At 43.8% G+C, this 144,179-nt stretch overlaps 2 protein-coding genes across 8 annotated transcripts in view; both read right to left on the bottom strand.

The window, feature by feature from the left end:
• The window catches only part of CACNA1B (calcium voltage-gated channel subunit alpha1 B), a 196,777-nt gene extending 163,372 nt beyond the window's left edge, over nucleotides 1-33,405 (bottom strand). The window contains exons 1-3 of the mRNA XM_075579527.1: nucleotides 32,517-33,405; nucleotides 30,113-30,218; nucleotides 20,461-20,600 (exon numbers count right to left, since the gene is read on the bottom strand). Coding sequence (XP_075435642.1) covers nucleotides 20,461-20,600; nucleotides 30,113-30,218; nucleotides 32,517-32,776 — 506 coding nt within the window. The 5' untranslated portion in view covers nucleotides 32,777-33,405. The remainder of the gene's footprint in view (nucleotides 1-20,460; nucleotides 20,601-30,112; nucleotides 30,219-32,516) is intronic.
• Nucleotides 33,406-57,067: 23,662 nt separating this feature from the next.
• On the bottom strand, nucleotides 57,068-120,110 carry LOC142472168 (histone-lysine N-methyltransferase EHMT1-like). Of its 7 annotated transcripts, none has more exons than XM_075579027.1 (28): nucleotides 119,992-120,098; nucleotides 99,461-99,527; nucleotides 94,681-94,768; nucleotides 91,272-91,807; nucleotides 90,462-90,633; nucleotides 86,579-86,715; nucleotides 86,079-86,261; nucleotides 85,282-85,365; nucleotides 84,321-84,441; nucleotides 83,445-83,540; nucleotides 79,964-80,109; nucleotides 79,010-79,153; nucleotides 77,598-77,836; nucleotides 75,436-75,609; nucleotides 74,794-74,876; nucleotides 72,926-73,032; nucleotides 72,068-72,190; nucleotides 71,551-71,652; nucleotides 69,587-69,691; nucleotides 68,742-68,896; nucleotides 68,122-68,277; nucleotides 67,716-67,860; nucleotides 67,510-67,587; nucleotides 66,589-66,704; nucleotides 65,702-65,788; nucleotides 63,731-63,809; nucleotides 61,753-61,928; nucleotides 57,068-60,353 (listed from the first exon to the last, which is right to left on the bottom strand). In XM_075579027.1, exons 4-28 carry the CDS (start codon nucleotides 91,794-91,796, stop codon nucleotides 60,170-60,172), a joined length of 3,717 nt encoding a protein of 1,238 aa, XP_075435142.1. In that variant the 5' UTR covers nucleotides 91,797-91,807; nucleotides 94,681-94,768; nucleotides 99,461-99,527; nucleotides 119,992-120,098; the 3' UTR covers nucleotides 57,068-60,169. The 7 variants fall into 7 exon arrangements, with proteins under 7 accessions (XP_075435142.1, XP_075435139.1, XP_075435140.1 ...); XM_075579024.1 differs by lacking the exon at nucleotides 119,992-120,098 and adding an exon at nucleotides 107,463-107,591; XM_075579025.1 differs by lacking the exon at nucleotides 119,992-120,098 and adding an exon at nucleotides 100,144-100,241.
• Between the last annotated feature and the right edge of the window lie 24,069 nt (nucleotides 120,111-144,179).

Genomic DNA, 144,179 nt, shown 5'->3' on the forward strand with positions numbered 1-144,179 from the left:
TCCCCTTCCTCTTCTGAAACAGGTTCTGGCACACCCCTTTTTGAGCCCTGCCCTCTCTCTAGCAGCGCACCAATTGTATCTAGTGACTGCCTGGTAACATGATCTTCCCCACAGAACTTTGCATCTTTGGTCCTCCTCTCCTGCACTGACAGCCATTTAGTGAACGTCCGAGCCGAATCTTCGCCGATCGATCGGCAACATAGCTAATTACTTATCATTGTGTGGATTGTATTGATTAACATATTAAAGGGGAAAAATAACATTTAACAAAAAACAGAAGCTTTGAGGCGTCTAAATATTATGGACTCTACGGATCAAGAGTAAGGGTGCCAGGTTTCTTCTCAAAAAATACTGGACACAATGGTGAAAGGTGTGACGCGCTCGAGACGCACACACACACACCCCTCTCCCTCCACTACACAGCAGCAGCCAATCAGGATGGACGAAGCTGCTCAGCCCCCTAGCAACAGCCCTGCTCTGGGAAATCGCCCCCCCCCCCAAGTCACTATGTCCAGACACTGTGTCCATACATGTCCAGTATTACCTCTAATTCTTTACTGGACTGTGTCCGAATACAGGACAGTCCTGTTCAATACTGGACACCTGGCCACCCTGAGAGGCATTTCTTCTCTGTCCGAAACACGGCGTGTCTTTCTCCTGTTGTAGCGTTTGGCGCACGCTGCGTTAGTATTCTGCCCTGAAAAAGACTCGCGTCAGCTGCAAGGTGATGGAGAAAACGGGCGCAGTAAACCAACGAGAAAAAGTAACGCAGGGCGCACATTGCTTAATATACAGACACGGGCCATTGTGTGAATGTAACCCGGGCCTCACTCCGCCCACTCGCTCCATCAATCGCTCATCTCCTCGCAGAGGTCGACGGAAAAGAAAAATCGCACAAGCACGATTAATACATACACGCGGTCGCAGGATATTTTAACGTGGGTTGCCACGAAATAGTGACTTTGCGCCGGGATTTGCCCTTTGATACATAAAGCCCAAGAAGTGCTGCTATACTTGGAATTGGGTATATGCCTTAGGGCAGGGCGGCCAAGTCCAGTCCTCAAGGGCCACCAACAGGTCGGGTTTAAAGGATATCCCTGCTTCACCACAGGTGGCTCAATCAGTCTTAGCTTCAGCACAAGTGGCTCAATCAGTCCCTGCTTCAGCACAGGTGGCTCAATCAGTCCCTGCTTCAGCACAGGTGGCTCAATCAGTCCCAGCTTCAGCTCAGGTGGCTCAATCAGTCCCAGCTTCAGCACAGGTGGCTCAATCAGTCCCTGCTTCAGCACAGGTGGCTCAATCAGTCCTGCTGAAGCAGGGATATCCTGGAAACCTGACCTGTTGGTGGCCCTTGAGGACTGGAGTTGGCCGCCCCTGCCTTAGTTTCATATGTTCTCTAAGGCAGGGTATCAATGTGATATTCCAGATAATAACACAGTATGCTATGCTCATCATGAAAGGGGGTGAGGATGTTACCACTATCCTTGCAATGCAGTTACAAAATCAGTCCTAAAATAAGCTGTTACCCTTTGTTTGTGCGGTTCACTGGTGTATGGAGGCATGCTATTAGCACAAAGAAAAACAAGGCACCCTGCTCGGCAGTGATTAACTGCAATTAACAGGTTGCGCCGACGTCACTCACAAAGTCCAAAGCATCTCCCATGGATGTGTGCAGCTCTCTGCTGTTCCAAGGTTGCTGTATGCTAGTGTAGCCATGTCTGGTTTGGGCTACTAAGCTACCCTGCCTAACATGTAAGCCCTGGTGTCACTGCAAGCAGTGTTAGGTCCAATCCGGGTTTTCCCCAGCAGTGAGCAGCTCCCTTGAGTGACAGGGTGAGGGGGGTGGCAGGACAAGGCCTGTGTTCTGCCCAATCCTGGGCTCAGACCTTGGACCGTCCCGCAGAATACTTAAGGGGCTGCACTTCCTAAATTTAGTCAGGGTTGTCTCTCCCCTAAGAGAGACAGGTCCCACGGAAGAGTGTGCGCAAGACCAACCTTTGGGGCCCATGCCTGGGGGTTGAGTCCAGGGACCATCACAAAAAAGTGTATCCTGTGCTGTTGCCAATAAAGCTGTTCCTGTGTTATAAAATATACTCCTGCCTGAGTCTGCAATCTATCAGGGGGAGTATCAGAGGGTTCTCCTGCAGGGATTGCCTCCAGCACTCCTGGAGCCTGCGAGAGATGGAGGCGCTGAACCAAGAGTGGGAAATAACCAGCTATCATCCCAAAAGCCTGTCCTGTCTTCCCCACTAACAACGGCGGAACCTCAGAGCTTCCGTGAGCCTACAGGTACTCGGCACTACACACCTGGTAACGGGAATCTCCCTGAGGGTGGGGGAAGCACCGTTACACTGTAAATCTAACACTACAAAAGCAGACGTCGGCATGAGATTACTGCTAGCAAGCAATCATATTTAGCCAGAGCAGGTGTGACTTGATGCAAATATTAATACGTATATGCTGTATTAAAGGAGCAATCCATTGTTTTTTGTTGTTTTATTAGCATAGGTATGAAGCAGGGGGTCTCCGGAGATGATCCCCATTCATTTTGGCTCCAGGGACCCCCTGCTTCCAGAGATACTTATCTCCGATCAGTGGGGTTCGGCATCTCTCTGCTTTTCAAAGCTCCCGCATCATGCGGGCCAATAGGAAGCCACACCGGATGACATCACGGCTTCCTATTGGCCCGCAGGGCGCTGGAACTTTGAAAAGCGGCCAACACGTGATCCCGGCTAGCGAGCCGTGGCGGCTACCGGCACCTACGACGGAGGACTGTATCTCCGGGAGCAGGGGATCCCCAGAGATGAAATTGACGGGGTTCAGCTCCAGAGACCCCCTTCTTCAATCCTATGGTAAAAAAAAAAAAATCACGATCTTGGATTGGTGCTTTAATGAAACTTGACATTTTTCCCTTCAGATCATGATGTGAAAACGTTGGCGTCAACCGCCAAGAACGGAAATGGCGGAGATCTGGGCATTCCGGGCCGGGCTAAAAGAATGGAACAGTACTGACTTTAATCCGCGGGATTCCATTTAAATATACAAGATGCTAAAAAAATGATTGAGAGACAGAATATCAGAGAGAGCCGACGGGTCCAAAACACGAATGCCAAATGTAGCACACGGCGATTTCTTTTTCAGTATGTGCGAGTGAACAGATGAATGAGAGATAAATGGCAATCAAGTTATTGATTGAATTACTGATTTACCGAGGTGCTTGGCGTGGTCCCTCTAAGTGAAATGATGACCTAAAGATAGGCTCATCTGGGGGGAAAGTGCTGTACATGGCAGAAGGGCGGAGGCAGATCTTGGGAATGAAGAAGTGGGTGCGGGAGCAGGTAAGTGGGCAGAGTTATAGGTACGTGAAGGGGAGATACTTATGACCTAACCCAGGGGTTCTCTGCTCCAGTCCTCAGGACCCCACAACAGGTCACGTTTTCAGGATATCACTGCTTCAGCACAGATGGCTCAATCGAAAACTGAGCCACTGATTAGGCTACCTGTGCTGAAGCTGGGATATCCTGAAAACCGGACCTGTTGGGGGGGGGGGGGAGAGTCTTGACTGGAGATGAGAAGCCCCTGCCCTAACCCCCAATCAAAGCCTAAAAAGCCTTACACCTGCCTGGATTATACACAGCATGAGCCCTTTCACAAAAGATTGAACTTCACTGATATGTCTTTCTTCAACCTATTACTGCGTTCTAATAAAAATTGAGCTGGCATGAGAACCTTGTTAGCCTCAAATATATACATATTTATAATTTACATAGTTACCTAGTGGATTCGTGTACAAAAAAACATGTACACCGACTTTGTTAAGTATAACCATCCTCGTGATCCTCATTGGATGGGACCCAAAAGGTCGAAAAAGCTGTCTGTGAGTAGGGCTGCTGGCTCTGCACTTCTTTAACCCAGGCTGAAAAGCTGTGTAATGCGGCAGGCATAAGCTTACAGGGGTCCATGTTAAAATGGATTAGAAGCAAAAGGTGACACTGTGTGCTCATTTGCATGTCATTACCCAGAATCCCTGGCTGCAGTGGAAGCCACTGTATGCCAAAAGATAATGGGGAAAGGCAGGGTTACAGGTCTGTCTGAGACGTGTGAATGTGCTCACAAGTGATCTTTTTATTTGCAATATTCCAATTGTAATACTGATATATATATATATATATATATATATATATATATATATATATATATATATATATATATATATATATATATATATATTACATTTGTTATATATAGTACATCTGTTATATATGCTGAAGGACCAATAAGTAAATGTCTCACAAGCTAAATGGCATTAATACAATTTTACTGCTCAATATATAGACAAAGTTGTCATGCTTACTCTATTGATAATATGTACTACAACTCCCAGATATACAGTATGAGGATATGTGTTAAAAAAAAAAATAAGCTCACTATTTGAATAGGACAAGTTGGTTCGTACCTATTGCCAATGGAATCAGGGAGTTGGGTTGCAGTAATGCAGCAATAAAGGTACTACGATGAAGAGAAAGTAATGTACATCGTATATTTAGAAATCAATACTTTCTCATATGAGCATGACACAAATCAGAAGGGACTGTTGCAAAGAGGAGGCTAGGGATCTGTATCCCGGGGAATGTGTCTTCTAACTGGCCGATTATACCCTTAATCCTACCAAAGTCTTGAGCTCTCTTCTGGACACATTGCTCTGCCACACAGTATTACCTTCTCCCTGTGCCTGGGGTTGGACTCTGCTTCTAACAATGCAGTCAGGAGAGGTGAAGGCGGATTGCGTGCGTCTGGTTGGAGGTGCATTGGCAGAGCTTTGTGCATTAGGGATACCACTAAGGTTGAAGGGAACACATGAGGTGGGCTGGCAGAGCTGTGACAAATTAGGACTGGGAAAAACAGACAGTGAATCCCTGCGCTTCTCCCTTTGGGATAGCAATAAATGGGGAATATATATATATATATATATATATACAGTGGTTGACAAATCACCAAAAAATCTACTCGCCACACAAAAAAATCTACTCGCCACCTAGTACCAAACGTGTGCTGCTTGGGCCAATATTTACTCGCCCGGGGGTTAAATCCACTTGCCCGGGGCGACCAAATGTATAGGTTTGTCGAACACTGTATATATATATATAATATATATATATATATATAGTTTAAAAATTTATATGATAAATGGAGACTTTTGGTTCAAATAATAGTGATCAAATAATGCCAAGCCTGCTTACCACGTCAAGGTAAGTCTCTACAGCAGGTCCCTATGCTAAATGCATACTAATGTTATGTGAAATAAACCCAGAAGAGGTTAATATATCCAAGCATATGCTTATAGAACCTAGTGCAGTTAGAAACTGGTATATACCAGTGAAGATACTCACACGTCTGCAAGTAAAGTGAATAGTGAAATACGGGGACCTTGCTGGGAGATTATATACCTAGAAGAGGAGGGGCTGGCCTCCCAAAAGCTACCCAATAAGCAGTTGCAGGTGACTGGGACAGCAGAGGGTTCTGAGAAGATAAAATGCCCATATTTATATTTCACTTAGTATAAGAAATTAGTGATAGGGGAAACTTTCGTGTACAGTACGTTTGCGAATATTGGACTTTCATCAATTTCATCAACTTTTGCAAATCTTCTCCTGGGGATGTCTGGCTCAAAAATGACGTTTCCGTTTTCCATTAATGTAGCCATTAGAGAGGGAGAGAGTTAACTGGTGTCCGTGGTAGATTCGGAGAGAGGGACATTAATATTATATGGGGCCTCTCTGTGTGTCTCCCTCCCCCTCCCAATGGGCAATATCAATCCTTGCCATTCTCTACACAGTTTGCAATGCATTGCAGGGCCGATGAGCTCTTGAATTGTTGAGTGATATTATAAAAAGGAACATTTCCAAATCAGGGACGCAATGAATAAAAGATTAACACGGGCACCTACTGCGATGTGTCAGGGACCTTTCAGCCATTCAACTATTGTTCTGCAATGGTTTCATGCAGCGCATTGCAAAGAGGTGGCAAAACATTGTCCTGTAGGGTAGCAATAGTCATACAATTGATACATTGATTGCTCTTGTGCACAGTTAACCTGCCTCGAGCAGGTTTGCCAAGAATAAATTGCATCAACATAGCACCTTCCATTTTCCAGTTAGGCACTAATGCAACCTCCTCTAGTGTGGAATACATTTCTGCCACTGCGGTCTGCAAAATGAAGTTATCTCGGGGGTTCCCCTGATATAGAAAAGAGATTCCTCAGCATATTGAATTATAATGTTGGGTATCCAAATAAGATTGTAAGAGCTGTGCCTGTAAAGTCTTCCATGTACAAAACGACTTACAATGTACAGTAGGAACATCCTTATCAGAAAACGTGACCTGCAGAGTGTGGGGGGGTTCAAGGCTGGATTAGGACATACAGTCTTGTGTATTAAAGCTGCAGACTAAGCAATATCCTACGACTTATTTATTTATTTTTAATAAATCAGTTCTGTACTATGACAAGATACCTGTAGCATTTAAAAAAAAAATTCTGAATGAAATGTTTTATGTATTATAAAGTAACAAGCATTTTTAGATTATATAGCAACCATTTACAAAGTCACATCCCCTTCCTCTTCTGAAACAGGCTCTGGCACACCCCTTTTTGAGCCCTGCCCTCTCTCTAGGAGTGCACCAATTGTAGCTAGTGACTGCCTGGTCACATGTTCTACCCCACATAACTGCATCTTTGGTCCTTTTCTGCTGCACTCACAGCCATTTAGTGAACCCCCGAACCGAATCTTTGCCGATCGATTGCGAACGGATTGATTGGCAACTTCGCTAATTACATATCATTGTGTGGATTGTATTGATGCACATATTGTGTGTAGGACGACGACGACACAGCTTGGACTGCTGCTTTAAGTCTAAAACTTTAACCCATGGGTGGCCAACTCCAATCCTCAAGGGCCACCAACAGGTCAAGCTTTCAGAATATCCCTGCTTCAGCAAAGGTGGCTGAATCAGTGGCTCAGTCGTTGACTGATATCCTGAAAACCTGAGCTGTTGGTAGCTCTTGAGGACTGGATTTGGCTACACCTGCTTAAACCCCTATCCCATGCCTGGTCCCTCCCTACCCCAAGCCTGGTCCCTCCCTAAACCATGCCTGGTCCCTTCCTACCCCAAGCCTGGTCCCTCCCTACCCCAAGCCTGGTCCCTCCCTACCCCAAGCCTGGTCCCTCCCTACTCCAAGCCTGGTCCCTCCCTACCCACCTTTATTCATAAATTGGTATATATTTTTGTTTGTTGAAGTCACATCCTGTCACTTTCCATAAGGAGTGACAACTTATGCAGGTGTTTCACCACGAAATGAGACCTGTCGGGTTTGCAAGGGAACTCCCTGTGTGCTTTGGCGAAACGGTGTTTAGGTACAGTATGTGGAGTACACAGTCCCAAAAACAGACGCACACGCAGCAGATGTGAAGGGGTGTGTGTGTGGGCACCGGGATGTATGCAAGTTATCTCTTGGGACGTGAGTTGCAAAGTGGGTTATTATTTTTTTGTCTCTTACTTATAATCCTTAACCAATAGAGGGGTGAAGGGACATGCCTTAAATTATTCTAAGTACAGCGAGGCATTTTTCTTTTCTTTGCCGACATAACATCAGTCGCTGACTGAGCCCCTGATTGAGCCACCTGTGCTGAAGCAGGGTTATCCTGAAAACCTGACTTGTTGGTGGCCCTTGAGGACTGGAGTTGGTCACCTCCGCTCTATAGTCTGGGGGCCACCATACAGCTCGTACACGTGGCTGCTGCACAGCTTAGCCACCTGTAGTGTTAACATCTGTAAAAGGAATATGAAGTGGAAGGTCACAGTTCGAATTCCAGTATCAACTGTGGCTACAGTCTCTCTGTAACTCCAGCATATTCACAGCCCCTCTGTCCGTCTCAGTGGACACCTGCCTGAGGCTGCACCTGTACACTGGTTATCTAGTAACCCTCTTTATTTTCTCCACTTAAAAACGGTGGTTGCTGTCTTGCAGAAGGAGCAATCAAACACAATGGAGATTATGTATCAAAATGTTCCTGCCTGTACTGGTGCAAACAGCACCGCATTTATCAAAGAGACAGCGAGTCTCATCATGACATCACTATAGAAAACGTTTGACGGATTATTATGGTAACTGTAACAGGGACTTATGCCTGTTTGGATAAAGCTACCTCAGAGCTCTGAATTCAACAGGGAGCTGGTTAATTGCAGCCACTCAATTAGCCAGTCTCCACCTGCACTAATGAGAGCTCTGTAAAAAGCCTCATGTGAGACACAGGAGGGAGATTTTCCTCAGCACACAACAGTGCTGACATGAGGAGAGGGTCTTGAATACACAGAAGGACTGTGTATTAACAGCAAGACACAGGGGGACCAGACCTATTTTCCTGAACACAGAGGACTCAGGAACCTGCCAGAGGCTGGGCCCTCAAGCACACCAAGACATGTGGACACAATTGACCTGAAGGGTCACCTGCTTTAAGGTACCGCTGAGATTTTGGGGTGGTAGGCTGGAAAGGGGCTTATCCTCCCAGTCTTGTAAGAGAGGGACTGGGGGAAGTTAGCCCTTACAAAGGGATAGGCGTTTGTGGTTTTTGTATATTTTTGTTTGCTGTGCTGTTTAAAGGGACAGGCTCAATAAAGCCATATGTTCATTTCACCCTAAATGGATATCTCTTACATATGGTGTCAGAAGTGGGATGAGAGGTGGCCCTTGAATTTCAAAGGGGCCCCGGAGATGGCCTGTGAATTTTTTTGTACTTTTGCCTGCATACAGTTTCTGGAACAACCTGAGCAACAAAATAAAGAATCATGTGCACCAGTGACCAGATATAAAGGGCTACACATCCAGGCAGGAAAGCTACAACTGCACTGGAGAAAGCCACAGCGCCACAGTTTGACTGGGAGGACTGCGACAGATGGTGACCCACACAATGGACTGATGCTGTGACCAGAGTCTACCTCACCACTTGTGAAAGAAAAGAAGAAAAAACCCATGGGATTTTAAAATGGCCACCCAGCTGAAGTGAAATACAGACTGCAAGAATGGGGAAGAAAATTTGTTCCTGGTGTAAGGAGCCCAGCGACATGGAGCAGTGTCCCTTCAGGCCTTATTCCGATGATGAGGATGATGCCTATGTGGCCCCAAAAAAAGGGCAGCAGCCAGAGGAATATTCTTTTCAACGAGCCAAGGAACTGCAGCAGCACGTAATGCGCTGTGGTCACAAGGAAGGTACAGAAGTTTTTGTTAGCAAGTGCACATCCAGTATCACTGATGAGAAAGAATGTGTGCACAGTACTGCTGATGTTTCAGAACCTACCAAAGTAAAGAAGAAAAAGAAAAAGTCTACAGAGACGCCTGTGAGAGCTACGAACTCTGCAAACAAAGTCTGCCCACCTGTAGGACTGCCAGCTGTGGTTCTAGCGAATACAGTGAAAACAGCTGCAATAGAGCCTTCCAAGGTCAGGAAGAAAAATACTCCTGATAGCACCAAAATGGAGGACAAGATGTGGCGTTCCTGTAATGAACCTGACCCCGCGAAGAGTGGCCTCTCCGGTCCTATGAGGATAAGGATGAAGATATCTCTTTTGGGGAACCCAAACCGAGTTACACCCACAAAACACCCCATGAATGGTGGAGGTGCCTGAACTCAGTACGACCCGAAAAGTCCGGTCTCCCTGATGACGAGTGTGATCGGCAGGAGCAAGACTGGGGCCAGCAGATCACCGAATATCTACGCCAGCTAACGCAACGGCAAGAAAAGCCTGCCGGATACAGCGACACTGCTAAAGTTTCAAATAAAGGAGACTCCAGTAGCCCTGATGGGACAGAGTCGTCTAAAACAAAAAGGTGTAAAAAGAAAAGCGGTTCTTCACTTACCGTGGAAGGAACAGACACGTCCGCAGATCCCACGGAGGAAAAGGGGGACCGAGATGCCCTGTAGCCTAGAGAAAATGGAGGATTCATCACGCGGATCACAGAATATCCAGAAGGCCCAAGGCAGAAGTCGTGTAACCCAAAGAAGTGCCTGTCCGGTGCTAACAGTGAGGATAGGCTGGAAAAGGGCTTATCCTCCCAGTCTTGTAAGAGAGGGACTGGGGGAAGTCAGGTAGCCCGTACAAAGGGATAGGTGTTTGTTGTTTTTTGTATATTTTTGTTTGCTGTGCTGTTTAAAGGGACAGGCTCAATAAAGTCATATGGTAAATTTCACCCTGGTCTCCCTTTGCATACCTCTGCAAACATCTCGTACAGTAACAATGCATGAACTTGAACAAATACTGTCAATATACAGGGCAGGTAATCCATAGGCACAAACAAGCAACCAGACTCTTTGTCAAGGGCTTTCGCTGGGATCTGAAACGTCATTAACAAGGTGCCAGACTCTACTTTTGGTAATAGTTTTTTTTTTTGGTTTATGTTTTCAAAACATTTTAGTTTTTTCCTGTATGTATGTATATCTTTATTATTAATGTACCCAGCATTATTATTCACAGCAGTAATACACACGATAATCATATAAATAACAAATAATACAAATAACACATAATCACAAGAAGTGCTTCAGATATAAAAAAGTGACATTTAGGAAAAGGAGTCCCTGCCCCGAAGAGCTTACAATCTAATTGGTAAGTAGGAACAACGTACAGAGACAGCAGGAAGGTGTTCTGGCAAGTGTGTCTGCAAGGGGCAAGTGTGTCTGCAAGAGGTGTAAAGTATCAGCCACGGAGCTACTCATATGCTTCGTTAAGGAGGTCGGTTTTAAGATGGGTGTTAAAGGTGGATAGAAAGGGGGCAGTGATTTTGTGATTATGGAACTCCGATACAGTTTTTTTATTGAGGATTAATAGTTGTCTCTGGAAGTCACTTTCTTCTGACTTTATCCCTTTTATTTTTTATTCGATACATGTTGCCAGGGACAAGATTCGTTAGTGAAGGATTTGCATGCGTCATTCTAGTGCTCATCGCGGTATCCAGAAAGAAATCATTTTTGGGATAGGAGCTATAAAAAAAATGAGACCAGCTAAGCCTGTCCCAGGCAAATTAGCTGAGATCATCACCTTAGGAAAGAGGAAGGTTAACAACAGCAGAAAGTAAAAAAAACACATAAATGAAACAGACTTGGGCCGCGCTTATAGTGCCAGCGACGTCGCCCGAAAACAAATGCATTGCCACCACCGCGTGTGCGCTTATAGTAAGCGCGACGGCAACAATGCGAGTCGCGAAAACTAGTAGCCGGCAAAATTAGATTTTTCAAGGGCTGTCGCCTCATGTGACGGCCTTTAAACCAATCAAATGCCCGGAAACCCGCGATGCCGCCGCCCAGCGAAATATAACTTTTGCCTGTGGCGACGGGTGATGTCACCCGTCGTGTCGCCGTCGCCATCGACGGCACTATACGCGCAGCCTTAAGTGAAACTGAAAGAATTCACAGGACCTTAAAGGGGGAAAAAACGAATTTCATATATTTCTTCTGTTCAGTGTACCGGACAAATTGCTGTCCTAGGCGAGATGGACTCTGAATCCGAGTGTGTGATTATCACTGTCATATAATATCTGGTCTGTCTATGCTACCTGCAGCTCACAAGTATTCACCTGAAGAGTTGCAGGGATACCAAACGCTTGCGCCTGTCATTAAACACGTGGACGCGTACAGCAACTCAAGGTCAATAGGTTTTCCCTCTGTGTGTTCTCTGTGTGGGATCAGAGATAGACAGAGAGTAAGGGTTCGTGTATTTCTACCATACTGTGTGTCTCCTTAAAGCTGGAAACCTTATGCCAATCCAGGAGAAGGAGTTTATTGTTCCATCTTCTATTACACATAGCACACACGGTGTACGCGGCGCTTAACAGGAAAAGCATACAGACTCTGAAAAGTACGACAGATACCTACAGTAATTAGGAAAGAAAGATAAAAATGGAGAAATGAATCCAAACTCCCCAACCCTGCTAAATACTATGGAGACAGGAGAACATTTCCGCGCGAGGTCGCGAACCATGCAAAAATCGGCCCTTTTTAGTCGTGAAAAAACTTGTGGCGCAGTCAGGGTTCACAGAAGACTTGCCAAGCGTTAAATCGATGTGCTAATTTGCTACATCCGCCTAATGACGAGACTATATATAGGGCGCGCACGCGGTTTCCCGCACTGCCTGGCGATTTGTCACACAAACCTTGCTAATTCACCGACATTATTACCCATTGAGTAGGGGCGGGACGAGTCACCGGTGGGACCCGGTGCAAGGTAAAAAAGAAGAAAAAAAAAGCCCCCCCATGCCTCCCAGGGGCCCGACCTGTGGTGCAGATCGTGACACGTCGGCGACAGACTGAACCCCACCCAAGCGGCGATTGCAACAGATTCGGGCCGACTTCTGTTAGTGCTTAACTTCCATGCTAGGACCGCCTGGGTGGACTCCCGCCACCGCCGGGTAATGCCTGCACCACAGGTAGGGGGTGGGGAGGTGGAAGAGAGGGGGACCTGTACAGATGCCAGAACACTGTTTCGGCTGCTAAAGTAAGACCCGGAACGGCATTCCGGTGTCCGGAGGATGGTGGGTCGCAGCTGCACAAATGCTAGTTTTATCGCTGCCTTTAAAGCTGGGTGAAACTATTTGCATGGAAATGAATTTGGGGATGGGATGGGGGGGGGGGGCGACACCAAAATGTAACGAAAGCATTTTGGACACTTTCCCATATTTCTATTGGAGACTTGCAAAATATAAAGGGGCAAAAATAATTGGGATAGTAATTGGGAGGGCAAATAACTGTGCCTGCTAAGAGGGAGTTCTAATCATAAAGGTTCCCATGTTTTTTTTTGGGGGGGGGGGCTGTTACATCCTTCTTTATGGGATGGAGTACCAGCTAAGAGGGTGCTATAATCATAAATGTTCCCATGTTTTTTTTATGGGGGGGGGGGCTGTTACATCCTTCTTTATGGGATGGAGTACCAGCTAAGAGGGTGCTCTAATCATAAATGTTCCCATGTTTTTTGGGGGGGTTGTTACATCCTTCTTTATGGGATGGAGTACCAGTTTTCCCGGGAAACAAGCACCCTTGTTGTCACTCTTGTACTTTTTGGATCATACACGCCGACACGTAAAAGCTGCTATTAGTGAGATGTGGGAGGAAAATGATGGAGATGTCTCCATTTTTCTATAACATGCATTGGGGATGGTGGCACTTTTAGGTGGCGGTGAAAGAAAAAAGGTACATTTTGTAGCTGAGCAATAGGTAATTTTCTAAACAGATAGAAAGAGTCGACCAGCATTGTTTGGATCTATTTGATGCATATATTTGCATTTCTATCTAAACCCAATGTCATTTGCCGTTACTGTTAAATAGAGATGTGCAAATTAGGCTGCTGAATGTGAATCAGTGGAGAAATTGTGAATTCTGCAAACATGCCTAAAAATAATGTACATTAATGGGAACTAATGATCAGTGTTTTGCAGCAAAAAAACACAAAACACAAAACCAACAATTTTATTCCACTGTAATTGTCAGCAAATCGCAGGACAACAAATCAGTGCAAATGTATTTCATTGTATTCATTATTTTGGAAATGAAGTTCTAAAAGCAAACTGCCCCCCTGTCCTCACCTCTCTATTAATAACATTACCATTATGGTTAAAACTCTTGAACACTTAACCCATCCCCAAAACCCCCAATTCTTAGGCCCATATTTACTAAGCAAGGCTTTTCCATAAGACACCGCCTGGCCTATTAAAGCAAGTTAGTAGATTTAATATTATAACTACGTTATCATTTTTTTTTAGATGGCCCTGGCCATACACAGGGATTTGCAGTACAACGATATAATGTACATAATAACACAGATGCCCAGTGAACAGTGAAAAGAGCCTGCGATAAGGAAGATTTGAATTAAAGACCCAATAGATGCTAAGAATTAGCACAAGTTTTACGAAGAGATAACAGTTTATCTTAAAGCAGGGATCATAGTACATTTGACCCATTGAAGTCAGACAAGCTTTCTGCCTTTAGAATCTTGATTTATTTTGTTGATCCATCGGTTAAAAAAAAAAAAACGCAATATAGCAGCCAATAACACCGAACTAAAAATATCTTCTTGGCCCCGAATGCGGGACATCGGCGTAGAAGCCTGGACCGAAATAAAACTGGTAATTGCTCGATGTGTTCCGATTTATTTAACCCTAGGAGTAACGGTGACGCTCGCCTCGTTATTCCTATGACTACCAGGGGGGGGGATTGCGTGGCAAAATAAATAAACCAACGCGGAAACGAAAGCAAAAAAACGTGGAGCTAAAAAAGACACGCCAATACAGCTGTCAAGTTCTTTTCTTGAGATTGCCTGGGATGGGTGAGGGAACACTCCATGCTCATCAATTCCGCTTGTTCTGCTCACTGTCTCAATAATGCCATGATTTCTGCATTCAGGCCGTGTCTTCTCACAGCTGCCAGAATTCCCCCTTCCAGCCTTCATTAGGCGCTCTCTTTTCAAACATGCAGTTCGGTTCCCAGTTCCAGATGGACTTGAAATAGCTTCTCAAAGCAAAAGCCCTGTGTTGGAAGTCTTTTTTTTTTTTTTGCAGGGCAAGGAGAACATACGTATGGGTGGGGTGCCAGAAAGAGACCTAGAAGGTGCGGATGTGCCTCCATAACTAGGACGGCGGCTCACAGTTCCAGTGAGAAAAAGGGAACAGTGCGCAACTAAAACTGGGTCCCACGTGAAAAGGAGGCACTAATTATATCTCTAAATGCCCCATATAAGTGCGGGTGAATATATGTGCAGATATATAATAAATATGACCTTAAATGAAGGTGCACTAGAAAGCGTCTGCAGCCGTCGTAGGGTGTGGCTCAACACCCCTAGAATTAAGAAAACACAGTTCCGTCTGACCCAATTCCAGTTGGCAAACAAGGAGGTTTTGGTGGGTGGGGGGTGGGGGGTGGGGAATAAAGCCTCCAACAAACCTATAAGGATTGGTGCAGTGCTTCTGATTAAATCAGGATATCATATGTAAACAATTAGTAATACTCTCCTAAAAACCCAGTTTGCATACATACAGTATGTCATACAGCCTTTTTCCAGCAAGTATAAAACATTGCAGGCCTAAATTATTGTTTGGTATGTGCAGGAAAATTATCAGATGCAAGTGGTCTCTTTCAGCTTCTAGATCCCTTTATAGAGAGTTACCCAAAGCTTCGGCCTTTGGTATTTTACGGCCTTTGGGAAGGAAGTGCTAAAACATGGGTAGTTGGTTTATCTTTATGGCCTGTTATAAATGTCGAATGGCAAATAATCATCATCATTCCCATTAAACAGTCGCAGGCAGCCCTACCATCATACTATACAGATGCATTCTAATTCTCATTGCACTGACACCCACTGGTATTGCACTAAAGAGATGGTGATGTGAAGGGTTTCAGAAGCCAGCTCGTTTCATCCTCTTATACAGAATCTGGGGTGCTTCAGTATTTTCCGTGACGGCAAAAGCCTTTAATTTTCATAAGATTTTATCTGATTCCATAAAGACTTCAGCTCCCGTCGGATAATATTATCGCGAGAGGAGATGCTAAGATCATCTCCTGATTACCTGTTGTTCTTGTACCAATAATGCTGTATGGCTATGTATGTATATCTTTATTTATATAGCCCCCACAGTGTACGCTGTGCTTTACAAAGACAATACAGTAGACTTATAATACACTAAGCGCAACAAAGTCAGACAATAGGAAAGGAAATCCCTTCCCCCGGACAGCTTACAATCTAAGTGGTATATTGGGAAATTTACCGAGGCAGCAGGTGATGGAATAAGTGTGGTAGATGGCAGTGCTTGGCCACAATGGTTGGTAGGAGTGACGGCGCGTGTGAGACAGAAGCCATGATTCTAGGCTATTGGGATGCTTCATTTAAGAGGTGGGGTTTGAGGTTTATCTTAAAGGTGGGAGAGAAGGGGCTTGACGTATACTGAATGTGAGGGAGTGCCACAGGTAAGGGGCAGTGAGGGAGAAGGGTTTAAGCTGAGGGAGAGCTGTAGAGGTGAAAGGGATGGAAAGGAGACAGTTAAGGGTAGAGCGCAGGAGACGAGTAAAGCGAGAGATCAAAGCTGATATGTTGGAAGGATCTTAAAAGTAGAGGGCCTTGAAGGTAAGGAGGAGAACTTTGTAGGTGATCTGACAATAATTTGTCATCATTAACGCATCCATGTGAAAACCCCATTGGTGGAATATTTAGCATGTGGTTTGTGACGGCAAATCTGAAAGATTACTGAAAAAGTAACAAAAGACTTGAGGACTGTCAAGAGACACAACCGATTCTGGACAGCAAGTACTGCCTGAGTTAGACTTCAAGCTTGGAGGGTGGTGACGCTCCCACCAGTCCTGAGCAAATGGCCCAGCACCCTGAGATACATTATTCAATTCACAGCAACACTAATGTTCACTAGCTGCAGCAATGAAAAGACGGCCTATCTCCCCCATGAACCTAAAAGGGAGCCTGCAATTGTCTCAGATGGCTGTTTTAGTGTCTGTGATGTAATTTGAGCAACAGACTCAATAGCCCATAGGTCTCTGTCTTTCTGTTACTATGTCAACCAGCAGAACAAGAGATGTCCTCAATTGGATTTAGTCCCCTTTATGCCTCTGTGTCACCATGTGCTGGGGGGGACAGGATTGATTGGCATTAACACCCAAAGATCTTTCTTATCTCTGTGACACTATGTAACCCCACCTATGAGTGGTTCCGTGCTCTTTTCTGTTACTACTTCACAGTTTGTTGACATCCGTGCCCCAGGTTAATACATACATAATATGCATAAACAATCGTTTATACTGTATGGGATTTCATCATATTCGGAGGCAAGGATCATGGTTAATGCACAATATTGGTTCACTGCCAAGAGTCTGTAGAACATCACCGAGAAATGTTTAGCTTGGTCTCTCTGACAGAAGAATGGTTAAAAATACACACTCCTGCAGATTAGCATAAGACCATATTAAGCAACTCATTGTTTCGGCACTGACAAGTGAGAACCTGTAATACCCAATGTAAACCGTGTAGGCAAATTCATGTAAATAGGCACATATAATTATAGCAGTGGGAGGAATGGTAAACCGTATAAGGTTGGTTATTACTTATACAGTAGCTTTGTAGCAAAAAGAAGAAAAGAAACTACAGTATCGCAAACTCCTCTGAGTCTGGGTAATGTTTGCTGTATGTCGTTGTCTCATGCCGAACAACGTCTTGCATAAACAATTCTTACACAAGACCCATATCAACTCAAAACTCAAACCCACCTCAACATATATAACTATGTCAAAAAGGAGAGCTACTGGGTTTGTGACAATGTATACAACAAAAGACTGAAAATCCCAATGCTACAGCCAACATGACCAATCATATTAGTGGTTTCCTACCATTTTTTGGTTAAGGAACCCTATGTGAAATTCTGAGAAACCTCCAACCCTCTCTAATGGCGCGTCTGAGATCAGATGCATTGTAAGGAACCCCAACACTCTCTAATAGCATGTCTGAGATCAGATGCATTGTAAGGGACCCCAACACTCTCTAATAGCGCGTTTGTGATCATATGCATTGTGAGGAACCCCAACCCTCTCTAATAGCATCTAAGATCAGATGCAATGTAAGGAACCCCAACCCTCTCTAATAGTGTGTTTGTGATCATATGCATTATAAGGAACCCCAACCCTCTCTAATAGCGCGTCTGAGCTCAGGTGCATTGTAAGGAACCCCAACCCTCTCTAATAGCGCGTTTGAGATCAGATGCATTGTAAGGAACCCCAACCCTCTCTAATAGCGCATCTGAGCTCAGATGCATTGTAAGGAACCCCAACACTCTCTAATAGCGCGTTTGTGATCATATGCATTGTAAGGAACCCCAATCCTCTCTAATAGCGTCTAAGATCAGATGCATTGTAAGGAACCCCAACCCTCTCTAATAGCGCGTCTGAGCTCAGATGCATTTTAAGGAACCCCAACCCTCTCTAATAGCGCGTCTGAGCTCAGATGCATTGTAAGGAACCCCAACCCTCTCTATTAGTGCGTCTGAGCTCAGATGCATTGTAAATTCTTCTGTATTTAGTACAATTTTAAAATGACCTGAACATTACAGTGAGCCCTTTAGGGATGCCCGGGGAACCCTAGGGCTCCTAGGAACCCCGGTTGAAAAACACGGAATCATAAAGTTAAATACTTATCTGTATCTCTTCTCATAAGCGAAGGTCACTTAGTTCAATTATTTGGTCAAAGTATTGTAAGCTTGCACACCACGTCACAACAAGTCCTAACACTTACAATAAAGAGGGCATACCTTGACGTGGGTTGCCAGCTTAATATGCTTTGGCCAAGAAATGTAACTAAATGACCTTCACTTATGAGACGAGATACTGATAAGTATTTCATGACATGATTTGTCATGTTGGACGTAGCAGTGGGATTTTCTTTTTTTTGTTATACAGGAGGGCCCCGGGTATACGGCGGGTTTTGTTCCAGAGGCCCGCCGTATAGTGAAAATCGCCGGAAAGCGGATCCGGCGATTTTCAGTGATTTTGCATGCGCAAATCGGCATTTTTTGCCGTTTTGCGCATGCGCGACCTATGGTCTGCGCGCGCAAACTACAGTATGCGCGCGCAAACTGCGGTCTGCGCATGCGCGCCGGGCGCACCCGTCCATTCTGCGCATTCGCGACTGAGGATCCAAGATGGCGGCCCCCTTCTCGGTGCCGCCATATCAGCGGATCGCCGAAAAGCGGGGCCCCGCTGTAATACATTTGTTAGGCCGAGCGTGACACGGACGTTGAACATTGAACAACAAGCGGTGACTAAATGTAAAAGAAAAGTCCCCCGCTGCTAAATGGTGGGGAGGGGGAGCGATACGCGTCGTATAATATATAAAAAGAATACTGGTGACCTGGATACAAGTCGGCGAGCATCGAACAATGAAAAGGAAAACCCATCAGTAAGGAAAGAAAAGAGAATCGCTGGAGCACTGCAGGCTATGTCAAGGAACTCTTCATCTTCATTCTTGTCAAAATACTTGCATAGCAGAAGAATAACGTTCGAGAAAACAGACATATACAAATGCCTTACTTTCTTTCCGTCCAGTGCACCAACGGCAGGATCCCTAATATATTGTTAGTTGACCTGGGGTGGGGAAAGCGGCGTAAGCAAGAGGCTGCGAGAGAGCCGGGGGGCCATGTGGTGCCCTAGCCCATTTCTCAAGGCGGGAGTGAGGTTGTTGAGGATCATCTAGGGTAGTGGTGGCCAACTTCAGTCCTCAAGGGCCACCGACAGGTCAGGTTTTTAAGATATCCCTGCTTCAGCTCAGGTGGCCCAATCAGTGGCTCAGTCAAAGACTGAGCCACCTGGGCTGAAGCAGGGATATCCTTAACACCTGACCTGTTGGCGGCCCTGGAGGACTGAAGTTGGCCACTCCTGATCTTGGCTGCAAATCACCTTCATAACCGACATCACTTCCTCTGGTGGGTCACAATGGTGTCGTGGGAAAGCACCTACTGTAGGCCGCAAAACGAATGTCGGCTCTCCTGCGGTGTCTTCGATTCGCGGCTCCCCCGCCACGAGAAGTCATGATGAGCTAACACTATATTGGAAATCCTGCCATGTGCTGGACTGGATGGAGAGAAAGTAAAGCATTTGCATAGGTCTGTTTTCTTGCAAGTGCATTTTCTGCTAAACAAGTATTTTTGCATCAATCAAGGTGGAGACGTCCTGATACAGCACCGATGTGCTCCAGCGATTCTTTTTTCTAACCTAGCTAAATGTGAAGCGGCAGCAGCACAGCAGAAACCAAAACAGATTGCAGACTAGCAGTTCCAATCCTCCTTGTTTTGGCTGCACACTCATTCAAGTGAAAAACGGTTAGGTGGCGTTAAGCTTAGCACCGCTTATTAAACATGTGCCAAAGTGATATTGTTGCATCCACTGTGGACATGACATCTGTATAGCACATGTAAAAGCAGCAATTCATTAACATGTTGCAATATAAAGCAATATAAAGCACTACTGACTAAAAACACAGGTCTGAGGCCTAAAACTTCCACTGCTTAGGAAATTAGTAACCATAAATATATTGTTGCCTTCCTTTCAGCCGCTGGACCCCACTGCCTGTACCGACCACTATCCGGCCACGGGATAAGAATCTCTTGGGAGAGGTCATCGCATTAAACCAGCATGATATATTTCACATTGATCTGGGTGCTCTAAATCATATTTTCCTAAATAGAAAAGCTTTGCGGATGGAAGGATGTGCAGACACTCGGTTTACAGAGCTGCATTTTCACTAGAGATTAAGGATGAGAAATAATGTTTTCTTCACCAACATGAAATTCAGCTGGAACTCCTCTGGCAATCAAAGCGTGCGTAGGGTCTGTTCACATTCGACTCGTGAGACCAGAAGAAGGCTTTAACTTACCCTGTCAGCACCACCACAAAGTCCATTACATTCCAGCCGTTGCGGAGGTAGGATCCTTTATGGAAGGCGAACCCCAGGGCAATGATCTTGATGCCAGCCTCGAAGCAGAATATCCCAATGAAATATGGCTCTGTGTCATCCTACAACCAAAACAGGGGAAAAAAATGTCAGTGCTGGATTTACAGACTCCTTCAACCTGGGATATTCATTAGTAAAACAATTCTGATAGTCGTCTACAAAGACATATATAAGTCTACATAGTAACAACGTCTAGAAAGACAGACACGGGTCTATGTAGCAACACATAGACAAACTTCCATCTCATTTTCATTTTAATACTGTTACTGCATCAAATGTAAGAAGCATGCTAATAAATGTAAAAAGCAACTGTTTTTAATTTGATGTAGATTAATAGTGAGAGGAGTTCATATCAATCAGACCTGACTAAGTTCTTCATGCTGTGAAACAGGTGCAAACAATGACGGTACGAGACCGCCGTTTGATATAATTCTATATAACACGTGTCATATAACTGCCTAGATTGCACGTTGACACACACAGGGCACCAAAGGTGCCAAGTGTTTCATACATTGATGATAATAGATAGATTCTCAAAATGCCTCTCTTTGGTATCCATTTCTTACAGTGTCCAGATTGGAAACTGGTGCAACCATCAGTACCAGATGAATCCATCAAAAAATCCTGCAAAAAGCATTTAGGTTTTTTTTGTTTCTTTTTAAACATCACTATTGAAATTATACTTAATTTAATGGAGAATTTTTAACATCAATCTTACCATGTGTGGACTGTCAGTGGTAATCTGTTTCTATGGGAATGCATGCCAGTCCATATGGAGTCATGGATACTATTTCTAATGAACACCATGCTGTAATAGTTGGAGAGGATGACATGATGATGGGTTTCTAAAGGATCCACATTTGACCTTAGACCTAGTGAAATTAACATGTGCTTAAAAATATATTTATTTTATTGAGAGCGAAGGAAAAACACGCCATTGCCTGACTGGTTTCAGCTATCAACAAGTTAATCATTATTGGACCAGATTTCCATCTTACAGACTGATAAATATCCCCCTAATTAATGGCAACATGGCCTAGCTACATGGACTATAATATCTTGTGGGCATTTACTGCTGCTGGGCATAGGATGCTTTGGCATCCTTTCTTTTGGTTTACCTATAAGGATTGATGATCAATGGCTAAGAGTCTTGCAATGGTCAATGGTTAGACAAATCCCTTACATGGCGTATGGTTAACAATAAATTTGTTAGCATCACTTGTCATTTTTATAAGCTTCCTAAAACCGAACTGAAGTGCAAGAATAAAATATCATGATGTCATCAACTCTGTGTCACATGAAATATCACTGCTTACTATAGCCAAGTATGGAAAGGCGTTGGGTTACCATGAAAACCCATGTAACATTGTGATCAATCCTTGTACTCATACCATTAGTTGGCAAGGATACTAGTTGAGAGAATTTACTTCTGTGAAAATGTAGCTCAAAGATTCCTCTAATAGACAAGCTCAATACACGGATTGGACACTCTCAGCATGAGCCATCGGGGAAATATTGTTTTAGCAATGTGGTTCAGTATGGCTGTTTGGTATTTAAGACACTGACATTTTCATATCAATTGATCCTAATGGGCTATGTATGTAGTTGCTCTGTACTGTTCTGTATTTTCTTGCATATTATTTCATATTAATAAATTATACTTTATCTTTCTATGTACAAGTCCCTTTACAATGCAGTTAAAGTCAAAGATAATCAATGTCATAAAGAGCTTTCAATATAATTTAAGCCTGATACACAGGGAGATCAAGTTGTTTTTGGACCTGAATCTCAATTGGGATCTTACAGTAAGGCCAAATGATGCACGTTTACCACCAAGCCCCCTAGAGTATTCTAATGTATGGCATGAACATACATCTCAACAAAGCAAAGGACACAATGCTTTTCTAAAAGCATGGACAAGTAAGATGGGAACATAGAAACATAGAAGCTGGCAGCAGTTAAGGGCCACTTGGCCATTGTGCACTTACCCCATGGAATATTGAATTTAGTTGCTGCATTTTCTCCAACCTACTCTACTGAATGGTAATTCCATGCATTCGACACCACTTTTATTAAGGGTTACTTTCTTAGGTGGTCCTTTGGTTTAATGACCATCAAACTATTCTTGCAAAATTCAGGAGATATCTGCACTATTGGTGATTGAGGCTCAATTGGAAAGCTAATAGTAATTATTATTTTTTTCTCTACACTTCATTCTGATTAGATAGCTAGAAGCTATACGATACTTATATTATTACCTTGAGTATCAAGGCTTAGTGATTCCCTGTTAGTTGGGTAAGCCTGTGGTATTGGTTCCATTCTGACTGTCTGTAATAAAGGCCAAGATAATGTCTCTGCCCAAATCAGATTGTGAGCTTTTTTGGACAAGTGCCTAATTGTGTTATACCTTATTCAACTGGACTTTTGCATTAATTGGCATGATACCTTGCCATCTACAATTGGTAATGCCCTAATCTCTATGGCGGTTATTCATGAAACTGTGATAGTGCTGATCGGGGCACTACGGCCTTGATCAGCACTATTGTCATTGAATAAATAACCCCCTATGTTTGCACTCTGACACTACCCACATGTTTACTTACGAACATGACTGCATGGGACATGTGATGCTAGCCTGTGGATGCTTATGTTGGAGAAAAGGAAAACGTAACAGAGGCTGCCATATTAAATGTGACCAACGGAAAATGTATATGTTGTGGGGGTCGGGGGGTGGGGGAGGTCTTGGTTTAAATGCTTTTATTCAAACGTGCAGTGATGCGATGAGTACAAGAAAGAGAAATTAATAATGAAAGCTGTAGAGGGAGGGAGTGCTTCCCTAACTCTATCGCTGTCACAGGTGACTGCTGCCCACTGCTCATCGCTCCGGCCGGAAGGGGTTAATAAATTCATTGGCTCATTATGAAATGTTTATTGCCTTGCCACGCCATTCTTGTTCCTCTTGCAACAAAAGGGGTTAATGCAATTTGCGGCTCCGTTGAAAGGAAAGCCTCTGTAAGAGGTTCAGGCCTGATGGGAAAAGGCCGCTTTGTTCTAGAGGAACTTTATATCAGAAGGTAATTTGCGACTGATTTAAGTGGCTGTGGCTGGGATGAAACCCACAAGCTATTAGCCAAAGAAGGAGAAGAAATAAAAGATAGCTTTTATGTTCAGAACAGGACCTCAGGTGTTCACAAGCATAACTACAAGTGATTAGAGGCTCTAGCAGTCTTATACAATTGATAAGAATAGGTAGTGCGATCATTCGGGGTTAAAATATGGAGCGGCTTGGGCCTCTTGGTTCTGACATGCTGGTATATGTCTGTATTTAGATTCAAATATTCCAAACGTTGTGATATATACTATGTTAAAACGGATGTTTAATATATTGTATATGTGCAAATGCTGTACCCTTCCCTCCACCCCTACCTCCCCCCTCTGTGATTTCACCCAATTATATGCATCAATGTACCCCACTCCTTTTTCTTTTGTGTACCCCCCCCCTTCAAAAACCCTGCAAAAAGATTAATAAAAATGTAAGTAATATATATATATATATATATATATATATATCACACCAATGATAAAGGCATACTTTAAAATGCTCTTTTATAGCATTATGTATATATTGGGGTTTATTCATATAGCCGCTGAAAGGGTATTGGATAACCAATTGAATGGTCCCAGTGGGTCCTACTGGAGAAAGTCAATGCAGATATTGGTTTCAACCAGATAATGGTTTCCTTAGGGCTCAGAAGTCTATTTGGCTTGGGCTGGGCTTTTATTCATTTACTGCCACCTACTGAGACTTAGCATTGTGCTGCATGTCCCTCTGGTAGTGGAGGGGATAATAGGTTTATGCGACAGGTGTGAATACAATTGCATGTTTGAGCATTATTAAAAATATTAATTCTGCGTTGTGGAAGCCTATGGCTCACTGAGCTGCTAGTAAAGACGCTGACTCTGAAAACACCACCTCGGAATGTGAATCAGGGGGAACCTGGTTACAATCCCGGTGTCAGCTCCTTGTGACCCTGGGCAAGTCACTTTATCTCCCTGTGCCTCAGGCACCAAACACATAGATTGTACGCTCTACGGGGCAGCGACTCGTGCCTGCCATATCGATGTACAGTGCTGCTTACACTGTCAGCGCTATACAAAGGAAAAAAGAAAATTATTGTAGGGGTTTAAGATAGGTCTGAATTATTCCATTATAGTCGGTTATGCTAACCTGATATATATATATATATAGAGAGAGACAGGCCATCAAAACTAAAGGTAAAACTGCTGTGTTGGGTCAGTTTAACCCTTTCCTTGCTAGAAGGGCTGGCAACATCCTGCCTCGGCGGTTCAGCTGGCAGGGAAGATTACATTCCTAAACATGAGTCAGGAGCTGGCAGATGACAGCCTATCAGAGCTCCCACTTCTACCCGCCCAGCGCCATTCAGAGTGTCCCCCAGCAGGGGCTCGAGGGCTAAGCCAATTAATGGTGAAACACTCTCCCGGTAACAAGCTAGAGATTTGGGGGTGTCCCCGGCTCCTTTATGCAAAGCTCGCGGATTGTTCTCGGCAAGAGCGGAGCTGACAATTGCTAATTAAAAGGGAAAAAAAAGATTTGAGTTGCCACACTCGGAGATATTTAACATGCAATGCCTACGTGGCTGATCAACCCCCTCAGTGCCAGAGTAGAACAATTGGAGCTTTCCCCATTTAGAAACTATTAATAGCAAATACAAACCACTGGGCCCACCTAATCTGCTCCTTTCTCCCAGCTGCCGTAAAGACAGCAGGCCACCTTTACTAAGCGGTGGTAAGCCCTAAAGCACATTCCACCCAATTAACTGAGCCGAAAGATGCCTTACGACACCCCGGTTTAGTGAAAATAGCCCTTAGTACCCATTTAATCACCAAATTAAGGTCTATCCTAATCAGCATTCAATTTCACGCCCCTACACCCTCTGCTGTAAGACCATTCCATGTAGCCACTATTCCTTTAAGCCAGATAAGTACTTCCTCACTTTATTTGCTGCCCTTAACCTTCTAGAATCAGAGCATGCTCCCTTGTTGTAACATTCCCGGTACTCCCTTATGTTAATCACGGGGATGGTGCTACAAGGTTTCGAAAAAGCGGATCGTCGCACATCGGGTGTGCAACATTCATTTGGAAAAGCGCAGAGAACTTTCTCTGCATCGTGGTAGTTAAACACAGGCCCTTTTTAGCTAACGCTGTGACATCTCACACAGAAAAACGAAAGCATGGATTTTCGACCGCTCTATCCATTGTCTTGTCTGTATCTCTGTCACATACACCCACATTTTAGGTTAACTGATTCTTGTGAAAGCAGAGAGAAAAAAAGATGCAGGGCAGCACCTAAAGTCCTTGGTTTGAGCTTTGTGAGTTGTGTTAGATATGTAGCAATTAAAGAAGATAATGTAACATTCCATTTAAACAGTGTTTCAAATTCGGTTTTGACCGCAATCCATCTCGGAGGTAGCCAACTTCAGTCCTCAAGAGCCACCAACAGCTCAGGTTTTCAGGATATCCCTGCTTCAGCACAGGTGGCTCAATCTGTGGCTCAGTCGAAGCCATCTGTGCTGAAGCTGGAGCTGATTGAGCGACCTGTGCTCATGCAGGGACTGATTGAGCCACCTGTGCTGAAGCAAGGACTGATTGAGCCACCTGTGCTGAAGCAAGGACTGATTGAGACACCTGTGCTGAAGCAGGGACTGATTGAGCCACCTTTGCTGAAGCAGGGACGGATTATGATATCATCTTCAGTATAAAAGTGATAGGGAACATGGGAAAAGGCAGTGACAGAGTACATGACGGGGGTGGCCAACTCCAGTCCTTGCTTCAGCACAGGTGGTTCAATCAGTCCCAGCTTTAGCACAAGTGGCTCAATCAGTCCCTGCTTCAGTACAGGTTGCGCAATCAGAGGCTTTGCCTGAGACACCTGTGCTGAAGCTGGGATATCCTGAAAACCTGATCTTTTAGGGGGGGGGAGGCTTGAGGACTGGAGTTGAGGACCCCTGCATTAAGGGGTTAACTGCCCCTTGTCTTATTTATTAAGGAACTACATTCTGTCACCCTTTGTATTCTTCACTGCTTATCCAGTGGGTTAAATAAAGTCTACATCTGCAACTGTTGGAGCTCCTACAATTTCTCAGCCCATATACAAAAATGAGGAAAATGTAGTTAAACTAAGACATGGAATCCTGGCTTTATTTCCTCTTCCACTATTTTCTTTTCCCTTTCTGTCATTGTGGAGCCGGTAGTTTTCTAGTTTGCAGACATTTGATGTAAAATAATGTCTCCGTGGTGAATGTAATTTTTTTTTTTAATTTTTAATTATTTATTTATTTTTATTCTATGGACTCATTTGGACTCATATGGACTCATTTAAGACGTCAACGCTAAAATCCCTACTGCCTTGTTTCCTGATTCGTAGCAGCACAAACATACGCATTCCTTTTAGAATGAACAGTAAAGATAATGATGCCCCTCTATAAAGCATTAGTAAGACCACACCTTGAATATGGAGTACAATTTTGGCCACCAGTCCATAGAAAAGACATTCTGGAACTAGAGAAAGTGCAGAGAAGAGCCACCAAATTAAAGGGGATGGATAATCTGACTTATTAGGAGAGGCTAGCAAAATTCGATTTGCTTACATTAGACAAGAGGCGATATGATAACTATATACAAATATAGTCGGGGACAGTATAAGTAGCTTTCAAAAGATCTATTCATCCCAAGGGCAGTACAAAGCACTCGGGATCGTCCCATAAGGTTGGAGGAAAGGAGATTTCACCAGCAACAAAGAAAATGATTCTTTACAATAAGGGCAGTTAAAATGTGGAATTCATTACCCATGGAGACTGTGATGGCAGATACAATAGATAAGTTAAAAAAAAAAAGACTGGACATCTTTTTTAGAAAGGAAAGGTATACAGGGACATCCCTAATAAGTAAACATGGGAAGGATGATGATCCAGTGAGTAATCTGATTGCCAATGTTTGGAAGGAATTTATTTTTCCCCTTATGAGATATCATTAAATGATGTGTCACTGGGGTTTTTTGTTTGCCTTCCTATGGCTGAATATACAGTAAATACAAATATAGGATACAGTATCTGTCGTCTAAATATTGCATAGGTTGAACTTGATGGACGTATATCTTTTTTCAACCTCATCTACTATGTAGCTATGAATATGCATTGGATAGGTTGTGATACTTCCTGTATTTATTAGTATACAGTATTATTGATTAAAGGGTGACTCTATGGGCCCTATTTACTAAACCATTTTATCTACAGCCCACTCACAGAACCGTTACAGCCCACTCACAGAACCATTACAGCCCACTCACAGAACCGTTACAGCCCACTCATAGAACCGTTACAGCCCACTCACAGAACCGTTACAGCCCACTCACAGAACCGTTACAGCCCACTCACAGAACCGTTACAGCCCACTCACAGAACCGTTACAGCCCACTCACAATGGCAGACATATGGGCTTCATGTTATTGGGATCAGTCTTTTAGTTCCTACACTATTCTTCTGCATTGATCATATGATTAAAGATGGGCACATTTTGGGGCGGATTTTGATCCACCGTGGATCGGCCAGTCCCTTTGGCCCGCAGATTTTGGCGAATCAATCTCAAAAAGGGAGATTTGATTTTTTTTTTTTTTTACATTTTTTCTTATCATTGACAATCCAATCCACCGATTGGATTCTTAAAATCCACCCGTGTATTGTATCCAATGGCGGTTTTTGATTCATCCTCACGGATTGAAAAAGGCACAATCCGACGACGGATTTTACACCGCGGAATGGAAATCTCACAAAACGGATTTTGACAGTTTCGCCGTCTCTACATATTACGACAAAAAAATGTGTCAAGTAGTCAATCAATACAGGTCCAAAAAGTCCTTCCCCGCCCCTCTATATTAATTCTAGTGTTGGTTGTTGAACCTTAATTGGAAGATTGAGAAAAAAAAATATTCTATAAGTAAATGCTCTCAATTTATTGATGAGGTAAACCAGGGGTGTGCAAAGTTCTCTCCCTGCGCCCCCCTACCTGCTCTCCTCCACTGCTTCCCCCCCTCCCGGCTCGTCTCCGGGATCATATGACGTTGCGGGGTCATGTGATGTCACGTTGCCATGGTAACGCGTCGCCAAAGACTCCACCAAGAAGTTTTAGTCAAGGTATAAGATGTTACAGAAGCCTCACGCGGCCCCCCAGCATTTAATTTACATGCCTTGGCGGAGAGCGTGGGACCTCTGTAACCACCATGCCCCCTGGAAATGTCACGCCCCCCACTTTGCGCACCCCTGATCTAAACTATATTTATGAGTCACACTGGCCCTGATCAGAGGTAACAAGTTTCAGCATTTTAAAACGTTCACATTTGTAGGAGAGAATTCATGTTCTTGATGACTGTGACACAGGAATGTTAATAAGGTGTCAAAAAGCAAATTTATATTGTACGTTGACTGGGGCAGAGAAGATCTGAGTCTTCATTACTCTTGCATGTGCAACAGTAACATCTATAACTGGCATTCCAGAATCCCAACATTATTTTGTTCTGAAGAAAATACCTTTAACACTCTCAGTACTGGAAGGACCAGCAATGCGTTGATTTTCTTCCAACATTGAAGTGGTGGAAGCTCTTGTACAAACATTTATTAACACTTTTGACTTGGTTCAATAAAAGCCATATACAAAATTAACCATACTACTTCCTTGTATCCCCATATGAAGATTGTGTCTTCTTCATTGAATGTTTTAGACTTCCACACCAAAATGATTTTTCCCAAGATCAACGGTGACAACCACAATGGCCTTAGTGCCTTTTTAGTCATATCATAGTATTTAAGAGGGCTTAATTGTAGGGTTGTTTACATGCAAATACATCTCAAACCCTGGGGCAGGGTGGGCAACACTAGTCCTCAAGGGCCACCACCAGGTCAGGTTTTCAGGATATCTCTGCTTCAGCACAGTTGGCTCAGTCATAATGACTGAGCCACTGATTGAGCCCCCTGTGCTGAAGCAGGCATATCCTGAAAACCTCACCTGTTGGTGGCCCTTGAGGAATGGAGTTGCCCACCCCTGCCCTAGGGAAATTGGAGCTAATGGAAACGTACTCTTGCACACTGGCTTCTCATTTGCTGGACCCTCCAGCAAAACCACAATTAACCATATGCAATCTTAGCACGCTCAGCATAATTAACCCCTTAGTGCCACAATATTCTGCAGTGTATTACAATGTAATGTTTACTAGGCCGCGATTATGAATGGGGTTATGACTTTATCCCCTTTACAGGTAACACAAAAATAACAGACTTCTTAGAAAATAATAGGTTAAAAAATAAGGACTCTTGTGGCTACTGAAGAAAATGTGCTCATTCTGTGTCCTATGCATAACCTGTAGGCTGGGAGGGTGAGATTGCTCATTTTCATTGTGTACAGTGTGCCTCTGAAATGATCCTTCTAGCTAGCAGCACATCCCAGCTAGTCGGACTCTGCTAGCAACCCAAAGAGCAGGCTGCAATGATGGTTTATACTCACCAGCCGTTCTGACATGTCCGTTTTGTCGTGCTCAGGCAAGTGCTGTTCCAGAGCCAAAACAATACAATTGGCAATGATGGTTGCTAAAATCATATATTCAAATGGAGTACAGAGGGTTAAGGAAATCAACTGAAATTGCCAAAAAAGTCAACGGACATTACAATAAATAAATATATATATATATATATATATATATATATATATATACATATACATATTATACACACATCACACGTGGTCAATATGGTCATATGGTCAATCTGACACTCTGAACTAAATGGACTTTAGTCTACAAATGTCAGGGTCATAATAATAAGTTGCTTAGCAACACCGTTCCCTTTTCTTGGTGACACACAGTATGGTGTAGGGTTTTCTGGACCTCTGAAATTAGTTACTAGAGTGCTCATCTACAAATGATCAATTCTCCATAAATGAAAGATGGGAAGAGATGTTCAAGGTTTTCTTCTGTGGGCCACAAACCTTCGACCCCACCCTAAATGAGTCTTCCTTAATTTACGCACAGAAACAAAATCAAATTCAGCGCCAACAGAGGTTATTGTGACGGCAACCCTTATTTAATTGGAAATTATCCTAATTTTCACTCGTGAAAAAAATAATAGCATTGGCAGTTTCTTCAAATGTTGGCTACTAGTCATAACTAAGAATAATTAGCATGACACCGTGGGGTTTGATTGAGGAACTATTTTTTAATAAAGCTACATTAATAATAAAGGCAGCCTTTTGGTTTCAGCATTTGAAGATACCTTGTCATTACAATAAGGTTTTTGTTTTTTAATTTAGCTTTTCATTTGATTTCTAAGGTAATATGAGCGGTAGATTACTTTAAAAAAAAGAAACAAACAAACAAAGAAGCCTTAAAAACACGACTATTAAGGTGGGTTATCCCACAAAATAAATGATCTTTTGGACATTATCCCAATAAGTGTGGAAGGTTGAACCAATGGGTATATTACCAAATATTGGTAATACCCGTGCAAAGGCAATAAATTTGAATCATTTTGATGGTTAACTTAGCTGCTGGTTCTCTTTAGGATATATACTGGTACATTACGCAGGCCAAATAGTTCAGCACCATGGATAGAGAAAAGCAGATCCTTCTTCTACATTATGCTGGTTTCACACCCAAGGGAATTGCCAGGCAGTACATGGAATAATGACCCCACCCCCTACTCCAAACACACCTCACTATTATTCATCATCTTCATATATTCCATGTAATATGATGTATTTTCTCACTTTTGTTTCCAATGATGGACTTTTTATTTTGGGAAGTTGTTGGGTGACTAGCACCTTTGATTAATATACGATGAGTACTTTTGTGACTCACTGGTATCTTTCTGTAATTCTATTTTTGGGACCCCTTCCACTACCGTTGATTAGTAGTAACCTCACTTATCGAGTTTCCTATTGACCTTGTTGTACTAAGGTGAAACCCTCATACCCATAACTTCAATCCCAAATAGTTTGCACCACTCACAAAAATCTATTATTTTAACGTGTTTACTACCTGCTTTTTACAAAGGGCTATATGTTTGATCAGCCTTTTGTTCATGGAAGAAAGGTTTCCATGTTACCCACTGGATTTAGTACAGACCCAGCATATGGTTCAGTTTGGTTATCAAATAAAACAATGACGGAGAGCAAAGTCAATTTGGACCAGGGTTATGGGTTTCCTCTTGTGCATTTAAATACATTAGAGAGAGGGGGTGTAATTGCCTTTCGTGTAAATGCAAAGCAGTGCTTGCTGATGAACACAGAGGGGTTGCTAGGCTTCTATGAGGAGGCCTCACTGCTCATACTAAAGAATCAATAGGTGTGTGATTTCATAAGGGAAAGAAAACAACAGGCTCCCCAGAGATAAGCACAGCTAAGCAGTCCTATTGAAACATAGCAGCCAACACACACCCAAAGACATCCTGGGGACTAGCCTTACAATGAGATTATGGTTGTATACCTTTCACAGAGGGATCTGCTGAAATAAAAAGCTGTCACACAGACCCTTCCCCCTCAGCCACCATACATAAAAGGGGCTTATTTATGCAATTCATACACCCAATTCCACTGTATATGAAACCTCTGCCTGTAACAATGCCTAGAGCCACGGGCATAGTTATGGTCCTGCTAAAAATGGAAATGTACCAAAATCAGACCTGATTTTCAGTCTTGGTTGAATGGTACCTTACACAATCCATAACATTCAGACAGCCCAATTAGCAATATGCTTCAATTAAACAGGCTAAATGGGATGACAACTGAAAATATTCTATCTATGACACTTTTCACATATACACTCGCTAATATCCAACAAATACCCAATGCCATACTTGTCTAGAAAACCACACATACAGTATGTGAGACACATGCAGACAGACAGAAAGGATATGGCCATTCTGTGATCCTTTTGGCATATTTCCGTATGATATTATCTTCACTAAAGATGAACAGGGATCTGTTGACAGTGAAGCAGTTCTGTTTGACTGGGATGGGGTTGTAAAGAGCCATAGTCCGAGCACGCTGAGCCATGGACTGCTTATACATCCGTGGGCCGGGCTGGGGACCACCTTGCCGGCTACTGCCCCTTCCAGCTGCCCCTGGCACTCCGGTTCCATAACGGGTGGGCAGATCATCTCCAAATCGAGCCATTCTAAAGATTCACAGGACCAAGTGTTAAAATCCAAACTGCCAGCCAAGGTTGGTGGGTGTAGACACATCCCCATACACAGCAGTCCTCCTGAAAGCTCACACTTTGATTCCTTTCATAAGAGATAATCACCAAGCTAATACTGCTGAGCAGAGCAGGCTCCCCACTGGATGCAAGAAGAAAAGGGAGAGAAGAAAAGACATACAGTGATACTCAGGATCTCTCAACTTGAACCAGGAGGTTTGGGTTCCTTGATTAAATGTGAGATCTTTTTTTGCCCCCCTCTTCAAAATGATCCTTAAAATGTGAAAGGAATCACTGTAAAATATGAAAAAATCACACACTGGTAAGAAAAGCAAAGAAGCATGTGAGTCTTGTTCTTTCCCGTTCCCTGTCTCATTTGATTGCTGATGTGTCTCTGCCCATTGGGAATGCCCTCTCTGCTCCAGCGACCGCTTCTAGCACAGGAAACGGAGCTGGTCCCTGCACAGACAGTTACCAGATAAAGACAGTAACCAGTTTGTGAACCTCAGCCCCCTATAAGAGGCAAGACATGTGACTCCCATCAGCCAATCAGCTGTGGACTCCACCTTGCCCAACAACCCCTGGAATAAGCAAAAGATTCCTCTCTAGGCATCTACTGCAACCCCCCACCCGCCAAGTAAAATCCAATTCAAAAGGGAATTCATGTACCTCTTTCAAAGCACCAAGCCCCCAACTCAATGCTAAACCATGGATCTGTGCTCCTCTCCCAGAAGAAAAACATGCACAATGAATAACTGCATAGAGGCAAGTATTGGAAGAGTTAATTAGATATTCCCTCCCCCTCTCTTCGCCTCTAGACACAGAAATCTCTGGCACAAGCTTGCCTGGTCATGGAGGAAGCTCATTTATTTGATGGGTTATTGACTAATCTGTGCCTCCCATCCCGGGGTCCAACCAAGGCAGGAGGGATGGGGCATATAGGGAGAAGATATGAAACCCTTCATTGAAACCATAGAAAGAAATACCTGGGCGGAGCATGGCCTCTGCTGGGAGCTGTCCAGCTGCTGAGAGCTCCTGAATTGTGTCAGCTCTAAGAAACGACCGAGTAGTCATTAGTGTCAGCGCAACGACTGGCTCAGGGAAACGCCTGTGGTGGGTTTTTTTTATTCATAGCGCCTGGTAATAAAACACTAAGCCAGCATGGATCTGCAATTAGCACAGGATCTCATATACTGGAGATAGCAATTTGTGGCTCTGTTGTGACAGATCGGAATTAGGGGGTGAGGAGATAGTTGGATGTTAATTTCGTTGCCTTCCCATTGGTGATAAAATAAGCCTGCACTGTGAATCCATGCTATATTAACCGGGGATGGAGCTAGCCCATGGAGAAAGTGATGTACAGTATACACGTGTTTGATATCTGGCAATTGGAAGGGATTTTAAACTGCACATTAAAGAAAAATACTTTATTTCGGGGTGGTTTGGTGAATGGGCGCCAGAAAGAAGAGGCCCTGGTGATATCATTAAGGCTAGACTCTACCCAGCTATGAGATGCATATGGTGGCTGAAGATGTGTAACTGCGTTAGGAATCAGTTGAGTTTCGTATAAGAAACTGGTGATATGAAATGAATAGGATAGTGATAAAGTATCCCTCCCTCTCTCTTAAACTTGGCCATTCCCCCATCATCTTTGGGAAGGCTGGAACCCCTAGTAAGATTTATTAAAGGGGAAAGAGATAGAAGGGAGATGGATACCAGGTATGGAAGGTAAAATGAGTGTGGGGGCAAAGGATACAGTATCTTAACACAGAACATACGCAGGTCTTGCAATGAGAGTCATGTGTCTATGGATGATAAAAGCAGGGCTAAGTGTGACTAAGACGCAATATCCCCATACATGTTTAACCCCAAATGTAACTTAATTATGAAGAAGCTATTGTTCAAACCAATGGAGATATTACATTAGTTTAAACACATTGATTATGGTAAAAAAAATGATGTTAAATAATACATATCAATTGTACTCTGAAATAAGATACTGTACACTATTCCAAAATATATATATATATATATATATATATATATATATATATATATATATATATATATACACACATATATATATATATATATACACACATATATATATATATATATATATATATATATATATATATATATATCCATTTTTAGTGTGCCATCGCTGTCTTTTTCTTTCTTAATTTATATGTGAAAATGGTCCCCTCCCCTCTCCATCTCTGCACCATACAGTTTATCTCTGCTTTACATCAATGTGCTATGTCTACTGTATGCTACTAATGTCAAAGTACCTTCTCTGTCTCTTACTATAACATAACAGGTGGGTCCCACTAACTTTATAACACCATAAACTAATTCATGGTTTCAATTTAAAACAACTGAAAAACAAACATTTGTTTAAAATTAACATGCAGAATGGGCTCTCCTGTAAGTTATGAATGGAAAATAATTTGTAATATAATGTTTGCATTATATTAGCTCTCCTTTTGACACATATAAATAAGTGTATACACACACACACACACACACACACACACACACACACATACATACACACATAATATATATATATATATATATATAATGTGGTATGTTTTGGGGTTTCTTGAGCTTGCTGGGATTCTGTGCGTTTACATCACCCCTTCATCACCTCTTGCATCATAAACTATTATTTACATATTTACATATATAAGCTCAATACTCAAATACAAAGAGTTGTAAAATAATAATAACAATTTCATATAGCACTTTTCTCCACAATTACAGTATAGTGCACAGTACACAGCACATATGGATGAGTAAGAGTAAGTAAATCTCTGATTTTGGTGCCTGAGGCACAGGGAGATAAAGTATCTCCCCCAAGATCACATGAGCTAACACCACGAATTGAACCAGGCTCCTGATTCAAACTCAGTGTCATTGTTTACAGTCAGTGTCTTTTCTCACTGAGCTGCTCCTTCTATGCAAGTTTCTGTGTGCTATCAAAGAACGCAATATAAAACACTCTTTCCTAAATAAATGTAACCATAGTAAATGCAAAGATGTCTCCGCTTTGGTTTGAGTGGAAATTAACCCTTTCACTGCCAAAGGGGCTTGTCGCGTGTTGCAAGCCAGCAAGATTGTCTTTTCAAAATGAACTCTGAATGGGAGAGTGCTTGTTATTGAAGTGCTTTCTCTAACACGAGCCCCCCATCCCTTGTCAGAAGGCAGATGTAGATGTGGGGAAGGAGGATTTGCCGGTGCAAGCTCTTGTTTAACACAGTAACATCAGACAAAAGGGAGTACCTAGAGTAAATCAAACCCCTTCCGAGTCTTAGCTCACAAATTAACTTTAAGAAATACTTACATGGTGTCACATTTTTGTAAAAATAGGATCAAGCACCAAGATTTAACCCCTTAAGAATGTCACTAATGTCACTGCCATTAGTTCAATTTGGCCCTGGGAAGGACTGCACCATTAACAAAGAAACATAGACATTTTCGACAGAAAGTGTCGGCTCCTTTCGACCTTAGGTAAGTCACTTTATCTCCCTGTGCCTCAGGCACCCAAAAAAATTAACGTAGACTGTAAGCTCTGCGGGGCAGGGACTTGTGTCTGCAAAATGTCTCTGTAAAGCGCTACGTAAAACTAGCAGCGCTATACAAGAACAAACAATTATTATTATGGCTATGCGTGTTTAAAAAAAAATAAGAGTTAGGGGAGCTATTCATTAAACTGAGATAGTGACTTTAATGGCAGCTTCCGTGCGATATTGCCCTGGTCTGTGATTAATGAATATCCCCTTTAGTGGCAATGGTTGGGATAAATCCGCACCACCCCCCACCTCACTCCCCAGGAATCTCTGAACCAGCTCTGGAGTTTGAAGTGCATTGCAAAGCCCTTCTTGCAGCAAGAGGTAACAGTACATATACAATCTAAGGCGTGAGAATGTGATGCCACAAAGATCCTGGGCAGCTTATTGCAGAGTCGGCACTTTCCTTGATTTATGAAGCTTAGCGCAGTATCAGCAGCAGCTGTAGCGCCTTGGAGGCATGTGAGAAAAAAACTGGGGCAGAACCACCTTGGGGAGAGGGGCATCCAAGAGGAGGGGGGACGTTTACATTCAAATCCACACTTCACTAACTACTTTGCTGCTGTAGAGAGTGGCGGAATCGGAGATTTGGACGCGGACGTTGTGCAGCGATCAAATCTCCGATGGTGTTTGCCCACCGAGGGACCCTTTCCCTTCACTGCTGGACTCTCAGCCGCCGGCCGTTTCACCAATAAGGTCAGTTAATTTAAGGGGTTTTAGCGGTTAGGATAAGGGTATTAAGGTAAGAGGTTACATTTTTAGCCTAAGGGGTGGCATTAGTATTAGGGTTTTTATAGAAAGGGGTTAAGGTTTTTAGGGTATGGGGCTTAGATGAAGGGGTTTTAGGGTAAGGGATATTGTTAAGATTAGGGGTTTTTAAAGGTAAGATTAGGGGTTTACTTAATGGCAAAATGGCCGTCGAACAGATGTCTCTGCAGCGAGGAAAGTGGAGGCTAAATGCCGGCAACAACTTGGTCGCGGCAAAATGGCCACAACCAAATGTCCTAGGCCACATCCCCAGTGGCCACTCTGGCACGCGCGCCGAACACAAGGCCCAGCCCTCTATGTGGTAGGCCCCAGTCGGCGTGTGTGCGTGTGCGCACAAGCCGCAATGCGTGACTGCCTTGGCCAAAAGACAAGATTTTTCTTTTGGCACGCCGCTCGAGTATTGGCCACGTCACGGCGGCGGTTCAGCCGATGAAAGCGAACCAGCCGCGTGACATCATAGCCACGCCCCCGCCACGCCCCCTTGTCGCAATGTTGTCTTTCCCACTGCAGCTCAAGCACAGGCCGCAGATCGTGGCTTGCACCCATGCACGCGCCGCCAGGCCGGCCGGCCGACGCGCATGCAGGAGCATACACTGGGGCAGAAGCCCTAGACCGGAGAAAGGACGGTACATTTTCCCTTAACCACCCCACTGCTAAAGTCCTGCAGAGGATCGCTTGAGCTGATCATTGGTTGTGATCCTAGGGCATCATTTTTTCCCACATGTTTAGAGATTTATAAGAGTATCACCAAAGTGCCAGAGAACTTGGCCTCTAGGGTGTCAATAGTGATAAGGTTATGCCTTTGTAATGCAAGAATAAACTGGTGACTTACACATTAAATGGGGATAAATGGGGGGAGTCCTTGATGGAGAAGGATTTAGGAGTGCTTGTAGACAGCAGGCTTAGCAATAGTGCCCAAAGTCATGCAGTAGCTGCGAAGGCAAACAAGATTTTATCTTGCATTAAACATAATTATGTCCCTTTATAAAGCATTAGTAAGACCACGCCTTGAATATGGAGTACAATTCTTGGCACCACTCCTTAGAAAAGACATTCTGGAACTAGAGAGTGCAGAGAAGAGCCACCAAATTAATAAAGGGGATGGACAATCTAACTTATGAGGAGAGGCTAGCTAAATTAGATTTATTTACATTAGAAAAGAGGCGTCTAAGAGGTGATATGATAACTATATACAAATATATTCGGGGACAGTACAAGGAGCTTTCAAATGAACTATTCATCCCAAGGGCAGTACAATGGACTCGGGCCATCCCTTAAGGTTGGAGGAAAGGAGATTTCACCAGCAACAAAGGAAAGGGTTCTTTACAGTAAGGGCAGTTACATTTTGGAATTCCTTACCCATGGAGACTGTGATGGCAGATACAATAGATTTATTCAAAAAAGGGTTGGACATCTTTTTAGAAAGGAAAGGTATACAGGGATTTACTAAATAAGTATACATAGGAAGAATTTGATCCAGGGATTAATCTTATTGCCAATTTTGGGAGTCAGGAAGGAATTTATTTTTCCCCTTATGAGATATCATTGGATGTAATAACACTGGGGTTTTTGTTTGCCTTCCTCTGAATCAATAAGTAAGTATAGATATAGGATAAAGTATCTGTTGTCTAAATTTAGCATAGGTTGAACTTGAAGGACGTACGTCTTCTTTCAACCTCATCTACTATGTACCTATGTAACTATAGCAAGGACCAATCTTAGCTATATTAAGTGATCCATTTATCAAGACAATAATACAACATTTTTGCTGGTAAATTGACACAAGAAGAAGTCACGTCAGTTTGATCATGCTTCTCAGCATCAATATATCCATCTACGTTGTACATTGGGCATCTGTCAGTGATTTTGGAGTCTCCATGAAATTAATGTGATGTTTAAAATTCTGTGTTTCTGTCCATCATTTTGTCCTTTGTCTTTGCACGACAAAGGTTTATTAGGTCTAAGATGGTAATGTCTAAGCCAGTGATTTTCAACAATGGTTCCCCATGCATCCCTAAAGAGTTCCCGTAATGTACAGGTCATTGTAAAATTGTACCAAATACAGAAGAATTTACAATGCATCTGATTTCAGACATGTTATTAGAGAGGGTTGAGGTTCCTTACAATGCATCTGATCTCAGACACACAAATAGAGAGGGTTGGGGTTCCTTACAATGCATCTGATCTCAGATGTGCTATTAGAGAGGGTTGGGGTTCCTTATAATGCATCTAATCTCAGACACGCTATTAGAGAGGATTGGGGTTCCTTACAATGCATCTGATCTCAGACGCGCTATTAGAGATGGTTGGGGTTCCTCAAAATTTCACATAGGGTTCCCTAACCAAAAAAAGTAGGAAACCACCGGTCTGAGCATACCTTAAATGAAAGAAACTTAATTAACAACTGCATCAAAGCAAATGACTGAATATCCGATCTGTCATTCTCACCTACTCTTGCTCTACTCTGGCTACCAGCAGAATACACCTTGAAAGTTTTCTGCTGCTAGTTGGGCCTATGGGCCCTCAGTATTGCATGTGCCAGGTCTTCCATTTTCTGAGTTCACATTAACCAACCCTGTAAATTCCCATATTAGATTACCTCTGTTTGGTTTATTGGTTTATTAAAGTCCGTAAGGTCCATTGAGATCAGCGTTATACCACCCTACAATGTTGAACCCCCCAAAATATGTATACATTATTTACATTTTTTTTAAAGTGCAACCAATAAATAAAGCAAAGAAAATGTCTTCCTAAGCCACAAATAAAATAAACATTAACTGCAAAGCCTTTCATTTACCTATGGTTTCTGAAACTAGGGCTGTATCAACGTTGACCGCACTATATAAAAACAATAAAAACAGGAATAACCCCCCTCTGATAAAGTCACCACAGTGGTGACGAAACGCGTTGGGACACGTGACTTTCTTGTCGGATGAACCAGGTGACATCATCACGTGTCAACGGAGAGCCGCTACAGTGAGTGTATGGAATGAGAGCGCAGAGACTCACGGAGCGGTGGGAACTTTGCATCAGCTGTTTCCGCTTTCCCTTGGGTTCTACAAGCGGAAAATTACTAACATCAGAAGTTATTTCGCCTCCCCTGAAAGTTTGCTATCCGGCAGCCAAGACCTTCGAGGACCCGCACGACACAATGTGGCAGTCCCGCGGCAAAGCTCATCTTATGCCAGATCGACACCTGCTAACCTGTTGCTCTGACATATTCATGGCAAGTTTTCTATCTTTGTCTTGTAAGCGATCATTTGTCTTTTTATAGATTAAACACATTTGTGTTATTTGTGACACTATGGTGTGTGCGCTTCTTAGATATTCTTCTGGGTGGTGGTTCATCTACAAGAGAAGCAGCACAGGAGTCCGAAACACACAAACGGATACCCTACAGGATAACCTACATACATATTTAATGCAAAGGAATTTTTCCTGATTTCTATATTTTTTGAATTTACCATTTATTTTAATTTCTGGGTTTTTTTTCTTGATTTTCACATATTGCTTTCTTCGTGCACTATTCACATATCCATGTGTTATACATGGTCATTTATGTATGTTTCGGACTCTATCCACTTTTAAGACCCATCTTAAAACCCACCTCCTTAAAGCTACGGCCCCAGTGTCGGCTCCTGCACGCGCGCCTGGCGGCGCATACATGGGTGCAAGCTGCGATCTGAGGTCTGTACTTGAGCTGCAGGGGGAAAGACAAGATCGCGATGGGGGGGGGGGCATGGTGGGGGTGTGGCCATGATGTCACACGGCTGGTTCGCCCTCATTGGCTAAACCGCTGCCGTGTTGTGGCCAATGCTCGACCGCCGTGCCAAAATTGTTGTCTTTTGGCCAAGATAGTCGCGCATCACAGCTTGTGCGCGCACGCACTCACGCCGACTGGGGTCTGGGGCACTCTGTAGCACTCGGGGACCTGTGCTAACGAAGCATTTGTGTAGCTCCATGGCTGATACTATCTATACATCTCATACATACACCTTGGCCCATTGCAGACGCACTTACCAGAACACATCCCCACTGTCTCTGTACGTTCTTCCTACCTACCAATTAGATTGCAAGCTCTTCAGGGCAGGGACTCCTTTTCCTAAATGGTACTTTTATGTCTGAAGCGATTCTTCCTGTTATGTGTTATTTGTATTACTGTATGTTATTTATATTTTTATTTATTTATAAAATGTTTTACCAGGAAGTAATACATTGAGAGTTACCTCATGTTTTCAAGTATGTCCTGGGCACAGACATATTATTATGTCACGTGTATTACTGCGGTGAAGCGCTATGTACATTAATGGCGCTATATAAATAAAGATATACATACATACATTTATATTACATTCTCACATTATTATTTAGTTACTACACTGGTTTCAATATCTTTCCCTTTTTTTTAAATTTATTTATTTTATTTCTATTTCTACATATACAGTAGTACATATACAGTACATATACATAGTCTGTGAGGGTCCCTAGAGATCCAATATACCGGCAAGCATGAGGGATTATCACATAAAAGTGGTTTATTGGGTCCAAAATGCACACATATGCCAGATGTTTTGGTCCCCATGGGGACCTTCTTCACGGATCCGAAAACCCACTTTTATGTGATAATCCCTCATGCTGTGCCAGTATATTGGATCTCTAGGGATCCTCACAGACTATAACTATTTACCCTTTACCGTGCACCGCATTTGCCTGTACTGAGGCCTTTATTTCAATGTGTGCTGCCATTATATATCTATCACCTGGATTGGAGTCCGGCAGAAAGGAGACAGCACACAAGCATGAGATATCCAAAAGAGTGGCACACCCAGCCAACGTTTCGATCCTCATAGCCTTTCTCAAGGCAGTGCTTCTGTCAGGACCAAAACATTGGCTGTGTGTGCCACTCACCACAATACACATTTGTTTGGATATCTCATGCTTGTATGCTGTCTCCTTTCTGCCAGACTCCAATCCAGGTACCATTACTAATGCTATACTTATGGGATTAGCAACAAACTTTACTATAGCCGTTGGGAGTGCTAACTGCTCTATATATATATATATATTCTATCAAACATAAACACTGACCAGTCTCCCCTTTTTTCTTTTGCTATGAATAATTCTGTACACAGATTATACCAGTGAGAGAATAACCAGTGAAAAGAACTTGTGTCACCTTGTTCAACATTTGGTTATTTTACAGCACAAACTGAATCTCTAGAATAGAAAGGCCTAAACACTCCCTTAGTCCCCCAGCTCATTCTTCAGCTGTCTCACACTGGCAGAACCCTCAGGGGTCTCTAATGGGACACTTTAAACAAAAATCTCATTGCATTTTTTTTCTTCCTCAGCCTTTTTTGAATTGAGGTAATTGGAGAAGTTTACATATTACCCCACCGCAGAGTAATAGGTTTCGGGCACATTTGAGATGAAACCTTAATACTGATATAGGATCTCCTGTTCTACCCACAAACACTATGTGACCCTACTGTAACCTTCCCCATACTTACCAGCACAAGATTGCAATCACATTATAGAATTTGCGAGGTCTACAGTGGGGGTGGGGAGGAGCAGAATGAGGAGCTCTGTTTGTGATCACATCAATCGTGGCATATCCACCCATTGCCTAAGATTTCTAATAAGACCCTTGACACTTGCAGGATAGGGGGATTTACCAGCAGTAGAAATCTCCATGAAAGTATCCTTCTGGTGATATGGCCAGGAACAGAAAGGACACTTGGAGGCTGCATTTAATTACTTTTTAAGGGGTGACAGGCAATATGTACATCTATATTCATCCAGCCATAGAGACATCCAATGAGATTTCTAAATATGGTGTACTTTTCTTCTCTCTTTTTTTTTGCACTTGTTTTTCTCCATGTTTTGCAGCTGGAAGGCTTTGGTAAAGCCTCTATTTTCCATTACCCATTCTGTTCTAAAAGTCATAGGCTCTACTTTCTATAGAGATCATATATTTTATACGTATGCTTCCACTTAAACTGACAAGCTCTTTATCCATTTTTAGAGGTAAAAGATTGAATTAGATGGTATTGGTTCCGTCCTACAGATGTGCCCTCTATTCCCAACAAGTAGCCGGTTCTGTATTAAGATGTCCAAACAGTCATATGTGACTAGTTCTCTATACCTGTGCTCGTCACTGATTCCATCAGGGCTTACGAGCTGCACCTTTGCTAACCATTGAACATTACCTGTCTTCTCCCTGCTCTCTCACATACACTTTGTGCTTCTCATGACATTCAACCAAGCCGCACACTTCCAGGTCTGATTCCTCTTCACGTGCACAGGGCAGGGATCTTTCGCTGCCTTCCTTCTTCTCCCAGAGCTGGTGAACAGAATGGTAAAAGGATTGGTGCCCGCCTTCCATGGAGGAGTCTTCTCCTGGCTGGTTCCGTGCTTCCTTAACTCCTGAGCTACCTGAGAAAGGCTGCTTCTCTTTGCTTGCCCGAGACCAAGATCCGCCATATTCTATTCCCAGAGTCAACAGGTTCCAGCTGTTATATCCCACGGAGCGGAGAGCTAGAAGATATGAAAATATTCACTTAATTATATCAGGGGTAATGGGAGAGAGGCTGGCACAATTCCACTAGTAGTGCAGAGTGGGGCATTTCTAACACTATCTTGGGGGTGGTCAAAGCCAATGGGGAATTTCGACCATAAACAGCCTGATCGGCCTCTACGGCACATATAGAATGAGCCCCTAAATATGGGACTGTACAAGATCATAGCCAGGCACTTCCAAGATTAGATCAAAGAAGGTATTTATAAAAAATATATATCCTGTAAATAAGTTTATTTTTTTTTAAATGTGCAGGAACTCAGCTCCCGAGTCCCCCCACACAAATAGCCCTTATAATTATACACCTTTAATCCATTTGCTACTATAGGGACAAGTATGTATGTATAGCCTTATTTATATAGCGCCCTCTGTGACAGTACAATACAGAGCATTATAATACAATAAACGCAATAAAGTCAGATAATAGGAAATTAAATCATTGCCATACTGAGCTTACAATCTTAGGCGACGCATATAGTGCCGGTCAGGCGACTGTTGCTGGAAAATCAAATAGAGATGACTTCCAGCGATCGCGACCAATCCGTTGCATCGTGCTTACTGTAAGCGCACGTGACAGCGGCAATGCATTTGTTTTACCACGATGTTGCGTCGCTGTCACCGTTGCCAGCACTATAAGCGCAGCCTAAGGCTAAGGTCCCGCTGCACCCGACAGGGCGCGGCCGCGCCACTCACCTGCTCCTGACTTCCTCCCGAGTCGGCCCCAGTCCCTCCTCACTACGCGCTGTGACTCGTCAGCCAGCAGGGGCTACAATAGGATTGTGATCCCGAGCAGCGACGCGTCACGTGGTGTGGCATGGAGCCAATGAGGAGGGGAGGTAGCCGGCAGGGGGGTGGACCCTTCCTCAATGCTGCACACAGACACACACACACACACACATACACACACACAGTGTGCCGTCACCACATGGGCTCAAAAGCGACCCCCTTGGAAATGCCTCTGTTAGGAATCAGCTCACTGAAAGCTATGGCCACGCCCCCCATCATGGCCCCACCCACCCGTTTGGCCACGCCCCGCACCTAAAAACGGCTCCCTTCGGACCGCAGATCACGGTGACATGTTGTGCACGCGCTGCCTGGACGCAGTGCGGGCGCGCTGGCGCATGCAGCGGGGCCTTAGCCTAAGTGGTATGTTGGGAGACACAGAGACAGCAGGTGAGGGAATAAGTGCAGTAGATGGCAGTGCTTGGCCACTATGGTTGGTAGGAGCGACTGAGTGTGGGACTGTAACCACGATACCAGACTATTGCAACGCTTCATTTAAGAGGTGAGTTTTTAGGTTTATTGTAAAGGTGGGGAGAGAAGGTGCTTGGTGTATACTGAGTGTGAGGGAGTTCCACAGGTAAGTAATGCAGTATTAAAGACTATAAAAAGAAATTCGACAACAAAACATAACCCTTTTTGCATCATTTGTACAGACTCTGCTCTGACTAAAATAAATCAACATTTTTTTTCAGCATTAAAGAAATTGCATTCTCACAGCAATATACCATCTTATACAGCTGAAATAATGAAACCATAAATTCATAACAGTACCTGTGTCTCACAAAGGTTTAACAAAAAAACAAATATCCTCTGGTACCTCCAATAGTACAACGGTTGAATACATACACAGAGTAGTCAATAATGTTTAGTGAGTCTCGGTATTACAGATTGTTCTCATAGGCCCCTGTATAGTATTGTGAGAAACAGGGTAATGCACAATAAATGATGGAACAAATGGAGCTTAATATAATTAACTGTGCATTACCCAACTCCTCACAATAAAGAACTGAGCCATTGACATTAATAAAGTCTCTCTCATTTAAATCATTGCTTCTCCATTAAATTACCTTTTTTATCCGGGACCCCCAAATCTAACTGTTTTGGTCCTTGGGTTGACGTCTCAGAAAAGCCGGGATAATACTTCCCGGTTAATGTCCAGTATGTGTATTCACTATTTGTAAAACAACTGTACAATCCTCTCGCCGTTTAAATCCGATTCACTATGTACTTTAACCAGAGAAGAATTTTGCCTTCGAATTTCTTTTTGGCCCCCCAAAATCCGCCATATCTGAAGGCGTGTCCAAGATTCTGCATCAGATGTAAGAAACTGTTCTTACATACGCCGCAAATCTGCTCCTAGAAACGGAGCAGTGCGTCTATACCAAGGGCGGACAACTGAAGTCCTGAAGAGCAACCAACAGGTCAGGTTTTTAGGGTATCCATGCGTCAGCACTGGTGGCTTAGTCAATCCCTGCTTCAGCACAGGTAGCTCAATCAGAGGCTTAGTCTTTAACTGAGCCACTCATGGAACAGGGATATCCTGAAAACCTGACCTGTTGGTAGCTCTGGAGGACCTGAGTTGGCGACCCCTGGTCTATACACACTCTTGTTATCTGTGTGAAATATGTAGGACTTATCTACCAACTAACTCCAGGTCAAAGCAGTGATCCAGGTCAGTTGTTGTTCAGATCTTAGTCTATTATACTATACTTGTCAACACACCAGAGAATGCGAATTCAAAACCAAGGACTGGATCATTAGGACATGTTCATTAAAATCAGGATTGAATCATCATTGACCAAAATTAGATTGATATAATAATAGCAATTTGTTGTGTAGCGCTGATAGTGTACGCATCGTTGTACATATATACATTAATTTTTTTGTAGACACGAATCCCTGCCCTGCAGAGCTTACAATCTATTTATTTATTTTATGTCTGTGGCACAGGGAGATAATGCGACTTGCCCTAAGTCACAAGGAGCCGACACCTGGAATTGACCCAGAATCCCCTGCTTCAAACTCAGTGCCATTGCTTTCAGCATCCACGGCTCACTCCTGCAGCCCTCCAATCCAGATAAAGCACTGGATCATTGTCATACGTTGACCACACTCAGATTCAAGGACAGTATCTGTTGACCAGGTGTTGAGGTCTGGTAATATGTGCGTTTCACGCAGCTAACAGTTCTAATATCTAAAGATCAAAAATGTGTTACATTTGTTATTTCTAGGCCAAAAGGGGGACATTTTCCGCCCTATTGTATATATTTATTTTTTGTGTGTGTGTGCAGCTGGGAGACGTGATAAAATAAAACCCCACAGATGGCAGGACCAAGTGAATGAGCTCTGCAGCTGAGAAGAGACATGTCACAGGCCAGATCTCAGGCTGGGCCCTTCAACATATCTCAGCACTTCCACGTATGAGGTCACCTTAACATTTTGCTGTTGCTGGGGCAACAACACAGGCCTGGACCAATCAGATGGCAGCTGCCTCATGCACTTCCTGTGCTACTTCCTTTGGGACACTATTTAAAGGGGCGGCCCCACAGAGCGGACAAGTGTCACTAACTGAATGCCTGAGATACCATCCCTCTTCATTTAACCCTTGTGCTTCCAGGGGGGCCTGCAGTGCTTGGCGAAGTTGCAATGTGTTAAAGGCCCCTTTTGGCAGCGAAAAGGTTAAGATCTTTACAAATATGTTTCCTTTCAAACATGAGTTTTTATTTTTTTACTGGGTTGCACAAGACTTTTATCTGATAAAGATGCCTGTTCCTGTTTGGCTATTGATGATGAATGTGATAATTGCGCTGCTATTATTACACAGAACAAGTGACCTAGGGTTGGTAGGATGGCCAGGTGTCCAGTATTGAACTGGGCTGTCCTGTACTTGGACACTGTCCAGTAAAAAATGAGAAGACTGGACATGTATGTGTATACCGGTATTACCTCTCTGGACATCGTGATCTGACCGGCTTGGGGGGCAGCGGGATTTCCCAGAGCAGTGAGAGGTCAGGGCTGTTGCTAGGGGGCTGGGCAGCTTCGTCCATCCCAATTGGCTGCTGTTGGGTAAGGCAGCCAATCAAGAGGAGGTGTAAGGAACCTGGGGGTGGGGCCAAGGAGAGGAGGAAACAGCATGGAGCGGAAAGTGGTGAGGTGTGTGTGTGTCTTGAGCGTGTCACACGTTTCACCATGGTGTCCAGTATTTTTGGAGAAGCCACCTGGCAACCCTAAGAACAATGATAAAAGAAATATAACCTGGCGCTTCTACCTAAAAAGAATAAATGAATATGCAGCTCTGACCCCAAAAAAACAACAACCTCTAGGTTCCAATAGATAGAAATACTGTCTATACCTATGCACTTTAGACTCCTGACGAAGCCCTAGTGGCGAAACGCGTTGAGTGTAGGAGCCTGGATCGCAACGCCGAGGAGAGGGAGGCAATCGGAGGTCTGCATACCTGTTTCAGCTCTAACCTACCCACTTCTCGCGAGACGCGTGAACTCGTGACGTCAGAAGCCGGAAGTTAAAACCGGTGAGTGTACTGGCATCCCCGGCATTCCCCCGATACACAAGGAGAAAGAAAGGGACTCGAGAGAAGCTGACTAGATTGAGACCTGCAAGAGGAGACCCCCAAAAACCCCTGTACATCGAATGTAGGATTATTGCAAAATGTGAGTGTGATTATTGGAATCTGCACAAACTGTATCAATCCAATTGTTTTATCTGCATCCTGGAATCTCTCCTTTCTTCACTATCCTGGAGACTCTGGAAAAGGAATACTCTGGCTTCTGTGTGAAGGAAGATCCCAAACAGAACTCTTTCAGTTCTGTGCCTTTATGGTTATAAACGATATAATTGTAACGCATGCGCTCACCACGAACAAGGCGGGACCCCGGTACTGAGGTGGGAAAGTATAGAACTGCGCACCCACAGCAGCGGAGCCACGCCTGGAGGGTGGATAGTCAAGATTGCCGGGTCTGGGTTGAAGAGAGTGGGTTAGCCTTGATACTTGCCGAGGTCGTAGGTAGGTGCCAGGAGAGTGGTCAGAGTCCGAAGTGCCGTGGTCTAGGGTTGGAGCCAGTAGAGAAGTAGATAGTCTGTTTGCCGTGGGCAGGGATGGAGAAGAGCGGAAGGTCAGAGGCAAGCCAGGGTCGGTAATTCAGAGAATGGTCCAAAGTCTAGCCGGGTCGGTACACAGGGAGGCAAGCAGCAACAAGATTAGTACCCAGACAGGAACGAGGCAGGAATAAAGATGTGGGAACACAAGGCTACCAATAACTATGCTCAGCCAAAGAGGAAGTGACAGAGCTGAGCATATATAGCAACAGGAGTCCAATGCGAGAAGGGGGTGGAGCGGAGGAGCGGCCTCTGCGGAGGCAGGGATAGGCTCTGAGAAGCAGGAGACAGGTGAGGGAGATATTAGAGTTGCCGCACAGCTGGGGAGCGGTGCACGCGCGTCACGTGGCCACGCGGCACAAGCGGAGGGGCAGCGCCAAGCTCCGTGGGAACCTTGAAAAAGGCCCTCCGTGGGCGTGCGCGCTCTGTAAGGTGCGCGGGAGGCTGTACAGCAGGGGGCAAGGAGGAAGCACGCTGTGGGGGACACGCTCTCCGATCTCTTGCAACGGGATGCTGTGCAGCAGGAGGTAAGGAGGGAACACGCCGCAAGGGATGTGTTCCCCGATTCCTTACAATATCTCAGATTGTAAACATATTATCTATTATACACTTTGCTACAAATTTTAATTTGCACGGGCAATTTATATTTATAACATCATTTGTAGAATTTGCTCATAGAAACACAATTGCACATATTTTTATTTTATATATATATATATATATATATATATATATATATATATATATATATATATATATATATATATATACATAATATATATATATATATTATATATATATTATATATAAATATATATATAACACATATATAACACATATATAACACATATACACACACACACAATGCATGTTTATTGCACTTTAACGAATATGGCACTAGCACTTTGATTGCGTTCACATTTAGAGTAGATAGCGCTCCCCTATTTTTCTATAAACCCTAAGAACAACACCGAGAAAAGGTATGGATACCGTAAGCAACTGAATAAGCTCTCCAGCAGCGGCGGAGTTAAAAGTCGAAAATGTAACTTGCAAGTGAATCAATACGTTGAAAGCGGTGATAAAGTAACTGTTCTTACAGCTTGTCAAATATTGGATTCCCACATCAATAAACCATTCACACAGCTGTAATAATTAAACCAGAAATTCATAATATTACCTATCTCACTAACAAAAAATCTGTGGTTTTCTGTGGCTCCCATAGCAATTAGCTTCGTGGCAAGAACATTGCCTTTGAAGAGGGTGAAACTGGTTTGAATCAGTGTCCGCTCTCGTGACCTTGGGAAAGCAACTTTATCCTTCTGTGCCTCGGGCACCATAAATTAGATTGTAAGCTCTTCGAGGCAGGGACTCCTCAGGCTTGCAAAATTCTATGTACAGCACTGTGTACAGGGTCAGTGCTTATATAAGGAAATATATGATTATTATTATACAGGCATACCCCGCTTTAAGTACACTCACTTTAAGTACACTCGCGAGTAAGTACATATCGCCCAATAGGCAAACGGCAGCTCACGCATGCGCCTGTCATCACGTCATGAACAGCAATACCGGCTCCCTACCTGTACCAAAGCTGTGCGCAAGCGGGGAGACTATAGAGCCTGTTACAAATGTGTTATTTACATGAGTTATGCACGTATATGACGATTGCAGTACAGTACATGCATCGATAAGTGGGAAAAGGTAGTTCTTCACTTTAAGTACATTTTCACTTTACATACATGCTCCGGTCCCATTGCGTACGTTAATGCGGGGTATGCCTGTACATTGTTTTGAAGAACAGTAAACGGAATGCAGCTCCTTCCTGAATGTGTGCATATTCACGCTTGTAATAAATATACTCATTTTATTAGAATGTTTATTAACTCTACCTCCAACGTCCCCTAACCCGTCATTTCCCCGCAAGTCCCATACCTTCCATGTGTCTTTTAAGGTAAGTGTAAGGTAAGTGTAAGCAATTTACTTTTATAAATGAACAAATTGCCTTTACTGTCAACATAATCACACTATAACATACATACATGTGTCTCCTGTATGTGTAATATATATATATATATATATATATATATATATATATATATATATATATATATATATATATATATACACACACACACACACACACACACACACACGATATAACATTATATAATGACCCTCATGGGGAAATAGCCCCGATACATTCACACTATGGGAGCAGGATAAAATGTCTATTTAGGGGCTTATTCTATATCAGACGAAGAGGCTAATCGGGCCATTTTTGGCCAAAAAAAGGGCCAGTTTTGACGCTTTAGAATAAACCCCTTAGTGTCAACTTCGTGCAAAAAATTGCTTTTAATCGTAGATCCTGTTTGTGGTGTGTACACTTTTGCAGATATCACTATATGGCATATATCATATATTTGAATACAATATTTAATACATGTAATATAAAATGCCTGGTGACTTTCTGAAGACATTAAAGTGTTGAACCTCCCCACTCCTGGAAGTGTCTGGCACAGTGTTTCCCAACTCCAGTCCTCAGGGAACCCCAACAGGTCAGGTCTTAAGGATATCCCTGCTCCAGCACAGGTGGCTCAGTCAAAATGACTGAGCCGCTGATTGACCCACCTGTGCTGGAGCAGGGATATCCTTAAGACCTGACCTGTTGGGGTTCCCTGAGGACTGGAGTTGGGAAACACTGCTCTAGCGTATTAAAGGAACGGTAATAAATAATTCTTACCCTCACTTAATGTTGGGTGTTAATGAGGCCCTCACATCTCCTCTTCCCTTAGCCTCTCCCACAGAGCACCTGGTTTCTTGCCATTGAGATGGACAGACCAGTTTCTTCAGCATCTTGGGATGCTGTTCTTCCCTTTCTGGGAACGTTGTCAGCACCTCCCCAGCCAGCAGAGGATGTATCACAGGACACAACCCAAATCCAGTTCCCTCAAGAAGCAAAACTATCTGGGTTAACCCCTTCACATACTCCCAGTGGGAATTCTGCAGTCCAACCAGAATACCGGTACAAAGACTCAAAACGCCTGAAAGCAAGGGTAGCCTACTCCAGTCCTCAAGAGCTACCAACAGGGCAGGTTTTCAGGATATCGCTGCTTCAGCACAGGTGGCTCAGACAGTTCCTGCTTCAGAACAAGTGGCTCTATCCCTCTGCTTCAGCACAGGTGGCTCAGTCTCTGCTTCAGAACAGGTGGTTCAATCAGTCCCTGCATCAGCACAGGTGGCTCAATCGGAGGCTCAGTCTTGAATTGAGCCTCTGACTGAGCCACCTGTGCTTAAGCTGGGATATCCTGAAAACCTGTCTTGTTGGTAGCTCTTGAGGACTGGAGTTGGCTGCCCCTGCCTTAAAGTATATTCAACTAAATATACTTCTTCAAGGAATAGGTGGTGGGCGACTTGTGGAATAGCCTCCCGAGGGGGGTAGAGGCTAATACCGTAAGGGATATAAAAAATGCTTGGGACAGACAGAAGGATGTTCGAAACATAAAGGAAAGCCAAGGATTACATTATATTTGAGGTTTTTCAACAGCGGGGAAAGTGGGCCAATCTGCTGTCAATGTATGTTTCTGGCTATGCCTTGAAGGAGCAGTTCCTCCTCTTATGTAGACCCCCATTTATTTTATCCAGTAAGAAACAGGGGTCACCCTGAGCTAAATGCCACTATTTTCAGCCGCAGTGTGGCTTTAGTTCCAGAGATACTTGCTAGTATAATTACAGGCTTCAAATCTCAGGGGAAACAAAATGGCTGCCAAATCTCAGGTCAATAGGAAGCTGCAACTGGTTGTGGTTTCCTATTGGATGGCCATTTAACACTGCTTTAAAAAAAAACAGGAAGTAATACTGATAACTTCACCAATATCTCCAAGACCGGAGGGTCTACTACCCTATAGCTCCAATTCAAAAATGGATGTTAGTTAGGTTGAATTGTGTCTTCAAGATGGACTAAGGCTTAGCACTGTTTAATAAGCCTTGCCCTATGTTTCAAGTATGTGATGAGGTTGTCTTTCGGTTAGACAGCTGTTCGAAGCTTACATTTCAGTGTCTGCCTTTTAGTATTCATATACAGAAGCACTTCTTGTGATCATCTTGGGGAGGAATTAAGGAAGCACGTGGAACAATATTAAAATGGAATCTACCAAATGTTTGCATTTTTACATTTTTCTTTTTCAGTTCTGGGCTGAGGTTGTGTTGACTTCTATACCGCAGAGATCAGGGACTATCGGAAGAAATGCAATTAAAAAAAAATATCATTACATTGGACTCGGATTCTGCCACAAAGGGAATTACTTGTACCATGTGTTGCATCTGAAACCCTCTTCTATGCACCAAGGCAAAGAGAACAGTGCACAGCTTGCAGCTCTCCTGTGTGCCGCTGCATCAGATGTGAACATCTTGTGATTGATCTCTCTTACATCTGACACAGACCATTAGTGGGGAACGATGCCACATCTGACCTGGCATTCTTGGCACAAAAGATGCCAGAATAAAATGACAGGGCAAAGACACAGAATTCAGCATGTCCCATTATCACTTGTGCATTACTGTATGTACACATGTATATCTTTATACATACACACAGGCACGCAAAGTTTTGTATCGAAATGACATAACTTGCTCTGTAAAGTGGTGCCAGTTTGCGCTGGCTGCAACGGCATATTTACATTGCTTACAGTATATGCACATTTCTTGTATATAGAGTGGTTCATAGCATGACAGCCCTGGAATATATCATGCATGTAGATCAGTGTTATTTGTTTTTGTTTGTTTGAACCTTTTTTTTCGTTATGGAACCCTGTAATTATTTTGTGAAATTCTGGAACCCCGACCTTCACTAATAGCGCAGCTGAGATCAGATGCATTGTAAGGAACCCCAACCCTCTCTAATAGCGTGTCTGAGATCAGATGCATTGTAAGGAACCCCAACCCTCTCCAATAGCGCGTCTGAGATCAGATGTATTGTAAGGAACCCCAACCCTCTCTAATAGCGTGTCTGAGATCAGATGCATTGTAAGGAACCCCAACCCTCTCTAATACTGTCTGAGATCAGAAGCATTGTAAGGAACCCCAACCCTCTCTAATAGCGTGTCTGAGATCAGATGCATTGTAAGGAACCCCAACCTTCTCTAATGGCACTCTGAGATCAGATAAATTGTAAATTCTTCTGTATTTGGTACAATTTTCAAATTACCTAAAAATTGCAGGGAACCCCTTTTGGGATGCCCGTGGAACCAAAGGGTTTCTAGGAACCACAGTTGAAAAACACTGATGTAGAAAACTACAGGAAGCTTTGATACATCCTATTATATTATATTCTCCAACAAATCAGGGGAGCTCGTCTCGTAGTTATGAAATAAAGAAACACTACATAGTGTAATACTGTTGTGAATAAATTTGTGCAAACAAAGCTCAAAAATGACTACTCACAATAAATCAGTCAAATTCAGGCAGTCATCCAACTTAAGGGGTGGATGTTCCCTGTGTATACAGCAGCCACCAGCCCCCAACCTCCAAGGAGAAAAAAAGAAGAAGAGACCATATAGTGCAGATGGTATTTAGTATTAAAAGGGATTTAAAAAATGCAGGCTTTTTTTCTTCTTTTTTTCTCCTTGGAGGTTGGGGGCTGGCGATATTTAGGACCAAAACAAATGTGACATTTGTAGGAAACATACAGTACCTCCTTTTTGTAACCTCAGATGTAGGAGACTTGTACCTCACTTAAAATACACACTTACCACCACAGAGATGCGACAGGAACGTGACATTAGGTCAACATGCATCCTATCCTCCCCTGCTCAGACATAACAGATCTTTGAAACCTCACCAGTCTCTTCTTCAAGTGCACTTGAAATCACTGTATACCATAATTTCGCCGATTAATAACTCCCAACATTCAATACATCTACCCCACTTCAGGATCCAAGCAGCAAATAGCATTTGGGAGCTGCCAAGAGACATCAGAAACTCACCCTAGAATAGCAGCCTTGTACTGTATGTGGTTTTGTGCTACACAGCACAACACACACATCTCCAGAAAGCTCTTGCTCTGCACAGAAGACACAAAAGCATAGCTGAGCTACACATACCTACGACAATGCCCGATTCCTCACAGGCTGCATCACCAGGCCCCAGGGACACGTTTTTAGCAAATACTTCAAAAAAGCTTTTAGCCGTGCAGCTGCTGAAACCTTTTAATGGGTCACAGGTTTAATTTTTTCCCTAACTCCTTCCACGCTAGCGACGGAGTGAATCCTTACACAATTATTAGAGCCCTGTCAGATGTTAGCCATCCCTTCACACCTGGGGTAGATTCCTCAGCATTGACAGTATACTACCGACAACTCCTTTTTTGGGCTATGACGGATAAGCAAATGAGAATGAGAGAGAGAGAGTGAGAGTGAGAGATTGAGAGAGAGATTGAGAGAAAGAGATTGAGAGACAGAGAGAGAGAGAGATTGAGAGAGATTGAGAGAGAGAGAGATTGAGAGAGAGAGATTGAGAGAGAGAGAGAGATTGAGAGAGAGATTGAGAGAGAGAGAGAGAGAGAAAATGAGAGAGAGAGAGAGAGCGAGAGAGCGAGAGAGAGAAAGAGAGAGCGAGAGAGAGAAAGAGAGAGAGAGAGCGCAGAGGGAACATCGTAAAAGAAAAGTAAAAAAAAAAGCCATGTGCATGTACATTTTCAATTAAGAAAAACCAAACCGAATCCCGAGGAAATGAAGATGCAACACACTGTTGTATAGTGTTGGAAAATAAATAATTTTATAGTATATCAGCTAGTATATATATATATATATATATATATATATATATATATATATATATATATATATATACTGTATATATAGAATATCCCTTGTGAGCACATTCACATGCTCACAAGTGATATTCTTTATTGGCTATATGCGAACTGTGGAGGTTTTTTGTTGCGTGTGTGTGCGTGTGCGTAACTTTTCCTGCACACAGGACAGTCCTCAGTTGTGCCGGGACGAAATGTAGGTATTGCTCTTGGACCCAATATATAATTTTTTCACTACACAACAGTATCTGCATTTCCTCTGGCTTCAGTTTGGTAAATGTAATGATATACACACACATACACAAATAAATCACTGATTACATAAAAGAACTTGCATATTAAATCATTTTTAATGGCCAACGAGCCAAAGCTCAAACACCATATAAGGAATTGTAAAATATACTGTTTATATTCATTAGGGACTTGGACGAAACTGAGAATCCCACAGATGCTGTAATTAAGGTGGTGTTATGAGACCGTTCATAGAAAATTCACGTGGTGTCAAACACACAGTATAATATTAATTTAGCTCACATTAAACCGTTGGAGAATATTACAGTTTCAATATTTAACCAGGATTAATTGAATTAATTATATAGTCTATGAAAGTACAGTAGCACGGGAAGAATTGAAGCGTTAAAAGGACAATTGCACATACTCTGCTGGTTTGGACACAGATTACCGAATTTAAGGCATGATTAATAACTTGTCCAATGTATGCCCTAAAGCCATATTCAACCGCACAATGGTAAGCTTCAGGGAATGTGCAATCTGGATCATTTTCCCAGCACTTAACCCTTTGGCTGCCAGTATACTATATCCCCCACACACACACAATGCATCTGTGCCACTGAGGGAAGAATGCAGGCGCCCTGATAAATGTACAATGCAGCCCAGGACACCTTGTACAGCACAGAAGGAAATTGTACATCAACATTGGCTTTCCATTTGAAAGCCACAAAGGCACCCAAGTAACTACAGGCGGACACTTCCAGAGGCTGGTCGAGCATCACTGTCCAGGCCCAAATTAAATCAACGTTGCATATTCTTAGAGCACCATGAATGGGTCATAAGGAGCACCAACCAAGACTTAGTAGACCTGGGAATGGGCTTCATACCAAGGACTAACTGCGTCTAGTGGTCAACCAATGGTTCCAGGAGACTGCCTTACACATAAAATGGTAACATGCATCTCTTGGGCTTATGAGAAAGCTCTCTTGATTGGCAAGTTTGTTACATAATCCCCAACTATAATTGGCTGTGGTGAGAGAAGAAAAATCAGGAGAAAGATTGAAAGCATTTTTATTGTTTCATTGAAAACAAAAAAATAAAAAATAAAAAACCTGACAATGCCACAGGGGGGGTGGGGGGGGAAAGACAAGCAACGCAAAAATCAGGACATACGCAACAAAAAAACGTCAGCAAAACCAGAAATCGCAATAGTGGCTGGTTTCAAGGATTTTTCAGAGGGTTGGAAACAAAACAAAAAAGTGTGCAATGATTAATTAAAAATGAAAAAAAATTAAAAAAAAATGAAAATGGCAAAAAGAAATGAGAAAAGGTTTCCACCAGCTGTTTAATTTAGGGTAATGGCCAAAAAAAAAAAAGAGAAAAAAAAGGAAAAAAAAAAAAAAAAGAAACAAAATAAAATACAAAAGAAGTTTATTCACACTACGATAATACTAACAATTTTTAAAAAATGGTTTCATTTCTCTTTTTTTTTATCATACATTTGATAACATTTCTGTTCAGCGTAAAAATCGTGAGTGTTTTCAGCACCTTTTACTCAATGTTCCAAAACACATTTTATTTTGTAAAAAGATTGTGTAGGAATTTTAGATTTGAAAAAAAAAAAAAACACCCCACGCGGTATATTTCCCCCTTTCCCCGGTGTGAGGCCTGCAATGGAATGAGGTTCGGGCGCCTCAGTGGTGCCAAAAACGCAATGCATTACAGGCCTTGCACAGCAACGGAGGGGTTATTGAGGAAACACATATTGGTGAGAACGGGGTTAAGTTAATTCTGTGTTGTGAGCTGGGGATTTGATATAGCTTTGAAGCCGCTGTAGAGCGGTGGGTGGCATAGAGTAGGTACTGCCCTAGGACAAGGCATCTCACAGCCTGCAAATAACTGTCTCCACAAGAGATTAAGGCAGTAGCTATGCCCTTTTAACCTTTTCCATGCTGGAAAACCAACTATTCACTGAACGGATGCAAGCATACCCAGACCAGGTATTTGGTAGTCGAAGGGTCAATGCTTAGGTGGCCACCTGGCGTCACGATTACAAGGAACATGCTCTGCAAGGTCTCCAAACCCACAAGTTTTTCCACAGCGAATTAAGAAGTTCTAGACTGTATAAGAGCTCCAACAGCAGGACTGATTAAGCCGGTGTCCCTGGTAATCCAGCCAGTTTGTCTCGTTCTGGAGTGGCCAACTCCAGTCCTCAAGGGCCACCAACTGGTCAGGTTTTAAGGATATCCCTGCATCAGCACAGGTGGCTCAGTCAAAGACATCTGTGCCAAAGCAGGGGTATCCTTAAAACTTGACCGGTTGATGGCCCTTGAGGACCGGAGTTGTCCATCCCTGGTCTAGTTGGAGCAAGTAGGTTTTCTTGGTATCCTATGTTGCTGCCAAAGCAGGTGTTTTGTGACTAGTATGCAAATGCTCAGTTCAGGCTCTTGCTGGACATGTTGACCACGGGCACAGCGAGTGCATTGGTGGCCACTGCAGGGACAGAGGAGTTAGCGAGCCTGTAAACACACGCAAGGTGAACACTGGGTGTCTCACGTCATGAATGGTATAAATAGACTTTCAAGTTTGTCACCAAAAAAACCCACAGCAATGTAGATGAGGGATATGGTTACAGTGGTAAAACCGATGCCAGCTAGTCAAGAGATGAAGTCATAAAGGGCTATGTAAAGTCTGTCTGACAATACAAATGCTTCCCAAATCTTACCAGCGCTAGCTCATCAAAGACCTCCCTTTTAATTTTAGGATTGTTCAGGAGGCAGATAAAGACGCAGGTGGTGAAGTACAACAAATGTTTTGTGTCGAACTCTGTTATTTTAAATGAACTTCTTCATTTCTGGAGCACCACATTGTGCAGTTGTGCATCTAGATCAAAGCAATGCAGATGCCGCCAACACTGAAGGAGTCTAAAACTCTAAGCTTCACCAACCCGCGGCCTTAAGCTTGATCAAATGTCACAAGAGACTAGAACTTTTGCCACAGGCATATCACAGACGGGGACAGACTTCACGGTTTCTGCCTCGTGCTTTTCTTTCCCTTAAATCTCTAATCTGCGAGTGAGCCATGTACAAGAGACACCCAGTTGTATCTTGACCAGAGCTTCCCAATTCCAGTTCTCAATGACCACGAACAGTTCAGGGTTTACGGATTCCCCTGCTTGAGCAAAGGTGGTTCAGTCAAAATGATTGGGCCACCTGTGCTAATGAGAGGATAACCTTACAAACTATAAGTGGTCATTGAAGACTGGAGGTGGGAGCCTCTGATCTAGACGCTTGCAAAACAATATTCCCACAATTAAAGGTTTGAGATGAGCTTTCTCCTAGTGACTCCAATGGATCTTGCACCAGTTCATGTTTAAGTGGAAACACATCTCTGCCCCCAGAACACTAACAGACTTGGTATAGCTATACAGGTTCCAGCTTCCCCAATAGAGAACTTTAAACTAGACAAAGTATGTGTCATTATGTCCATCCTTAATGCCTTCCACCTAATACTAATAACCAAAATAAGTCTGTGTCCACAGAAGTACTTCTCCGTGGTACAGTGCTCTGTGTGGTCATAAGTTGGAAGCATAAGAGTGCAACAAATATGTCCCTTCCCAAGAACACGGAGGATTCAAATGATTCGTCATACTCTGTGTCTGATGTTGCTGCAGGTTTCAGAAGGAGGAACATGAATCTTGAATATTAACTGCTGCCTTAAACAGAGAAATGAGCACATTAATCTCAAAAGACTAAGGCCCTTATGTCCCAAACAGCACCAGAAAACCCATTACTGAAATGGGCCGTAGGGGGTCTTCCAGCTCCAGGGTGTGTCTTATGGAATAGCACCACTTAGTAAGTATGGCCGATATGCAACTTATTTATCCGACCCCAAAACGTTCTCTTCCATCTCTCCACATTTAGCCCTCTGTAGCTGTAAATCTAGTCAAAGATTTGTTGGTAGGCAAAAGTTTGTCCTTTCTACCTTCCCCGTCACTAGATTCATTTATAAATAGCTCTGTAGAAATGTCAAGTTTTTTATTTTATTTTTTTACTAGCCCAATCCCTACCTTGCCCAAGGCTGCAGCATTGCAGAACAAGAGAAGAAATAAACACATTTCATTTAATTTGCTTGAGTGTGTGTATGAGTGTGACAGAGATAGAAGATTAATACAATTCTCCCCCTTAGGGATGAAAACACTTTCACTAGATAACCCCCCTTCTGTGCTTCAGCACTGGCTGGTGGTCATTCTTGCAGCGAAGGGTTTAATAAGAAGGATGGTGAAGGAAGGAGTTCATTAGGTCATCTCCTCTTGCTCCCTTCTCACTGCCCTCTCCAGGAGACTTACAAGACGCAAAGCAAATGGGGCTCTTCCCATTTGTAGAGGGAAGGGGGGCTGGGGAAGGTCTTTTGAAATGTCATAGTCTGAGGGTGACGGAGGGTCTAGCTCAGAGCCTCCCTCCCACTGCTGCACGGTGAAAAAGGGAGTCCATGTGCGTCCGTGGCTGGGCGTTCCTCAAGAGAGGCTGAGGGAAGTGGCAGAACTAGTGTCAGGCAGCCCGTTCTCTTGTGCGGCATCTGGAGGGGTGACGGCCTGGTGCTGGGAGAGGGCTTCCACAGAGTATTTGCATTTGGAAGAGCCGCACTGGCAGCTGAAGAGTTTGCCCTTAATGTTCCAGAATCGGTCGCCATATTCAAAGCTGAAAGGAAAATGCAGTGGGTTACTGAGGCCGGCCAGTTGAGAGATTATTAGACTATCTGTATGTAGACATTTGATGACAGGCTGTTCTAATTGGATACATGTTCTGACCTTTAACCATAAGGGAGCAAGAGCAGGACAATTAAAGCCCTTCTCTGCAGATTTGACTATTATGTGAGGTCACTTGTGAACTTATCCAAAGTAATGGTGCAGTAGTGGAAATACATTGCTTATGGTCGCTCATATGAAACGCTTATTTTTCACTTGCCGTTTTTATCACAGGCAATTGTAATAAATGTGTGCACACAAATATATACACGTAAGTGTGTGTATGAACACACACATTGTATATGTATATATATATATATATATATATGCAAATATACCTGTTATATATATACAGTATATACAGTGGTTGACAAATCACCAAAAAATCTACTCGCCACACAAAAAAATCTACTCGCCACCTAGTACCAAACGTGTGCTGCTTGGGCCAATATTTACTCGCCCGGGGGTTAAATCCACTCGCCCGGGACGAGCAAATGTATAGGTTTGTCGAACACTGTGTGTATATATATATTTATATATATATACACACACACACACACACACACACACACACACACACACACACACACACACACACACACACACACACACACACACACACACACACACACACACACACACACACACACACACACACACACACACACACACACACACACACACACACACACACACACTTAAAGAGAGAAAGAGCTATTTTAATTTTCTGTGAAACAAATTAGATGTATAAATAACTTTTTATTATCTGCACCCTTATTTACAGTTGATATTCATTTTTTTTCTAGTTAGAAAATCAGATCTGTTTCAAAATCTCTCTCTGCCTTTTTATTCTTGTAATAAACACAACACGCTAAAAGGGTCTTTCAAATAACTGGTCTCCGAAATAAACAAGACCTTGTATTCCTACTACTTAATTCTTATTATTTATTTTTTAACAGCACCTTAACAACCAAGACATACAATAACCCCATAAAAATGAGGTGATCTATTTCAGAACGAGTGTAGTATGAGATCTTAACTGTAACTGACGGGGATTACACAGCTCAAAGTCAAAAGGTTGTAATGCCAGGAGACTGTCCACTAAAAGGTCCCAGAAAGGGAGGTCTATCGTGATGAGAAAACATTCCTGTTCCGCCAACTAGCTTTTATTTTGTTTACGCAGCTGGGCAACGTACAGCACAAGAAATAACATTAGAAGGGTCAATAATGAAAACCTATTTAATTCCAAAAGATTCTGTTCTCTGCAACAAGCCCATATGGTCAAGGATTCGAAATACCATTTAAATAGCAAATCGTGTTGTGAGCAAGTGAGTGATATAAGGGGCTCTTACCCGATCTCCTCCCCAGCCTGGATCGTCCGACTGCTGAAGAAGCCGATCCGGGGGAAACGGAGGTCCTGGTGGGACATGAAGACCCGGACAGGGAGCAGGTTGGGCTCGCAGAGGTGGTTGATAAAGCGGCTGATGTTGCCGTAGAAACGGGCATCGATGCAGTAAACCTCGCCGTCCTGCCGTAAAAAAAAAAAAAAAAAAAGGAAGACATGGCAGAAGTCAAGGGAAGGCGGAGGATAAAGAGGACGACACACAGGACTCGGGTGCTTGCATCCCTCAGGGACTGAATTTGGGCAAAGGCCAAGCCAGGGTCTCAAAACAGTCAAACCACGTTCAAATCATCAATTTACCCCTTGAATGCTAGAGTTGCCTGCAACCTGGGCACCCCAAGTACCTGCAGTTACCGATTACCTCTATGGCAGGGGTTCTCAGCTCCAGTCTTCAAGACCCCCCCAACAGGTCAGGTTATCCCTGCTTCAGCACAGGTGGCTCAATCGAAGACTGAGCCACCTGTGCTGAAGCAGGGATATCCTGAATACCTGACCTGTTGGGGGGGGGGGGGGGGTCTTGAGAACCCCGTGCTCTGCGGCATGACACATTTATTTTCATACACAGTGCTCTATATTGCACAATTGGCGAGCAAAATTAACCGGTCCTGAAAAATTCACCACCTAAATTCCGGGGGTGGGAAGCACATGAAAGTGTCTTTGCCCAAACCACACAGCGCTGCTTCACGGACCGGTTCCTATCCCAGTAGGTCACGCCTGAAAAGAATAAGCAGGCATCTCCAAAACATACCAAAAAATGTGGTTGTGTAGGTTCATAGACCCCCACGGACATATATTTAGGTTTATGGTCCACTTCCCAGTGACATTAGGCAAGTGCCTTGTTAACAGAAGCTTTGCCAAGCAGGGATTTGCTTTCGACTGCACAGCTGGTTTAAAATGCTATGTAAACTGGCAGAACAGCACAGCAAGGAGAAATGAACACAAATGAGGACATTGCAGTCTCAGAAGGAGCCGTGTGTTACCCTTCATCTCCTGGGGAATAAAAAGAACCTTCGGGGGAGGAAGCGAGGAAGAGAGAGAGAGAGAGGGGGGGGGCGGGGGGGAGAGAGAGAGAATCTCCTTTCTTCTCAGTGGCGAAGAACTGTGCAAGCCAACTTTAATTACCACGGCTAATTTCAGACGCGTCGGGCCTCCAGCAGAAAGATGCATTAAAGGAGCCGCCCGGGCCTTCTGGGCACTTTCATAATGATCTTTAATGGATGGTCCATGCCACCGCTGCACAATTAAAGAGGTTGGTGGGGCACATGTAGCGGTCGGGTAGCGAGGCAGATTGTGCATGTTACACAGATCCCGGTCAGGTCGGCCTGCACGCTCCGGCAGACAACATAGGTTTCCAAGACTTTTTCCTTGCCGATAACAGTTTAGATCCAGCTCTTCACCCAATTCCTCCCCGTTTCCTCTCTGATAATTTGTATGCAGTTCTGCCTTTGTTTTGACCAAGCACAGAACTCAAGAGCTAAATCACAGACATCTTTCCTAAAAACTAAGTGTAGCTTTACCATTCTTTTTAGGAATGGCAGAATAAGCATGTCATGATGCAAGCCTCTTTCCTACTTCTAATGAGAAGAACCAGCCATGTTAATGGGATCGAAACCACGAGAGTTTACAACCTGTTGAAAGGAGGCGATGTAAAAAATAAAGAAAATTGTATGTTAACCCTTTGGCAGCAGCAGGTTAAAATCGGAGTAGGGGAAAGCTGCTATAGCCACACAAAGTTGGTCATAAGGACTTTACATATACAACACTGGGACTGCTGAAGAATTCCTTACCCTGCTCGATAAAAGACGCTAAAGAAAGCAGTGTGATTTTGCCACGGTGCCGATTCACGTTAAAGTAGCTGGGGCCACTGTGTAACTAACCCCCTTGAAGTGCACCCCCCCAAGCCCCCTTCAGTGTCCCTTTAAAATTACCTTGTTATCCAGATCAAACAGGTACGTGTCATCCTCTCGCACATCTGCCTCTGAGTCCGAAATCAACTCTCCCATGTACCTGAGCAAGGCAGAGAATATATTGCACGGTAAAAATGATTTCCCTATAGGGTGTGGCCAGCCTCATTACAGCATTTCAAGCATGCATATATAGGTGCACAGTCTGACGCCAGAATTCCTATAGGTCTGCAGCCTGTGGTCTTTTAATATGGCAAGAATCCCTTAAAGGGGTCAGCCTGCTTCCTTGCAGCTCTGCAAGAATCCCTGTAAGGACACAGCTTGCTTCTTACCAACATCACATGAATACTGCTGTGGCTCAGTCTGCCCTCATCTCAGCATTTCAAGAAACCAACAAGTATACGTTGCCTTACACGAGGGTAGTCTGCTTTATTACAGCACTGCAAGGACGACCTGATGAGAACACTACAGGTATCCCTATAGGGGTAGCCCATGTCTCCTTTCTGTATGCAAGAAATATAGGAGCCGCTTCTTTTTGAAGTCAGCATTACGAGGAAGTCTAGCGTGGCACAGTCATTTCAGCACAGCATAGATCCATACTGGGGTACAATTTGTTTCAGCAGTGCAAGCAGCATACAGGCTTCATTAGTCAGCTCTGGCGGGTTTTAAAAGGATACTGTATGTTGTGATATTCTGCACCCAAACTGCCTTTGAATACCCTGGGACTGTCATGTCTGCGTTATAATGGGATATGTGACACTGGAACTGGTCTCAGCCTCTCCACCACATCTTATATTCTAATAAATTGCCTTCGTGTTTAAAACAGGGCCGGAAAGCCAGACTTCCAGGCAAAATGAACAGAAATGTAATTAATGTAATTAATATTCAGCAGCCCTCATCTTGTGGAAGTAAAAGAAGATATTAAATGGTCATACAGGCTGTAGTGAGCGCAGGGTTATGTTGGCGTGGAGATGGACGTTGGATTTTTGGGACTGTTTTTAGTCATTAAATGACTTTTTTGCATTAATTCCTTTAGCATCGGCTTCCCCCATTTTCCATTTAAGCTGCGCTTATAGTGCCGGCGACGCGATGTTGCCCGAAAACAAATGCATTGTCGCCGCCGTGTGCACTTATAGTAAGTGCGACGGCGACAAAGCGCCGCGATTTTTTGCAGCCAGGAATATTTGATTTTTCAGGGGCTGTTGCCTCATGTGACAGCCCCTGAACCAATCAATGGCCTGATCGACCGCGACAGAGCCGTAAAGCGAAATACAACTTTCGCTTGTGGCGACGGCACTATACGCGCAGCCTTAGGCTTGCATGGGGTATATAAAATAGCAACCCAGCCAGCCAGAAGTAGGGGAGGTAGCCACTGACCGCTTGATCCTGCAAAGCATCAAGTACAATAGGGAATTTCCATCCAGAAATCGGAGGATATAGAGGAGTAAGGCACGTCAATCTGATCATTAATAAGGAGAGAGAGTACGGGGAAATACAGCTCTGCGCTTTGAAGTGAAAGAGAAGCAGTGGCAGAGAGAGCGGTGTGTTTAGGATGGGGAAAGGTGCAGAGGGACATCGTTCTCACAATAAAAAAAGAAAGGGGAGTCGGTAGAATGAGATGGAAGAAAACCACACGTCATGTAGTGATCATGGAAAAGTGTCCCACTAGTGTGTTACCGCAGGAGCGCGCAAGTCCAGTCAACAAGCCGTCCCCAACAGGTCAGGTTTCAGGATATCCCAGCTTCAGCACAGGTGGCTCAGAGGCTCAGTCAAAGACTGGGCCACCTGTGCTGAGGCAGGGATATCCTGAAAACCTGACCCGTTTGGGGGGAGGGAGGGGAGTAGCCGGTGGACTAGAGTTGAGCACCCCTGGTTAAAAAGAGCAGGTCATATTTAAGGACAGTACATAGTAATGGAGAATTCCAGCTGGTGTGTGTGTGTGTGTGTGTGTGTGTACACATCTAAGCTGGATGAACACCAGCTCATGTGACTTACTCGCACACAAAGGTCCCCACTGGAATGTCTTGCAGCGACCGCACTCCCCAACCCATGCTTTTGGTCCGGTAGAGCTGCAATCTCACCCTGCAGAGAGAAGGAGGAGGAGGCCGGGTTACAATGTTTTTACGCAGCTACTGAGGGAAACACACCACTAAAAAAAGAGGAAACGCCGGGCCCTGCTACATTGTATTGTAGGTAGAGCAGCAGCTCTGGGAGACATTTGGAGTAAACACACGGAAACAGGATGGCTTCGGTGTGTAGGCGAGTAAGTAAATACTGCAGTTCACAGGGGGACGTTGTCACAAGAGAGGACTGGAGATGTGCTGCACGTCACTCATGTTTAAAAGGGTTTTTTTTGTTTGCTTTTTCACACATGTAATGCAAAATCAGTAAATTCGTATTCTACATTTCAGCTGCACCCCTGGTGCTCCGGTGTGACCATTAACCCAGGGGTGGGCAACTCCACTTCTGAATGGATACCCCTGCTTCAGCACAGATGGCTCAGTCATTATGACTGAGCCACCAGTGCTGAAGCAGGGAGATTCTGAAAACCTGACCTGTTGGTGGCCCTTGAGGACTGGAGTGGCCCACCCCCTGCGTTAATCATTCTGTACCAGATTGAACAGTTTTTATGTAGTTCCCTGTGCCAGGAGTGGAAAGCAACAGAAAGGTGCCTGGGAATAAATACGTAACCCATGAGACCCTGTAACGGCGCGCGAGAGGCTATTGCGGGCAGCAATGTGTTGCGGGTCGCGTTGGAAGCGGAGTATACGTTACCATGCACGGACATCTATGATGATACTGAAGGGGAATATGAAGCCACCCGCTCCCCCCCCCCTTGATTTGCTCCCATGATCATTCTAAAGGGATGTTACATGACTCACTTCACCCCGTTCTGCACCACGCGGTTTCGACATGTCCGCCAGCAGGAGCAGGCATGGTTACATTCAAAGATAAGAGGGGGCTCCACCATGTTGAACTCCGGTAACAGGCGTCCATCCTAAAAATCAGAAGAGTAATGTGGATTATACTCCTTGTGCAATTATATTTTTGGTGTGCATAGTGGCAATCAGGTTACTGTATATACATACAGACAATATATCATGCTGGGGAGTACTCAAAGTACCAGGGATAATAGTTCAAGCGTCAAAACATGTGAAATCTTATGTTTTTTTAAATAAAACAGTTTAGTAGTATTAGAGAATAGAGACTGTCTTTTTTTTTTAATTATTCAATTTAATGCCATTTTTTATGAGTTTTAAAGCAACCTTTGATTTCTATAGCAGGCTTTAGCACACTTCCCCAGCAGTGCAAGATCTTTACAACACTTTCCTGTTTGTCATAATTTGTTGCCAAAGTTCCCAGCAGTTTGAGCAGCAAACTGTAACAATGGATAACAATAGATTTTACCTTCGTAAAATAAGGATACATTGTAGCTGCTGAGTTACACTGACTGAAGTATTGTTTGAAACTGAAAGGCAGCCATTATCCAAGTCACACAATCAGAATTTCTACAGCTTTATAACAGGATCACCAAACGATTGCCAGTTTAGGTAAGAATGTAGAATGATACATTATCACATGCATAACATATAAGGGGGGAAAAAAGAGGGACTATAGTATTGTTGATTTAACTATGGAAACAAAACAATCTCTGCCCAAAGAGCATATAAACCAAGTGCCAGGAGGGTATACAGGAACAATAGGACTATATGCAAGTTCATTTGTGAGATTAGTGAGTAGTTGGACCTCAAGTCAGAACCGTAGGCACATATAGTCGACACTGGATAGTATTACAAACTTACCGTGTCGTACCAGCATCTCATGCTCAGCTGACCACACATGCAGTTACTAGAGGAGCAGTTGTCTATACAGACGCAGTACTGCAAGAAGAGAAATAATTCTGTATCAGAAAGATGTGCTGCTGGGCTTGTAATGGCGTGGTGATCTGGGACTGAGGAGACCCGGGCAGTGTGTAAATAGCTGCTGTGAAGCGCTTTGTCTGCCTCACCTGCAGATGTGTAATGTTCCGGTCTACGTTCAGCGGGGAGGTCACACAGTTCTGTGAGACATACTTGTAGTTGGAGGGACACGGCTCGAAGTCTTCAGCATTGACGCACTGGATGGGGACGCGCTCGTATCCTCGCGATATGTCCCTGCGACCAAAGATGACAAATTCTGTGCAGGAACCAAGAGGTCCTCTCTCACCAAAGGAAGGTGATATTGCTAATGAGAGTTTCGATAACACCTTCCACCCCCCTCCCCCTCAACCCAGAAGACAAATGAATAACCTTAATTGAAAAGCAGGACAGTTGTCTGGTTTTCATGACGTTTTTCTTTCAATCAATTGATAAAGAGGCACTTGTTGTGGGTCAACTCAAGTATCAAAGTCTTATCAGCCCCCCTCCTCCACCAACCTGTTCACCAGCTTCTTCTCCTGTACAGGTTTCTCTGCCAAGGTCTGGCTATTCTTTAGAGCTTCCCAAACTTGAGAGTTGGGACTGGAGCACTCCAGGGGGGTCTCCCCTTCTTTATTCTTTAGCCCCACCTCAGAGCCTCGAGACAGGAAGAGCCTAATTCAAGAGAAATTCAAAGTGCCTTATTCGTTACAGCAAGTCCGTGTTAGCACAACAAGGAATAATATCCTGTGGAGAACAGACTTCCTGTAGAAGACCAGCAGCCGTACAGACTGAAGGGATTATGGCCAAGTCTACTAGTGTGGCAAGGAAGACAGAGGGACACAGTCATAAGGTTTACAACCATTTAGGTCCAAACACATATGCAGATTATAATGCCAGAGGGCAGATTGTTGCATTTTGTGATAAATTATTCATCAATCTGCCTGCTGACCGGTCGAACCGCACAATAGAAGGTCCATGACAGACCGATATCATCATTTAACAACACCGTCATATACTACACTTGAGTAAAAATATACTACATACCATTATTTGTGCCTGTGCACTAGATTATTTGACGTGGTGCCAAATAAAGGTAAACATTGCACAGTAAAAAAGAAAAAGATATTCCCACTCACATGACACACTCGTAACGATTCTCCCGGGCTGCGATATGGAGCGGAGAGTCCCCGTGAATATTGACCGCCCGCAGGTCACACTTGGAGGCCAATAGGATCTCTGCAATTTCAACGGATCCTGCAAAAGCAGCCCAGTGCAGACAGATGTTCTCCTCCTTAGATGGGAGAAGAGAAGGCCATTTAATATCTTTATAGCTTTCTTTAACAGTGTTGCACTGTGTATATGAATTTGGCCTCCATCACATACAAAGTTCCTTTCATTAACGGATCCTATTTTCTGATGACGTCTGTGGTTTTAAAAACTCATCCCCCACATACGATGTCCTACTAAGCTAATTGTACATGCGGAGACTCCAGAGAACATCTCAGGTTGCAGGTTGTAAACAAAACGATTATCAATGTCAATCAGACGGCTAGCAACAAGAGTGTCTGAGAGTCTACTGTTGGCTGTCTGATGTAAGCAATACAGAACATCAGAACTCCTACTAGCCTTAAACATTGGGGAGCTCTGAGTAACAACAACTCGTCAGTCCAGCAAACGCTGCAACTTGTAAGTGGGAATAAGATGCATTTGTCGCCAGTCTCTTACAGTGCACACGGACCACCAATAAAGGTGCTGGAACTCCACCAAGAAACAAAAAGTGATCCCCAGAGGTGGCCAGTTGCGAGTCTTTTGTGAAGAATGCTCCTTCTCGATATGATGACAGGGACTCCCTGGAGGAGTGGAATTATCCTGAAATCTGCATCCCAACAGATGTCAAGATGACTTTCTCTAGTGCCCGAAAGTAGAATAAAAACGCCTCAATAATGAAACCATGAAAGAGATAAAATCCCCCCCTACTCACATTATCCCGGATATTGACGTCAGCGCCATTGGAATGTAACAGCTTCACTAGGTCCACGTGCTTGTACTCTGTGGCCCAAATCATTGGAGTCCACCCTCCATCATCCTGAAGGAGAGGCAAGTTACAGGTAAGTGCTGTTTAACATGGGAATGGGTGAGATAAAGCTTTCCAGAATGTCATTTGCCCACATATCACTTCATTTGAATGTAGGCAGCGTCCTCCTATAATCAGGTTACTATAGGCTTGAGTTACATTTAAATATTTTCTTCACAGGTTAGATAAAATAGATCATTTTATTTTAACGGAGTAAATATCTTCCAAGTTAAATATAACGAACATTGTATTTATTTTCGCACATATATCTCATCTGTTACAGATTAAACAGTATTTTTTGTTTATGTTAAAACTTTCCGAATAAATATAAGTATTTAAATCAATTTACCAATGGAAAACCTTGTGTTAAGTGGCTTATTTTTTTTGACACATTTTGACACACGATACCCAACACCGCACTGAGCGAAGAAGCTGAAAGTCCGAGGTTGTGGCAAAGTACAACAGGATTTGAAGGAGCAATAAGCCGTTTATTTTCTTATTTTATTTACATACTGTAGGATTGAAGCAGGGGGTCTCCGGAGCTGAACCCCATTATTCTAAGGCCGAGTCCAGGGTCACCGTGCTGAGGCGCGCTGACGCTGGTCAGTGAGCCCCTGCAGCAGCAATGGGAGCAGCTTTAGCAGGGGCTCGCGCACGCTTCCGCAGGCGTAGGTCTTACCAAATTTCTAGTTTGAGCGCTCACGGGAGCGCAGGGCCAGTCACGTGAGCGGTTCGCCCAATGAGGGCGAGCCAGCTCCGTGACGTCACTGGCCCGCCCCCCGACAGCGCGCGAACTAAGGCCATGGAAAGCACCCGCTTTCCCTCAGCATCCGCGCGCCTCCGCACGGCTGCAGTCACCATGGACTCAGCCTAAGTTCCGGGGACACCCTGGTCCAGAGAAACTTACCTCCGAAGCGGGTGCCGGTACCTCCTGCGAGTTTAAAGCTCCCGCGTCACGGGCAAACAGGAAGCCGAACCTGATGATGTCACAGCTTCCTATCGGCCCGCCGGGTGCCGGCCATTATGTGAACCCTTGTAGCTGAGCAGCTACCGACACTCCTACGGAGGTAAGTATCTTAGGGGGGTTCACGAGCTGAAATTAATGGGGTTCATAGCCCCCAGCTATGTAAAAAAAAAATATGTGATTACCTTTTTAAAGAAGGTAATGCAGCCACTAAAGAGGCAGTGATTAATGGGGCCTGGCAAAGGCTGTGAGAGAAATAATATTTGCACGAGTTTCTAATATGCCAACATATTCTGCTGCGCAGTACAAAGGGGGCAAGGACAATGCATCAAAACATATTCATTTGAATTTACACAAGGTAACACAGAATGTCCCTGCTCCGTGGAATTTACAAGCCCAGGTAGAAAGGGTAAGGACACACAAGGATTAGTGCAGGGGGGGGGGGGGGGGGAGGGTAGATGAGACTGTAAATAATTTGAACTAATCTGTTTTGTTTAATCTCAAAGGAGGACACCAGGGGGGGGGGGGCGTTGAGATAGCCTCCCTAAAAGCAACGTAAAAACACATTTCTTCAAGCGTGTCGAAGGTAGCATGCGTCTGGCGATATGGAAGGGAACTCCAGAGGTGGGGTGTGGGTCCGGGGGGGGGGGAAATCTTTGCGGTGGGAGTGGGAAACCACTATTATCGAAGAGGAGAGGAGCCGTTGGAAGAATGTACAGTTCTAATTAGAGAGGGGGGTTGAGATATGGTGACGGGAGTGTTGTGAAGAGCTTTGTAGTTGAGAATTAAACATTTGAGCCCCCAGACTACAAAACAAGCTCTGGCCCCTTTAAAGAGAAGCCTAATGTAGCACCCCCGCACATCCTGTGGCATCAGATAAAATAGGCAGGGTAAACCACACTCTTACCTGACAGTTGACATCCGTTTGGTTGTTGGATAGCAGATCTTTTACCGCCTCGAAGTGACCCTTCTTTGCTGCCAAATGCAAACACGTGGATCCCTCTGCATCCTGAAAGCAGACACAGAATGCTAGAGAGGGGAAACGGGACGTTCACGCAAGAACTACAGAGAGAAGGGACAGTGCTGCCCAGCACCCGCGTGTACAGGAGTTTCTTAGTCTCATTTTGACAATGCATTGAAGAGGCAACTCCAAAAAGACGTGGAGAAAATACACAGAAACACACACACACACACAGCCGATCAGCAGGAAGCAATGTGTGAATGCTTTGTGTGTTTTGCAGGCCTCTTAAGTGCCAAGGAGCTAAGCAGCCCAATGACAAAGTCAAATAAAGACATACAATACAATGGGAACTTTCAACAGAAAAGGTTACATCTGTCCGTTACGGTCTACAATAATCCCCTTAAAGAGGCATTTTATGAACACGTGGCTCCAGGATGCCAATAAGCAGAGGAAGATATGTCACCTTCGGGTCCAGCAGTGCTCCGGCCTTAACAAGGTATTTCACAGTGTCCAGGTGGTTGTTCTCTGCCGCTTCCATCAGTGGGGTCCTTTGATCCTCTGAACAGTTATCCAGATTGGCACCAGCCTGAAAAAGGCAGGAAGCAGTATCCATGAAAAGCAATCCCAAGTCTTACTGGTGCCACATGCGCTCATATTTACATGTTCAGCTACAGACAGGAGTGCAAAGCATAGTGAGCCTAAGCAGATCTCATACACTAGGGCAGCCAGGCACAATCTGGGGATTGAGATTTTTTTGGGGGGGTGCGGGCGGTTGCAGATGTCCCGCACTCTTCCCCAAGGCATTTAAAGTAAATGCCGGGGGGCCGCGCGAGGCCTCGGCAACCTCTACTTACCGAGATTCAGCCGGCTTCAGGACGAGCGACAATGACAACGAGGCGCCAAATGATGCCGCGGGGTCATGTGACGGCACGGTTGCCATGCTAACGTGACGTCATATTACGCCGTGGATCACTCGACATGACATCACACGACACCGAAACGTCATTTGACGCCGTGCGAGGTAAGGGGGGGCGCGCAACAACGAAAAAAAGCAGGCAGGGGGGAGCAGCAAAAAAAAAAGTTTGTGCACCCCTGCACTAGGGTGTGCACCTTATTCAGGGGATGAGAGGCCGAGAATACATAAACAAGTGGAAGAAAGAAAACAGAAAGAGAAGTGACTCGTCACAGAAGTTTTTTCTCCTCTCTAACATCAAAGGCGACTTCTAGGCTGATGCCAAATGAACCAAGCGTTACATTACTGGGCTTACAGTACGTTTTCTAGGTACAAATAAATGCCATGTTGTGGGCACCTGGAACTCACCTGAACAAGCATATGGCATATATCTGTGTGCCCAGTCTCTGCGGCTGCGTGCAGGGGAGTTCTCTTACTGTGCTGCTCCATTTTGAAGTTGGGGTCGATGCCATCCACTGAAGAAAAAAAGAAAAAAAAATGTTTGACACCCTGTCATTTTTGCGGCGCTCTGCGTACGCTAAGCGTATCAGAAACGGTGTGTCCAAATAGGCAACTGTGTTGCCAAAAGACAACCCGTAGGTCGGTCGACGCCATAAGCAACACTACAGCTCCAAAAGCCAGGGATGGAAAACATGGAGTCCAAAGCTGTGCTCCATTTCACACACGGATCTAATAAACGCAAGACTCCTAGTTTGTCCTAAAATATCAATTGATAGTCCAAATTAAAAATATATATATATATAATACTGAGGAAACCAATTTATTCAGCACTATCGCAACAGGACTAACAAGGCTACTTCTATTTAATTTGTGACAAATATACAAAGCGGAGGAGTAATTTCCCAGGTGTGCAGGTTTGTCAGTTCTAAGCAACATGCAAATGTTAAACAAAAAAAAAAAAAAAGACCGCACATTAATTTCAAAACCACATTGGCATTTTCATGAAGGTTGAATAACTACTGACGCTATGCAGAATATTACTTCTTCTACCACATTTTATCCAAAAGCAGCTGGAAAACACCATTGGTCTCCCTTCTCCTTCAAGGCAGACCAGAGCACCAGAAAAGCTATAAAAATACAAGTTCTTGATAAACATTAAAGTTACAGTGATGCCTAAATAGCCAATTCTTTCAAGTAACAGAAGAGGTACTGTAGTGTTACAAATATCAGTTACCGGGAGTGGAACGTCATTCTCAAACCCACTTCTACCATCAAAGCATACTGCCTAAGCATGCACGATCAGCCCGGAGCTTGCGGAGACTGTCTTAGGCGGCGCCCTTAGTGCGAGCGACGGTGGGACAAAATACAGCTGCTCTATCTGGCCGACCATAGTGCATGTGACCAAGGAAAAGCGCCTGCGCGGCTGAATTTTGAGCCGGAAAAAAAATAATTAGAGTTTACGCGCGACAGGCGCGTCACATGAGCGGTTCAGCTTTGCTCCGACCAATCCGGTCGCGGACGTGACGTCACTACGCGACGTGGCTCGGTAGCAGGATGATCAATCTCTTTCAATGGTGGCGACAGACTGAAGCCGCGCACATCAAAGAGACACTGTCGGACCGGAAAGTTTGGCACTCATCCAACGCGCTTCACTCAATGAAGAGCTTCCTCAGGCTCAGTCCTGAGGCTTCAGTCTGTGACATCACGTCAGCCAGAGACAGGATTGGTCGGAGCAAAGCGACAGACAGTTCCCCAGAACAGAGACACAGGACAAACCGGACAAACAGGAACACAGCTGCGAACTCTGGCTCACAGCCAGAACTACTGCGGACTTCTATCGGCCACCACCCCAAGGACCAGGAGGGACCAAGCGTGAGACCCCTCCTAGGTTTTAAGACCTTGATGCCGCTTATATATTTCTATTGGTGAGTTCCCATTTTTCTTAAATACATTTCATGTTATTAGACTATTACACTATTGTGTTTTTTTTCTCTTCCTAAGTGGAAGTCCTCTCTGATTTGCGGATCCAGAGGCAAGCCATTTATTTTTTCGCATATATCACTTTTGGGGACACTCGCTTTTTACACTATTTTTGGTTTGCGTTTGCACCCCAATGTTTTGTCTTTTCTGTATTTCCCAGACAAACGGAACTTTGTCTTTTTGGGAGCGGCACCACAACCACACATGTTTATATTGAATCGCTTTTTCTTTTTGTGTGTGCACGTTTTATAAATTAATTTGCGCTTATTGTTCCCTTCACCCCAATAAGTACTTACCCAGCATCATAAGGACCTTCTGCAGTTCTCCTTGCCGAGCGGAAAAATACAGCTGCTTGGGATGGAACCGTAACTTCTTGGGTCTGTAGGTTAAAGGAATTCACAGGGTATTAGACGTTTGGGAGCAGCAGTGAGCGCGAGACACATAACCTTGTATTGCAAAGCTATGAAGATGATCCAGCAGTGCTGATTTTATGCATTATACCCATTACACGGCTGTTAGGGGGGCAAAAGCGGTGTTCCATAGAAGCATCGAGTCTGTCACTGCTACAGGTGAACCCCAAGGTCAGGGAAGATATAAAGACACTTCTCAACCCGGAGAAGCTCTGGGTTCTGGCAGCAGGCTTTACAATGTATTACTCACTTACCTGCTTAAGTTACACCAAGCTTTCACTAATTATAAGACAAGTGGGTTGATATGCAGTACATTTCTACTCGCCTCCCCTACTATAATCCTCACTCAGAAAGGGAGGTGATGGTGACCTTGCTTTAATTACATTTTTTTTTTTAAATTGGGGCTTTGGTAGGGGGGTGGGAAATTATGGAAGGCGAAAGATTGAAGACAGAGACTCGTTGCTTAAATAAACTCTGCTCCCATACATTCACCCCCCTCAACCCCCAGACCCGCGGAACGACACTCACTTTTCGGAGTCCAAAGCGAGTAGTGCACTTTCCAAGGTCTCCTTGACTGGTCCCTGAGGCAGGACAACAGACTTCCCTACACCAGGGGGCTCAGAAGATTCAGAAGCTTCGCACGTTTGGGGAACTAAATCTTCTGGCTTAAGATCTTCTGCTGTCTTCAGGGCTGTAAAGTCACTATACACAGGAAAGAAAAAAAACAACCACAGGGACATCATCACTTAATCCTTCAACCATCTCTCAAGCAGCCTCCGCCAGCCCATCAGGAAAAACTCAATTTGCAAAATCATTCAAGTGCGCTTTAAACCACATAATAATGGTATATTGGACCATTACCCCCAACATGGGCTCAAGATCCGTTCCTCTGAGGTATGAGAATTTACGGTGTTGAAGACCGGAACAAAAAAAAAAAAAGATGGACAGAAGCTAAATACTGTAACATGCATCCACGCCACACACAATGCCAGCTTGGAGTAGTTCATTGCATGGATGGTTTGCAACTCAGGGATAAATGGGGGTGAGTTTTCTTTCTAAAATCACTGATTTCACCATTTTAAAATAACTAACGTAGGTCTTGTCAATGAAACGGAAGAATAGGTGAATGCACATGCTAGGTGTATAAAGGGAATATCCCTCTGTTATCCCATATAACTGTGGGTAGGATTGTGAACACCTTCTGTGTGATCTCAGGCGAGACCGTGTCACTTACGGCTTATATTTACGCTTCTACTAATCAAAAGCGCTTTATTGCATTTCCAATATGGCATCAATATGCTGTATTGTACACAGGATTAAGACAGGAATTATCAGAAGGAAAACCACAAGGGGAAAAAAAAGACAAATCAGTCACGCCCTATTAACTTTGTGGTTTCTAAATGATAAAATCATTAGGCCGCCATGTTTCTTTGCTGCATACAAAGGGATCATCTGCTAAGAAACTCTCCAGTAACAAGAGTGTCTTGCAATACATTGCATGTAGAACAAACCACAGCACGCCCCATCACCACTAAGTAAAGTTACCATACTCTTTTTCTGCACTGCTTTAGACTCGTAAGAGTCTTTTTTTTTAGGATGGTAAAATCAAAAAGGAAAATCAATTTGCCGTATACAGAGTAATGCAACCTGGATACCCTAATCTCCATTTGCGACCCAACCCCCCTTATTTCTATTCAGTTAATTCTTTAAAAAAGGAGCAATTCAGGCCGTTGTAATTTTTTTCCAGTACAGGCTTGAAGCAGAGGGGTCTCCAGAGTTGAAACCCATTAATTTCGGTTCAGGGACCCCCTGCTTCAGGAGATGCTCACCTCCGTAGGGGGGTGCCGGTAGCCACTCCAGCTGAGCTTCAAAGTTTAAAGCCCCTGTGTTACGCGAGCCAATAGGAAGCCGAACCGGATGACGTCACGGCTTCCTATTGGCCCACAAGGCGCGGGAGCCTTGAAACTCTGCCACCATGTGATCCCTGGTAGCCGAGCAGCTATTGGCAACCCCTACGGCGGTATCAAAATAATGGGGTTCAGCTCCGGAGACCCCCTGCTTCAATACTATGTAAAGGCAATGGCAATAACCACTTAAAACTGCTATTTCCCGTAGCTGGTTCAAGAACTACTTTTGTTTTATAAAGTACCTTCAATTGTGCCACTCTATCCCAATTAGATGCTTTACTGTGCAATTATATAGAGGTTCCCAATGTCATATAAATGCCAGTGTACTGAAAACAAGATTGTAGGGGTCCTTAAACAGGCGCTTTTGTACATTTTCCAAGAAACACATTGCAACGTTGTCTACATAACCATGTCCTCATTTAGGCCTCGCCCTTCAACTACGGGCTATTATGTGGTATAGAGGAGGGCCTTCTGAGAACTTCTCCTAAACCAACTACAAATGAAAGGACAGTGTGGAAAAACACAAGATGGCCAAATAAAAATAAACAAGAGTTATTAAAGATGTATCTAATCAGAAGAGGAAAGTGTAGAAGAAAACAAAATAAAATGGTACGGCATCGTTGTTCTTTCTAGTGTGAAATATATGGTGGCATACTGTATATTATGGCATGCCGAGTGGACATTGCCATTGACTCCTATGGGATCTCAGCGAGTTATACTGCGATATGCTATCTGGGAGAACAAGGACACTTCATCTGTACACTGCATGAGAAGGAAAGTTACCCTTCGGTTGTAGTGTCCGCTTGGCTCTCTGGAGCGCTGCTCTTCTCCTGCTCGTAGGTCACAGTGGACAAAGTGGCCACAGTGGACGTGGTGTCTGCTTTTGCTATGGTCACTTCTTTGGCCTTTGAGGCCTCTTCCCCGCAGTGTGGGCAGAAGCTGGTGCTGTTGACTTGAGTGGCACAAGCCTTGTGGAAACGGTGAGAGATGCTGGTCTCTGGCTGGCACTCCATAAATAACCCCTGTAACAGGCCAAACGGAAGGGAGAAGAGGGGAGAGAGAAGAAAGGCAGGAGGAGGAGGAAAAACAGGACCATTCAGAAGCCACTTTCCAGATGTGTCACATGCACTATTCATTAGAATATGAACATTACAGAGATCACGCCATGACAAAAGATAAACTACTTTCTTTTCTACCCGAATGCAGGTGAGCAACTCCAGTCCTCCCGAGCCACCAACAGGCCAGGCTTTCTGAATATCCCTGCTTCAGCCCAGGTGGCTCAATCAGTGGCTCAGTTGAAGTCTTAGCCACCTGTGCTGAAGCAGGGATATCATGGCCAACATGACCGGTTGGCGACTCTTGAGGACGGGAGTTGCCCACTCCTGCCTTAAGGGGTTTGTCCACAAGTGAGGAGGTCAAGTGGAAACACTGCCGGGTATCGGAAAAAGACCACTGGATACTTATCCCCAAGGCACTAAAGTCACGAGTATGAGCCAGGGGCATTTAGTTTGACAAACTATTTCACTTTGGCCTTCAAGACCATGACCAAAGATATAGCGAGGCAGAGGTTTGAGAGGCTCCTCCCACGGCAGGGTGTGGAATTCATGTAACACACACCGTTTGCTTGGTTGCACTGCATTCACAACACTGACGTTCAGAGTTCTTCATCACTGTTCTGAGATTCCTCTCCTGCTCTTCCTCACCACCCAATGCTTCTAGCTAAGACTTGCCAGAAATGATACTATATTTGGGCTTACGACCCACCCAGGGGTATACCTGCCAAAACGTTTCTGGAATTTTCCGACCAGCAGGCAGGCAAAATAATCTTGGATAAGGAAACGGTCAAACCTCCCTCGCTGTATCGTTTCAAACAATACTACAGAACGAATACAGGCTCTCGCCTGACGCGAATGGATCTCTTAGTTATTGTATATTCCATGTTAAACTTGCACCATTTCCCATTACCCAACACATGAACCATGTTCCTGGAAATCCTTGCAGAGCACCTTAACATTATAAAGTTAAATAAATGAAATAATAAATGGACATTATACTGATGCAACACGTCCCCTCATTTAACTATTTACTTACTCTACAACAAACTGTAGAGTAGTTAACCAGTAAAGGAGTCATTTATTTTACATGTAGAGGACAGATGTGGGAATCCTAGGAGAATAGGTCACCTGGTGACTTACCGCCGTGCAAAAGTAACCGCAGCCAGGACAACACTGGTGCTTGACCATTTTCCCCCGGTGATCCTCACACAACACCAGCTGCCGCACCTTGTTGGATGGCCTCATCAGCTCGTACTTCACTACCCTACTCGTACACCGACACGCCTGTGAAATAAGGAACACGAGGCTAGGTACCAGGGCTACAAGTCAAAATGTTATACCGGGGCTTAAACATGATTTACAGATCGGTAAGACAAGAACAACTAGATCAGTATTTCTCAACCATGGTGCCGGGAAACCGTAGCGTGACCCATGCCAAGGGTGGCGCGGCCTTAAAGGAAACACTCTGCGGGTTGCTTAGCAGGCGCGCCCCACGCTGCCTGGAGACTGACGCCGCGATCCGCCTCTCTTCTCTAAGTCCAGCACAGAGGCTAGAGAGACGCCTCCTCATCTCCAGACAGGACGCATCCACTGAGCAGCCGCCATGTTTGAAAGGTGCGGGAAGGAGCAGGGGTTTGTGTGGTGAGGAGAATTTGATGACTGTTTGGGGGGGGGGTGCGAGGTTTTTTTTGTGGTGAAGGGGAGGTCGGTGCTTTTTGTGGGGCTGGGGAAGGTGTGTGGTGTAAGAGAAGTGGGGGTGAATTTGGTGTTTATGATTAAGAAACAGGGCGAGTGCTGTGTGAGAAGGGGGGGAGGGGGTAAATGTGGAGTGTGTTGGGGTATGATGTATGAGGGTTAATGTTGTGTGTAAGAAGCGGGTGGATGTGTGCTTATGAAAAGGAAGGTGAGTGTGAATGAGTGTAAGCAAGGAAGGGGGGGATTAGTGACGTTGGAAGAGCAGGGTTGCCCTGAGATTTAAAAAAAAATCCTTCAGGTCTACCCATGCTCAAAAAAAGGTCGAGAACTACTGGTCTACTGGCTCCCATCCCACAGGCCGTACCCCTCCTCTCCGGCTTTCCCCTGCCGATCCCTCACCTCGCCGTCTGAGCTCTCAATGGCCATGCAGCGATCGCCAGCCTCTGCGGTGACCTCGTCCTCTTGGGGGGTTTCCATCCGGCAGCTACAGAGGGGAATCTCCTGAAGGCTGTCCATTTCCACTGCTTCAGAGCCATTGGATAGCCCTTCAGAGGCAAACACAACCAGTTACTCACCCCACGTCAGTGACCAAAGAGGTGGCACCGCTAGCTTTAATCCCTTCCCTTGGAATTCTCATTTGCATTTACACTTAAATTAAACATGTTATTTATCTTAGTTGATGTCTAGATAACAGCTCTCCTAAGGCATGGCCCAACTATCAATGCCAATTCACTCCGGTGGCAGGGCTCCTCACTACATAGCACTGCCATGCAGCAAGGTCTGGAACACCAGGAGTGAATACTTATAATGTCGCATATGGAACTCCAGTTACATAGGCGTTAAATTATAGTGTCCTGCAAGGAATTATCGTGCAGCAATATACGTGATTGTAGAAGACTAAACGGTCAGACACCATCTCTTAACCATATAGATATATTGTAGGTCCATGTTTCGGTCCAGAACATAGATGAACATTGTGTGGTGTCTGTCAGTTTACAGTCTCCAATGAACTGCAGCCAAGAGCCACGTGGAGGAGAGCTAGCTTTTTCATTAACCGCTTTGATGCCGGTAATAGCTCCAGAGCAGTGCACCATAGCACGCCGTTTCTGTCAACGGTGTTTATTGCAATATCACCACTGCACTTGTAATGCAGAATTAGAGCATCCGTTTTGGTGCCGAAGAAGTGTGTGTGTGTGTGTGTGTGTGTGTGTGTGTGTGTGTGTGTGTGTGTTATGCCTTTCAAAAGAAAGGCATGAGAGTTCTTCATATATTTAATTATACGCCAGCTACTGGAGACCTTACACGTCTGGGTATGCACTGTATTATACTGCACAGATGTACATAGCGTTAAGAAGGCCACTGTTTAAGAAAAGTTCAGAAAGCTTCCACAGGAAAGTAAAAACTTACACTATGGACGAGCTTTTGTGCCATTATCCCTATTGCTCTTGACCTCTGTTCTCGTTTAATGTAGAGCAGTGTAGCCCTTATCAACACAGAGCTAAAAACATCATTTTAACACTGCAGGCCTACGCCCACCTGCAGACCCTCACTGGTGATACTACTCCCCACGTCCTGCATCCGGTCGGGACAAACCATGGGTGTAAACAAAAAGCAAACGTTCCGAAATATCACACACGAGAGAATCCCTAAACGTGAGGAGTCCGGGTTAAGAGGATTGCAGCGAGCAGGAGAACGAGCAGTGCATGCAAAATCCCCCCCCGAGTAAACCGGGGAGCTTCGTGACGGCACAAAATGGATTTTAATCCAGTGATGGATCTTTATCTTTGATGTAGGAACTGGCCACCAGGGGGCATCACACATCTGATTGCAGTGAAGTACGGGAGGCCCCCTCCCCCCCACCCCAAAAAAAAATGGCCCAAGAGACAGAACAACAAGCTGCCGACATCTTTAGGAAAACCCCAGAGAAGCTGGCTATAATACAAATCGCCAGTATTCCAATACCAACGTTCATGCGGAGGCAGACAAGGGACTATGAAATGCAAGAACACAAAACCAGATAGCACACCTAGTCAAGGGCCTGAATCGGGCGTCATTTATTCATAGAGGTTAATCACAAATGGCCATGGGGCTCCATCATTTCAGTGCAAAAGTGGTGAACCACTAGAGAAGTTAGAGCACCCGGAGGCCGGTGTTAACGTTGTGCAATTGTGTCACCTTATGTACAACGAGGAACACACACACAATTGCTACAAGAAAAATAAGGTTGTCTCACAATTCCCCTTTTAGAAGATAAGGGGACTTTTGACCAAGTCAGTCACTGAGTCCCTACATAGCACAACGGATACCCTGGGGTTCCTTTGTCCCTTGGAATAAACAATAAGACACTTGTCCAGCAATAATACTATAGTTGAAAACTGATAGAAATTACCTGGGGGGGGGGGTGACACAAAACAGGATGGGAGGACAGCCACAAAGAAATGTCTGTTACACAATGGATTGGGCATTAACTGCCCATTACAACCAATAAGCCATCTCCCAGAATCCCTGTCTCATTCAATCAAATGGAGACAAATTCTTCGGCACAGAGAGGACAGCTTCACAATACACCGAGCAGAAAGCCAGAGGGCACAATGAAAGTACTAATTAAAATAAAAATAAATAAAAAAGGTAAAAAGTGGAGAGAGAGGTGGGGGAATTCCTCAAACCCCACTATTTGCTTATTTTAAACGTCACACAGTAATTATTTGGGTGGTCCCACTCTCTACCTTTGTGCGGGCAGTAGCCCTACTCCATCTGATTAAAAAGAGCCCACTCCGGTCCTGCTGTCCCTAAAATAATGGGATGTCTGTTACAACAAAGACAAGAAAAGGCCCAATGCTACATCCAATATTACACGTTTAGTGCATTACTATGTATTCCATCCATACTCTTTCTTCTTAAATGAGAGTCATTGACTTCAATCCCTCGGCCAAAACATTTGAAGCCCGCGCGACCACGTCGAGATAAACCCATTTCGGCCATTAATACGCTAGCAGCATTACACGGCCTTATGCATATCTTCCACTGCATAGAGAGATGAGGACACACAACAACACTGCAGCCAACAGCATGGGGTGTGTGACATGTATGCAGTGTCTAAAGGGTTAACATTTAAAACCAGAAGTGCACAAATAATTGTAGTGAATCCCCCTCCCCCCCACAAAAGAGCATGCAAAAAAAAATAAGGGAATGAAAACTAGGCTATCCCCACCTCTCTGGGACAAGAGTAAGCTACTGAGTAAGTAGAAGTGGGATGGGTGAGCTTAAAACTAAGGAGGGGTCACAAGACACCCCAAAATTGTTACCAATTAACATTTAGCTCAAAACCCAAACCCACAACATTGTGTCTGTGATGATAATATATATATATATATATATATATATATATATATATTATATATATAAAATTACAGACACAATGTGACATTACAGAGAGCCTAGTGTGTTACACGAGACTATGCGTAAAACAGTGTTAAAGTGGCACCATTTTAGCCCTTTGGAATGTGCAAATCAGTGAATTAAAGGTGCATAACTGTATAAGTCAGCATTAAATATCTGCACGTGCTCACATGGAGCAATCGGAGTGGTTGAATGAGTAACTCAATTGTGCTTTCATTTGCCTCCGTTTTTGGTTCCCCAAATTTTCGACCAGGGCTAAGCTGGTAAAATCACCAATAAACATTTAGTGCAGATGCCGAAGGACAAAGAACAATTTACAGACGCTGCACGCAGTTATATTTGTCAGCTTAATACCTAGCTTCCAATGTTGACATTTTGGATTGAGCAGCACCTGCCAACAATGATGCATCGTTACTGATTTTCAGTTCATCCGGCAGCCCAAGAGAGCAAAACCCGCCCCACTCCTTCCATACATACTCACCTTTGGATTGGGGGGATAATATTGCCTTAACTCTTAGATCCAAGGAGTCTAGAGACACTTCTGTGTATTCCATGCTTGTTTCCTGGCTCTCTGCACCTGCATGGGGGAATAAAAATATCAACACTTGGCCCTAATAATCGTCTCCATGTCAGGGAAGCTCTGAGCTCCATTCAAGTGAAGAGAGAAATGAGGAGGGTAAAGAGAAGTATAGAAATAACTCCATATTGAGTAACCTGTTCAAAAAAATATATATTTTTACATTTTCACGAGATAGTACCACCACTTTCATACAATGCCGCAGGTCATGCTGGTGTATCGACCACACACAAGATGCTAATACACCGATTTAATCGCCAGCTTCCTTTATTTCCACCACACAGTGATATAACAGAGGAGACTGGCTTTTGCAGAGAGCCTCCAGTTCTTGGTTAAACCCAGTCGGAGGTTCCTAGGCGGGCAATGCTCATCAGAGAGAGACAATTCTAGATTGGATGTTATCCTACCCTGCCCTTCCCAGGCCATGAGGCAACAAAAACAGATTCGTCAACTTCATTTTCCATTTTGGATTTTAGGTCCTCTGAGAATTAGACTTTAATATATTAACGGCAACCTGTTGACTTATGTGCGATAAAGAATATTACGTGCATGGAAGATCTAAAAAGTACATGCAAGGAAGGATTATGTGCCTTTTGATGCTGCTAAACCAGGATACATGCGCTTTTCTAACAGCAAAAGGGTTAATAAAACATAACCGTAGATGCGGTGCCAAATTGTACGGGCAAAACGAAATCGACTGAATGAGCTGGAACACTGATGCACTTCCTGAGGTTTGTTAATCTAGCCAGCCGCCGGCATCACTAGTAAAGTGATCATTACCAGGAAGTGGGCTGGGCTTCTGCTTGTTTTTCCTTTTCTGCTTCATGGAGGGTTTCATCCATGGGCTTCCCGCCCGGGCCTTCTTCTTCTGCTGCTTCTTTCTTAGGCTGGACTCGGAGCTCTGCGAAAGAAGAAGCCATGTGACGGGTTAGGACAAAAAGCAGCTTGTAGCAACCGCACTTTATTAGAGAGCCTGGGCCCCCACCCAATGGTGTGTAAACCTTTCCACCAAAGGAACCTGTTTGGAAGACGAAGATTTTTGCACCCTTCAACTGAAAATCCTTGCAGCGGACATGCAATAAAATGGTGGGGGAAAATATAGTAAGGAAGTGCAAAATGCTTGGGGATAGACACAAGCTATCCTCCATGTGAAAAAACCCCAACGGATCTGGTAGGGTCAAAGGTTTCACAGGTGTTAGTAGAAAGGGCAGATTGGGAGGTTCTTATCGACCGTCAAATTCTACATCCCTGTGTAGGATGTACGACGGAAAAAGGGTCCTTATGTACATGAGCTTTAACTAAATAGCTACAAAAACAAACTCTCATACATACTGTATAACACAGATTGATTTTGACCCCCTCCCCCGGATTAAAAAAAAAAGACAACAAATTTACAAATTGTACTAATAAACAACGTCAAATGTAGGTAATAGCAAACCTATCTGGTTGTGCTGCCCAGATGCACATTTTTGCTTCAATGTTAGGGTGTCAAAAGAGGGCATCTGTATGACTGAATCTATCCCCACACAGTTTTAAAGCAACACAGGCCATGTTTAATACAGGAGCGTACGTCCCATGTCTAAATATTCTGTTAGTGTGGTCTGAGCAGTGTGCAGCTTTTACTAGATATACAATTAGAAATGTGTCAAATTGTAAACAAACTGCACTAGGTCACAAAAATAATACAGATTACAAAATATAATTCATGGGAGATGACCAAAACATGTGCATCATTACTTACCAAATCAGACTCCTCTCCATCCTCCTCCTCCTCCTCTTCTTCCCCAGACTCTGCTTCATCTTCTTCAGATTCGACGTCTTCGACCTGTGGTTTCACAAACCATCTTTTAAACAAAATATCCACATGAACCATCCTTGCTAGCCAAGTCAATTCTTTTGGCTACGATGGTAGAATGGTAGGTACAGCATCTCATCCAAACTGTTGCCCAAATACAGATATTTAGTGACAGTCAGGGGGGCCCTTTTCTATATTATTATTTATTTTTTTTTTTTTTTTTAAACACATGAATAAAAATGGGATGGAAACTAAAAACATACACATTTCACATTTCTGTTAATATTTATGTACCCAAGACCAACTTGCTCGTGAGGCTGTTATTTTGGGTCCAGACTTCATAATGATAATATTTCAGGGGGTTGAGGGCAAAACATATACATTTTATTGTGATCAAATTATTCTTCGAGTAGGACTGCTTCGAAGCCAGGAGACCACTGATGCTGGGGAGAAGACCTCACAATGCTTAAGAACTCCCCAGTGCCTGTACTCTAGGCATTTCTTCACTAAATAATAACACGCACATTACACTCAACATTGTATGAAATCATTTCCCTGTTCTGAACGGCAGTACGCTTTGGGGAATATGAAAAGAGCAATGATTGCTCATCTAAACGAATTGACAGAGAGAAAATGGCTGTAGCCCTTGGAAGGAACGTAGAATAAGCATATTTACTAAACAATTAAATGCTCTGCTCTAGTTCCAGTATGTTGTGGCGCAAGTCATGGAGAAACTCGAATACCTTCTTTAAACCATCTGCTTCCAATGTGACTTCTTCAGGAGGACAGGGTTCCTCTGTGTTTTCGGATACGGGAACCTCTCCACTGTGATCATCGTCTTCTTCCAGTTCCTCGGAGTCGTCTTCATCAGAATCCATCTCAACACTTTCCCCGTTGACGTGAGGGATTTCCGACTCCTTCTCACTCTGATAGAAAATAAGTCGGCAAATGAACAAGATATATTGTGATATTGAAATTTACAAGCAATTGTAAATAAAAAAAAGTTACATCTCTGCAATGTTCATTTTACTAGGACTTCATTTCCCAGTCGTGTTGTCCTCTCAAAACCCATAACGCAGTATCTACACCATATATGGTCCCAGAATTAAATTTACTTTACAAGTGCTTTGTTTTAGTTGGAAGCCACGTTAAGGTGATACACCTGTCTTTCCAAGATATTCAAAAATGCATAATAAACTTTATATTCAAAGGAGTCTACAGATGAAAAACTACATGCACTCACCTTAGGACTGCTAGAGGTATGAGTGATGTTCTTAAACATTTCCAGTACAGTTCTTTGCTTCAACACTTTGGTCTTCTTCTTGGGTACCAGGCTATATGTTCCCATCCTCCGTTTTTTCTTTCGAGACACCACTGCAGCTGAAGCAAAACAAGAGGACAACAGGTTACGAGGCAAGGTTTTTAACTTTAATTATTAAGCATGGTCGTGTGATTAACTCTGCTCCATTCTGCGACACCTTATGTAGCCTCATCGTGGAAGACAGACGGCTGTGTAAAAAGCTCACCAGCTAACCAACATCACGCCCTGTCAAAACTGCTCATCAGAATGTGCTCTTCATTCTCAATAGACTGAAGGGGGGGATGGAGCTTTAATTTCAAACATAGTCTTTCTTTTGCCTTCTTAAAACATCCTCCCTTAAGGGTAGCCTGGATCGACTTCTTCCTGTCTCCCAGAGATCAGATGCATAAAGGCGCTCACTTTTTAGATCACATACATGAGTCACTAAGGCTGCGCTTATCGTGCCGGCTATGGATGGCACGCCTGTCTCCGTAGCCCTTGCGAAAGTTGCAATTTGAGTTTTGGAGACTGTCTCTGGCTACAAGGGGGAAGGGGGTTAACGTTAGGCAAGAGGGAAGGCAGAGGGGCGGAGACAGGAGCGAGGGGGAATGCTGAAACGGAGCAGAGGTGTAATTTCTGTTTGTATGCTTTGTATTTACTTTACTTTTACTTTAAATTACGGGAAAATTTACTATTTTAAAGTTGTTAATATACTGTAGTTTGTTTCACTTGACAGACACACAATCATACACAGGGACGCCAACAGAAATCATGGGGCCCAGGACAAATGAAAGGAGCAGGGCCCGCCCCCGCCCCCCGAAGCACTAGCGCACCTACCAGGGAAAAATATTTTTACGTGCAACTTTTACTTTAATGTTTTTTCTCCGTATTACAATAAGAAGAAAACAGATCAATGCAATGTTTATTTTTATATTTTCAATAAAAGACAGGTGGGCGACTGACTGCCTGGGTGGGTGACTGTCCCTTACCGGGGGGGGGGGGGGTACTGCTTCCTTGCCCGCCAGACGCTTCCCCCCCCCCTGCCCCCGATATCCCTGCGGCTGGTGCCCGGGGCGGGAGGTAGGAGGCTGGGGGGGGGGGGAGGGGGCGAGACTGGCAGGCTAATTCCGTGGCTGCTGCCTGGGGCAGGAGGTGGGTGCGGGGGAAGCTGGGTTGGCGGGCGCGGGCTCGCTACGCGCTTCCCCTCCGTCCCACGTTGGAAGCGGGCCCACAGGTAGCAGGCCGGATACCCTGCTTTCCACGCCGGGACCTCGGCTCTGCGCATGGGAAACGCCGGCTTTTAAAAAAAATAAAAACGGGCACGGCAATTCACAGGGCCCGGGACGCCAACCCCCATGATCACACACACACCCCTCTCCCTGCACTCACACATCCCCCCTCCCCCTGCACTCACACACACACATCCCCCCCCCTCTCCCTGCACTCACACATCCCCCCTCTCCCTGCACTCACACACACACACACACATCCCCCCCTCTCCCTGCACTCACACATCCCCCCTCTCCCTGCACTCACATACACACACATACACACACACCCCTCTCCTGCACTCACACATCCCGCCTCTCCCTGCACTCAAATACACACATATACACACACACACACACACACCACTCCCTGCACTCACATACACACACACACCCCTCTCCTGCACTCACACATCCCGCCTCTCCCTGCACTCTCACACACACACACACTCCCTGCACTCAAACATCCCTCTCTCCCTGCACTCACACATCCCCCCTCTCCCTGCACTCACACACACACATCCCCCCCTCTCCCTGCACTCACACATCCCCCCTCTCCCTGCACTCACATACACACACATACACACACACACCCCTCTCCTGCACTCACACATCCCGCCTCTCCCTGCACTCACACACACACATCCCCCCCTCTCCCTGCACTCACACATCCCCCCTCTCCCTGCACTCACATACACACACATACACACACACCCCTCTCCTGCACTCACACATTCCCCTTCTCCCTGCATCAGAAGCTATCTGTTTACAGCCTGTCACATGGTGAGACCGTCGCTGTAAAAATCAAATTCTACTGACTACAGAGATTTAGATCGCTCCGTCGCAGTCGCACCTACTATAAGCGCATGCGACCGATTCAATGCATTTGTTTTGGTGCGCCATCGCGTCGCCGGCACTATAAGCGCAGCCTAACTCTACTACATTTTATATACCGCTGTAAAATAAAAGCCGTAAACAAAAAAAAAACAAAAAAAACACTTTTTATGCAGCAGGTCTCACTCGGACACGAAGTTTCCAGGGCCGGTCTTACAAATAACTGGCAAGAAAGGTTGCCATTTCTGAGGCAACCACAAGACACTGCAAAAGAGGTAACTCAACACTGCTAAAAACCCTTTGATGCCACAGGAGCTCTGTTGCCAGGTCCTCAAACAGCGAAGGGATTAAAACACAATCTCTCTACACTGAAGGATGCATTGAGGAAACACTGTATATTACCAAATTAAAGACGATCCTTGCAGGGCCTTGCTGTATGTGCAGGTGAAATGAGGAAGACCCTGACGAGATCATAAAATGGCTACACTATGAACTCAATAAGGTGCGAAGACTGTAATTTCCTGTCTCTATCCTGAGGAAAACCAAAAATGTATCCCTTTCCTCCACTAAAGATAGCATCACCGTGGCAAGGTCCACCACAGCCATCAACAAGGCCGAGAGAGCCATTATGGAGTTATTGACCCATCATTCAGATCATATTGATTTCACAACATGCTACAAAAGCCATCCATATGCCACGGAAATGTAATATAACGTTCTGCTGCCAATAAGCGGTCAAGCCGATGTATACAGGAGTGGCAATCACCACTAGGGACCTTCCAACCATTACCATTTGTCACAGCATCCCATGCTCACCCGATCATATATTCTTGTGAGAGACTTTCCAACCACTGGTACCCATTCTGAAGTCGGGAGAGGTAGCGGCTCAGTGAGTAAAGACACTGACTGGCACTGAGAGTTTGAAGCAGAAATGAGCCTCGTTCAATTCCCGGTGTCGGCTCCTTGTGACCTTGGGCAAGTCACTTTATCTCCCTGTGCCTCAGGCACCAAAAACATAGATTGTAAGCTCCACGGGGCAGGGACCTGTGCCTGCAAAATATCTCTTTAAAGCGCTACGTAAAACTAGCAGCGCTATACAAGAATATGCTATTATTATTAAGTTATCTGTGAGACGACTGTATTTGGTATTCATTTAGGTTAAAAAGGTAGAGACAGCAAGATTTGTTTGGCAAGTTACGTTAAGCTAAGGTATAAAGTTAGACTGTCTCTTAAAAGATAGTTAACGGTACCCCGGACCCTGTTTGTGTACGCCTCCCCCCCCCCCTTCCCCCTACCCTGGCACCCCTCTTAATCTTTTCTATCCCACAAAATAAGGATAAGTTAGAAGGTGAAAAGGATAAAGCTACAGTACATATCTGAATCCATCTCAACGTAATACAGAGTATGAAAAAGTGCACAGTTAACACAAAACATTAAGCTATGTTAAGATAAGGGTTTTCTGAACAAATGTGTATAAATGCCGAATTGTTGACTACAATATGATATGTACACTGTGAATCTGTGAATGTAAAACAATAAAAAAATTTAAACAAACAAAAAAAAAAAGATAGTTAACGGTGAAGTTGACCAGTCATAGAATGGTAGTGCTAGACGGGCATCATAGGTCATCTAGACTTGCCCTTGTGTCCTGGCCACAGAATGTCTCCAGACAATGGCATGATGAACCCAAGATTAAGAAATCAATTCTTCCGCTCATGCCTTACCTGACTGAGACTTTGTCGAGGTCACGCAGCTTTCACTCGGAGGTAGCACCTGATGAAAAGCCGCCGTGTGGGTCAGCGGTTGCGGTTTCCCACACTCCAAACCATTTTTGGGGGCACTGCCTTCCTTATTTTCTATTTGATCTTTCGCATCTTTGGGGTCCTCGTCCACGGACTTCAACAGAAGCAAGAGGTGTTATTACCAAAATGAAAAACACACATACAGATAATCCATGTTTGTGGCAGGAAGACTGAACTAGTGACGAAGGGACGGACATTTAAACCAGTGCACTTAAGCGGAAGGCCATGTCTAAGGTATAAGTGTGTCAGCCCTGCATTAACACATGTTGCTACTGAACACATACAGAATCACAGAAAACAGGATACCTAGAAAGTGAAGTAACAGTCACACTACGAGCTGGTAAGAATGACACATGAATACCATTGCCTAGCAGGGGTGCGCAAACTTTTTTTTGTATTTGGTACAATTTGCATATTATCTGAATATTTCAGGGAACCCTTTAGGGATGCCCGGGGAACCCAATGGTTCCTAGGAACATCGGCTGAAAAAAAAAAAAAAAAAAGCCCCACTGCTCTGTAGCAGATTAGAAGCACAATTCTACGTAAAATGTTTCCTATACATGAACTTGCAGCTTTTGTTTCCCAGAATTAGTGAAAAATGAATGAAATTAGTGAAACGCTGTTCTGGGCCACAAAGAAATTGGTCTACTCAAAGCGCAAAACCCAACTAATAGGCGATAATTATGCAAATATAAAGTATACTGTCATAACAATGGCTTGGAAATACCATACCGAATTACAGCCAGGCTTCGGCATTGTTTTCCGAGCACGGTGGACTTTCAAATCGGAAAAAGACGCATCCGGGTGCTTGGTATTCTCGTCCTTGCTGGCATCCCCGCTTTCGGGAGGAGCAGGAGATGGCGTCGGGGGTAGATATACATTTGAGGCCGCTTTTGGTTTGCTGACCGTTCCTGGCAGCGTCTTAGCAGCATGGCCGCTGAGGGGAGACGAGCTGGTAGTCCTTAAAGGCTGCTCCAGGGCAGCTGGTTTACTCAAAATGTACCCATTGCTCCCCATCACAGAAGTCTGTGTGGGATTGTTTGCCTTTAGGGGGTATTGTCTGCTATCCCCTATATCGCGCTCACAGATCCCATTCTCTGCGACCCAGCAGGCTTTATAGGTAGAGTCCTGTTGGACGAGTTTTGTGCTGTCCTGCGTGCCACGTGTAGATATAGAGTGGTCCTTGGCTTCACTCCCATCACAAGCTCCATTGGTCTCGCCAACCTGCTTCTCTGACAAATTTTCGTCTCCAGCCATGGGATCCGTTACTGGAAAAGTCATACAAAGGGAACCATTAACGTGGACGAATTTCCTTTCCCTCGCAGGTAACAGCGGGCACACAATAAACCCAACAGCATTAACTTCCAGATTGAGAGGCAAACCGGGCAATCCAAATATTATCCGTGCCATCTAGTACAGTGGTTTTCAAAGTTTTTTGGTTAAAGAACCCTATGTGAAATTCTAAGGAACCCCAACCCTCTCTAATAGCGCGTCTGGGATCAGATGCATTGTAAGGAACCCCAACCCTCTCTAATAGCGCGTCTGGGATCAGATGCATTGTAAGGAACCCCAACCCTCTCTAATAGCGAGTCTGAGATCAGATGCATTGTAAGGAACCCCAACCCTCTCAAATCACGAGTCTGAGATCAGATGCATTGTAAGGAACCCCAATCCTCTCTAATAGTGCGCCTGAGATCAGGTGCATTGTAAGGAACCCCAACCCTCTCTAATAGCGTGTCTGAAATCAGATGCATTGTAAGGAACCCCAACCCTCTCTAATAGCGAGTCTGAGATCAGATGCATTGTAAGGAACCCCAACCCTCTCTTATAGTGCGTCTGAGATCAGGTGCATTGTAAGGAACCCCAACCAAATTTAATAGCGCGTCTGAGATCAGATGTATTGTAAATTCTTCTGCATTTTATATAATTTTAAAATGACCTGAAAATTACAGAGAACCCTTTAGTGATGCCCATGGAACCGAACGGCTCCTAGGAACCCTTGTTGAAAAACACTGATCTAGTACCTAACAGTACCTTATAGTAGTCAAGCACTGAAAAAGACCATAGAACGAATATATACGGACTGACCATAGAGCTATAGGGAGACGAATATAATGTGCAATCCTTCATTCTACATTTAAAAACATTACCGACTAGTTTCAGCGCCAGCACACGTCATCATCCAGGTACATTGAAGACTTCCTCAGGTGTAGCTTATATAGACAATTATATCTGGTGTAATCAATTATACTTCAGATCAATGCAATCCCATTCTCTATCAAGTCCATATTTTGACTTTGCACGCCAGTTTTTTCCTATATACTTCTTTGTGCAATAAATGTTTTATTAGTCTCCGTCACTGCTGCTATGGTCAGCATGAACCCTCACACATATATTTTTTATATCCAACAACTGGTATATAAAATGTATTTGTTCAATTATATACTGTATGTGCATTGTGCACAATAGCCACATTTAAAGCAGATTTGTGGCAGGAGCAGATCGGGGTAGAGGGGAAAGAATAGGAAGGGTAGTGATCCGCCGTAGGCTACGAGCGCTGTTCCGCGGTGGCCATTTCCCGCCCCCCCCCCCCAAAAAAACTTTATAACACGTTCGCATTATGTGGACCCCATGCACCACGTTATAACGGGGTTCAGCTGTATATTTATTCTCGATATCCCTGGCATTAGTTCAATAAGTAGAAAGAAAATGAAACCCATTTTTGTTTAAATGTGTTTACCGTGTCTGTAAAAAATCCTATGTACAGTGTTGCTTACTGCACACTATATTGTAACGGTAAAGTGTTGAGTCTTATTAATGGCACAGCTTCTTTTGTAGTTTACCTAAGCACTTGTCCATGGCAATACATTTTATGTTGATTGCACAAAGAGCAATGAAAGATCAACTATGAAAAAAACAGCAAAATACATAGGAAAAATAAGTGAGCTTTATACACCAGCATATTTCAAGGAATATCACCCTAGTTCAGCAGTAGGCTTGAACTGTATAGGTATTTAAAGGGTTCATGCCGACCTTAGACTCTGAGGCAGTGACAGTGTAACCAGGAGTGGCCAACTCCAGTCCTCAAGGGACAACAAGGTCAGATTTTGAGGATACACCTGCTTCAGCACAAATGGCTCAATCAGTGGCTCAGTGACTCAGCCACCTATGCTGAAGCAGGGATATCCTTAAAATCTGACCTCTTGTTGGCTGTTGAGGACTCGAGTTGTTCACCCCTGCTGTAAACCGTTTATTGCAGAAATAAATATATTGGATACAACAGTTGGCGTGCAATGTCAAAATATGGACGAGTCAGTGATCAGCGTCTTTTTGGGGATTATCTGTTTAATAATTGTATTTTTTTGTATTACATCAATATTAAAATGTTTAGCTGTATCATTGATGACATCAGATATAATGGTCAGTGGATATAAAAGGCACACCTGGGGAAGTCTTCAGTATACCCATATTACGAGGACGGCTGACGCCGAATCCAGTAGGTGTTTTTAAATTTAGAAGAAAAAAAAGGTCAGTTTCTGGCTACTTCACATCTTTAAGGTAAGTCATCACATATTCGCTATATGGACTTGTAATATTTTTCAGTGCTTGACTCATATAAAGCAGTGGTCCCCAACTCCAGTCCTCAAGGACCACTAACAGTGCAGGTATTAAGGATGCCCCTGCTTGAGCACAGGTGGTTCAGTCAAAACGATTGAGTCACCTGTGCTTATTAAGCAGGGGTATCCTTAAAACCTGCACTGTTAGTGGTCCTTGAGGACTGGAGTTGGGGACCACTGATATAAAGGTACTGTGTCCTTACTAGACAATACAGACCAAAAGTAGATCACCTGAGTTCCATCCTCCCAATCAGGAAGTGAAACCCTGTTGGATCAGTTACTGGACACTACAGAATAAAGCACGGCCAGGAAACAAACTGTTCTGCAAAACTAAAGCCGACATTTAATTTTGCATCATATAGGCCTACGAATATATTCTTCTGTAATAAAAGTGAGAAAATTAGCCGGGTGAAGTGAAGGGTCAAGCAAGTCTTGGCCACGGTATCTTAGCTATTCTAAAAGACGTATGGCCCATTGGAAGAATTATGGAGAAAACAATGGTGACCTCAGGGAGAAGAGCTCACCTTCCTCTCTGCTGTTGGTGATATCTTTCAACAACTCCGTCTTTAAATACAGGTCCTTCCTGGATTCCACCTTACTTGGCCCCACTCGCTGTGAAACAGAATAATATTTGCTTAGGAAGACATGACAGAAGGTAAGAAACGGCCAGATCCTGCACTTGGTCTAAAACAGGGGTCTTTTGTTTTCACTTACAGCTATAGTATGTCACCCCCCACCCTCCACAAGTTTAAGCCAGCAGGAGTCTGTTTCTAATTACATTTCCCTCACTGGGATCTGTGGTGTCCCTAGTACAGGATAGCCTAAAACACACAGACCGTGGAAAATGGTATGAGAATTTTAGAATAAAATGAACATTAAATGGATGTGTATCTCATTGAAATAAACAAAACAAGCTCAGTAGTCAATGCATAAGTTACTGAACATTGTGGAATTGCTCCAGGCACCGGAGGAATAAACACAATCCCTTATAAAAAAATATTTAAACAAGGAGGATAACCCTGGCTAGATGGCGAGAGACCCTGAGTTATAAGCACACACGTTGTTTTTAAGGGGATACTACAGGGGTTTGATCACCAGAGAACAGACAAAATGCACTAGGATGGACAAGCATAAAAAGCCACCCCACGCCAATCACACTAAATGATAACACACACACAAACACAGAAATATAAAACAAGGTGAAGACAATGCGGTAGAAATGTAAGCAGGAACTGGCCAGAAAAGTGGGGTCCTGTTATGTCACTGTAGTGGGAGGAACAAAGTTTGGCAGAGGCTCTCTGTACTGCCCATTACTTGAAAGCCGGCAGTTTGGAACAGGGTCACCTTGGCGGAAGTCAGAAGCTGCTGTCTTATTACATCTCACAAGCAACACACGGACTACACCATTGGTAATCAACAGAGAAGGTTTAGCTTTTCATAGCAATTAGAGACCCGACAAAAGTAAATGCAAAAGGGCCTTTACTCCAACAGCAACATGGTCCATTTTGAAGGTTTAAGAAGACTGTACTATTAAATCATTAGCTGCCAATGTTGACAAAAAAGACATTTTCATAACAGTCTTCACCCACCCCCGCTTCTCTAAATATCATACTCCAGAAGCAGGACTAATATCTAGGGGACAGACTGGGAAATCCGCTCTGCCGCCGTTGATCTGCCAGAGAACAGCACAAGTAATTCAGCAGTGAAGCAGGCAGAACAGATTGGCCTTGCTGCCCCTGTTGACGTGAATGGATCGGAGCCAAGGCACCCCCTCCCACCCCCCATTGATTACAACCAAGTCAAGTTTACGTCACGGAGGAAATAAAAACAAAAAGCACACTGGTGAACATAACAGGAGATTCATCTGTTACTGACCTCCCCCCTTCTTTCTTGTGAAGAATGTGTTTTTTGTATAGATAGTACTCTACCTATTGCATTCAGATCCAGACACTACTCACTTGACAGGATTTTTTCCCCCCACCCAAAACTTCACTTATTCTAATGTCCACTAGAAGACAGTGGTTGCCCATCTGGGAAGTCTATAGCCAAGGGCTTTTACTTTATGAAGTGTAGGGCCTACAGACGCTGTCCAACATTTGGCGCATCACAACATATATGGATCTCCTCATTGTTGAGGCAACCAGCTGGGATAACAAAAATCAAGTACAATACAATGAAAACAAGCAAACATAATATAATTAAACGAAGTAAATGTGTATATACCACAACACAAACATATGCACAAAAGGAAACACAAGCCCAGAGAATAAGTAATATCAACTAAGGCCCGACGGGCCATGGTGCCTTCTCCCATACGGAGGCGTGCGGAGGCTGTGGGAAAGCGGGTACTTTTTCCTTGACCATGGTCGACGGGCCATGGGGGGCATTCCTAGGGGCGTCACGGAGCTGGTTTACTCTCATTGGGCTAACCGCTCACGTGACCTGCGTGTCGTGCCCCTCCTGCGTCCGCACAGTCTATGGGCGCGATCAATGCCTTAAGCCTATCTGATCGTGCCCCGTACGGACGCCTCCGCACGGTCTCCCACACCATGGACTCAGCCTAAGGCTGCGCTTATAGTGCCGGCGACAGACATCACGTCAAAACAAATGCATTGCCGCCGTCTCGTGCGCTTATAGTAAGCGCGACGCGACGGAGCGACGGCTTGGTCGCGATCGCTGGAAGTCATCTCAATTTGATTTTTCTAGGGACCGCAGCCTGACGTGATCGTCGCTATAAGCGTAGCCCAAGAATTCCCTGCATTAAAAGAAAAAAAAATCTCGCAACTATCTGAATATATAGTGTTTCGCCCATGTACCCATACTGATAACCAATAAAGTAACCTATACTCTTTAGAATGTGCATTTACCCAAAAGTTTCTTACATCCTATCATGTTGCTGTACATGGGAATAGGCTGGAAGGCATCTCCAAACGTAGATGCTACATAAAGCAGCAATCCAGATGGCAGCTCTTGCTTTTTTGTTGTTGTTATAGGTTTGAAGCAAGGGGGGCTCCGGAGCTGATCCCAATAATGTCAGTTCTGGGAATCCCTGCTTCCAGAGCTACTTACCTACCCGTAGGTCATGCTGGTATCTCTGTGAAGTTTAAATGTCCAGGTCATGCAGCCCAATAGGAAGACACAACAGATGACATCACTAATTCCTAATGGCTTGTGGGACATTTAAACACTGCCATTATGTTAGGCACACATGTTCCCTGGCTGCAGAGATACCAGCACCCCTATGGGGATTATCTCTGGAAGCAGGGGGTCCCCAGAGCTGAAATTAATGGGGTTCAGCTCCGGAGACCCCTGCTTCAAACCTATATTTATATATAAATTTAAAAAAAAATGTAAACAAGCAATGCAACCTGTATTGCCGCTTTAAATAATTATTCGTCTTTTTCAATTAAAGTAATTTGGATCTGAACAAAGTCCTCTCACAAACATTTATGGAGTCGTGACTTAACCACACACAAAAACTGTAAACCAAGATGCCCATTACCCAAATTATTTTTTTCCTTAGACGTTGTCACAATATTCCTAGAACATAGTCCTAACCAAGTACTTGAAGATAGCATACTCTGCATTGATTAGAGGGGGGAGATCTGTGATCAGCTTTTGTAAAGTTCTGTTCTAGATAGTCATAGTCACTGCCTCTTACTTATGATCACCATCTTTATTATGGAGGAGGAATCATACAATAGTTCTTTGTATGGCTTGCTGGTCTTTCCTTTTTATTTATTTTACTTAACACTGTGATTTCTTAGATAGGGTGCTGTGTATACCACACACAGCAAATACGTTTCCTATCTTACATAGTCTGGTTCTATTTTATGTATTCACTTGTCCTTCTCCTTTGCTCCTTTCAAAAGCTTGGCATACACAGCAAATCTTTAGGAAGGACAGCCAGGACGTCAGCACATCAGCGTTTTGTTGCAGACATGTAGAATGTTGGTGCCACATTGGCCGTTTTCCTGATGTCACCAAGCTATCTTTACAAAGTGGCAGGACCTAGTCTGGTAGCCAAATTAGTTCTGCTTATTTTGGAAGACTTTCTCACTTATACGTCAGATTTCCCAAAAGTAAAGACATAGGCCCAATCCTCCACATCTCACTGTTTCCCCCATGTGCTAAATATTATGTGTAGAGCATAACTGTGTGCATGTTAAAGAGCCTTCTCAGAGCTTAAATCCAAACAGAGACGATTCCCTACAGAAACGGTGTATGATGATCTCCAAACTGTGCACAAAATGCTGAATTCTGTGTGTGGAAAAGTAAGAGGACTTCCTATGAATCCAATGGGTTACACCTTTACTTCTGCTATTGCATTGAATGTTAGAACTGTGAATCGTATAAAAGCAAGACCAATATAACTTTCTACCGTGACATCTTTGCGGAGCAAAAATAAATAGCTTGGTTTTCAATTAATAAATAATCAGCTATAGGTATGCAAGATATATCGGTCAATGGAAGCCTACAAGGATATTGCTTTTGTTACCGTCTTCCGTTTCAAAACAGGAGGAGTCAATTGACCTTTATCACATTTTTTTTCTGCAAACAGATCAGGAAAGATGAGCACGAAAAGCAGTCTGTACATTTTTCTAGGCAAAATAGATCTGCACATTGGAGACACGATATTGCATCAGTTTATCAAAAGTGCTCAAGCAGCTTAACAGAAACGTTCAAGTGTGTTGAACCTGCACAGATATTGAAGACCACTTTCTGACAATGACAATTGAACCCGACACGGAGAATTGGCACCATTTCCTTCACACCACACCACCGTCTTACGCATATTGCACACCGAACTTCTAATTTCACTATTTTCCTGCAGCTTTGCATTTAACATTATTTGCTATATTTGTATATTTTACTGCAGGGGAGCCCAACTCCAATCTTCAAGACTTCCCCCAACAGGTTAGGTTTCCAGGATATCCCAGCTTCAGCACAGGTAGCTCAATCAGAGGCGCAGTCGCCACCTGTGCTGAAGCAAGGGTCTGATTGAGTCACCTGTGCCGACGCTGGGATATCCATGTTGGGGGGGCTTGAGGACTGGAGTTAAACGCCCCTGGCTTCCGGTACAACAATTTACAAACTCAAAACATTTCAGTGTCTACAAAAACCGCTACCCGTTGACATGCCTTATATTGAACCTTACCCATTTCTTAGGTCACCTGACCTTTTTAGAACTTGACATCGGCAGAAGTAAAGCCAAAAAAAAACCACTCACACGTTTTGGGAGGCGTCAAAGGCACGTACCTGTGTTACAAATAGGAAAATAGAAAAAGCTCAAAGCAATCTTACCCAAGAGCCGTGCTTGCCACCTAGCAATCCTCCTCAACATCTCCAGACCCTCTCAGAAGAACATGCCCTGTGAAAAGAGAGAGTCCCTCACAAGTCACCCTTTTTATTGAGCCCTTTCCAACTGCAGGCTGCAAGCAGCGCAGCCAGGTCCAAAGATCCCTTCCAATTGTCTGTGATCTTAGGCACGAAAAATCCCATTCCTGCAGTTCTTTAAACAATGCAGGCAGCAACGTCTAGACTGGTGGAGTGAATTTATGTGTTACAGAAATCACTAGTAAATCAGCCGGCAGCGCAGCACTGGGAACTGGGGGGGTTTCGTTCGAAGCCCGAGCGGTTCCCAAATGGGACACTCTCTGCCCCCTTCACCAACAAATGCAACTATAGAAAACACACATGTTAAAAAATGATAATAAATAAAAGCTGATGCAAATACAACAGCCCCTGATCTGTTACATTGCAAACATGTGAAAAATTAAACTCCACATGATCCCAGCTGCCCACCCATTTTGGTCAGCTGACTCTACACACCATCTCCCTGCTCCCTCACCAGAACTTGCTGCCTGTAACTTTCTGCAATACCTTCCATCTCCCCCCCCCCTCCAAAAGCCAAGTTTCCTTGTGCCTGCACTCCACCAGGCCCCCATTAGCAACCTTGTGATTGGCAGAGGCAGCATTGCACCCACCCAGGAAAATGTCGGCTGATGGAGGCAGCCCCAACAAAAGCCAACTGCATAGCACTGGTCTGCTTCACGATAAGAGTCCCTGCTACCTTCCCACCTTCCTGTAGAGCCCGTCCTCTTTCATTCCACTGACTCGGTGATTAAGCAGCCCTTCTACTTGCTGTCAGGCTCCAAGCTCAAACATGCTCCTTGGCCAAAGGAGATGGTATGTATTCCAGGCACCATACAATTGAGAAAAGCACACAAAATGTTTGTTTTTTTTAAATACAAACTGCTAACACAATGCTTATTGTTTTGAGCAAGTTATCTAGTTGGAACACCCCAAGCTGCATCATTCTTCAGAAGAACCCTGGAGAATTTTTGAACATACAGGATACTACCAATGTTTGATCTTTAAGTTTTAAGGCAGCAGGATCCTTCTGAGATATAGAGAAAATGCTTTCAACTACACCGTTTATAAGCAGAATGCTAAAAGGGCCCCTTCAGTAAAACCAAATAGAACAGCAAAGGAGGTTATGCTTTAGGAGAACAATGCCTTTGGAACAAGAAGTCCCACTCCATGTGTTGTCCACATACAGGGACACAGGGACAACCTGCCCAAATTGTAACAAAATTGCCTATCAATAGATTTTTACCACTGCACTCATAATGTATGGATTAAACAATCCTAGATTGTAGACCAGATACCTAGATGTCATGCATAGGTATCCCTACATTAGTGAAAACTATTGTAAACACTACAAGTACACAAATACCAAACTGTCAGAGACCATTTTGTTTTAATTCAAAGCATATAATGCCATCCTATCACTTTCTCTGCTCAAATCAGTTACCCGATTTGGTATACAATCCCATTAAATACAACATCTATCTGACCATATCAACACTTCCCCTTGCTAGGTCTGTGCAAGCTGAAAACCACAATATGCATTATTAATACCCGGGAAGGGTAAACAGTAAAACTGCCCTTTAGCTGTACAATAAGCACTATCTCCTCATAACCCGGAATGCAAAGAGGTTTTGTATGGCTGTAAAGGCCTGTGCTGGAATTCACACAATCATGTTCCATTGGAAAGTATTGATATTAATGGAATCCGGTCAGATCACACAGACTTGCAGTATTGCATGCTCTTCAAGAACACAGATAGGGCCACACTGTTTGTAAAAGCAGAAGGTACTAAGAGTGTGGATTAAGTAGCCTTGCATTAGACAGTCTGGTAACTATGTCAAAGTCATTGAAAGCCTAGTCTAATATGAACCAACCCAATCCTTATTTTAAACTTCTCAATTATTTTTTCCAAGCAGTGTTGGGAAAAAAGGTAGGGAAAGAATAGTAGCAACACAAGTTAAGGAACAAAATGAGAGGCTGCAAATTGACATGACTACATCTTGATGAATTGCTTCTTTTAAACTTTTTTTTTTCCCAGGCCAGACAATGAAGCACAGTTAAAAAATAGGCAATTGTATCTGCTACTTGCAGCCCATTCTTGGCTTCTACGCTGGTTTTTCGTCAACAAGATTTCTAGAACAGAAATGTACCGTAGATGTAAATCCAAAGCATGCTGGCGCAGTTCAGTGAAGCCAATACCCCGACAACCCAAACACGGGACTTGCTTCAATGCTTGCCCAAGCTACACATGCACATCTTTCTGGCACTTCCTCGTCCAGCAAAGGCCACAGCCTTCTCTTTCCACAGCCACCCAAGGTACTTCCCTTGAAAACACAAGCCTTCTAATTGAAGAAAGAAGACGGGTTGGTAACATGGAATGCAGCAGATCGCCCTCAAGATAAAGCTTCTCATCGGGAGTGAGGGGCGGAAAAAAAAAAATGTTGGCTTCAAACCAGTACCCAAGAATTAATCATTGCAGTGAAGATCTTACAAACTGCTCTTCCAGAGGCCTCAGACATATTGTGCACAGGATACAAAGTGAGAGAGAGAGAAGGCAGAAGTACCCCAGGTGTAAAACTGCAAGTCTCGGGCCTACTATGGCAGTCCCTGAAGTATTGTTTCTGCTCTGTCAATAAAATGAAGCCTGGTCTTTTCCTTCAATCCCAAGGATTGCGATGAATTAGATCGTCTTTCCCCAACCGCCTCCCCCTACAGGCTTCTCCTGAGCATGCTCGCCTCTCCCATTCACTGCCATTTCTTCAGTGTTGTTTACAGATAGACACTCAGTGACCTGCCATTTTTATTTATTTCACAGGAACATAAAGCAGTTTGTTTTAATCGCATGCAGGAAAAAAAAAAAAAGGGGGGGGGGAACAAAAGGGGGAGGTGGTTTGACAATCGGATCCTTCCTAAAAAACACATTGTGCTAGCTAGGCCTTTCCAAACAGAGTCCGTTAAAATACACTGTGATAAGAATCTTTTGTTTTCAAATTATTTTGCATGAAAAACACTTTTCTTCACTCCTTTAATACTAGGGCAGATGGGGTTAATTTGAGAGAAAAAAAAGTGTAGAGCACAAAATAAAGCAGTATGCAGAATGATTTCCCCTCTTTGACCAGTGTCTCCATAAATAACTCAAGAACCAAATATTCCCTCTGCTTTGGGTTTATCCGATTTTGTCCTGCTCGCTTATACAAAAGGTTGTGTAAGGTGAGAGGTCTCTGATTGAACAGATTATTTGGACTTTGAGACATCAATAATGGCAGATAGCATGAAAAATAATAATAATTATATATATATATATATCTTTACAATTCTCCACCATAAACACAAATTATTCCGTCCTGGGGAAAACCAGATCTTACAACTGCCCCCGACGGTGCTCGTTCTGCGTAACCAAAGTCTGTATTACAAGCCCACTCTCGGTTTAGGTCCTATGCTAATAATGCTTTGCATAGCACTCCTTTGCAGTCCTGTGGGGTATTCATTTCAGGGTGTACAATGTGTGGGTTCAGCAGAACTAGTCCACTTGCAGGCTGTCCCTGTAGCACACCCAGAAGCCATTTTTGTTAGCTGCTGAGCTCTAAACCCCACTGTTGACACAGCATGCCTTCTTCCTGCTGTTTACTCGACAGAACTGTATGTTCTGGCATCTCATACCGCCTTACTGTCTGATCTCAACTCCCCTCCCCCCATTCAACAACTCACAGCAGTGGCACAGGAGCAGCACATGATGCAGGTAAGTTGGGAAACAAGAGTGCTAGCAGTGGAGACTGGCAAAGTATGGTCACAAAAGCTCTCTAAAATACACGACTACGCTTTGGATATATTCTGCAGCACTTTGTATAGAATTGTATCTGCAAATGAAGGGGACCAAAAAAAAAATAGTAAGAAAAAGCCCAGGGCACTTTGTTCTGCCATACATAGCCACATGAAGTTACCAAAAGCATACATGTTCATGGACTACACATCCAAGACATTTAATATGGATTAAGTCACAGGAAACGTTGCATGCGCCTCGAAGACGCTGACTACGACTCCCGCAGCCTCAGGGACTCATTTAGGGAGTAGGCTCTCGGGAACAAAACATTTCCGTGCTTGTGTTGGGTCTACCTTTTTCCAAAGTTGTGTGGCCTGTCAGGGCTCAGAGGTTATAAAGAGTGTCGCGGACAAACAGAACCTCATTGTTTCCCAAGGAGCGGTGTATAGGTCATAGTAACCCTGATGGGATCACATCTGCATAGATATATACAGTTAAGGACCTTGTAGTTGCAATAGAGTAGGGGGTAGCCAACCCCAGTCCTCAATGGCCATTATCAGGATATCGCTGATTCAACACAGGTGGCTTAGTCACACTGACAAGACACCTGTGCTGAAGCAGGGATATCCTTAAAACCCAAGCTGTTGGTGGCCCTTGAGGACAGGAGTTGGCCACCCCTGCAATAGAGTATATGACTATTATTTGCCTTTTAATACAATTATTATACACAGACTGCCCTGAATAAACACAATCACAGATGTAAAAGTAAGATGGTAAGCGCGCCAGGCCAGTGACTTGTGTTGTTGTGTTGAATAGGTAATCCTTTCTCACTGTGGGCTAAGAAAAACCCAGGTATAACCCTTGCGGGAGTACCACAAATTAGGGGATTTCCCATGTCTTTGTTGTCTGGGGAAAATTCATTATTTGCTATAGAGCACATGGGACATCGCTACTTAAAAGAAAGAAGACTGGAAAGAAAATATGAAGATAAAAGCTTTATTTTAAGGCCGCGTTTATAGTGGGCGTGAGCACACGGCGCCGCGCGCACCTTTTGCTCCAGCGATTTGTGAGCGTTGGGTTTGCGCGACGGGGAGGCGTGGCGTCGCGTCAGCAGTTCGCCTTCATTGGCTGAGCCGCGCACGTGATGCGAAAAACGCCAAAATTATTTGTCTTTTCAAAAATGTGCCACGCGGTCGCCCTTAAAATCGATCGCACACACTATGGGCAGCCTCATAGAGAAGAGGTCTGTTGTTCGAGCCAAGCGCGCGCCGTCGTGCCCACTATAAAACACGACCTAAGACTTCTCCGTAACCGCCACAATAAAAAAAAATCTAAAATGCATAGTCTTTATCAGGGGGTGCTCAACTCCAAACCTCAAGCCCCCCTCCCCCCAACAGGTCAGGTTTTCAGGTTATCCGTGCTTCAGCCCTGGTTGCTCAATTAGTCCCTGCTTCCGTAGCTGATTGAGCCACCTGTGCTGAAGCTGCGATATCCTGAAAACCTGACCTGTTGGGGGGGGCACTTGAGTGGAATTGAGCACCCCTGGTCTACACCAAACTGCATTGATTAACCCTTTAGGACAACATCTCCGTGCCCTTGTCCTTATTCTGCACGAGCCCATGACTACAGCTTTATTTTCAATAGGACATCAGGGGTTTTCCACATATAACCCACACTCATATCTGGATTAAAACCTTCACTATTAATTGCATTGGGTGAATAAAGTGGTTAAGCCCATCCCATACCACTGGAAGTCCACCACGAATTACAGTACATGCAGGATAACGTCATCCTGACGGAAACCCTTCAGGGAACAGGTACACGAAGAATCGGATAGCATTATTGATCAGGAAATCTAAAATACGTCTAGTAACAAAACACAGCGGGGGTAAATGCTCTAAAATGTGTGCGAACATTCATAATAAACTTTACTTCATATAGCGCTTTTCTTCCAATGGGACGCAAAGCTTCACAATAAGGCTGGGGCCATGGTGCCTTCACATGTGCGCGGCCGTGACGTCACCCGCTTGAAGCAGGTGCGTTTTTCGGCCATGGTACTCGCGCCATCCGTGGGTGTGTCTAGGGGCGGGCCAGTGACATCACGGAGCTGGTTCGTCCTCATTGGGGCGAACCGCTCACGTTCCCGGCCTGTCGCGCCAAGAAATCAGTTGGAACTGATTTCTTGCGAAACGCGCGCCCCCTCCCGCTTTCGCGCGGACGCGAACATTGCCTTAAGCCAGTCTGTTCGCTCAGCGTGTGGACGCGTCCGCACGGTCTTTGGTACCATGGCCCCAGCCTTAAAGTATAGTCCCCAGCGCATAGGAATGGTTACAGACACAGTCCCTGCCCAGATGAGCTTACAATCTATGTTTTTGGTGCTTGAGGCACAGGGAGATAAAGTGACTTGCCCAAGGTCACAAGAAGAACCAGCTTCCCCCGATCCAAACTCAGTCTTGTTGTTTACCTAGTCAGCGTCTTTACTCACTGATCCACTCCTCCCGTCATGCATCCACTCCTAGGGTGTACCAACTTGAAACAGGGAAAAACAGGGTCAGAAAAGTAATCCCTAGGACTTTCACATGTACACTCAAACTCTTATACCTATAGCACATCTCCTCTCCACCCTGGGGCTGACCCGATACTGCAGACATGTCAGTGGGCTAGTTCCAGATATTATTTAGTGGCGAAAAAGCAAAACGCTGGTTTTATGCCTCCAATCCACAGATATTTGTGACCCGTCGCTTATTCCATTTCCATTGTCACCCTTTAGTTTAATGAACGTCTTAATTATAGCGGCCGCCTGTTTAAACACAGAGGATTAAAACAAATAATGGAAAGTCGCTGCAGTGTGATCACAGCAAACGCCAAGTTACCCAACTAGAGCAGTGGTGGGCGACATGGTATATACACGGAGGGCCACACATAGTCTTTTGCCATATAGCCGTTACCTAGAACATCTCTCCCACCCTCTCACGGTCTCCCTCCCCTCGCTCTCATTATTTCCCCCCCTCACCTCATCCCACCTCTTTGTTTCCCCCCCTCACCTCATTCCATCTCTCATTGTTTCCCCCCTCTTTTACTGTTTCCCCCTCCTCACCACCTCACTTCCTTACCCTTCCTCCCACCACCACCACCACCCTCGCTCTTCCTCACTCACTCTCTCACCTCACTCAGTCTTCCCCCCCCCCCCCTCACCTCACTCAGTCTCCCCCCTCTCAGCCATTCCGCCCCCCGCATGTAGCCCCGCCCCCCGCATGCTCGTGAGACCGGCTGAAAGTTATAAGGGAAGAAGAGACCGGGGTGAGGAACGGACCGGGGTGAGGAAGGGACCTGGGAGGGGACCGGCAACAGAGGAATGGACCGGCAAGAGAGAGGAAGGGACCGGGTGAGGAAAGGACCGGAAAGAGAGAGGAAGGACCGGCAAGAGAGGAAAGACCGGCTGCGGCGGGGGGGGAGGTTGGGGGACAGGCAAAAGAGAAGAATGGGGGTACCTGCTGGGGGGGGTGTGTTAGAGAGGATAGGGGTACCTGCTGGGGGGGGGTAGAGAGGATGGGGGTACCTGCTGGCGGGGGGGGGGGGCTAGAGAGAAGGATGGGGGTACCTGCTGGAGGGGGCTAGAGAAGATGGGGTACCTGCTGGGGGTGGTTAGAGAGAAGGATGGGGGTACCTGCTGGAGGGGGCTAGAGTAGATGGGGTACCTGCTGGGGGTGGTTAGAGAGAAGGATGGGGGTACCTTCTGGCGGGGGGGGGGCTAGAGAGAAGGATGGGGTACCTGCTGGAGGTGGCTAGAGAAGATGGGGTACCTGCTGGGGGGGGTTAGAGAGAAGGATTGGGGTACCTGCTTGGGGGGGTTAGAGAGAAGGATGGGGGGCCCCCATCAGTGAAATAAGAGAATGGAAAATATATATATATATTTAAAAAAAAAAAAAAAAAAGCAACACCACAACTCCATTGTACAACGTTGGCCACGCTGCCTGTGTTCACAGCGGCAACAAGTACAGGTCTCCTCACCACGTTGCCATTTCAAGGGCCTGCAACAGTTCTGCAAGTTATGTTGGCTTCATATAAGCCCCCCTCCCCCATTCCCTCCCCAGGAAGTGCTTGTGCCAAGCCAGCCCAGCCTCATATACAAGCAGCCTCCACACGTGTGCAACTTAAACCGATTTACTGTACCTGCGCCTCTGCCATCTGCCTGAGAGGAGAACTCAGAGGGGGTTGCATGTTCCAGATCCTCATTGAGCAGTGTGATCCAGTGCTGCTCATGTGATTTAGCTCCCTCTGCTGATTGAGCATGCCCAGTGGAGACCATTTCACTGCTCTCTGTAAGCTGCAGCCATTTCCTAGGCTGTGCACAGACTTGAAAGGTCCTCCATTGGAGCAGATCTTGCACTAGCAGGAGACTGAATCAACACTGGCTCGGAAACACAGTCTGCATTACTAATCCATCAGTATTACAACACAAGTCCAAGTCTGACTGGTACACACCAAAATATCTGCTGGTGTTCATGTTCCTTATTTTTTTTTTTAATTGGTCTGTGTCAATGTTTCCTATAAGCATCACCCATGGGTGCTAAACCTGTACTATTATTGCCAATTAAGTGTTTTTTTATGTTATGTGAGGAGGGAGAAGAGCAGCGCAAGCCTTTCATCTAGATTCATAGGTATTTTAATCACGATTGTCATGATCATCAAGTCTCAGAGCGGCTACGTGTGAAGGCAGATTCTAGTGTATTTCAGGAGAGCTTTTCAGTGCAGTGTTTAGAGTCTAAAAAATGAAATGAAATCAACGTATCATTGAGTATTTTCACTCATGAGCTTATCTTATTCGCTCTTCACTTTGATTTTGAGCTATAGGAATGTTTGTCTAAACTTTAGACAAACATTACTATAGCTCAAAATCAAAGGGAAGAGCGAATAAGATAAGCTCATTGAAAATACGCAATGATACGTTGATTTAGTTTTCCAAATGACTAGTCACCGCTTCGTCATTAGGAGACAAACCTTTCTTGCATCTTTAAACACCACTGAGTAGTTAGAAATGTACCAGACGATAAAGGGTAGGACCCACTGGATTAATGAACAAGCCCTTTCTACCTCCTTCCCAAAACAATAGGAGAACAATTATGTACAGTAAAAGCACAAGCTGACATGGGCCTTCTTAACACTTGCACAAAAGCTACTCATTAACTGCCCTTTTAGATAATAACTTGAATACATTACGACATTCCCTATTGTTTCCGTGACCTTCTCAATATTTGGGGAATAGTGTTGGATTGAAGATGAAAAGGTAAAAAGCAGAATGTAGTTGAATTATGGATCTAAATGATGGTTTGCAGAAGCATGCAGCCAAAGACTTCCATTTTTACACTGATGTAGCTCATGGCAATACTGCTGTGTCCTTTTAATTACAGCACAAATATTATATATTCTCTTCTTAATATAGGTAAATTAATGTTACAGTGCTTAGTGAGCGAGATTAGGTAACCAGTCGGTTCTTCATCTTTAACCCTACAACATAAGTGCCCTGACCACCATTTTTTTCCCTCAAGTGATTTGACATACATATGAAATGTTTCCAAATGGCAAATTCGAGAAAAGCAGATCAATATCCTTGAAACAAAGTGACCGGTTTCACCAAATATGGGGTGAGGAGCTTTGTTTTTGAATAACAGAATAAAATAAAAATATATATATATATATATATATATGCAAATATAGCTGTATGCTCATCTGCATGTCTTAGGCAGGTCTGCAACCCCGCCTTTCCCCATTATCACCCAGCATACAGCACTTCCACTGCAGCAAGGGATTCTGGGAAATGACATGCAAATGAGCACACAGTGTCACTTTTTGCCTCAATAACCATTTTTAACATGGTTCCCTATAGGCTTAAGCTTGCTGCATGGTCACAGCTTTGAGCACAGCCAGGGTTAATATATCACATGTATGCAGTAAAATCAAAAATGTTTGACACTTCTTAAACCTACAAGTTGGTGAAAAAAAGCTTCTTGGGATCACATAATTCATTATAAAAAAATTAACTGGTACATTTCAGATGTATATGAGAAAAACGTAAACGGCATTTAACGCCAGATCATATGTGATACCCCGCATCAGACCTTCGTGAATCCCGGCATAAAATGTTCTGGTGAACCATAAAACTATGAATACAACACGCCTTTGCATACATGTGTACATTTATGAATTAATAATACATTCTTGGTTTTTGGAAATAAAAAACAAACAAATTACACAGCAAAAACCTATAAAAACAGAACCTGAAGGGGAGCCCTGTTAATTCATTTTCTTATCTCTCCCCCCCCCCCCCCCCATGCAAATATTTTTTGGGAGCCTGGTCTACACTACAGTGAACAGGAGACAGTTATGCCCCTGAAATTAAAAAAAAAATGTTAAACTCAAAGTTGTCAGGTTTTTTTTGTATCATATAAAAGGAAGCCACAAAAATACAATTAGTGAGTGCAGAGGAATATTTGTTTACATTGATTGTTGTTTCTGAGTAGGCCAAAAGTTAGAGGCAAGGGGAAAAGATTTCAGATTCCCCCTGGTGAAGGGGTAATCGGCAAACCCATTAATCTCGAAGAGTTAACAGCCGTTTCTATCCTAAAAGTAACAACCAAGGCTTGTTTACCAAAAGTATATTATTTTTCCCCTTGCCTAGGTCTAGGAGGTACTGCCGTTTTACCACGCTAATATTCAGTCTTCACTGATGTCAACAATCGCGTCGTGTCAAACAAATATACATCCTTCCTTTTCCTTTCATAAACCTTGTCACTTGAAATCCGTTTGTTGGAAGGACAGATTTATAGGGTTAGAAAAGCAATGACGTGGTATTACATAGATGACAACCCCCCAGCGCTGGGTCTTGCACCCTAGCACCTCCAGACCCCACATCCTGCTAATCTAATCATCTGTTTTTGCTCTTCTGCTTGTTCCAGTTAAAGATAACCCTGGAATGGTTTTTGACGAAGGAACGTTGTAGGTGGGAGGAAGGGATTTCAATGAACCATTAATGCCATGGAAACTGCTAGCGTAAGACTGCTGTCCTACTTTTTAAAAAACAGAAATGTAAAAAAAACACAGAAATGTACAGTTGTACAAGGAACAACAATAAACCTAATAATGAATGCACATTTGAAGGAATAATAGTAGCCTTGTTTGCTTGACTACGAAAATGGTAGATGTGGGTTTACAGTCAAACTGGGCACTTTAATTCTCTATGTGGCATGTACCACAACCGAATGTAGATTGTATTGGGCAAACATTCAAGTCATCCAACTTTCTGCTGGATTTCTCCTACCTTCTGATCTCATACTTTTTTTTTTTTTTTTACTGCTGCCCTCTGGAAAAATAGCTGCATAAACAGCTTTGCTGTGTAAGCATTTGCCTGTAAAACTGCAAAGTGAGGTTCACAGCCTCCCAAACCACGACAGTAGCACCTATTACAACTGTATTATTTCAAAATATTTGATAACAGAAAAAACGGGGTCAAAAAATTGAGCGAGGCATGTGTAGCCAACACTGTAGGTATTTACACAATGAAAACAGGATTCCTAAAAATAAAATAAAAAAATACAAATTGGAGTCCTACTTACAACAGTCTTTTTGCAGTCATTTCCATTTTTATTAGGTAACAGTGTAGAGTTCAAAGTTTCAAGAACACTGACCTTTCATCAGGCTTCGTGTTGGACCTCAAACATCGAACTCTGCACTGTTCCTTAATACAATGAAAGTTACTGCGAAAAGACTGTTGTAAGTAGAACTCTACTTTGTATTTTTTTGTTTTTTTTGAGTAATCTTGTTTACATTGTTTGAAATATTTTATGAGGAATGATATGTTGGAAATATGCATCAATACCCAAAACATAACTGCAACGGCTCTGCATACAAGCGGCAGAAATATTGAATAACCTCTCCACGAACCACTGTCCTAAGCAATACATTTTAAAACCTACTGCGTGTGCCCCCATAGAATATAAATACTGTTGCAAAGAAGCTTAAAGATACAGACTACAGGTTCAGTTGAAGTCTCCAAAAGACTGACTCCAAAAGATTGTTCATGGTCCCAAGGCTCAACAAAGTATCCGGCCGCCCCTCCTTCTCTTACTGTGCACCCCAAAACTGGAACAGTCTACCGGAGACTCTCACATCCACCACTAGTTTAAGTTCTTTCAAAACTAAAGCTGTCTCACATTTTAATTTGGTCCGTAACTGTTACATACGCCTATAACATTATCTCTTACTGTACATGCAGTCTTGTATATAATGTATACCCTGTTCACTTATGTAACTGTATTTGAACCATGTATTGTTTGTAATCATAACTCTGTGCCCAGGACATACTTGAAAACGAGAGGTAACTCTCAATGTATTACTTCCTGGGAAAACATTTTATAAATAAATAAGTGAAAAAATTTTATTTAAGTATATGATCAATGTGCTATGCTATAAACAAGGCTACAATTAGCAGTGTGCTTCACAGCTGCTTACCATTCCACTATCTGCACAGGCGGTAATACTAGTTTCATCTATGTATATTGTACAACAAATAGATTTAAAAAGGAGCAAGAAAACATCCTGAGGCAAATCCTAGCCAAAGCGGTCATGCCACATCTCTACATATGTCGAGAATGACACCCTTATGTCATCGGAATGTACAACACTTCAACTCAAGAACACTTCGACTCAGTAATATAAACCATTATAGTAAGGCAGGTTTAGAATTTAAAGTTAACGTTCGGTGTTCCACCCAACATTTGAAAATACCAGTGCCTTGAAGTCGGAAGATCCCAGAAGGATTGCTGTTTTCTTGTTGCCCACCCATACACAGCCTCTGCCGGTGTTTGGGGAAAGTGTACAGGCCTGTGGAAGTCTGCTAATGTGCTTTGCTTCCTTGGTTCCACAGAGCTTCAGCAATGAGTCACATGACCTGGCTCCCTCTATAGGTGCAGTTTATGCCAGAGTCAGCCTGCTCAGGAGGACACCATTTGAGCTGTCTCTGAGAAAGGCAGCCATTCCACGTCTCAGAGGCACTACCAGAAGTAGCATGGCTGTAATCTCTCCTCCCCCCCAGAAACCAAGGACAGCTCACATTTTCCATCCCACTTGCATTGCACGCTCTGCTTTTCAGGAGTGCTCAAGCAGGAGATGGGTTAATACCATCTGATATTACTTTGTACTACAACACAACTTAATGCTGCCTCTCCCCTTGTGATCCCATAACGCTATTTTAAGAATAGCTCATGAAAACAGTGGACTACAACAACAAGATCACCGGATCGGTGACATTGCCGGCTTTACCGAGGAATGCGGGGTTTTAAATGATGGTGCAACCCTTCCAACGCAGTCTTGGTTCAGGTAACCGTTGTAGCCATACCTGGACTGAGGGCCCCTTCGCTTGCGAGACCAAATTCCACATTTACAGTCAACGGTTGTAAAATATAACTATAGCAGAGCACCAACATTCCGGAATAAGCACCAGCGAGCACAATTACATGAAGAGAAACAACACTGAACTCTATACAATTGTACGTGTTATTACCATTGTGGGTACATTTTTCCACTCATAACTATCCGGTTGAAGTGGTGGAATCAGATTGGAAGGAACTTGACCCCTTTAACCAGGATTAGTTCATGGCTATTTGATATCATCCCTCGCTCTACCACATGCAAACATCCAAGGACAACCTGCTAGTTGCACATTTTTAAACAATGGACATCCATGGGCTTCCCAAAAATGATTTTTGTTGGGCTGTAAGATTATCAGGCCACTTTAAGAGTTTGGTTACCAGCCCGCACCAAAACTCTGCAATATTGTGTTATGTTACACGGCAAAGAAAATGAAATGCTTAAATCTTTTGTTCTTTTAAGAGTCAAAAAAAGACCAATATAGCTTTGTGGTATGTTTAAAACACACTCCCCAGATCTCTGCAGTAGCAAAGGCGTTAAAACAAGAAGTGAAAGGGCTGGCTATTAATCCAATATTCCCCCCTGTTGCTTGAAACACAAAACCTATCTTGACTTCGTGAATGTATAAAGTCACCTGCCACCTATAAAGAATGTTTAATGTGAGCTCGAGCTCTCCACATCCCAGCCAAATGAGACATTTAGGCACCGATATGGTGTCCAGCTAACACCGCTGTCTTCTATGTCTATTTAAACTTTGATGAAGTGCAGGAGAGTATGGCAACAAATTGTACCCTCTCCCACCCCCCAAACCATTGACTGTAACATACAAGGATTTTTACAGTTAACAGTTCAATTTCTCATAAAGACTATTGCTGGTTTTGGAACATCTCATACAGAATTGTCTACAAGCAAGGTTTCTGTTTTTAAGAAGCATTCCCCATATTTAACTGGGTATAGGAACTCAGATCACCAATTCTGCACTGAAACATCTTTACAAACATGACATTACCTGATAGACATAAGGCTCATTAAATATGAAAGAAACCCATGGATCCGACGGGTCTGAGCTTTTGCATCATACAGGAAAATTGACACTAGGTGGGCCAAACGGTTCTTTTCTGCTGTCAAATTCTATGTTCCCAAGTTTCTAAATTCTACACTCCTTATGACACTGGTTTGGGCTTCAGTCTAGAAACTGAAAAATAAAATGGGTTTGCAGCAGAAGCTTACACTTCACGTGGCACAGGACTTCTTCACATGAGAATCTGAGGTTGAATTTGTAAAGAGAATGGATAAGACAGTTCTCAAGCCCTGGACTTCCAATAATAATCAAGTTCTTCGCAGGTATACGAGACAAGACGGGATAGACGATAATCTACAAAACTATCAAAAGAAGGAAAAAAAAGAAGCCTGCAGTACAATTAATTCAATGTTTCTGCAAGTTACCAGTAAGTGTTAAAAGATAGATTAATTCACAGCACCTGTTATGAAGGCAGACAGCGGCAGACAGAGAAACTGAATCTTACTCTGCTTGAGTAGCATATCTAAGACAGCTTAACTGGTATTGCAGTAGACAAAACTGAAGAGAAACATAGTAGGAGGGGGCAGCAGCAAAACACCATTTCCCTCCACAACACTTCCTTTGAGTTTGGAATGCTGTGGTCATCTACATCTGCACATCCTATTTCTCCACTTTGTACAAGAAGAGGAGAACTCAAACATGCATAAAGGTCAGACAATTAAAAAAAAACACAATGAAGCTCTCATGTATGAACAGCCATGCTGATTTTCCTTACATAAAGTGCACCGACAGTGGCTTCTTCCCTAGCCAGGATCTCAGTCCTCAGCTACACTTCCATTTGCATCAAGATTCCATAACCTCCCCGGCTTCCCGTCTGGATTCAGCTTGGATGCATTTCCTCCCCTGATCCTGAGTTCAGGCCTGCAACTCCTCCAGACACACACGTTCCAGTCACACTGTGGGTGCAGTCAGTGTTGGGGCATGCTCAGTTGAGGCAGCTCCTCAGCCATTGTAAAAAAAAGCTTTCATGGAGTATAAAAGGAGGAAGTGTCATTACTATGAAAAAAATGATAAGAATCCAGCTAGCAATTTCAACAGCTGCATTTAATACGAACCCAATGCTCTTGTGCTCACACCGTCTTTTGTTTTTAAACATAATGAGGTCTCATCTTCCAACAGTACTCAATGTAATACAGCAAGAGTCAAAACTAGCACCTTAAACAATGGATGCATTTAGGGCATTTCTTACTGACACTTTGTAGCCAAGGTGTTGTTGTTACACTGACCCAAATCCCAATATTTAACACCCCCCAGCTGAATTCTTTACAGTACACACTTCAGCAGCACTCATTCTGTCCTAATTAGTTGCATGGCTTTTCTCATGCATCTTCCAGCAGCAAGATTTCAAGGAATGAGTACCGCTGCACAGATTAACCACATGCACAAGAAATTGAGCTAATATTTTACGGTCTATGTTTTGCGCTCGGTGGTGAATTCACTCTTGGGATAAAATTCATTTTCAAATCAGGGATACCAGTCGGTTGTGCTAGCTTAATTGATTCTCCGAAGCAACATAACTGGAGCTATACAAGTCACAATAAGGGGGTTCATTTCATCTTAAACACATCTTTTAGATCAAAGGTTTGGATACACATTTAACCCTGAAACACACTGTCACCCAAACTGAAGAAACAATCATAGAACACTCTACATGTAGTGAAGAGGTTACATGTGTAAGGCAAACTGCTGATGGATGGACAGCCCTTTTCCATACTCAGAGGCCATGCATAAAACCCAGATAAGATGTGCAACAAATATGTATTCAATGTCCAGCTTCATATCTCCTCCCCCTTTGTTGAATATAAAATATTTGGCAGAGACGATGCAGGCACAATGCAGTGTTTCCTTGACAACAAAGGCTAATTTGTCAGCATTATTTACCCGAGATTTCTCATACCAGTCACTCATGTATACCCAAGTATCAGCCATCTACAGCCCTCGCTTTCCCAACCCAGAAGCAGTCAAGGAGGAGCTGCAAAGGACATTCGAAAAAGCCATCTGTATTGATTTTGATTTATCAACTCATGAACAAAACATAGGCTACAAATGAATAAAGAAGCCCAGCTATTTTATCAAAAGAGTTTTGGACGCACAGAGTACAACCATCTTAACAGGATTGTATCTGTATATTCCATAGCATAAGGCAGTAGGTCAGTGATTTTTAACCTTTTTTTGGTTAAGGAACCCTAGCATTATATTGTCAAATTCTGAGGAACCTCAACCCTCTCTAATAGTGTGTCAGACATTAGATGCATTGTAAGGAACACCAACCCTCTCTAATAGCGTGTCAGACATTGGATGCATTGAAAGAAACCCCAACCCACTCTAATAGCGCCTCTGAGATCAGATGCATTGTAAGGAACCCCAACCCTCTCTAATAGCGCGCCTAACATTAGATGCATAGTGAATTCTTATATATTTGGTACAATTTTCAAATGACCTGTAAATTATAGGGAACCCTTTAGGGGAAAAAAATACCTTTTATGGGACCAACAAGAAGTTGATATGTTACAAGCTTTCCAACCTCTCAGGGTCCTTCATCGGGTAAAGGGTCCTGACAGGTTTGCAATATTGTAACATTTCAACTACTTGTTGGTTCAATAAAAGGTGCCATACCCCCTTCTCCCTCTCCCTCCTTTGTTAGCATATGGCAGAAATGTACAGCACTAGGTCCTCAAAAAATGAAGACAGAACAAAATTAATAGGGGGGAGAGGAAAGCAACAAACTTTTGAGAAGATCAATGTTGATGGACTAAATTACAAGACTTACTGACCATTGTTCAATTGTTCTAGATGTCACTTGGATGGAAAAACAGGACCAGTTTAAAGAATATGAGACAGGAAAGAGTAATTTTTCCAAGTCCTGCCATGTTCATAAAAAGTAACTCAATGGTTAAATTGTCCAAAAAAATACATTTAGAATGTAACATCTTTACTGGAAGAGGGGCCTGCAACGCATTGAAGGGCCTGCAACGCATGGCAGGGCCATTTTCCGGAAGTGACTGGATTAAGGTCTTTGTGATCGAGACATTGTCGCATGCTCAACATCCAACTCTGCCAGCCAGGCCCACACAATGATCCATCAATAGAACCGACTCCGCTGCCAAACTTTCTGTGTAAGACTGGCCATCAGTATCAGCCTCCTCCTTGCACCTTCTCAGTACTGGGTGGTTACCCAAACCACAGGATGTTAGAGTCGAGGCAGAAGGAGCAGCTCAGTGAGTAAAGACGCTGACTGACACAGAGTTTGAAGCAGGGGAACTGGTTCAAATCCTGGTGTCGGCTCCTTGTGACCTTGGGCAAGTCACGTTATCTCCCTGTGCCTCAGGCACCAAAAACAGATTGTAAGCTCCATGGGACAGGGACTGTGTCTTTAAAATGTCTCTGTAAAGCACTATGTAAAACTAGCAGCGCTATACAAGAACAAACTATTAATATTATTAGAGTCCTGCCCATGGCGATGGGTATTCAGGTCACAACCACAGATCATGTGAACGCCACATGTGCAGGTAAAGCAGTACTACAGAACCCTTTTGATGTATATGCTAATTTATAGTTATTGTCTATCTAGGCACAGTATACGTAAATGATCCAATAAATAACAGATATGGGTGAACCTAGGTTTGGCTCATTAACACTGGGGACACATTGGGGACACCCCTGCAATGCACTATTTAATGCACCACTCAAACCAAAAGAACATCTTTTAACTAAATCTTCCCTTTCTCCCATCCTGGTAGCATACACCATAGTGAATAGCCAATGCTTTACATTTTAGAGAAAGTGAGGTCAAACAATATCTATGGGGCTCAATTCAGAGGACTACCGTTGTGAATGATCACGACGAGTTTTTTTTATTTCGGTTGTCGTTGCTGCATCATTGGAATCACTGCAGCATTCTTCCCTCATGTGCTGCGCATGGTCCTGGCGTAGGCAAAAATCCCAAGTTCCCAGTTATGAGACACACACACACACTCTCCACGTGCCTTTGCTTTAAACATGACCGTTGGTCAAAGATATGACAAAACTCTGAAATAGGTCTATCGCAACAGAACCATTACAGACAACAATGTGTTTTAGTCAGGTAGCATAGAGCCACTTAGCTGCTTCTGCAGTGAATCATGTTATGCTTCAAAAAACACACATACAGAAGAACACAAAGAACAAAATCTGTTCCGCGTCCATTGGCTAAAAGGATACATATAAATTATAGCAGCCCAAAGCCTAAGGAAGCAGAGTGTTCAGCGCTTCCTGCAACAAAAGACTGAATTATTTATAGCGTACACAACACATCCATTTAAGAAAATCTCAACTATATGAATTGCTTTTTTTCTCATATGTATATATACACACAGATACGTACATACACACAAAAAATTCCCCACCACAACGTTAAGACATTGATCCTGATAACGATATTGATCGTGATAAACATCTGGTGGGCAGGAAAAATAGAAAGAAAAAAGAAAAGAAAAAAACACAAAAAACACCAAATCAAATCACTTTAAAATTTATAGCATTTTTTTTTTTTCATAATAGATCTTAAAAATTATTTCAAAAAAGGTATTTCGTTGGAACTTATTACAAATGTAAGTGTATTTTAAAATTCATTACATGTCAAGGTAAATAAAATACTATAAAAAAAAATATGCACACACAATATCCCTACGTCGTCGTTGGGACATTCCAGTTGTTAGATGCTGTTCTTGACTACCCATCGATAAAAGGCTCCTACCCTTCAAACACCAAGAGATTATAACCAAGACAAGTGTTGGAGGCCATTGGTATAACCCACTCCATACTACAAAATCAACTTGGCAGGCCTGGCAAGTGTCTGTGCGTCAACTTACATTTTGTAAACGAGACCAGCCTCACTAGAGGTGTGTAAATGCCTGCACACGTGGGTTGCAAATTTATTTTGCGTGAATTTGGAAATTCCGCTTATTTTTGGCAAAAGGCCACAGTATTCTAAATGTCACCAATGTCACTGGAGTTGGGTGGAAATGTCAGTATATAAAAGGGTCGTGTGACCTGCACTAAGGTTTAGCTTTAGCCAATTTATTTTGGAAACTGAAAAATGTTGCTACTTCCCCCTCCACCCACAAAAAGGGCAAATTTAGCATGGTTCGCCAACTTCAGTGAACATTTTGGACATCTCCAATACCCACATACATTGCAGATCGGGGCTTACTTTCTGTAGCAGGGATTACGGGGTTGGGAGGGGATCCTCCTTACACACACACATACACCAACTGCTGTTTTAAAATAATCTTAATCTTCCCCCATGCAGCATATATCAAGATGTTGCTGTTTTATCTTTAACATAAGGCCTGTTCAATAGCGAAGGGGGTTAAGTGTCTGCTCACAATTCATTGCAATTGCAAGGGCCACTTGGGCAGAACTTGCTTTGTATGAATTTCAAATCTATCTACCTATATAGCCAATAATAGGCTATGCTCCACAAAACAGCAAGAAGAAAAGAGAACACAACGCTAAAAATGTAGCTCAAAGTGACTCAACCATTGGAGATTGCATCATTCAGGCAGTGAAACAAACAAGGCTTCAATACTAAACTTGGCCACTTTTGCTACAGCAGCTTTAATGTAGCACAATTGTGACCCTTGTGTCTGTTATGGAGACCATGTATAATGAGATAACAGCCCCTCAGCTCTTCTGGAAATCATTACAAATAGACCCCAAGGGAATCTCAAGTTTTTACTCCTGCGAGTCCTACTTCTACATTTCAAAACACTAGCAAAACAGACATTTCTTCTTCTTTTTTTTAATCCTTTCCCCTAAATCTAGAGACAAGGAAATAAAATAAGAGGGTTTGTATTCTTTATGGCATTCTGTTCTTTATGGCGTGCAATTTTAAAGGCATTAGAATGACAACAGGAAAAGAAAAGCACGCCGTCATAAACAGTAGCCAACACAGTGAAAAATGTAAGCTGTTGCCAACTTGCTGGGGGAGAGCAAAAAGAAAGAGCAAAGGTTCCAACGATAGCAACACCAGTCAGTGGCCTTTAAAAAAAAAGCTCACTGTAAATAGCTGGACAGGAACTGGAAGAATCTAAGAAGGCGTTTCATCGTAGAGAAGGGTTTGCTCTATGGAGAAAGCATCTCCAAGGATGCATCCACACAAATGCACAAGGGGAACACTACACAAACTCCCACAGCACTTCTCACAAGCCGTACCTCGGTTGCAGGCCTGTCTGCCATGAGCTTGCGTAGAGATTTTCATCAGGAACTGCTGAGGCCTAGAGTGGTGTGTCCATGAGCTTCAGACTGTAGTAGGTGCTGGTGAGCATGCTCAGTGAGGATCTTTGCTCTGTCTACAGCATGAAATCAGCTCATGGCTGTTCTGCTGTTGTGTGCCATCTGAAGGGGAAAGTGGATGCAACTCTTCATGCAGAGAAGAAGAGGTCCCCATCTTGAAAGGCCATCGTCCCCAGTGGGGAAACAAATACACCTTTCAGCGTTTGGACCTAAAGACTGCATTTAGATCAATATGTTGCAGTTACATTTAAGGTCGGTGTAACATTTGCTGCTAGTCCGTGTCGTCTCAAAGCTTTCATTCGGATAGTGTTGCAGCTGCGATTGTGTACTAAGAAACAATAAATACATTTTAAATGCTGGACCTAATATATATATTTTACGGCGGGCTTTCAAGAATAAAGGCAACAGAAGCATGGGGAGTTGAAAGCATTTTTCTAGTTCACCCTTGCATCTTGCCAATGAATCCCCAAGTTTAATAAGAGAAGGGGTTTGTGTTAAACATGAGATCTCAGCCCCAGACACACTACCCACCTTCTGAGCTGCTGCTCAGAGATCAACCTCCGTCTTTGTACATTATTGATAAATGTAGTTGGCGTGCTCAGATCAATATCTCCCAAAAGGCACTCCGAATACTGTAACATGTACAATGCACGCCCTACACAATACAGTATATAATCAAGAGTAAACCCTAAACTATTTGTCATGATTAGCACGCTATGAGGCATTGTCCCGGAGTTTTTAACCTGTCATTTACACAATGCACACAGTATTATTTCTCTACACCAGTAGAACAGTACATTTCAACACAATCTCTAATTGTCTGTGTACGGATGAGACCGGAGTGTCTGCGGCTGCGACGGCGTGCATGGCGCACAGAAGGTATGGCCCTCTATGGGGCCGGCCCCAGTTGCTGCCTGCACGCCCCGGCACAACGCACGACCACATTTTTGCAAAGACAAGAATTTCGTCTTTGCTAGCGGCGACGGAGTGCTGGCCCGTTCACTGCGGCGGTTCAGCCAATGAGGGCGAATCAGCCGTGTGATGTCATGGCCGCACCACCGCCATGCCCCTCCCCCTCCCGTCGCGATCTTGTCTTTCCCGCTGCAGCTCAAGCACAGACCGCGCTTGCACCCATGCACGTGTTACGCCGGAGTAGCCCGCAGACCAGACCTGTCCCTAGAACTGAGGTGGCAGGTATGAACACACACACCGACAGAGCGAGGGACGTGTCCGGGTTGTGGTATTAGATGGTGCCAGGCCAGGTGGGGTGTATTGCGTGAATACTTGCCGGTACCGTTTTCCCAGAAGAATGGTCGTTGCCGTTGCCGAGATCAGGGGTAGGAGACGTATAGAAGGATCGAGATGAGTGCCGTGGTCGAAGGGAGCCAGAAGGTACGTAAACAGGAACAATCCGAAGTCGACAGCCAAAGGGGGTAGTCTGCCAAGCCGCGTCAAAACCGAGAGAATCAAAGAACAAGCACTGTGACACACCCAGGCAAAAACTATGACGAGCGAGGAAGCACAGGACAGAGAGGGTATATAAAGCTGGAACAGCCAACCAGGAGAGGGGGCGTGCCTGGAGGAGCCCAGGGAGCTTCAGTGCATTGGCTGCTGTTCTTAGAGCTCAGGTGACACTCAGCAAGAGCCAGATTGTAACCGTGCGGTGTTTGGGGGCGGAGCCTGAGCGGGGATCAGTTCAAGGGCTTTTGTGTGTGCGCTGTAAGTCCGACGTGCGCATGAGAGGAAACAACGTGGGGTGCGCACGTGCGCGCGGGGCGGCGATTCCGCGCCGACGGCTGCGGCGCAGAGCGTGGAGGAAGAACCTCGTGGAGCGTCCCACCATGCCGAGGGGTAAGTGCTGAAGCTGAAGGGGGCTTGCGTGGTTGTAGTGGAAGGGTCTGAGCAGTGTAAGGAGAGAGCCGTGAGCTCCGCCTGAGGCGCTGTGTGCTCACATTCCTATCAGCACGCACCGCTAGGCCGCGTGCAGGAGCGGACACTGGGGCCGTAGCCTTCCCCTCCCTGCCTGGCTCCTAGGTAGTTTATATCAGTGTCTCTTTATTGGCTTATCAGGGTGCAGGATTCGTGCGGCTGGGCGATGGTGTAGCAAAGATGGAAATGATGGGAGCCAGGAACTTTTGTAGTACAAACAAAACTCTTTATTTGCACCTCTTCTGCAAGAGCTCTTCTCATTCATACACCAGTGCACGTTTACAGACGACATCGGTTCCTTTCAATTGTTTGTTCTCCTATATGTTGCATCTCCGGGTGCCCCCACTTAACCCCCTGTGGAGGTGTTTAGAATAACGGACCCATCTCCGTTCTGCATAACGTCCCTTCTCTCTCTGGGCCCCTTCTTAGGCCCTGGCTGACTCAATATGGGTAGTGGATCTACATTCCACTCCTGGTGTTTGAACTGTCACTTCTAGACACCTCCTGTGTGGACCTGCCTGTAGAGCAGGTCCTGCTGCACCCTGGGATCCCCCTCATGGGGACTTCTGTTGCGTGTATGCCTCCTCTTCTGTGAACCACTGGGTTCACCTTGACCATATGTCGGGACCCTACCTGAAGGGGCACCGTCCCAAACTAGCACATAATAAACGGGGCAGGTCCTTCTTATATACTCAGGAACATTCCTGTAAAACTATATACACAGAGGCTCCTCCAGGAATCACCTGTCTAGAAATATATATACATATATATATATATATATACACACATACATACACATAAATCCTGTGGTGTCCCGTCTCTAGTCACCAGGGGGCGAGGCTTAGAATGTGCTAACTCACCAACAGCCCGGTGTAATAGAAAAACACTCTATATGTGGGTACCTCAATTAACCCTTTAAGGACATTCTAATCCCATAAGGGGGTTACATCTGTGTTGTTTGTTCTTTCACACCAATATATATATATTTTATATACAACATATTTAGCTGTAACATTGGCTGCTTATTATTTATAGTAAATCACCATGCCCGAAGCCTAAAGCTGCAGTTCAAGCCGCCGTTTTAAAAAAAAAATTCCATTCAATATGTTCATCAATACAATCTGCACACTGACAAGTGATTAGCTAAGTTGCCAATTGATCCGTTCTCCTGTAATCGATCAGTGAAGATTCGGCTCGGGGGTTCACTAAATGGCTGTCAGTGCAGCAGAATAGGACCCAAGATGCAAAGTTCTGTTGGGAAGATCATGTGACCAGGCAGTCACTAGATACAATTATTATTATTATTCTATTATTTATAAAAAATGATTTACCAGGAAATAATACATTGAGAGTTAATTCTTTTTTTCAAGTTTTTTTCAAGTATGTCCTGAAGAAGTCCGGGCAACTGGATGAAACGCGTAGGGTTACCTGTGTGCTTTGACCTGTGAAGTAGTGCGGACTTTCTGCAGACTCTCCATCGTGCCGTCAGCTGTGTTTCACCGCCTGTTTAACTCGCGCTGATACTGACAACTACGGAGCCAGACGATCCTTCCCTTGCCAGCGGATGATTGGAGAAACTGATCCGTGACGTCAGACGCCGCCCGAGTGCGGAAGTAAAGGACGATTGAAGCTGATTAGAGCCAAGCAGAGCTGCGTTTTCTACAGAACCCAGAGTGGTCACATTGCCTTATTTTATTCTGGAGCATGTGAGTGTATTGGAGCTCCTTGCTCTAGTATTATTTGTTAATTAAAACTGTGTTGCACTATATTCTTTTTTTCTTTCCTACATATGCTGCTCACATCGTTATCTGATTCCACGTGATAAGTTCTACCCTGGAGAGGAAGTTTTGCGCTTTGTGTCCTCCCCCAGATGTTACCTTGAGAGATTGAGAAATCTCTCACACCAGCTGCATCTCCTCTTGGTGATATTTATTTCTATATACTATTTATTTATATATGTTTTAAGGTTTGCGCTTACTTTCCTTGCATCAAAAAGGGGTGTGCCAGAGTCTCAGAAGAGGAAGGGGGTGTGACTTTGTAAATGGTTGCTATAGAAACAAAAAATGCTCGTTACTTTATAATACATTAAAAATTTCTTTTTTTTTAATGCTACGAGTATTTTCTCATACTGCAGAACGCAGTTATTAAAAAAACAAAACACATGTAGGATATTGCTTGAACTGCAGCTTTAAGCTCTTGTAAAATGCTCAGAGAAGTTACACCACCATTTAATCTATCCGGAGGTAGATGTAGAGATGCAACCCAAGCTTGTTTGTTATACAACATGGTACCCTTTAGATATTTTTCTGTTTAATCTAACTCGTAGTATAACATGCAATAAAAGGGATCTGGATAGTTTCTGCTTCATTCCATAGATGTACTTATTACAAATTGAATTATAGTATTTTCCAGCCACAGTATCTGCACATTAATGTAATTTGGCTCCAGTACTACCTTGCTGGACATAGGGCGCGAAAAATAGAGACCCTTTCACCCTCAGAGCCATGCCCTTCTGCTGGAGATCAATTTTCTTAGGCTGCGTTTACAGTAGGCGCTCGCGACGGAGCGCCTGTCGCTCGAGCGATCTCTGCACTGTGATCCGAGGCGATGTGGGAGGTGTGGCCCTGATGTCACGAGGCTGGTTCGCCCTCATTGGCTGAACCGCTCATGTGACCCGGCCGTCGCGCGACAAAATCCAATTTTTCTGTTGGCTCATAATTCTGCAGCACGCTCGCTCTTCATCTTCACTGTGGCCATCCCTATAGAGCTGCTGCACTTTGTTCGCGCCGCACGTGCACTATAAACAGGGCCTTATGCTGGGTGGGGGGGGGGGGGGGGACACCCATGTATTATCACGTAAGCCCCCATTTCCAGGCTGTTTCCCAGAACTTGTGAGGATGGGAAACAAAGGCCAGTGCCCAGGGATGATTGGGTAGAAAGGGCTGGTTTTGCACACAGCCCAAAAGTGGAGCCATTTTCTGGACCGCCAAATTTATCGCCATTCAATCCGCCCTCACGGAACTTCAGCTTGGATCATCTCCTCTGGCAATGGCGGCCGTAGGAGCTTCTCTGATTGGTCTATTTTGTATCTCCCGCTCGCTCTAACGTCACGAGCAGAAAACGGCCAGACCTGCAGCCGTGCCCCCTCGCCTGTGATTGGCCCATTTGTCCTTCCTGCCGCAACTCTGATTGGCTGAGCTCCGTTCTTCCATGCTTTTGACTGGAAGGGGGAAAAAATACAAGTGTTGGCCGCCACAGAGTTCCACGGTTGCTCGTGGGTAGTCTCGGTAATGGGAGGCTGTCTGGAGCCAGTGGTGATTCAAGGACTTTGTAGTCGCGGACGAGGCTTGATTTGCGGGAGACGACCTGGGTAAACCGGCTTATGTAGTGCTCAGCACCTAGAGAGATAGGGACCCCGAGTTCACCCCGTAAATGCTGAAACTGGCTATTTTAAGTGTTTTTTACACTGCTTGTTGTGTGTTTTTGATAGTGATGCTCTTTGCTGGCTTTTGCCTTAATGATTACCATACAAACGGGTGAATCATCTGATTAACCCTCCAGGCGCTCAGAATATAGCATAGTCCTGCTGGTGAAAGATAAAGTAAGTCTTCTAGACCCAGGCGATACACAACCTTAGTGTAATATGAAGAAACATATAATCATTCCCCCCAGCCGGCTCACCATGAGCACTATGAGGTTGGGACATGGGAAACTCACGTGTAAGTCCTGTTGGTAGTTTGTAAAGCCTGTGCGGGTCTTCCCAGTATGATGTGCCTGCTTCTCCTGGCTGAAGTCAGGGTGTCTCCGCTCGTGATCTTTACTCTTCACCGCCAACCGCCAACCCAATACCTGACCGGCGGCCTGAACGGTACTTGCTGATGACGTCACGGCAGACTCGGTGAAGGAAACCGCAAGCCAGCAGGAACTCAGCGTGCAGACGCTTAATGCAGCAATGTAGAAGAACTTCTCAAGGAGAGAAAGATGCGTCGCACAGCACAAAAATAGATGAAGGCTGATGTGGGATAAATCGCTTGGTCTCCTGTCACACCACAATCATAAAGAACAGGAAAGGAAACCAGAAATGTGATTTTCTGTGCTCAGAAAACAACGCATCTGTGGGATCACCGAGTGAATAATCCAAGTAATAATTATTTAACCCTCCTTGCTCGGCACTTTACATGCGCTGACTATATACATAGATTAGTCCAGTCTCTGTTACCTTGTCAGGGTGCCGGAGGTGCGCAGGTTGGGCGTATATGCGGATGGAATTAATGATGGGCGCCATGAAATTTAGTATAAACAATGGGCCTTTAATAACATTTATTTATAATCTTACTGGTTTCCTCACACTGTTGCATTGCTTGTACGCTACTATTTTGCTTCCCTAGGCGCCCTTATCTTAACACCCAAGGGAGGTACTGACACTAAAGAGCCCTTGTAGGCTCTGACCGTCACCTCACTGTCAAGGGATCAGTGTCCCAGTTCTGTATTCCGGCGACCACTTGTGGCACGCAAATGCTGAGGCTGATATGACCGACGGTTGGGCCGTTTCTATTACACCCTGGAATCACTCAGCTGTAAATCTCTGTAGGGTATATGCCTTCTCTGTTATGAACTACTGCATCCACCTTGGCCATATCTGTGGGTACTATCTAAAGGGACACTTACCCTAGCTACAACACAATAAACGGGGACAGATACTTCTTCACTTACTTACAATATAATCAGGAACATATATACAGTGAGGCTCCTCCAACTATTACTCCTCCATAAACCAGAGTTCTAGAATCTACTTAGTAGTGTATGTAACTTTAGTGGTGATGTCACTATCACCAGACAGAAAGTGGGCGTGGCTTTGTTTCTGCCAAGGTCACCCGGTATCTCAAGATGGAGGGAAGTAACTTTGTGACCCCACACAGTTAACCCTCTATGGTCCTTAACTACTAGTAGTCTCTAGCAAGGAGGCTACACTTACATACATCCAAACCTACACATATCTCTAATTTCAAGTATCTCTTTAAGCTCACTCTGTTGCACAACCCCTTTCTTTCAACGTCAGCCTTTATTCTGTTTAACACATAAACTCCTCAAATCTTAGTCTGGAAAAGGCAAAAAATGGTTACTTGAGCTGTCTTATTTATACTATTTTTGTTTACTTGTTGAATCTTGGCTGTGTGCAACTAAATCAGGGGCGGCCAACTCCAGTCCTCAAGGGCCACCAACAGGTCAGGTTTTCAGGATATCCCTGCTTCAGCACAGGCGGCTCAATCAGTGGCTCAGTTGTTGACTGAGCCACCTGTGCTGAAGCAGGGATATGTTGACAACCTGACCTGCTGGTGGCCCTTGAGGACTGGAGTTAGCCACCCCTGACCTAAATTAACCTCCAACCTACATACCGTGGAAAATGTCAATTTTTCCCAAATTATGTTTTGGTTAGCTTTGTATTAGTGCCTTATCCTTAACGGGGAAAAAAGAAAAATATCGCTTAGCCAACCAACATGAACATGTAAATTAATCTGCGTCAAACAAATGAGAAATATTATGTACAAATTGGTACCAAGAGCTTGCACTTCCATAGTACTCTTTTTACTAAAGAATCCCGGCTACAAAACAGCCCCATATTTTTCAAAGTAAACAGATCCCATTGGAAAGTGATGGGATATTTTTCCCCGTTGATAAATCTGATGCCATTTTTTTTTTACACTGGTTTTAACCCAGTTTTGCCGCCTGGAGACATTAGTAAATAAAAACCAATATCCATATTGAAGCAGGTTAAAAAAAAAAAACCCAAGATTCACTAACCCCTGCTGCCGTAAGGACTGCACACAACGCATTGCCAAGAGAAGGGGTTAATATGATTTCCAAATTGTTACAGCCTTAAGGAACCGCACAGCTATGTATTTACAAAGTGACGTGGCGGAGCGTCTGTGAGCATTCCATTACCGATCAGAAGGGAACTGCAGGAGATTGCCGGGCACCAGTGAAGGGATAGCTTTCCATTCCAGAACATCTATCCACCAGCTTCTCATTTTTTGTTTGCCGTCAACCCTGGCATATTTTATTCTGACACAGAACAAACCCCATAACACTAAAGATACCCGTCTCAATCCTCACAGGCAATGTGTTTCAGGACTTGTCCCCTTACAGCCTTATAAATAAATAAATTAATAAATGGACCTGCACTGACTAAGCCACGTACATAGTACACGTACAAGCCAGTGGTACATAGAGTCAAAACCTGTCCGAGGTACTAGGGCCCTTACAATCCCCTGGAGTAGTATGAATGCCATCTCACCTGTGTTTACCTGAACTGTAAATTTGCACCCATGTTTATCTTTGTCATTTCCCACCAATAATTGTACCACTGATCTGAGTTGTGAACCCCCTTCTTAATGTTCTCTTTTCTGTATATCCCTCCCCTGTACCCCCCCCCCCCTTTTCCCCTTTGTGTGAACTCATTGCTGTATGTTTATAGACTCTGTTGAAAAATCAATAAAATATAAGTATATATATTAAAAAAAAAAAAAAAAAAGGATGATCTGAAACACATGGTGTTTTGTACTTTTTATCCAATGGATGATGAATTAGCTTGAATGGTTGCTTATTTACAGCCGAGATCTCTTAAACACTGAAAAGATCCACAGGCATTAGTACAATTTGCATGCAAATCTAAGATAACCATACCTCCGATATGTCATGAGGGGCTATTAGAACAATTAGCCTCTAGTCCCAGCAGGCACCAAGTGCTTAAATCCCTCTTCAGAGTAGGAACTAGACGGGTGGCTGGTATCCTCTCTCTCTGCACATCTACTATCTCATCTTAAATGCCCACTACAATATGCCCCAGATCTGCACCTCCCCAAATCACCTTCTCCCACTACTCACTACAAGCGTCCTATCAACACAGAACATGTGCTTGAAACACCGCACTATTTTTCAGTGCACCGTTGAGTTAAAGGTAGAAACAGTTTCTTGCATCTGGTGCAGACTGGAAGAAGTCAGAGAGTTCTGACGAATTATACCGCATCAATTTTTTGACGTGCAGAATTGAATACATCCCATTATAATCTGCATGTCACGTAACGCCTCCCTTTGTGTATGTTCTGTGGTTACATAGGAAGGGATGTAATGATATACGCTTGTTAAAATGTCACGAGTGCGGTATCTCGATATGCTTTTTCAGTGATTCAGGAAGCGAGCGTTAAAGAGCGGGGCGCCAACAGACGCCATCACCAAGTCCAAAGAGGACCATGCATTGTGACTACTACCCGCAACGCCTCCCTAAGTATTTCCGTCTCTCAAAATCGCAAGCATGTGGCAAATATTGCAAGAGGCGCAACATGAAAATGATGACTTTTGGATCAATTGCCCGCACTCTAGAACGGGGCACTTCAACTCGTTATACAATGGTACCAGATCCAGAAAATAAAATTAAAAAAAACAATGGAGTTAAAGGGCCACAAAAGCATTATTATAAAGTATTTTTGGATATATTGAAAAATGATAATACATCGGGAATCTGCAAGCATTTACAACACCTGTAACATATACTGTATATTTGTTAAGCTTACACATGAATTTTAGTGTGAAAATTTTAAATGAGCTGTTTGAGAAACCACATTGAAATCAGCACGGCACGCAGTGTAAGGGTCAGTCCAAGGCCTTCCGCGGGTTGGACTTGGTCACCGGTCCAACAGTACAACGGCCCCGAAACCTTACAACCTTACTGTGAAGAGATTTCAAATTATCCCACAAGCGCACTACAGATCGTCCTAACCCTGCTATCTATGCAAATCACATCAGTGAGCAATTTTCAATAATATTTCCTTAGGATAGGAACAATAACAAACAAGAGTCACTCTGCTTCAACACTCGCCCTGACCACTAGAACCCTGAATTAGCAGCAGTTCCACAGTGAGAAAGTCTCCCTTCTACCCATTATACATTAGAAAGGGGCAACATTAGGCATTTTCTGTAACTTGTGTGCCCCTTGATCTTCATGTCTCAGATTTACCATTCCTGTTGGGTTCTCTTATGGCTAGCAGAGGCCTTCTTAAATTCCTTTATTGTGTTTGCACCTATTAATCCTTTATCGGAAGCCGTTTAATGTATTTAATACCATATAAGGCAAAACAAACTTTCTTCCATTAAGGACCCTACAATAGTGTCATCCCACCTGCAGCGTCACTGCTGTGGGGCTCTCCCAGCAATGATAGTGTTAAAAACACTTGTGAGCAAGTTAAAGTTTTTTGGTTTTTTTTACAGACACCACAAATCATAAAGAACTGGCTTATGCTAAAACCCAACTGAGATTTACAAGTATGTACAGACAAAATAAGCCATGTGTAAATATAATGGTCACCCTGATTTGATTACAGGATATGCCTCTGTAAATTCAGACTGTTTTTGATCCCACTTCCCATGCTTTGGGAGTGGCTGCTGTGCTCATGGACTACACAATTTACTGGGCTCAGAGTGCACAATTTCCAGTTATCTGAGAATAAATAACCAGACATTGTTGCATAACTCCTATAAGTCATTTAAATATTTATTCAAACTGACAAATATATATATATATATATTTTTTTTTTAATGGACGTCGGGAGGAAAATAAAAATGTTACATCTATTTGAAATTATACTGATCATTAATATAATAGAGCATGGTTGGAGACTCAAGCTAAAATACCACACGCAAAGCAACACTGAAAAACAGAAACCCAGCAGTATTTGCTTTATAGAAATTCATCAGATACTGCCTCCAACAGTTATCATGGTTACCTCCTATATCTGCTGTAGAAACTACTAGTGAGAGTGGGATAGCTGATCTGCAAATTCTTTACTGTACATTTGGAATGGTTAAGGCATTCTTTTTCAACAGGGGTTCCGTGGGCATCCATAAAGGGTTCCCTGCAATTTTCAGGTCGTTTCGAAATTGTGACTAATACAGAAGAATTTACAATGCATCTGATCTCAGACACGCTATTAGAGAGGGTTGGGGTTCCTTAAAATGCATCTGATCTCAGACGTGCTATTAGATAGGGTTGGAGTTCCTTACAATGCATCTGATCTCAGACACGTTATTAGAGAGGGTTGGGGTTCCTTACAATGCATCCGATCTCAGACTCGCTGTTAGAGAGGGTTGGGGTTCCTTACAATGCATCTGATCTCAGACACGTTATTAGAGAGGGTTGGGGTTCCTTAAAATGCATCTGATCTCAGACGTGCTATTAGATAGGGTTGGAGTTCCTTACAATGCATCTGATCTCAGACACGTTATTAGAGAGGGTTGGGGTTCCTTACAATGCATCCGATCTCAGACTCGCTGTTAGAGAGGGTTGGGGTTCCTTACAATGCATCTGATCTCAGACACGCTATTAGATAGGGTTGGAGTTCCTTACAATGCATCTGATCTCAGATGTGCTATTAGATAGGGTTGGAGTTCCTTACAATGCATCTGATCTCAGACACGTTATTAGAGAGGGTTGGGGTTCCTTACAATGCATCCGATCTCAGACTCGCTGTTAGAGAGGGTTGGGGTTCCTTACAATGCATCTGATCTCAGACACGTTATTAGAGAGGGTTGGGGTTCCTTAAAATGCATCTGATCTCAGACGTGCTATTAGATAGGGTTGGAGTTCCTTACAATGCATCTGATCTCAGACACGTTATTAGAGAGGGTTGGGGTTCCTTACAATGCATCCGATCTCAGACTCGCTGTTAGAGAGGGTTGGGGTTCCTTACAATGCATCTGATCTCAGACACGTTATTAGAGAGGGTTGGGGTTCCTTACAATGCATCCGATCTCAGACTCGCTGTTAGAGACGGTTGGGGTTCCTCAGAATTTCACATTATAATTATAGGGTTCCATAACCAAAAAAAGGTATACAAATCACTGGTTAAGGGTATATTTTAATAAAGCCTTAGGCAACTTACTTGGCTCTTATAAGCATACATTTTAAATCCGAACAGTCTAGTGGAATTCTACAATAAAGCATTGGAGTATTATTAATATTATTATCATCATCATCATCCAGGCAGAATAGACTTCTCTACAGCTTTGGACAGATGTGAGTGTCCAATAGAAATACATGCTGCAGTGGCTTCTATAATGTTATATAGGTTATTTTAATCTGCTCTGCAAATACATGATATAAACAATCTGTCAAAAATGCAAATAACCACAGGCCCCCCGGGAGAGTGCAGAGAATGTCTTCCTATATCAGCCCTTTAAGCTACAGGATTGTGTTCAGCTTCCCACCCTTCAGTTGAATGCCCAGGGACAGAATATACCCTGGCTGTCTATTTAACACAATGCAACAACCAAACGTAAGACAAATCCTGCCCTTTCATGCTATTGGCTTAAACATAAATTGATATCCCCCAATGGTTGGGTGTAAAGGTTTGCAAAGAATTACATCATTCCCCATAAGAACTACTGCAAGGTTAGACAATGCTAATATACACCAGGAGCTTTATTGCGACAAAGCATGAGAAACAAAGCATCTAGTGGGCCTGCAATCGCATTACACATTTAACTGGCTTTTTCTGTAGCCCATCAAGACACTAAACCAGTGAAAGTGAATAGGACTCAATGTGGACAAAAGTTTTGCAACATCTGGACAGTTAGATTACGATTCCCGCAGTTCTGGCTGCCCTCTTTGACTTTGGTACTAAAGGGGTTCTCACCCCACAAACGATATAACACTACTAGATTGATCTCCTAAAGAGGAAATATGTTTATATCGGGTGTTTGTAAATATATAGACCTAACCGTAGTAGGAGTTTCGCAACAGGAACAAAGAGGGATTTGGAGGAAAGTTGGGCAGATACAAGATTCAGCAACGGTAATTATTGGAGTATCAATATAACATTTGTTGGTCTAGGACATTTGGATGCAGCGGTTTTGTCGCGACCAGGTCGCTGCTGGCGTTTAGCCGCCACTCACCTCGCCGCAGGGACTTCTCTCCGCCAGCCACTTCGCCACCAAGGTAGCCCCTAATGTTAACCCCTAATACTAAAGCTACCACCTACCCTAAAAACCTTAACCCCTTACCCTAAAAACCTTAACCAGTTGCCTTAATACCATGCCCTAAAACCCCTTACCCTAATCTCCAACCCTAAACACCTTAACCCCTTTCCCTAAAAAGCTAACCCCTATTCTTAACCCTCAACCGCTAAAACCCCTTAATGTACTTACCGTATTGGCAAAACAACCGGTGGCTGAGGGTCCAGCGACAGAGCAGCTGCGCTGAAGGGTCCCTCGGCGACCAAACAGCGGTGCGGTCGCGGCAAAACGGGCGCGACGAAATGTCCGATCCCGAACATTTGTTGTGTGTTCCTATGCTCTGTGGACGCGAGACTAAAGAATGCCAGAAAGGTGGAGACTTTTTTAATTGCATGATTAGCTCACTTTGTCCCTAGACTCGACTGCAAAAAAAAAAAAAGAGAGAATTCTATTTCAAGACACTGATGTTGAACTTACACACTTTGCAGTACACAAAAAGCATGTTTGATCTGCGATGTGGATTATCACATTGGAAGCAGCAAAGGAGGCAAGGTATATATAGGAATGTTCTATTCATCTTCCTGCCTCCTGCTTTCTCCGGAGCAGCACAAGCCTCTCATTTCCCCCCTTTGGTCCTCTTGCTTTTTTACATGGCTGCAGTGAGGAAGGGGTCAAGGACGCCCTGCACAGGAAGAAGCAGAAGCCGGAGAAATGGGTGATAAGTCAACTGACCACCCTCTCGGACAAATCGTGTGCCCTGTCACTAATCAAACTGGCTGCCTTTTGCAAAGAAACGAAGTATCTTCCGTTTGATTTTGTATTGATCCGGTATGGTAAATACAAAAATTATTCAACTACGTCGTCTTAAAGCAGCAGTCCAAGCTGCTGGGTCCCCCCAACTCCCCTTTTAATGTGTGCATCACTACAATCCACACAATGATCAGTAATTATCCAAGTTGCAGATTGATCCTTTCTTCTGTGATCGATCGGCGAAGATTCGGCTCGAGGGGTTCACTAAATGGCTGTCAGCACTGCAGAAGAGGACCAAAGATGCAAAGTTCTTTGGGGAAGATCATGTGACCAGCCAGTCACTAGATACAATTGGTGCACTGCTAGAGAGAGGGCAGGGCTCAAAAGGGGTGTGCCAGAGCCTGTTTCAGTAGAGGAAGGGGATGTGACTTTATAAGTGGTTGCTATAGAAACAAAAAAATGCTTGTAACAATACATTATGAATGTCATTTCAGAGTAGTTGTTTTTTTTTAAATATGCTACAAGCATTTTCTCATAGTAGAGAACTGATTTATTATTAAAAAAACACAAGTAGGATATTGCTTGGTCTGCAGCTTTAAAAAAGGTGCGTAGGCTGAAAAAGTCGCCCATGCATGTGTTTAATGCTGGGACCCCCCCAAGTGCAGCCAGCCTAGGCAAATACATCTTATCTCTCATTGCAGCTTTCCCATCTGGACAGACACCTGCTGGGTATCACAGCTTAGCCAGCCCCAATCACATTACAAGCACAAGTCCCTTGAGCAAAAGATTAATCTCATCATTACTACCATATCAAACGGTACCACATTACAACCACCCAGGGGGAGGCACAAGATTTTAACCTATGAATACGACCTGTGAATTTCCTCATCATTTAAGTAAACTTCATATAAAAGTAAAGTTTGGGTAAAATGGATGGAAACCAGCAGCATGGGGGCATGACCAGAAAAACCCAACGCTGTTCACAGATTTTCTGTGGTGTAGACAAAGGGGTTTAAGTTACTTGCTGACATTGGGTTAGTAATCCGATTTACACAGTAAACATACTGTCCGTACCTATAGCCCCCCCCCCCCCCCCGAACACATCCATAAAAGATTCCTCGCACACCCAATTATACAGACATCTGTTAGACTGCGTCCCTGCAACAGTTGGGACATGTACCGATGTGATCGGATCACCATAATAATGAGAAGTGAAATGTTGTATTATCGCAGTGCTGTGGGACAGTCCGCCATGGTTAGTGACATGCAGTTTGACCCATTTGAGAGCCGCAGGGTCCCGCATCGCCGAGTGCCACAGCTCGTTCTGCACTGGCGATCAGGTGACCGCTTCTCCGAAGCGATGACATCAGAAGAGCCCTCTTCCTGTCATAGATCCGCCACAACAAAGATGAGATTGGGTTGTTGCTACTACGTTATGGGGACCCTGCAGTGCCAGACCTCATGGACGCATGAGCTACGACCGTGGGTACCCAAAGGGTTAAGAGCCTGCAACCCTCACAGAAGGCAAATCTGCCCATGTACAAGGGATCCCAGCCCCATTCTTCACCCCTTTATTGCAGCACCCTCCTGCCCCGGAGGATCCCGTCCGTACCCCCATCTCTGATCTTTCGTATTGAACAGATGGAGCACGGTCATTTTCTTAAACACCACTATTGTGAGAAATGTTTTGTTATCGCCCAACTCTATTATAATATTATATACAGTATATATATATATATATATATATATATAATATTATAAAAAAGGTGTCAGAGGCATATTCTATCTGACCAGCCTATAACATTTGATGTCGTCTATCATTGGAGCCTACAACACGTGGCATGTACAAAAACTATTAGGTAGCAATTGTACAGGACCAACAATTTCACATGGAGAGTGGGTCCCATCTCCAGTTATCAAGGACCTACAACTTAAGGACCTACAACTTAAGGACCTACAACTTAAGGACCTACAACAGTCCATATTTTAAATTGGAGCAATTCATGGCGTTTGAAATTTTCTCTCTCCATTTTTTAACACGTTTGAAGTAAGGGGTCTCTGGAGCTGAACCCCATTAATTTCAGCTCCGGGGACTCCCTGCTTATGGAGATACTTACCTCTGTAGGGGGTGACGATAGCTGCTCCGGCTGAGCTAGCTGGATTTTAAAAGTTTAAAGCTCCAACGTCAGGCGGGCCAAATCGGAAGCCACACCTGATGTCACAACTTCCTGTTGGTCCGCAGGGAACTCCGCCATTACATGAACCTCCGGTAGCCGGCATCCCCTACAGAGGTATCTCAAGGATCAGGGGGTCCACGGAGCTAAAATTAACAGAGTACAGCTCCGGAGACCCCCCTGCTTCAATCCAACGTAAAAAAGAGAAAAACGCATGAATTACCGCTTTACGCATAAGCTTGCATGAGCCCAGGTAGCTTAATCATTTTGACTGGACCACCTGTGCTCAAACAAGGATATCCTTAAAACCTGGCCTGTTGTGGCTCCTTAAGGACTGGAGTTGGTGAAGGCTGCAGATAGACGAGTAATCTTGAACGTTCAAGTACATTTACAAGGAGTAAAAAAACTTTATAGTAGAATTGTACTGCTAGACAATACAGTGTCTGTGGATGGTTTTTCCTGTTGATGCATAAAACCTGCACGGAATCCCCAAAACACAGCAGAGCTAATAAGGGAGAGATGCCAATTCCAAATGCTCAAGCAAGCTGGTCACATGTATCTCCTGCTGCAGGATCAACAAGGTTCCTCTTCTTAGGGCTTCACAATGCAGGTGCTACCCAGCTATCTGAACAAGCTCCTCGCCCCTACCACTTGCAGCACTTATCACCTGAGATCAGACTCCAAAAGACTGTTCATGGTCCCAAGGCTCAACAAAGTATCCGGCCGCTCCTCCTTCTCTTACCGTGCACCCCAAAACTGGAACAACCTACCAGAGAATCTCACATCCACCACCAGTTTAAGTTCTTTCAAATCTAAGGCTGTCTCACATTTTAATCTGGTCTGTAACTTTCATACGCCCATAACATATATTTTCTTTAACTGTGCACGCAATGTCTTGTATATAATGTATACCCTGTTCATTTATGTAACTGTACTTGTAACCATGTATTATTTGTCTTACTGTGCCCAGGACATACTTGAAAACGAGAGGTAACTCTCAATGTATTACTTCCTGGTAAAATATTTTATAAATAAATAAAAAATGGATTAAAACATCACCCTGTATTGCATCTAACCTCTACCAACTATCTGATATGAGTTGTAATAACACTGGTATTTATTATAACACAGTCAGTCACTTATTTTTGGGTTATATAAACGTTCAACAAGAACATGGATATTCCATATCAATAATTAGTATATATATTTGATAGGTTTCCCCTTTAAGAGAGCTTCTTAGTTATTTAACTTGTACTGGACTTTCCACATCATTCATAATGGTTTTGTGTGTTTTTGAGTACATGTCCTCTCAAAATATATAAAACATGTTCAGCACAATCTTGCCCGCTATACGGTAATCAATATTTAAACCGGCCTTATTTGACTTGTAGCCCACGGTCCCGGCACAATGATAATACTAGGATCCCGATTCAACTGCGACGTGCCTTGCTGTGTGATAATATTAACAGGAAAACAGCAATCAGGAAATGTACTAAGAATTCTGGCAAATGTAAAGTGTTTAAAGACACATCCCCAGAAATTGTAAGGAGCGTTCCAGTTTATCTGTGGTTTTTTTTGTAAAAATTGATATTTGATTTATTTTTTTAACATTCTAAAGCAGAGGGGCGCAAACTTGGGGGCGCGAGATTTTCTGGGGGGCGCGGTGCTTACGGGCCCCACACTCTTCCCCACAACATTTAAATTAAATGCCGGGGGAGCGCGCGGGGCCTCTGTAAGTCCCTCTTACCTTGTCCCCGGCGGCTTCGCCATGGCAACGTGGTGTCAAATTACGCCATGGGGTCACATGACATCCCATTGCCATGCGAAAACGCCACAGAAAAGGTATGGGGAGGCACAAGCTGGGGGGGAGAGCAAGCAGAGGGGAAGATACACAAACGTTTGCACAGTCGAAGACTGAGCCTCTGATTGAGCCACCTGTGCTGAAGCAGGGACTGATTGAGCCACCTGCGCTGAAGGAGGGATATCCTGAAAACCTGACCTGTTGGGAGGGCTTGAGGACTGGAGTTGAGCACTCCCTACATTACATAGTGCTGCTGCCTCTTCTCACGTGGCCACTAGCATTCCACAGCACCATGTGAGGACACGACTCCCCCCCCCCTTCCCCCGTGAAAATCATTGGTGGACAAATGACATTTCTTCATTTTCCAGACTATCGGTTTTAACCGGAAAAACCCTGATGATTGGTTGGTGGTGTTTTATCGGGGGAGGGGGGGGTTCGGTTAAATCCAGAATCCCGAATTACAACTCATCAGTCTCCTGTAATAGCTGCAGTTTGTAGCTCTCCGTTGACCGACAGTGATGTGTGTCGACAGGGATATAATAACTATTTACAAATATATTCGGGGACTATACAAGGAGCTTTCAAAAGAACTATTCATCCCAAGGGCAGTACAAAGCACTCGGGCCATCCCTTAAGGTTGGCAGGAAGGAGATTTCACCAGCAACAAAGGAAAGGGTTCTTTACAGTAAGGGCAGTTACAATGTGGGATTCATTACCCATGGAGACTGTGATGGCAGATACAATAGATTTGTTCAGAAAAAGGTTGGACATCTTTTTAGAAAGGAAAGGTATACAGGGATATAGCAAATAAGTAAACATGGGAAGGATGTTGATCCAGGGAGTAATCTGATTGCCAACATTTGGCGTCAGGAAGGAATTTATTTCCCCCTTATGAGATATCATTAGAGGATGTGTCACTGGGTTTTTTGTTTGCCTTCCTCTGGATCAATATACCGTAAGTACGGATATAGGATCTGTAGTCTAAATTTAGCTTTGGTTGAACTTGATGGACACGTCTTTTTTTCAACCTCATCTACTATGTAACTCAAACTATGTGTATTGAACAATGTCACTAGGATGCAGATAGGAGCACAGAGCAAATATACAAATTGAGCGCAAAAACAACAAAGCAGCGCTGTGGTCCAAATCCACGTGGCAGAAAGTGAGGAAATGGCAAGTTATAGTTCACCGACACATTAGGTCTTCATCACTTCCATAAATGCACTCGTATTAATCATGAGGGCAGATACTATACAAAAAAATGTGTTGGGTTTTCAAGGGTAGCCAAGGTGGTGTAACAACCACTGTTACAATGGGACTCAAGGTACCCCCATTAGAGACCCTTACCATACAACATGACCAGGGCTCAGCTGGTGGTTTCTGGCTGCTTGCCCAGGGCAATAATTGATAGATGCCTTCCCACTTCCAACCCCTTGGATATCACCTCTGGCTTCCCGCAAGGCTCTGTTCTGGGGCCCCTACTCTTCTCAGTGTTCATCAATGATCTTCCCCACAGATTGTAAGCAAGCTTCAATACATATGTATGCAGATGACACAATCCTATATGCACACAGCCCTAGCCTCTCTGACCTTGAACACATACTTCAGTCTGACTTTTTGAGACTCGAAAACTGGATTTCCCAAAACAAACTGTTTTTAAACACCGACAAGACTGTAACAATGGTATTTGGGATTTGGGACCAAGACTACATTTTTAAAGCTTCCAGTGACTGAGCTCCAGATCAGAACCAACGCTAACACCACCCTAATTCCTGTTACTAGTTTTAAATACCTGGGCACATGGTTTGACTCCCACTTAACATTCGGAATGCACATTGATACCCTGACATCCAAAACCTATGACAAACTAGGTGTACTTTACAGGAACAAATCCTCCCTAAGCCTACTGGTCAGAAAGCGTATTGCACAGCAGATGCTAATGCCAATTATCGACTATGGAGACATAGTATATGGCTCGGCACCCCAAACCCACCTTGGCAAACTTGACACCCTCTACAATTCAATTTGTCGTTTCGTTCTCCAATGCAACTATAACACACATCACTGCGAAATGCTCAAAGAACTAGATTGGTCATCACTCGAGTCTAGTTCACCTTTCCTGTCTTGCCTTCAAATACTTTCTGGGCAAACTACCCACCTATCTGAACAAGCTCCTCACCCCTACCACTTGCAGCACTTATCACCTGAGATCAGACTCCAAAAGACTGTTCATGGGCCCAAGGCTCAACAAAGTATCAGGCCGCTCCTCCTTCTCTTACCGTGCCCCCCAAAACTGGAACAACTTACCAGAGACTCTCACATCCTCCACCAGTTTAAGTTCTTTCAAATCTAAAGCTGTCTCACATTTTAATCTGGTCTGTAACTGTTTCATACGCCTATAACATATATTATCTGTAACTGTGCATGCAATGTCTTGTATATAATGTATACCCTGTTCATTTATGTAACTGTATTTGTAACCATGTATTATTTGTCATATTAACTGTGCCCAGGACATACGTGAAAACGAGAGGTAACTCTCAATGTATTACTTCCTGGTAAAATATTTTATAAATAAATAAACTGTGGCAATTAAATGAGCCAACACCTCAGGTAGGTGGCACGTGGACATGTGGACCAAAATGGAAATGTGATACCCTGCCCATTATTACAATATATTTCCCCAAAAACACTGGATTTGTTTAATTTAGGCCATGGTTTATACACCACCCTATTAGGTTGAATCCCTGATCAAACAGTTGCCCAAATTTACAAAGGGATATCCCCAATTCACTGTACCAAAAGTGCAATCAAATTAATCAATCTCTTTTAACTGCCTACCGAACACATTGGTAACCTAATATAACACTGATATTAACCAGAACTAAGGAATTTACCACAACCAACTCAAATACCACATTTTGCCTGTTTCTTCATCCCCAATAGCCTACTATGAGCGTCACTGAAGATGCAAATGGCAGAGGAGTCCTCCGTTGCTCATCCGGTTGGATCACCTTCCGCACAGAACGAGATCACCCCTAGAACACAAGCACAAAACCCATAGTGTAGCTACTACATGATGGGGCCCCTGTATTGCCAGGCGTGGCGTACTAACTATGTAGGGGGCACCTTAGGCCCGGGCCATGGTGCCTTCGCCCGCGCGGAGGCTGTGGGAAAGCGGGTGCTTTCTCTGGCCATGGTGGACAGGCCGTGGGGGGCGTTCCTAGGGGCGTCACAGAGCCGGCTCGCCCTCATTGGGCGAACCGCTCCTGCCTCCGCCCGTGTGCGCCCGCACGGTCTATGGGCGCGATCACTGCCTTAAGACAATCTGATCACGCCCCGTGAGGACGCCCCGTGAGGACGCCCCGTGAGGACGCCTCCGCGCGGATGCCCCGTGAGGACGCGTCCGCGCGGTCTCCCACACCATGGACTCTGAGTTTGAACAAACACCGTTTTTACAATACATGAAAACATTCAGGTCACAGTTCTTGTTAATTAGGGGTGTAGCTGCCTTGAACATACAATGTCTACACTTCCTCGTGTGTTTTTATTAAAAAGAATTATCTTCCTCTAGCACCAAATGAAAGGTTGTGAACTCTGTGGCAGGGATTCATTTGGGTTGTAAATTCATCATGTGTCTTTATTTATATAGCGCCATTAATGTGCATAGCGCGTCACAGCACTAATACACGTGACAAATCATATAAATAGCAAATAATACCAATAACACATGATGGGAAGAAGTGCTTCAGACATAAAAGTAACATTTAGGAAAAGGAGCCCCTGCTCCGAAGAGCTTACAATCTAATTCATCGTACACTATTATTTTGATCATGGGACTACAGTGTAAGTTGTATCAAGGATACAGATATACACACATACATATATATACATATATATATATACATATACAGTGGTTGACAAATCACCAAAAAATCTACTCGCCACACAAAAAAATCTACTCGCCACCTAGTACCAAACGTGTGCTGCTTGGGCCAATATTTACTCGCCCGGGGGTTAAATCCACTCGCCCGGGGCGAGCAAATGTATAGGTTTGTCGAACACTGTACATATATATATATATACACACACACATACATAGGTATCAGTACCGTGTTAGCTGAGCTTTAATAATCAAAAAAGAATAGACGATACCGTTCTGTGGTAGAACGGTATTGTCTATTCTTTTTTGATTTTATATATATATATATATATATATATATATATATATATATATATATATATATATATATATATATATATATATATATATATATATATATATATATATATATACACACAGTGGTTGACAAATCACCAAAAAATCTACTCGCCACCTTGTACCAAACGTATGCTGCTTGGGCCAATATTTACTCGCCCGGGGGATAAATCCACTCGCCCGGGGCGAGCAAATGTATAGGTTTGTCGAACAAAATATATATATATATATATATATATATATATATATATATATATATATATATATATATATATTTTTTTTTTTATTTTTTTTTTTAAAGATACTCTCAACACTTTAAAAGGTGCAAGACCAACATAAATTGATCACCGATGTATTTCGACGGCAAGATCAAAAGGTAGATGATTTTTTTTAACCTGGACATGTTTTTTTATCCAAAACAGTGAGGTGTTTTGACTGGGTTAATGACAGCCTTGTTTGGTCCACACTAATGATAATGTAATCAGATGTATTTATATCTCTAGCCTCGTTAATGTCCAATTAGAAATGAAGCTGCATAAAAAGGAGAGATAAGGGAGCTATAGGGTTTATTTAAAGCTACCCATAACCTCAAGTTACGATGTTTACACACATTTCCAGGATACACTTTTACAAATGATTGTAAAATATGTGTTTTTCTCTGGTTGATGATATTTAAGCAACTAAGTGTTAACCTATTAAAACAAAGCCCTGCCATTAATTGAATTTGCTACTTGATGGGAACGTTCTTTTCACAGCTCAACAGATTATCAGCTGTGAGCTTTGAAGCACAAATGCAGTTACCCAGTGCATGCACTGACCCTATGGGGACAACCTGATGCAGAATACAAGAAACAGCCTCTCCAGTCTTATTATTATATCCTCAGAGGGTCTCCATATAAGGAGAGTGACAAAACCTCGACTGTATGAGTCAGACAATCAGGTCCCTAACTGACTCAGTTCTGCCACATGGTCATCAAAATTATCTTCGTGGCCAGAGCATTCAAGCACCACTGACGTACACTATCTTTTGGAACAACCATAGAGGTTGATGGTCAGGGCATGATGCTAGTACTTTGACATTTAAAGATGCGCCCCCCCCCCCCCTCCAGTTTATTTGCACTCAAACTTCCCTGTTTAATGCTCATCATACAGTTGTAGGGTTGCCACATGTCCAGTATTGAACAGAACTGTCCTATATTTGGACACTCTGTCCAATAAAAAAAAAGAGAGGTAATACTGGACATGTGTGTGTATACCGGTATTACCTCTCAGTGGCATAGTGACCTGACCGGCTTGGGGAGCCACGGCAGCCAATCAGGACGTGGTTTCAGGAGCATGGGGGTGGGGCCAAGGAGAGGATGAAACAGCATGGAGCAGAGAGAGGTGTGTGTGTGAGTGTCGAGCGCGCCATACCTTTCACCATAGTGTCCAGTATTTTTGGAGAAGCCACCTGGCAATATAGTTGTATTGAAAAAAAAATATTTTGCTGGAACTATGATTTTTTTTCATAAATAAATAAATAAATACTTATGATATATCCCGGACCACTGCAAAGCAATACGACTCAGACTTCTACCTTATTGCAAGGTATTATTTTAACACATTGTAGGATTGTGTTTCTGTCAAAATATTTCTTTTCACTTGAACATTTTGCATTTCTGGAGTTTCATTTCTCTTTTTTTCTGCCGTTTTTTTTTATTATTATTATTATTGGAGCCCACTATTCCCCGGTGTTTTCAGGTTTATTTAAACCTTCGTTGTTGAAGAGCCCAACACATTGCTACAAATACATTACAGGACCCATCACCCGAAGAGTTCATTTAATGCAATATCTCTGCTCACAGGGAAGCACAGGGAAGCCCAGGAAATGGTTTACAGAAACGAGTGAGGGAGACAAGATTGATGGAAGCTGCAGCAATTACCCATACTACTGCGAGTGCTTCTTCCCTCACACATTCAGCTCCCGAAAGGCCAATACTGGCAGGTAAACTGAGGACACGAGAGATGTGTGTCCAACTTTTACCCATCAGCATAATTACTGTGACCTACACTTCATGGTCTGCTTTTATGACCAAATATAATTTACCATTTCAACTGAGGTGCGGGCAATAATCTTGTGTCTATATAATTAAAGTTATCAAATGTTGCCGTTTACGCGTAGAGTCCTGCTTTGCAACCATCTGTACAGATGTACAAATGGGTTAAGAATAACTGTAGATAGCAGAAA

This window comes from Ascaphus truei, chromosome 21 (assembly GCF_040206685.1).
Source record: "Ascaphus truei isolate aAscTru1 chromosome 21, aAscTru1.hap1, whole genome shotgun sequence".
Lineage (NCBI taxonomy): Eukaryota > Metazoa > Chordata > Amphibia > Anura > Ascaphidae > Ascaphus > Ascaphus truei.

Bases quoted from the DNA above. Each gene is read 5' to 3' on its own strand.
- LOC142472168 (XM_075579022.1), bottom strand. From the start codon at position 107,582: ATGCTCAATCAGCAGAGGGAGCTAAATCACATGAGCAGCACTGGATCA. The intron at 68,278-68,741 runs GTGAGTGGGAAT...CTCTTGAATTAG, and splicing joins AATCGTTACGAGTGTGTCAT to GCTCTTCCTGTCTCGAGGCT. The intron at 67,861-68,121 runs GTTGGTGGAGGA...CTTTGGTCGCAG, and splicing joins GAGAAGAAGCTGGTGAACAG to GGACATATCGCGAGGATACG.